The following is a 144,179-nucleotide window of genomic DNA, read 5'->3' on the forward strand; positions in this document are numbered from 1 at the left end:
CTCTGAATCAGAGTTGGCTGAATGGTAATAGGTTTTGGTCTAACTGGCTCCTTCTGGTTCCACCTCCTGCTGAGGATTGGCCTTTCCACCACAGATACACTGATGAAGGAGCCACATTTTTAACAAGATACCTAAGAATCACCAGGGGCTTCTCTTAAACTTTAGAGCCCGGTTCCACCTCTCAGAGTGACAAACTGGACATGGCCAAAGGAACAGTAGCCTCTTCGCTGGGGTCGAACCAGAAGGACCCGGTCGGAAACCCTGGTCATTTCTACATGCATTCACTAAGAGGCCGGATTTGAAATGGGATATCCCTCGTGGCACAGTGGTTAAGTGCCCCGCAGTTTGGACCCACCATTTGCTCTGCTAAAGATCTGACAATCGGCTCCTGTCAAGATGAAAACAAAAACAAACACACTTATGTCCATGAAGTCCATTCCAACCCCTCTGGGTTTCCGAGAGGGCACATCTCGACCGGAGCCACCAGCCTCGTCTTTCTCCCGTGGAGTTGCTGGTGGTGTCAAACTGCTGACCTTGCCTTTAGCAGCCCAACTTGTCACCGTCCAAGGCTCCTCCCCATAAACATGGCTTCCTTGGAAACCGTAAGGGGCAGTTGTACTCTGCCCTCGAAAACGCATGCTGCCATCACGGTGATTCCAACTCAGTGCCCCTTCAGGGCAAGGTCGAACTGCTCCGGTGGGTTTCCAAGACTGTAATTCTTTACAGGAGTATAAAGCCTCATGTTTCTCCTTTGGAGCACCTAATCATTTCAAATTATTGACCTCATGGTTCGCAGCCCCGTGTGTAATCCACTACCCCACCAGGGCTCCTTAACGCTGCCCTGCAAGGCTACTGTGAAGGAGAATCCCTTCGGTGGTGGTGGGTTTGCTCTGAGTTAACAGCAGAGGGCAGCACCATCCCAACAACCAGGACCCTATGCTAGTAACTGGATGTTCTCACAAAACTCCTGTCATCGACAGGGGATAGCTACAAAACTTGAGCTTGTTTTGTTCTTTCCTCTCCTGGGACAATATTAACCACTACCCACTCACTGCCATCGAGCCAATTCTGACTCCTGGTGACTACAGACGGATGGACTCCTAGGATGTAAATCTGTAGGGGAGTAGACAGCCTCATCTTTCTCCGCAGAGCAGCTGGCGGGTTTGAACTGCTGACCTTGCAGATCCCGCGGCACCATAAGAGCATGTAATATTAACTGCCGCTTCATCTCAAAGTTGGGCAGATGCTGCCAGGGGAGGGTACTCGGGAGGCACAATCAGGTCAGAGCAGGTTTTCCTTAGCCCCTCCAGTTCTCACAGCAAAAGATCAGAAATGCTGTCCTATCCTTTCCATAGGTGAGTGCCCCGGGCATGGTCCAGGAGACCTCAAACCCACTGTAAAACTAGTGAGAAACATCAGAGTCCACACACCTATAATTTACTCCGAGATCCATGTTGAGAAGAGGAGCAGGGGCTAGGTAGGAGCTACCGCAGCACCGGCTCTGGAAGCGACATTGTGCGGGGGCTGCTGTGCAGGGAAGCCACACAGATCCCTAAGCCTCCTTTAGCCCCATTCGTGGGTTGTCGGTGTCTGGAAGAAAAGCATCCTTGCCTTATTACTAAGACTCTTTTTTATAATCGTGGAACCTAGTGCCATAATTAATACCCAGCTTTACCCAGGGAGTCCACAGTGAAACACTGATGGGAGGGGGAAGCAAGCTGAGCATGGAGGCAGATAGAACGCCGGAGTCCTATTTGTCAGGCTCCGTTTTTAAAACAATTTTCACTACTTGACTCCGAAATCATCACAAGAGCCCGCTAAGGTGGATACTCATTAGGTCCATTTTACAGACGAGGGGATGGAATCACAGATGGGTTGGGCAGCATGCCCAGGATTAGACAGCTCGGAAGTAGCAGGGTCCGAATGCAAACACTGGCAGCCCGGCTCCAGAGTCGACGCTCTCCACGACTGTGCGACCCTGCCTCTATTCTGTCGTCTTCTTTTCATTGAAAAGCAGCTGAAAGCTCCATGCAAGGAGAAAAGGTTTCCTCATCCGTAATCCAACTCAGACACACAACTCGGGATAGGTCCAGGAGGACAGACGGAAGCTCTCGACCCAAGAACATCCCCTCCCAAGCACAGTGATGGGACCAAACGCCAGGGCCCACAAAATCCAGGGCTAGCTGCTTCCACTGGGGGTTAGGATAAATGTCACGGTTAAAATGCAAGCTAAAGCATTAGGCAGCTTCTGGCTAGAATCAGACAAGGACTTGGAGCCAACCACTCCCTTCAGTGACACACTGGAGGTATAAAAGGAGGGTGGCACACGAAGGGCAGAAGGCAAAAAAATCCCATGAGTGGATGTGGGCAGCATCTGGCCAGACGGGCTCTTGGTTCCACTGGCAAAGCTTGCAGAGCAGACAAGATGAAGGCCTGAACACTCGCCCTTGTCTTTATTCCTAATCCTTCAAGTGGCAACCAGGTCCAAGACCGAGAGAAAAACATAGAGGAGGCCCCCGACCTCTTGATCCGAGTTCTTGCCTGGGTCTGGCTGATTCTTAGATGTAAATGTTCCTGTGGCTTAAAAACATGGAAGGGTTTTCATTTTCCCTTTTGAGTAGTCCACCTTGGCCTTCGTTAAGTAAAATGTTACTGTGCGCTTTTGGGGTAGCCCTTTTGAGACATACTAGAAATAAGATCTACTTATATACTGAAAACAGGTGGAAATGAACAGCAACAGAATCAGGCCCAAAGCCAGATTGAAAAGGGCTAGATGGACCCCCAACCCCACGTGTCTCTCTGTCTCCCTCTGCACATCACTAAATCCCAGCCCCAGACAGGCGCAGGCGCAGGCTCTCTCTCTCTCGCTCTCTCTCTTCTCTCTCTCTCTCTCTCTCTCTCTCTCTCTCTCTCTCTCTCTCTCTCTCTCTCTCTCTCTCTCTCTCTCACACACACACACACACACACACACACACAACCACACTGGCCAGGTAATAGTCAAAGCATTCTGAATTTCCTACTGTGTAAACCCAATGTATTCTAGATGGGATGAGTCAACCATTCCTTTGAACCTCTGCCCATAATGCACATACCATTCTCACAGGAGGTACGGCACAGTGCAGTAAGCAGACTCAGATTCAAATTCTGACTCGAGTGCTTGATAGTGAGCTTGGGACTGTTCGTCTGTGAAGAGGGAGTGGGGCAGTGAAAGTTTTCCCATACAAATGGCCGCCCATTGCTCATGCTCTTTTGTGCTAGAGGTTAAGTATCACTTGGGTTCTACCTAAAAACCTCCGAGCCCAATTTTGGGAATGGCCTACTTAGCAGTTATGTTAGTTGCCTCTCGGCACTAAATACTAGTAGAAAGAGGGAAGGAAAAGGCAAAAGAGATGTTGGGTAGACAAGCCACATTACATAATTCCTTGCCCCTACACCTTGGTACTACCCGAGAGAGAAAAGTGGTACCCCTTTGGGGATGGACTCTCAGGGACTCAGATCTCAGCAGAGGTTTCAGGCAACCATGTGGGGGGTAAATTTTCTTTGAATTCACAAAGTGACAGCAGAGGGAAGGGCCTGCTACTTTGGTTCTTATCCTTTAAGCCACGAGAAGAGCAACAGCACTTAAGTCAGGACACCGAGACTACAGCATCTCTAGAACTAACAAATGCAAACACTCGACAGGTGAGAAAGCTTTATTGAGCACACGTACATTTTGGGGGTAGGGTGTGGAGAGAAAACAAAAAGCAAGTTTAGCCCAGGGTCCCGAGTTATGGCACCAACCCACATTCAATATATCTTTTTAAAATCCCCTGGGTTCACTTTACACAGACAATAGACATCACCATAATTCACTCCCACTCCAGCGGCCTTACAGATTGCATTCGCCCTCAACTTGGGAGAGAGACACATGTAAGAATTGAAAAGATCAGTTGAAACAGTGAGTATCAGAAAATGGGCCATAGACACCAGGCCTTTTGAAAAACAGCAATATTCCACACCCACGCTATATCAAGGTCAAGTTTAGGAAGCCAGGTATATAGATATATATTTTTTTTAAGGAAGAGAAATCACTTGAAGGAAGTCAGACTAGCTGAGAGACTGTACATATTTTCGTGGAACAGCAGGTCACTTTATACAAGAGTTAGCTATGTTGGCTTACATTCTGTGTGAGAACACATTCCAGATTACAAACACTATGAAAGATGGGGGTATATAAGAGTGGAGATGTCTCATTTCTCATTACAGATAGGAGGAGCGTTTGAACAAGTTGCATCCGTCAAAAATGTAGAATTGACTGTGAGCCACTTCGCCCTCAGGGACTATCTAGAAGCTCGTGCTGTTCGTGTTCATGGTTCAGTCAGAAGCCTCTGATCTGATGAAAGTGCTTTTCTGGCCTTTTTAAAAAGGCTTCCCCAACGGTAGAGAAAGGGATCTCAAATTGGCCTTTCCTTAACCTGTGAAAGAGGATCAGCCCCAAGCAAGGTGGAAACTGCATAAAAAGCAGAACGCTTAAAAGCTAAAACTTCAGACATGTCTCAAGGTAGAAAACAGGCTTTAAAACATTTTTTATGACCTAAAAGCATACATTGGACAGGCAAAAGAGGGAGGAGCTATTCATCTTGCTCCCATATTTTCTTCTCTTTAGAGAAGAAAACCTGCTTCTTACAGCCTTGCCAGGCACACCTGGAAACAGGTTGGTGCCAATCCCAAAGGCAGACAGGCTTTCCTGGGGGAAGCAGGAGCAAAGGTATCAGGAGGGAAATAAAATGTCATTGTAAGAGGTTTTGAAAGACGTTCAGTAGATCTCATAAATATATAAGAGAGACTCTTAAAACATCCTAGATTTTATTTACACACACACACACACACACACAGTTTTGAAGAGACCCTTATTCTTGAGCCTGTTAAAAAGGAGAACAAGGCTATATCACTCCAGCACAATAGGATTTGTAGAAATACGTTTGTACACACACACACACACACATACTCACTCACACTCACATTAACTTATACATATTTGCTCTTGGTTTCTTCACGTTCGTGGGCTTGCCCTGGCCAGGGCTGGGCCTGCAGAGGAGGACAGGGACTCATACGCTCAGCTTCTGCTTGACCATCGAGGAACGGAGCTGTAGAGTCCCTTCCGCCCAAGACCCTGGGTACTGTCGCATCTTCTGCCACAGGCTCACTTCTTCCCCAGTCGAGTCCATCCAGTCCACCACTTCCCCATTACTGATCCCTGAGGAGAAACACCAGAGGAGGCTGAGCAGGGGCCCCACTCTCCAGCCCACCAGGAAAGACAGATTAGACAGCAGGGGAAGCAGCCTCACAAAATGCACTGTGCTATGAAGATGAGCTGATGGGAACAGAAATCTGAGAGATGCTTTCTGGTGATTTCTCTACGGGAATATCTGTGGCTTTGAGAGTGTTCAGAGACTTCAACCATGCACAGGCGCTACAAGGCCTTTCATTCTGAGGCAGTTACCGAGCTCCGGTGTCTGACACTCTGGGCCAGAGCTACTGTGCTTCTGCTATTGCCAATTTGACTACAACATTTTAAAAAGTACATGAGAACCTTCTATGCAGCCTCAATCCTGGTCACACCTGCATTCATTCAGCAAACATTTATTGAGTGCCTACTATATGCCAGGTCCTATCCTACACTCTGGAGAAAGCGTGGTACTCAATGCAGAACAGATCCTCGCCCTCATATAGCATTCGATTGAACCGAGAAGGCCAAATCGATGTACACGTCAGTCAACAATAGGCACGTAGGGTCTGAGAGGGAGCTCAGTGCTGTGAAGAAACGCAATATGGCATGCCTGGAGCAGGCCTGGTCTTACTCAGATGGTGACCTGGGGGCCTCCTTGAGGCAGAGACATTTTCCCCTGTCAATTTGTCAAGACCTAACCCAGTCAACAGTCCTGAGGGAACAGTATCAGGCCTTGGGAACAATAATTGCAAAGGTTCTGATGTAGGAATGAGTTTGGATTATTTGTGAAGCAGAAAGAAAGTCAGTGTGGTTGAAGCAGAGTAACAAATGGCAAAGTGATGCAGGGTAAATCAGAAAATGGGGGGGGGAGGTGTCCCAAGGTCATGACCATATGGAATCTCTACGTGACTTTGACACTGGAGTGATGGGACAGAAGCCAGATCACAGTGGATTGAGGACTAAAGGAGAGGCAGAAAGGTAGAAATCACATTTAAAAAAAAAAAAGACATGAGAGGGCGAATGTGGGGCTGCAGGAGGGCTTGTTTTTGTTTCAGATAGGAAATGTTTCCACCTCCATTAGATAGAAAGATGGGAGAGAGAGGACATTTGTTCCAAGAGTGAGGTCATTGAAAAGGGGAGACAAAAAAGGACCCAGGACACAAGAAGAGGGCTTGGCCTGTGTATCAAGGAAGATGCAAATTATAGGTACAGTGGTAGTGTGTTCGGGGGAGAAAGGTAAAATTCTTGGCTGAGAACCAGGCTGAGAAACCTGCACACATAACAGTGCAGAATTCGACCTTCTCTATGCCTGGCATACAGTTGGCACTGAATACGTATTTGCTGAATGCTAGTTGACGAGAAAGAAAACAAGTCTAGTCAGAGAGGGTGTCTTTGTGGAGGTAGGGATATAGTGGGAATACAAGAGGCCCTTAAGACAAGTCGGGATGAGGGAGAGGCTCTCACCAGTACCAACACCCAGCCTGACCCCTCCCAGGAAGTCATTGCTGGACAGGGGTTCCCGGTCCCACACAGTCAGTTCCAGGCACATGTGTTGCAGGTCTTCCAGCCGTACACCATTGTAGACAAATGTATGGTTGTAGTGGGGATTCAAAGTCTTCTTCACCACGGGAGTTTTACGCTTACTGGCCTTGTTCCTCACGGGAAGGAGGTATCTGGCAGAGGGTGGGGAGTAATCAACGACCCACTCACAGCTGGCAGTGGCTGCCTCGGCTCCCCTCGCCCCTGCCACAGGCCTAGCCCAGTGAGGCGAGGCCGACCTTCAGATCCTAGTTCACACCCCCCTCCATTGAGTCTGCTGAAGCAGACTTCCTGCCACCTCTACTGCTCATTTACCCGATTCAATTCCATTAACCTGGAGAGAAAATTCACAGCACGTTATTAGTGAGCTGTTGTTTATGCTCCACCCAAATGGCTTTGCAACATTTGACTCCATTTCTAATGTCCAAGGTCGTGTTTAAAAACAACAGTAATGACTGTTGACGTATCCCAGCACGGGGATGTTAGAGAACTCAAGTCAGCAGGGTGATCAAGCTCTGGGGGAGCGCTAGCATTGCGTCAAAAAGGTCAAAAACACAATCTTGAGTTCTCAAAGGTGGACAGTCAGAGGACTGCAGCTTTTCACCCAGGGTTGATGAATTACTTAAGTCTAATCCAGAGGAAAATTCAGAACCTGTCTGTCCACCATCCTCTGTGGAAATCAACAGTCAAACCTGAGCTCAGTCCAGTGCAAAGGTGGTGGAAGCGGCTTTACCATTACCAAATCTCAGGAACAAAGGTGGCCGCTCGGGGTGGCAGGACACACAAGAACGCTTACACTGGGTTCCCCTGTTAGCTCTTTGGTCCCGAAACTGGTTAGTTGGATGCTGGTCCAGGGACTCACCCCTTGACAAAGCTGTCTGAAGTCCCTCCTGATTTGGCAGCCGTCAGGTTCTTGGCTTCTTTGATCCACACCTGGAGCTCTCCCCCTTCCCCACCTTTACCTGTAAGGGATGTCAGCCATAGCGAGTCAGCCCCGCACCCCCAGAGATTTTGGGAACTTTATCTAGAAAGCAGTTCCTTTCCTTCCTCTTGAAGGCAGCTAGCTCCACGACTGAAACAGCTTCCCGCACGTCTGCGCAGCACCTGGCACAGTCCCTGGCGGTCAGTAATAGGCACCCAGTTCATAACAACACTCACAGTAACCACTTATTGGACACGAGCGGTGTGCCGGAGCTCAGCACCGGCTGCTCAAAACAACACGGCGGGGAAGGTCCTATCTATTTCCTCATCTGGTTCTCCAAACAAGCCTATGAGCTACTACTCGTGTTGTCCTAATTTCACGGCTGACCAGATTGAGGTTCAGAGCAACCACACTACCCAGTATTTGCTGACTTGTTTTTAAAAGAAAGAAAGGCTCCACTTCCTTTGGGGATCCCATGGTCACTTCACAATTTCAATCCCTGTCTCCCCAATGATAACACTTGTCCTCCACTTGTCCCTTCTCCTCAGTCTAAAGATATGCTAATCTCGGCTCTTCTGAGTTGTCTTAAACTCCTTTTAAAAGGAAGCCTCCCTGGCAAGCTCATCTCTTCCTTTTCAAGTTATTTTCCTTTCCTTCAACATCCAAACCAAACTCACTGGCATTGAGTCGCTGCCGACTCACAGTGAGCCGAGCCCTGGTGGCATAGTGGTTACGAGTTGGGCTGAGTTCCACAATGTGCCAAGTTCGAAACCACCAGCCACTCAGTGGAAGATGGGGCTTTCTGCTCCTGTAAACTGTTAGTCTCCGAAACTACAGGGATTCTTCTCTCCTGTACGGTCGCTACGAGTCCTTCGGCTCCGAACATCCTGATAAAGCAGAAAGGCCATGGTCACTACCTCGCTGTCGTTGCCTGGCTTACTCTGCTTGTTCCCTGGTGTAAACCCATCTCTTGTTTCCTCTAATCTGTTGAATAAGCAATCAAATGCCAAGGAGCTGTTTCCACGTAGGCTGCCCCGGACCTGACTTCAGCATCTTGACCGCCGCAGGTCCCTTCCTTCTGGAAGTGCTCTCCTGGCGCTTCTCGCTGGGAACCCTCTGCCTCACGAGCTCTCCTTTCTCTCTTCATTCTTTAAATGTTGCTTTTCTTAGTGGTTCTGCCCGACCTCTCTCTTCTCTAATCATTTCATCCCATCTTACAGAAAGTGTATTGTTAAGAGCCTCTTTCGTTTTCTACTGCCATAGTTCAAGTTCAACTCCTTATCATTACTATTCAAGATGCTTTTCAGTTGGACTCCAGTGTCAGGTCCAATTCAGTCCCACTCTCAAGTCTACACACATTAACTCCAGCACCACCAAAGGAGTTCACTCCCCTCTTTGCACACAGCTCCACACTTCCTGTGCCTTTCTACCCTGTGCACAGAACTTCCCTTTTACCCTCCTCCTTTATGGCCTGGTCGAAGCTTAAACAAAGGACTGCTTTCAACAAGACTTCCTCCCTAAAACTCTTCTAAACATCACTACACAGAATTCATCACTCCCATGTCTGTGTGTCCCGTAGCACATGTGCTTTGCTTGCTACACTGTTACTCAGAAGCAAAAATGAAATTATCTGGAATGTAAACCGCCACCTATTTTACAATGAAAAATTTAATATAAAAACAAAATTCAAGAAAAAGACACCACCCCCCCAAAAAAAAAAAGACCTGCCATTGAGTCCATTTGGACTCATAGCGACCTTACATAGAATTTCTAAGTTTAATCGTGGTGAGAGCAGACACAGCCTCATATTTCTGCCCAGACAGCAGCTGGTAAATTTGAATTGCCAACTTTGTGGTTCACAGCCCAAAGCCTAATCCGCAGTGTCCAGCATGCATGAATCATGTCTTATTCACTGACACATCAATCGTCACTAGCGCCAAAACACAAAACCAAACTTCCTACCATCATGTCAATGCCAACTCATAGCAACCCTGTAGGACAGACAGAATTGCCTCTGTGGGTTTCTGAGACTAACTCTGTGTGGAAGTAGAAAGCCTCCTCCTACTCCCAGCGGCGGGTGATTTCAAACTGCTAACCTTGTGGTTGGCAGCCCAGTGTGTAACCACTATGCCACCTGGGCTCCTAGGCTCTAGCATAGTGACTCTTTCCAACCTTCAAATCCCCATCCCTCATATTTTACCTTCCTTTCCAATCATTCTTTCTCAGCCCCCAAATTTCTGTTCTCCTCTGACTTCTTAATAACTTGCTAGGGCTGAACCAAAAGGATGTCCATTTAATCACCTCCCAAAGAGGAAGGGGTGCCAATCCTAAGGCATGCTGGCCAAAACATGCAGAAAAACCTCAATGTGCAAAGGCATCAAGGCATCTTCCTTAGGAGTCCCACGGTGCATCTCCGTCTGCTCTCTCCAATAGTAGCCTTACGCACATCCTATGAGATACTAAGAGCTAGATCCAGGTGCCCCAAAGAAAACTCACTCTTTTTCCGGTCACCTCCAACAGGGAGTTTGGAGGCTGGGATGTATTTCAATGAAACCACCAACTCGCCTTTGTGTGGTGGCAAGCCAGTCAGGGAGTCAGCACTGATCTGAAACACAGGGAAACCCACCAGGTCAAGCTGGGCTTCAAGGATTCTTGGAACCTCTCCCTGAAGAGGTCTTAGAGTCGTCCTCACAAACAGCCTCGCAGCAGAAGAAGGTCCTTCAACACGTGGACCACAATCCTGGTCCTTAGACCACGGCAGCCACGACTTTCTAAGGTCGTTGTTTCGGAAGGAGATGCAGAAGGGCCAAGCAAGCCTCTTCTTCCACGCCCACCGTTTCTGCTACATGAGGGATACGATGAGCCGATCTGAAATACCCGCTGAGGTCGCCCAGCAAGGCTGCCGGGAAAACCCACAGAAGACCGGTGGCATGATGAAGAATCGGGCGCCCAGCAGCATTAGCAAAAGCCAATCAATAGAGGAACATAGGAAAAGCCAATCAGCAAATGAAGGGTTAAATGAGTGATTGTCATAGTCTCATAAGCCCACGGTAAGCAAACATCTAAAAGAAGGCAGTGAATCCATTCATGCTGACGTAGAAAGGGATCCTAGATGTCCTGTCAGGGCATCAAAGCCTGATGCCAAATGCGTATTCCCAAGTTGATCAAAATATATTCAGACTGGTACATGCGAATAGATATGTATATTTAAATGGGGGCCATGATCCCTCCCATCGCATTTATTCTGTGCCAGGGACTGCTCTAAGTACTTTACGTTTGTAGCACTTCATTTAATCCTCCAAATAATCCCGTGAGTGCTGGGACTCCCATTTCACCGGTTATGAAACAGAGGAAGAGAGGCGAAGTAACTTGCCCACGGTCACACTGGCCAAGACAGGATTCGAATTCAAGCAGAGTGGATCCTGAGTCCCTCTTTGTAACCAAAAAGAAAGGAAAAAAGAAAACACAGAAGGAGACAGAGAAGCTGACCCTTTGTTCCCACTAGGGAGCAGTGGCGAGAGAACAGGAAAGAGCTGTTGGTTTTTTACTCTCTCTACATCTGTGGGGTCTGTTTCAAAATGCAGGATTTTCTAAATTAAAAAAGTACTTTTTTTAAGAACCAAACTCAAAACTCACCGCCATCGAGGACATGATTTATTTTTATTGGTAGCAATCTTTAACACTAGACCATAAAAGCCACAAGGTCAGGGGTTGAGCCCATTTTTTGTTCATCTTCCAATGCCCATCACTTAGCAAAGTACCTCTCGCATCACCATCATCCCTCCATAAACCTGTGTTGCCTGAATGGACGAGTGAATGAATGAAAGCCTGCGATAAGCATGAGTGCCTTAGGTGGTAGAAACGGTTCCCTCTGCTGGATGTTGCTTCCGCCTGACTGCTCGTTCTTTACGCTTTGGTATCTGGTGCAGAGTAGACGTGCCCTTTTACCTGCCTTTGTTCATTGGGCTGCTCACCACGGACTTTCCCAAGCCTCCAAACAAAACAAACAAACAAACAAGCCCACAGCCATTGAGCCGACTCACAGTGACCTCAACTGGAGGAATGAATTCACAGGTGGGAAGAATGTACTCCAAACCAGAAATACCCATATGAGAGACACACAGAAGAAGAGGTGAGTGTTAGAGAGAGAGAACTGAATGGGAGAACGTAGATTAAAAAAGAAAAACAAGTTGGCCAAGGGGAGGGGAGGATCAGAAGCAATGCCCACAAATGTTTTCAGTTGAAATAGGTCTGGAATACTGGAATGGCCTTTGAATTTGTTTCCAGGATGTCAACACAATTTGACACATCCTGGCTTGTGTGCTTCAATGGAGAACTCTGAAAAAGTGATATTTCGCTTTGGCTAGACACTAGACAGTGAAATTCTTGGTCCATAGCATATCTTTATTCTGGCTCAAAATCTTTGTTGAAAGCGCATTCTTTCCACTCCGATGCTTTTTTTTTCTCATTATATGTGAGATTTTTAATGGCAGTAGTTTGTGATGGTTTACAGTGGCATTTCTAATATCATTCTCTATTGTAGGCTCCTGTGAGAATAACTTGAGTATCAAAATACTTAAAAATTCTCAGTTTTTAATGGCATAATATGGTTTGGCGATAACTGCTCTCTTTTTTCATTAGAATTTAAAGGGACAAACTTAATGCTTTCAACACAGACACACACGCACGCGCAGTCACTCATGGGCTAAAACAAATCAAGAAAACCAAACCCATTGCTACTGAGTTGATTCGGACTCATAGTGACCCTATCAGAGTAGAACTGCTCCCTGAGCTTTCTGAGGCTGTAAGTCTTTAAGGCAGCAGACAGCCTCATCTGTCTGCCACAGAACAGCTGGTGGGTTCACACTGCGGGCCTTGTGGTTAGCAGCCCTGCACATAATTCCTTACGTCCTCAGGGCTCCTAATTTTGGAGAGCAGTAAGCTAGCACCTTTTTCTTTGGCTCAGCAATTTCACTACCAGGAATTCCTCCTCTACTAACATGCACAAAAGCCAGCTAAGCGAAAATACAGCCTAGTTTTAGAAATAAAAATAAATGAGCAGCAGATATCAAGGGCTCAAGTAGAAGGCAAATATTTTGAGAATGATGATGGCAACACATATACATATGTTCTTGACCAAATGGATGAATGGATGGATGGTGATAAGAATTGTACGAGCCCCAACAAAATGAGTTAAAGAAAGAAATAAAAATATAAACAATCCAAAAGTCCATCAGTGGGAGAATGGTACAAAAGCTGTACTACAAGGCAAATAAAGGAATACGCAGCAATTGGAAGAATGAGATGGATCTGTAAGTAATGGCACAGGAAGATGTTCCTGAGAGTAAATGCGTTACTAAATGAGAAAAATGAGATTACATAGACAAGGGGGTTCATATGAGTCCATTTGTGTTTTGTCAAAAACAACCCCACAGAAATACATAAATGCATGTGTGCCCTGCATAATGCAAACTTTTACAAAAGAATACCCAATTAGTGTTAACGGGTTCTTTCTAGGGATGGCGAACTATGTTTTCTTTGTGCATGCATCAACCTAGTTTTAATTTTGAACCATATGATCCATTTGGTCTTAATTTTTTAATAAGCCATACAAAGAGACATGTTAAAAAAACCAAATTCCCCTTCTACCTCAGTCCCCCCGCTCCCTTCCTAGAGGCTGCCACCCATCTTATTCCTTGCATATCTTTGGAAGACCATAGAGATTCCAGTACATGCACCATCTATTGTTTTTCCTTTGGAAAATGCAAGTGTATACCCATTCTGTTCATCCCAAACTATGATTGGCCCAGTTCTAATTCCATTTTACCAATTTCATCTTGACCAGACTGACAGTAATCTACTGTATGTCCATTATGTTGTCGGGCACTGGTAAGTATTTTTGTATACGATCCTGCCAAAGAAGTGTATTGGTAGCAATGAAGACACCGAAGTGGACAGAAGTTAGGTGATGTGCCTAAGTTATTTTATGTTAGGTGATTTAGATCCCAGGCAATATTATTCCACACTGCCACCTCACCCATGATGCCACTTCCAAAGTAAAAATTTCGCTGGCCTGTGTGGCCAAGAAAGAGGACAGACAACAGCAACTGGAGTTCCATGAATTGCTCTCCGCACTCCCCCCGAGCCCCCCCCCCCACACACTCACACTTCTTTAGGGAGGTGGGCTTGGAAAAGAAGTGCAGATTAGGATACACCCAGAGATGAGTTCACAGATGAGGAATAAATTCAGCTGTTTGGATACACCAACATTCTGGAAGGCTAGGATGCAAAGCTTAGCACATACAGAGACTTTTCAAAGCAAAGCCATGGCTTCATGCTTCGCCTGGCACACACAGATGTGATTACTTGCCACACAAGCGGATTTGAAATGATTGTCAAACTCCGAAACACCAGCAGAGGGCACTAGAACTCTATAGAAGGCGACATTCAAAGCTTGTTACCGACATCTACCAGCAGAGGGCACTGCAGACAATTCGGCTTCAGGTTCAAACTGTAAGGAGTGGTTAATGCTGACTACCTTTCCATGTAAAGGGAGGCAATGATCCAGTTTCTTATCACGCTTCCAGGAATCCATCTGAATCTCTGCCTCTCCAAGAAAAGTGTTTCTGCCAAAACGACCATGATGCCACACTGAGAACTGCAAGGTCCTCTGGGCCAGGAGAGATTCTGGGATCTCATACTGTGAAGGAGAAGTAGAAGTCCAAGATGATTGAATCGTTAGCAGCAATTCTTCAGTGATGAAGAATCGTTCCAAAACCTGACCAACCCTACCCAAACTCCAGCATCTTAAACCATCAGATTACTTTTTCCCCTACCCATTTTGAATTTCCTTACTCAGTTTTCACTTCCCCATCCCATAAAAATCGACCATGTTCCATGGGAGGACTTGGACAATAAAGGACCTTTTTCTTGAGTGGGTGAGGGCACAGTGGACCATCTGAGAAGAACTTCCAAGGAGACTCCCTAGCCAAAATAACGTTTAAAAAGGAAATGTATGCTGAAGTGAGTCTCTGACTTCACAGTAATCCCAGCAAGCCTGCTCTTTGTTCTCCTCTCCTTGGGGAAGTCGCTGTGAACAGATGCCCATAGTGTTGCCTTTGACACAGCCATGGCCGACTGAACCCCCTGCCGACCAGCCAGCTAATGCTTAGGAAACAAGACCGAGCAGGTTGTTCCACCCTCAGTGCCCAGATACTTACCCTGAGGATCTCATCATATAATGGATTGATGGTGTCCCGCTTGATGCTGGTTTTCCTTTTTCCTTGGCGGGACTTGTCAGGCAGAAGATAAGTCTTCACATATCTGGAAACCAGAGAGAACATGCCATTGCTGTCTTTATTCAACTCCATTAACTTCTCTGCTCGCCATTTCCGTTTGCCAGGAAGAAACGAAAATGGCACTTCAAGCCCTTCTTAGACATACCTTTCCCAGTTCTGTTTGCCTTTCCTGTATCTCCCCTTGCCACTGTCAATCACACCTCCCTGTCCCCCTGGGAAGGAAACACCTCAGCTCAAGGGTTCCCAGACAGATTCCAAAGTGTCATCTCTCATCGCATATCATCAGTCAGGGTCTCAAGGCACTCACGGGTTGGAGCGCTTCTTGGTTTCATCAGCATAGGCCAGCTGGTAACACTCCTTCACGTGAATGGACAGAGTCTGTGTTTGACGCTCATACTTCAGGGAAAAAGCAATCTTGCCCGTCACAAAGACGTTCCCGAAATCACCAGCTTCACTGTAGATGCTCATCATGCTGCCAATTGTGCTCTGCAGATAAAGCACCACAAACTTCTGGGGAAGCCATACCCCCCGGCATCTCATGATAAAGTCACAGCCACTATCCAAGAGTTGCAGACAGCCCTATGACAGGCCAGTACTTCCGACTGCCCTGTACCAAGACTGTGATAAGAGAGCTAGTGCTAACTCGCACACTCACAACACTCAGACATCTAGACTCTTAGCTTCTCATTGCCTTCTCTCTGGGCACATTATGTTCAATTTCACCTGACCCAGAAGGTGGGCAATGAGTAAAGGCAACACAAGTCCTTTTTCAGCATAGGTTATTTATGCTAAAAAGTTGGTTAGAAGTTTCTTTAATTATCTGTGGATTTGTTCTGCTGCCCTTTCTCCCTATCAGGTTCTATCGAGAGAAAAGATAGAACCAGAGTTGGGGAGCTTTATCTTTACACCCACCACCCGAGCTAAAAAGGGATCGTCCCTTCTGCATTCTTTGCCCATTTGAATGAGTGTGAAGACGCTTTAATCACCCTCTTACCCAACTCTTCCTCCCCACCCCCCCAAAAAATATCAATCTTTACAGTAGGAGCAGATCCAAACTTGATTCTTAAATGTTTCTTTCGACTCTGATTCTGATTGGTATTGTTGACCCTTAGTCATACCCTGATGCCAATGAATTCTGCCAGCACCCTTCTCATGACATGTACTGCCCTTGAATGTGAGAATTTGGGAGTGGAGCAAAATGGATCAAGGACTCCCCAGTAGTGTAGTGTGTTATGCACTGAGCTGCTGACCACAAAATCAGCAGTTCCAAGCCACCGGCTACTTCATGGGAGAAAGATAAGGCTTTCTGCTGCCATAAAGATTTGCAGTCTTGGAAACCCACAGGAGTAGTAAGTTCTACTATGGTGTCCTATAAGGTCTCTATAGTGAGAGGGGGTTATAATGAAGAAAAGGAGTGTTGGTAGTGCTCTTGAGTAGGCAGTTAAAACCCACCAGCTGCTCCAAGGGAGAAAAATGAAGCTGTCTGCTTTTGTAACAATATGCAAAGCCTCAGAATCCCTATATAGGGTTGCTGAGTCAGAATCGAACTCAATGGCAGTGGGGTTTGGGGTAAAGAAGAAATCTGATTATGCTCATTTCGTGGCCTGAATATCTCGTAAGGGGAGAAATTATGGGTCTAATTCACAACGCTGTGACAAAGAATTCATTTCGCCTGAATGCCCTAAACCTTTCCAGGGCCAGTGGGAAATACCACTCTCTAGGGTCGGGGGTGGGGACTGGAAAAAGCTGGGTGGGAGCAGGGCAGCGACAGCAGACACGTACACTTTTCCCCAGATTGTGGGCTACAGCACCAACATTTTTACTTGCAAGGTGGGCACTGAGCAATTTTTTTCCCCTGAAAAACGGGCAGTAGGCCCAATATGTTTGAGAGTCTATGCTCCTAAGTGAGGCTACAAACAACAAATGTAACTCACCTGGAAAGAGTGACCAGATGATCTCCCTAGATCTTGGCTCTAGTAGAGAAATATCATGTATACTCATGTATAAGCCGAGTTTTGCCGGCACATTTTAATGCTGTTTTGTGGAAAAAAATATATAGGTGCCTCAGCTAATATTTGGGTCGACTTATATTCGAGTATATACAGTATTTCCTTCTTGGCACCAGAGCACATCAATAACCAAAGAACTAATAGTGTTTACCATGGAAGAGCCACTTCGCATGCTGCTTCTGGCTAGCTTCTGACGATGCAGCTTCACCAGGTGATCAATATCTTCTTCCTCCTCTTCTTCCTCTTCCTGGAATAATAAAGAGAGATTCTTAGTTAAGCAAAATGAAAAGAGATTCTTTTAGTGGGAACCCTCATTGTAGCAAAGTTCTGAGCTGTCACCTTGTATGTTAATATATATACCTTTAACTTCATATGCCTCCCCATTTCAGGATCCCATATGCTACTCCAACCATCTTTCTCAAGTTTCAAAGGACAAAGGTTAGAATATACAGTGTTTTCCCTGAGAGCTCTGGATTTTCCCCATTTGATTTCCCCAAGCCCTTTACATTTTAATGAGAGCAAGTATTTATTTGAGCTCCCAACCACTTGTCTAGCAATATATTCAAAGATGAAAGAGACAGAGGCAGCAGTCCTTCTTTGAGCAAATGAAGAACCAGACTTGCTGGAGAAATTTAGGACGAATCAAGATCCATGCTGTCTTTTTTCTACAGGGTTAAACAGTACACTGGCGAGTAGCAGGTCCTCTGGATAAATACAATGTCACACAGTGCTCGAGGGAAATACAAGGGCACTCACCATATCTACAATGAGACCTGGAACAGATCTACTTCTGTCTCCCAAGGAGCCACTTGCATGGTCCACATCTTCTGGGCGAAGATCTAGCACAGATTTAGTGTACTCTGAGCGGAAAACAAACAAGCAAAACCACGAATTAAAACAAAGGTCCCCTCTTCTCCAAGCCAACAGTGCAGCACGGGTATTCAGAATTCCAAATCCAAAATGCCATGAAAAGAAACCAGCTACCTGCAGGCCTCAGCACTTTTCTGGTATTCTTCTTGAAAATCATTTCACCCTCATCCACAGATACCACATTTTGAGCCCCAGGTTGCATTTCCTAGGAAGGAATTGTTGTTAGATGCAGTTGTATGGATTCCAATTCACCATGACCCCATGTGTGCAGAGCAAAACTGCTCTGTGGGGCTTTCAAGGCTATGAGTTTTCAGGAGCAGTCACTGAAGTGCCTCTGGGTGGATTCGAACCACCAACCTCTGAACTGGTAGCCCAGTGCTTAACCATGTGCAGCAGCCAGGAATTCCTACGGCAGGGGGGAAACGGCAAAGCAAAGGGAAAGGGTGGCAGAGTGAGTATGGAAAGCCAGCCTTATGCAGAATAAGGCTCTGATTTTTCACTTGAGTGTGAGTCAAACTGACAGGAACAATGAAATGGTTATTTTCTCGTGTTTTAGCCCAAACGTAAGAAAATGTTCCCAGGTGACACGGAACACAATGTTTGTGCATTTCCGATGTCAGTTCTTCCGAGTCAAAGGAGGAGGAGCGGGGAGGAGAAGAAAAGCTGTGCTGCTAACGTAAAGCGTACCGTTTCTGCTTGCGACTTGGGGGCAGACATTTTCTTCCATTCCGGAAATAGGCCAGATTTATCCAGAGACTCTCTCCTGAAGGTAGATACAGACGTTAGAGCTAAATAACTTCTTCCCCATCCCCTTCAACCATCAAGGGACCAAACCTCTAAGGAAGGCTTGAGGTCATGACAGTAAACAAACCAGAAGGTAAACTTCACGTCTGACTGACCTTGAGGGATGCAGAAGATAATAAGCTAACCCACTCTACAAACGCATACATTCATCCTTCCGTTCCCAGAGGACTGCAGCTGGGGCTGGGCTAGGAAGAGCCTTTAAGGTAGAGGATAATATGCTCCAGGCAGCTTTGCTCAAGAGGCAAATAAGCAGAAGTGGTCCTGAAAGACTTAGGGTAAGGTCAGAGCCAAATACGTCCTCCAACTTCCTGATGGAAATCAGGACCATGCAGGGCATAGGCGTCCTGATCCCAGAGGTAGAGAATACAAGAGGACCTCTACGCCGAGGGGTGGCGTGCCCAGTGGGGAGGTCTCACCTGGAGGTACTGTCGGAGTCAGCTGTATAGCTATCCAAGCTCTCACTCTCAGCCTCCAGCACACTCTTGCCACTCTTGGGTTTGAGCATGTCAAATGGCACACTAGAAGAAAAACCAACAGGAAGTGAGCGAGCCTGCCTCCAGGCAGGCCTCCAGCCTTCAAAGCTGCCCACAGTGGTAGCCCAAGGGCCTTTTCTAAAATGAGTGTGTGTGAGTCTGCCTTTAAAATTCTTCAGTGGTTCTCCATTGCTGCAGCATCCAGGTCAAACGCCTTAGCATGAGGACAAGCCTTCACCTCTTCTCATACTATACATTTCAGAGATGAATTTTTTTTGTTTTATTTATTTATTTTTAACATTTTATTAGGGGTTCATACAACTCTTTTCTCAATCCATACATGTATGTATATCAATTGTGTAAAGCACATCTGTACATTCTTTGCCCTCATCATTTTCAAAGCATTTGCTCTCCACTTAAACCCTTTGCATCAGGTTCTCTTTTTATTCCCCTCCCTCCCTGCTCCCCCCTCCCTCATGAGCCCTTGATAATTTTAGATTATTATTTTGTCATATCTTGCCTTATCCGGCATCTCCCTTCACCCCCTTCTCTGTTGTCCGTCCCCCAGGGAGGGGGTCACATGTAGATCCTTGTAATCGGTTCCCCCTTTCCAACCCACTCACCCTCTACTCTCCCAGTATCGCCCCTCACACCCCTGGTCCTGACGGTATCATCCACCCTGGATTCCCTGTGCCTCCAGCTCCCATATGCACCAGTGTACAACCTCTGCCCTATCCAGTCCTGCAAGGTAGAATTCGGAACATGGTAGTTGGGGGGGAGGAAGCATCCAGGATCAGGGGGAAAGCTGTATTCTTCATCGGTACTACCTCACACCCTGACTGACTCATCAGAGATGAATTTTTACCCCAGAGAGCCCACATCTCCCTCTTCTTTTTCTCTCCCATTGCCTAAAGAATCTTCTCATAACCTTGAGATTGGTTTTGTTGTTGTTGTTGTTGTTTGTTGGTTTGTTTTTACCCGTCTCATGAAATGGACTCCTGTTTCAGGTACCCCTTTATACATGTTCAGGCCTCTAGATTTCTAAGACTAGACTCTGATCCCAAACCTAGATTCGTAGCTTTCCTATGTGCTCCCATAGGACTGGGATTTCTTTGGTGAAGTTTCCATGTATTTCTTTCGCCTCTATTAGACTATGCTCCATAAATCATCAGGGAACACGTATCCTGTTGACACGAGGTTCCTAGTGTCTACCGGGGAAACTAGTGCAAAGTGGGCACAGAAATATTTAACTGAATTCTTGAGCAAGTGCCCTCAAGGAAGTATAAGGTATATATATAAAATAGACAGTAAGTTTGGGGGGTTTTTTCAGGTTAATATTTTATGATGCTTTCAGTTTCCCTGTCTGTCCCCCTACCTCCTTATCTTTTTTAAAAGCATTTTTTGACCTCGATACATTGTGGAAAATGTAACAAATGTCACGGAAAATTTTGTGTGGAAATTGCCAACTGAGAACCTAATGTGCTTTTGCCACAAACCCAATAAATTATTATTAAAAATACTTGCATGGTAACGAGCTCAAAGTATCCAGTAAATATATGTACAATTAATGAGTGTTAAAAATAAAGCCTTTTGGCTTCAGATAAATGATTTTTTAAAGAACATAGTACTCACGGGTTCTTGGTTTTGTATGCAAATCAGTGACACAGCTAACAGGTTGACTTCAGGGGAGAGTTGTGATTCATGGTTTAAAGAGTGTCTAAGGGGAATAATCTCAGGGAGTCCTCTAGTCCCAACCAGCCAGGTAACTCCAGATTTTTAAAAGCATTTGAGTTCTGCTTCATAGTTTTCTCCCATTCTATCAGGATCCATCTACTGCCGTGGTTCTCAACCTTCCTCATGCTGCGAACCTTTAATACAGTTCCTCATATGGTGGTGACCCTCAACCATAACATGATTTCCGTTGCTACCTCATAACTGTCACTTTGCTACTGTTGTGAAACAGGAGATGCCTGTGAAAGGGTCATTTGACACCCGCCCCAAGAGGTCGCGGCCCACAGGTTGAGAACCACTGATCTACTGTGCCCCTGATCAGAATGATCCACTGTAGTATCTGGGTACTACCTCGTTCTTCTGGTCTCAGGGCAGATGAAGCCAGGTTTGGATAGACGGGTAATCCTGAAGATGATGGACTAGGCAGCAGGCGACTCTGATCCTCTATACAGCGGTTCTCAACCTGTGAGTCGCTACCCCTTTGGAGGTCAAACAACCCTTTCACAGGGATCACCTGATTCATCACAGAAGCGAAATGACAGTGATGATGGAGCAATGAAGAAACTGTTATGGTTGGGGGGTCACCACCACATGAGGAACTGGATGAAAGGGTCGCGGCCTGAGGAAGGTTGAGAACCGCTGCTCTGTAACGAAGACATAATAATGATGAATGAAGAACCCTGAGCTTCAGAGAAAAGAATGTGAGAAGTAGACCAAATAGACTAGGAAAAGCAGCTGACCAGAACTGATAAAGAAAGAAACAAGCAGAATAGCGAACTGTCAGCTGGCTTGACACAGTGGGGTCATTTTGAAGTTTGACAAGCACTTTGCAGATTGGAACAACAACCTGATAATTGGCCGCACTTCTCCAGGGCCTCGTGAGCACTCGCATCACTGGCCAGTGGCCAAAAAGGTACAATCTTTCCCCTTTTCTCCTCATCCTGCTGGTGACCAAAAGTGTGGCCAGTGACACCCCACCTCCTCCCCAGGCGCTGCTCTGCCTTAGGTCAAAGGCCTATCCTGATGTATCATGCATTGGTTACCCTGCATTTGGAGACACACACTTCCTATGTCCTTGGCTCAGCAGAACGTCTAGTGCGGGATGGAATAGCCTACCCCTAGTCACTCCCATGGCTAGCAGGAACTCCTATGACCAGCTACCCTGGCTCCAGATGCTCCCGAGGACACCTGGAACTACTTGATGATTTGTAAACTCTCATTATTTTATCATATCGTACACTGTCCAACATCTCCCTTCACCCACTTTTCTGTTGTCCGTCCCGCAAAGAGGGGGTTGTGTGTAGATTCTTGTGATCAGTTCCCTCTTTCTACCCCACCTTCCCTCCTCTCTCCCGGTATCACTACTCTCACTATTGGTCCTCAGGGTTTTTCTGTCCTGGATTCCCTGTGTTTCCAGCTCTTATGTGTACCAGTGTACATGTTCTGGTCTAGCTGGATTTGCAAGATAGAATTGGTATCATGATAGTAGCGTGGAGGAAGCTTTAAAGAAGTAGAGGAAAGTTGTATGTTTCATCGTTGCTACACTGCACCCTAATTGGCTCGTCTCCTCCCTAGGATCCTTCTGTAAGGGATGTCCAGTTGCCTACAGATGGGCTTTGGGTCAAAATGGCAGTATTCATTTCCAAATGGAAGGACACTATTCCCGGGTCTTTTGCCACCAGGATTTTTCTAAGAACAGCACGAAAAGGGAGGGATAAATTCACTCATCCTTAAATATTGCAAGTAACTTCACTTGACTTCCACTATACCAAATTCTCATGATATATATATATATATTTTTTTGCTTCGAATCTCACTGGCTATCCTTTGGAAACCTCACTTGCTGGTCTTTCCTCATTTCTCAGACCTCTTATCTTGTGATTATCTGCAGGATTACTCCTTGGGCTGCTTTTCTTCTCTATCTAGACATAGCTAAAGGATCTTATCTAGACCCATGGCTTTAAATATCCTCTATGGACTAGTGACTCCTAAATTCATCCCTCATTCAAACTCGAGACTTCCATTTACAGCAGCTTACTCAACGCCTCCACTTGGATAGCTAGCAGACATCTCAAACACAGCGTAGCCCAAACGAAACCCCCAAATCCTTCCCTAAGTCATCTCTCCTTCAATTTTTCTCCATCTCATTAAATAGAAAATCCCTCCTTTTAAGTCTCAGATCAAGAGTTAAGAGATATTTTTGACTCCTCTTTTGTTTTTCCTCACAGTCCACATCCAATCTGTCAGCAACTACTCTTGTCTCCATTGTCAATATATACTTAGAACTTTCAGTTTCCACCTACTGCACTACCCACCACTCTGACCCAAGCCGCCATCATGCAGCTCTTGGAGTGTTGCAGTGGCCTCCCAATGCATCTCCCTGCTTTTTCCTGGACCTCATGCAACCTACCATCATCACACAGCCAAAAAGAACTTGTATAATGTATATCTTACACAGAGGTACCGTAAGAGCCAATCCCTTCACTCTTAGGTGTATACCCAGAAGAACTGTAAGCATATGTCCACATTAAAAATCCCTCCTTGCCAGCCCCTTTGCCAAGGCCTGGATCTCGGGGAGTGTTAGGGACAGTCTGAAGGAGGGGGAGAAAAAGTATGTGGCTGGGTCTGCTAGGGTAGCCTCAGGATAGGCAGGGGTCACACCATCTCTGCACCCCAGTAAAGGTAACCCCTGCAGTCACGGCTGCGGAGAGGGTGGTGCTGTGTGATGCTAAGGCATCTCCCCATCCTAAAAGTGACCTGATGGGAGTAGGCGACGGTGGTCCTTGCTCTGCCCTCCCGCAGGGAGGGGAGCCATGCTAAGACGCCAACCTCAGGGACTTGGGTTGGGTTCTTTGGATACTGCGAGCGAGGACAGCATGGGGCATTGTCAATAAGCCACTTCTGAGTCACACCCCCCCATGTGTTTATGTAGAACGATTGAACTATTCAATTGCATGATATGTGAATTATGTGTCAATAAAACTGTTGGGGGGAAAGTGTCTGAATAGCATAGGGCAGCATTATTCATAATAATCAAAAGACAGAAACAACCTAAGTGTCTAAGATGATAAATTTTAAAATAGGGTAGATTTCTATAAGAAAATGGGCTGACACAGAGACTGTAACAACGATCTCCAACTTAACAATTGTGAGGATGGCACGGGGTTGGCACTGTTTTGTTCTGTTGTGCTTAGGGTTGCGATGAGTTGAAGCTGACTTGAGGGCACCTAACAAGTTACACACAAGGAAATGTTATTCAGCCATTAAAACTGAAGTACTGGCACAGGCTACAACCTGGGTGAATCTTGAAAACAGTATGCTCAGTGAAAGAAATTGGTCACAGAAAAAAACACCTAGTATAGAATTTCATTAATACATGAAATATTCAAAATACACAAGTTCTTTAATGCAGAAATAGAAATCATGGTTGCCAGGGACTCGAGGGAAGAAAATTGAGGGCTTAAAGGGCATGGGGTTCGCTGTTATGGTGATAGAAATGTTCTGGAACTAGACACTATTGTCAGTTGCACAATATTTGGAATACACTAAAAGTCATTGAATTTAAAAAATTATATTATTATTTTATGCTTGAAATTAACTTGTAAGTCATTAAAGACTCCAAATCCACTTTAGTTTTACTTTTCCTCCTTTATTAGCCCCTCACACAAATATTTAGTTTCAGGGAGGAAGGAATCTGAAGGGGTTGAATTATATACTTTAAAGGGATTAAAATAAAAAAAATAAAAATAAATAAAATAAATAAAATAGTGAATGTATATTATATCAATTTTTCCTTAATAAAGGAAATATATAAATCTGATCATGCCATTTCTTTGCTTAAACCTTTCCTTCTCAGAGTAAAAGGAAGAGAGACCTTGTGTGATAGTTATGGATTAGGTCAACTAGACACTCCTGGATAAGGGTAAAGGTGGGGCCCAACCTATTAATTGGGTCATAGTCAGATTACACCTCCTTGGTGTCATTAGCCTTTTTGTATACGAATGAGAGACACTGGGAACTCTTTCTTTGCCCCTTCACCTTCCTGCTTGCTAGGACTCTGCCAGTGTCCAGGAGCAGCCCTGCCATGTTTCCACGTACCTTGGATCCATGTGACTCTACACTCACTGCCCGGAGATCTTCCTGCACCCTGCTGCACCATCCAGTATCATTGGCCTGCACCTACATGCATCTGAAGAGGGCCCTGTCAACCAGTGGACTTATGGACTTCAGTTGGATGGGCTGGGATACCTTCTTGATATAAAATTTCCTCAGGAAAGCTGATGGTGCACAGTTATCAAAAGATATAGCATCTGGGGTTTTAAATGCTTGAAGATAAACAAGCAGCCATCTAGCTGAGAAGCAACAAAGCCCACATAGAAGAAGCACACCAGCCTGTGTGATCACAAGGTATCAATAGGATCAGGTATCAGGCATCAAAGAACAAAAAATCCTATCATTGTGAATGAGGGGGGAGTGCAGAGTGAAGACTCAAAGCCCATCTGTATGCAACTGAACATCCCCTTACAGAAGGGTTGCTGGGGGAAAACAAGCCAGTCAGAGTGCAAGGAATCAATGATGAAACATACAACTTTCCTCGAGTTCCTAAATGCTCCCCCCCACCCCACTATCATGATCCCAATTCTACCTTACAAATCTGGCTAGACCAGAGGATGTACACTGATACAGATAGGAACTGGAAACAACGGGAATCAAGGACAGATAAACCCCTCAGGACCAGTGGTGAGAGTGGCAATATCAGGAGGGTGGAGGGAAGGTAGGATAGAAAAGGATAGAAAGGGGGAACTGGTTACAGGGAGCTACATATAACTCACTACCTGGGGGAAAGACAACAGAAAAGTGGGTAAAGGGAGACGTCAGACAGCATAAGGTATGACAAAATAATAATAATTTATAAATTATCAAGAGTTTGTGAGGGAGGGGAAAATCAGGAGCTGATACCAAGGGCTCAAGTAAAAAGAAAATGTTTTGAGAATGATGATGGCAACACATGTACAAATATGCTTGACACATGGATGGATGGATGGATGGATGGATGGATGGATGGATGGATGGATAGATGGTGATGAGAGTTATACGAGCCCCCAATAAAATGATTTAAAATTTTTTTCTTCTGGATCTAACGTTCTATCTTATACATATATAAGTATCACTGGATTTGTGTCTCTAGGCAGCCCGCCTAACAACCTTATAAGTACCAACAAAGTCCTATATGATCTGTCTTCGCTCCAACCATTTTCCTCCTTGCTCACCCAGTTTCAACTTTCTCAAACAGGCCAAACACAAACTCACCAAAGGTAGTTAGTTAAACTTGTTGTTCCATTTGCCTCCAGCAGGCCTCAGAGTTTGCTCTCTCATTTGCTTCATGTATTTGCCCAATGTCATTTTCGTACTAAGACCAGCTATCCTACATAATCTATTGCCTTGGATATAATCTTTGAATTTTAAGCCAAAACACTCCCTGAAGTCTTTTTAAAACTGAGTAATTTAGCTTAACTCACACAGAGTGTCTGCCTGGAGCACTGTGCTCTTCCTTGAAGAACTATCAACATGAGATCTAATTGACAAGAGCTACTAGGAATAAATATTCGAGAGGAAAACTATGGGGAGGCACAATTAGGGAAAGGGAGGTGAGAATAGTTGGACAACTGGAAGACTGTAATCAATGTCACTGAAATGCACACAGAAATGGTCGAATTGGCGTTTATTCTGCTTTATGTATTCTTAGCAACAACAGTAAACAATAAATGATAAAAAATCCAGCATATGTACACCCATGCTTTCCTGACATTCTTTATCCCTTTCATCTATTTCATTTTCTCTATAGCCCTTGTCACCATCTAATGAACTCTGTTTACTTGATTACTTAGTGCCTGTATCCCCCACGTACCAAATCTAAGGTCCATGAAAACAGGGCTTGATGGTTTTCACTGGTGTACTCCCATGGCCTAAAGCGGTGCTGGGTACATAGTAGCCATTAATAAACATGTCCAAGGTGCAAATAAATGAACAAAGAATGAAGTAAGTAAAACCTCTGGCTTTGACTAATATAAAATGAACTCTCCACGTGGCTGCGTGGTGTCTGAGATCCTGTTAGGAAAGCCGCCCGTCGGGGCTGAGACCCTCAGCTGCGCCAGAAGTGGCAGAGCCGTCATTCTGTGGGAGCTGGCTCAGCTTTCCAGCACTAGTCACAGTCAGCAGGGAGCTTGCTTTCCTATGGACTTCAGCACCACTCTTTCCCCCATTCTCTCCAAAGGAGAAAAAGAAGCAGAGGTAGAACCTCTCCTCTAGAGAGGTAGTTTCCCCAACAGTGGCCCATGAAGAGGGCTTGTGCTTGTTTGGTTTTCCCTACAGATTAATATGTACGTACTATTCCAGAGCTGATATGAGCCACTGTAGGGCAAAAAAGCAATTATTTGACATCTGTGCAGTAAAAAATAGACTACAACACGGGAGCCCTGGACTCTATCTGTATGATCTCAGGTAAATCACTTATCCTGCTTTCTTTTATGTTAAAAAAAAAGGAGCATTGAATTTGATTATCTCTGAGGCTCCATTATTTTATGGAAAAGAACATTTATGGTCATTTAATCTAATTCCATGTGTAGCATAAATAATTGTCTTCTGTGTCCAATGAGACAAGAGGTCACAGCCAGACAGCAACAGTAGGTTTCAGAAATTACATTCTGACTGATGATGTCAGATGTGTTAATCAGGTTCAGCACATAAAAGTCACTTTTATCATTATACACACAGGGAAAGGGGGGGGCTCATCACCTGGATCTGATAAGTCAGCCCCCCCCCCGGCTGTGTGGATATAATCATGGTACAGCCATACAACGAAACACCATACAGATAGGAAACAGACTGAGGTAGACACTTAGTGCTGACATGGGAAGATGTAATATTTTCCTATATTTTTTTCCTTTTACAGCTTAATTGAGTTATAACGGACATAAACTGTGCCTGTTTAAGTGTGCAATTTGATGGGTTTTGATGATTACATATGCCTGTGAAACCATTGCCGCAATTAAGATAGTGAACGCATCTATTACTCTCAAAAGTCTCCTGCTGCCCCTTTACAAGCCCTCCCTCCCCGCTCCTATCTCCAGGCAAGTACTGATCTGTTTGCTGTCATTAAAAATTAGTGTGCATTTTCCATGATTTTATATAAATGAAATCATATCGTACGCACTCGCGTACGTCTGGCTTCTTTCACTCAGCATGATTACTTTGATATTCCCCCATGTTGTTGCACATATCAGTTCATTCCTTTCTCTAGCTGAGTAGCATTTCATCATATCAATAGACTACCATTTATCCATTCACCTGCTGACGGACATTCGGGCTATTTCTAGTTTGAGCCTATACCAGTAAAGCTGTTGTGAAAATTCCTGTTCAAATCTTTTGTTCATTTGTTTTTTGGATTTTTCTCATGTACAAGTCTTTGTTTGGACATACACTTCTGCTTTGCTTGGGTAAATACTGAGTAGTTGAATGGTTGGATCATGAAGATAGGAACACAGTTCATATTTTTAAGACACTGCCAAATTGTTTTTCAAAGTAGCTGCAAAATGCAGTTCATTTCCACTAGCAATGTATGAGTTCAGTTGTTTCACATTCTCTCCAACAATGAATCAAACAAAACAAACAAACCTACTAGTTTCAAGTTGATTCTGACTCATAGTGACCCGATACAGGATTTCCAAGGCTGTAACTCTTTTTGGGAGCAGAGAGCTAGAGCAGCTGGTAGGTTTGAACCACCAACATTGCAGTTAGCAGTCCAACACTTACCTGAAAGAGCCACAAAGTGCCAACAAGAGGAATTCGTAATTTTAGTCACTGTGGTGGTGCTGTGAGTTAACAATTTAAACCTATTAGTTGCCCCATGGGAGAAGGTGAAACTATTAACCTCTCTACAGATCTTCCATCTTGGAAACCCATGCTATGACTTAGAATTGACTTTGATGGAAGTCGATTTGAGTATGTTCAAAGGAACCTTGGTAAGACGATGGTGAAGCACTAGGCTACTCACCAAATGGTTGGCAGTTCAAACTCACACAGCTGCTCTGTGGAAGAAAGGCCTAGTGACTTGCTTCCATAAAGATCACAGCCTAGCCAAAGGACATTTATAGTGGTCTAAATACAGGCACATACATATGTAAATATATTTATATATGATAATGGGGAAATAGATCTGTGTGCATATATTCAGTAGGCTTAGTATTAATGTAGCAAATGGACATTGGGCCTCTATTCAAGTACTCCCTCAAGGCAAGAACACTTTGTTCTATTAATCTGGCATTCCATCATGCTCACCTTCCAGACATGATTGCTGAAGACAAAGCAGGTACATAAGCAAACATGGTGAAGAAAGCTGATGGTACCCGCCTATCAAAAGATATAGCATCTGGGGTCTTAAAGGCTTGATGATAAGCAAGAGGCCATCTAGCTGAGAAGCAACAAAGCCCGCATGGAAGAAGCACACCAGCCTGTCTGATCACGAGGTGGTGAAGGGATCAGGTATCAGGCGTCAAAGAACAAAAAATCCTATCATTGTGAATGAAGGGGAGTGCGGAGTGGAGACCCAATGCCCATCTGTAGGCAACTGGACATCCTCTTCCAGAAGCGTCCCAGAGAGAAGACGAGCCAGTCAGGTTGCAGTGTAGCACCAATGAAACATGCAACTTTCCTCTAGTTCTCTAATGCTTTCCCAGCCCCTACCCCCACCCCACTATCATGATCCCAATTCTACCTTACAAATCCAGCTAGACCGGAGGATATACAGTGGTACATATTAGAGCTGGAAACACAGGGAATTCAGGACAGATAAAACCCTCAGGACCAATAATGTGAGTAGAGATACTAGGAGGGGAAGGAGAAGGTGGGGGCAGAAAGGTGGAAGCGATCACAATGACCTACATATAACCCTCTCCCTGCAGGATCGACAACAGAAAAGTGGGTGAAGGGAGACATCGGACTATGTAAGGCATGGACAAATAATATCAATTTATAAATTATCAAGGATCCGTTGGGGAGGAAGAGGGTAGAATGAGGAGCTGATGCTAAGACTCAAGTAGAAAGCAAATGTTTTGAGAATGATGATGGCAACAAATGTACAAATATACTTGACACAATGAATGTAGGGATTGTGATAAGAGTTGTACGAGACCCAACAAAATGATTTATTAAAACAAAAAGATCACAGCCTAGCAGACCCTTTGGGCCAGTTTTACTGTCACAGGACGTCACTCGGAGTTGAAATAGACAACGGTGAGATTATAAAGTCCCTGTTGTTGGGTGTTATCAAGGATGGATTTCCACTCACAGCAATTTCATGCGGCACAAGTAGAACTGCCCCCCCCCCCCCCCCGGAGCTCTCCAGGTTATCACCTTTACAGGAGCAACCATCAGGCCTTTCGTCTATAGACCATCTGGTGAGCATCGACAGCTAATGGTTCCAGCCGCAGCTGAACGCGGAATCATTGCATCCTTCGGTGTATGCAATACTCACCTGACAGCTCAAGAAAATCCTGCAGACTGCAGTTCTGTTCTGTAGCACATGAGGTCGTCATGAGTCCGAATTAGCATCAATGGGTTGGATTATATGGTTTTAGGGGCACATAGTGATACGGTACTGTGATTTTAATTTGTATTTCCCTCATGACCAATGACCACCACTCACGCGTCTGTTGGTCTATCATATTGTGTGACACGGTGTGTGCGTTGCTTTGGTACTGGAAGTTATGCTAGTAGTTTTTTGTTCTGTTTTGTTTGCTATTCGTTTTTTTCTGTTTGTGATGAACTTGCTTGTCACTGAAGGTTCCAAGTCCATTTCAATGATCGTTTTCCTCTTTTTTTTCCCAGCCACTCAAACCATTATTTAGTTTTGAAATACAAGGAATCTGGGGGAAATTTTTTTTCGGGGGTGGGGGTTGTTAAAGAAACATTATATGTGCTACTGAATGTAAAAGAACGAAAGGAAACAGTGAAATAAAAGAGCTTAGCAGAAGATTTCAAAGGGCACCTTACGAAGACAACGTTAAGTATTATATTGAAATGCGCAAAGGCCTGGAGTGAGAACCCACAAAGGGAAGAACAAGCTCGGCATTGCTCGTGGTCAAATTAAAGGAAGCAAAATTCAAGGAAGACCAAAAAAGAGTGGATGCCTTTGGTGCATGGTGCTGGGAAAGCATGCACTGTCACAACAGACACATCTGTCTTAGAAGAAGGATGCTCCTTTACAGGCAAGGATGGTGACACTTTGCCTCACACACTTCGGACATTTATCAGGAGAACATCATAGTTGGAACTGTAGAGGGTCCTTGAAAAACAGGAAGACCCTCAACAAAATGGATAGATACAGTTGCTCAAATAGAGGGCTCAAACACTGTAATGATTATGCGGATGAATCCGAACCCGGGATTGCTTTGTTCTGTTGTTCTTAGGGGCACTGTGAGTCGAGACCAACTCAAGATCACCTACAACACCAATAACAATGATCACTAATGAAATTAAACATCTTTTCTTGTGCGTATTGCTCATCTATATATCATTTTTGGGTACATATATGCTTACATCATTTGTCCATTTTCTATTGGATTGGTTGTGTTATAGAGATTGTATCTATTTTGCTTTATTTCTCATTTAACATGTATATAACTTCCTATTTTTAAAAAATTACTTAAAAACTTTAGGAACCCAATCCATATTTGTATTTAGACAGTCCAGTAGCCTAGATGCCAAAGCATTGAGGAACGCTGATAATGCCTGGGACAGTGGTGATGCAGTTATTGAGGATGTCTTTTATATATTTATATACTCTTCTTCTTAAATTCAATATTTGGTGATATCATATACACATCAAAGCATGCTCTCAGTGAATAATTTCTATGTTAGTCAGCAACACTGGTTACATTGTTCAGATTATGTCAACATTCTCATTACTTCTGCTCCAGCTATTTCACCCCTACTCACTTAGACGCCTTTTAAATATGTTGCTATAGGGCCTATTCTGACTCATACTGATCCTGTAGGCGGAGCAAAATGGCCCCAGTGTTTTCAGGGTTGTCATATTTGTAATAGAAGACTCACGTCTTTCTCACATGGAATAGCTGGGTTAGAACTACCAAACTTTCAGAGCGGCCATGTTCTTAACCAAGGCACCACTAGGGCTCCTGGGATCAGACTCACTGCCCCTAAATTTTGCACCCACACTTTAGAGTTACTTTTGTACCTTTGGCCAATTTTTAAAAAGTACAATGCTTATGATGACATTCTACTTTTTGAGGAAATGGTTTGTCTTGTTGATTTAAAAACGACTTCAGGGGATAGTTTAATTTCACTCTTTGAAGAATATCACAGGGCAGTGGTAGCAGGATTCCTCCAGCCTCACTGAGTCGATATTATTTTCAAGTCGTGTAAAATATGGTAAAGAAAGACATTTCCTCCTGGCTAGAGGGAAGTTAGAAGCACATACACAGGTAACAAGAAAAGAGAAATACATAGTACTACTCAATTCTTAACATATTGCTAGGTGGGAGAAAGAAATAAATGGTTTCAAGTTTGACTGGGAAGCCTTTCAAGATCTCAGATAAGACAAAAGATATAGGCAGAGATTCTCATTTTACAGATATATGGAAATATATAAATATATCACAGGGTTGGAAGAGATGGAAACAACTAGCACTCTGGACAAGGAACCCAGTCTGGAGAAGAATATAACCTAATGTGACCCAAGAAGAAGTAGAATTTTTGTGGGTACTTTATACCACAGGAAAGTTAATAGGAATATAGACTGAACAAAGCACAAGCACTCAGAAGATTAAAAAAGATTGAGAGCAAAGAAACAATCAATATAAAAAAGAAAATCCGTTGGAATAAATAAATCATAAACAGCAAGGGAAGGAAGAAGGAAGGAAGGGTAAGCACAAGTGAAAATTAAGCATGGAGAAATGTTGGGTTGATCACTCATCATTGTTTTCATGTTTTTTGTTTTGCATTATATTTGATAGTTAAAGGACAGAGCAGAAATTGGGGATAAAGACAATCTAAGTAATGTCCCAGGTGGTGCCATGGGTTATGTATTGTGCTGTTAAGCACAAGGTCAGTAGTTTGTAGTCAACAGGCAAAGGACAGGAGAAAGACCAAAGATTACTTCTCCTGTAAAGATTGACAGCCTCAGAAAGACATAGGGACGGTTCTATTTTGGCCTACAGTGTCGCTATGACTCAGAAGTGACTAGGAGGCAGTTGGTTTGGTTCTCATGTCCCTAAAGGAGTTCCTACATAGTACAAACAGTTAAACACTCAACTACTAACCAAAAGGTTGGCAGTACAAACCCACTCACAAGTTCCTGGAAGACAGCTATAGCTTCCCCAAACTCTATGGAATGTGGTCCTCCTGAGAAACACACGAGGTCAACACAATTCAGAACAGTGTGCATGGCAACTCCCGCCCCTCCCCCATTTTTCCATTGAGATCCATCCTTGTTCAGTTGCTAAACTTCAAGGAAAAGAAGAAGGGAAACTTCCAGAATAGCCAATCAATACCTGTGTGTGTGTGAGAGAGAGAGAGAGAGAGAGTTACTTACAAGGAAAGGAGAAAAACAAGAATCAAACTAGCCTTTCATTTCTTCAGAGTTACATTCAGTGGCAGAAGACAATGGAGAAATACCTACAACATTTTGAAGGAAAGAAAGTATAACTCAAGAATATGATATCTAGTTAAGAAATCAGTAAATATAAAGTCACTATGGCAGGTAATCTTAACATGAAAGAATCCAATAAATATGGCACCCAGAAGCCCTTCTTGGAAGAACTTTCCAATGATGAAATCCAGATACCCAACCGCAAAATGAATCAAAGTACAGAATTCAGGACCAGAGGCACAAGGCTTGGTTGTAGGCAAACAATTTCTTAAACTATGAAACTAAGACCTACAACAAGCAAATGATTTATGGCTGTAGAACACAATGTAAATACTATACCTGACAAAGGAAAAATAAGATAGGCATAGAAGAAAACAGGTGGGAGGAAGTATAAGAAAGCTATTCTCATCATTAATCATAGCAGAGTCCACCAATGGTGTTTAGTACTTAAAATGGTCACATCATAAATGGCTGACTCACCGTGTGACTCAGCAATTCCACTCCTAGGTCTATACCCAAGAAAACTGAAAACATATCCACACAAAAACTTGTACACAAATGTTCATAACAGTATGATTTCTAATAGCCCCAAAGTAGAAACACTTTACCACGTATAATCTTCCTATAATAGAAACAAGCTAAATAACTATCACTTGCTGAATGAGCAAACAAAATTTTGTTCATGTACGCCTGTACAATGGAATATTATTTGGACATAAGAAAACTGGAGAAGTAATATATGCTACAATGTGGATGAAGCTTGAAAACATTATGCCAAATGAAAGAAGCCAGACACAAAAGATCCAATATCAAGGATCGTACATCTATGACTCAATTTCAATGAAATACTCAGAATAGGCAAATTCAGAGAAACAGAAAATAGATTAGTGTTTGTTTAGGGCAGGAGATGATGGTACGTAGAGGGTTTCTTTTAGAGCTGATGAGAGTGTTCTAAAATTGATTGTAGTTATAATTGTACGACTCTGAATATACTAAAAGCCACTGAATTCTGTGCTTTAAATGGGAGAATTAAATGGTACGTGAATTATAGCTCAATGAGCTATTACAAAAAAAGTATTAGGAAAAAAATATGCAATGATTTTCATATTGTTCCTTAACCTTAGAAGGATGTTAATGACTAATGACAGTGAAGAAACACCTGTCTGAAAATCACCAATTTTCATTTCAATGTTTTATTCTTTTAAATGCTAGCAAAATTAAACATAATGCTTTTAATTTAATATGATCCAATACTGTAAAAATGTTTCAGTCTATGTAGTTATCCATTCCTTTTACTATGTATATGCATATATGCGTATAGAACATACACATATATGTGTATTTATACACACACGTATAGGAAGGTATCTGAGATTATTTTCACATCATGTGAACTAAAAAATCAGGAACTGGGGTAATTTGTTGTTCTCCTCTTTGTTATTTCCTATTATGGCTATATCTTAATGAGTCTGTGCTATTTTAATTTTCTTCAAATTGTTCTTATGACGAACATAGTAAATATGCCAAAATGTTAGCAACTGCCGGTTGCCTGTGGACCGTAGGAGTAAAAATGCTTCTTTTCCCTCCTTTATTGTTTTAGGTACTTTCCCATTTTTACTATAATGAACATCTCTTGTTTTATAATTAGAATAAAGTATAAATAAAAAACATTCAAGAGGTATACATCATATCTTTAAAGGATTACTTGGTTCCCACCTGTACTCCTTCTGTCTCTCCTGAACGATCCTTCTTCCTGGCCAGATGTCGCCAATCTGTGCCTGATGAAGTAGAGACTGTCCTGTGGGCTCTCGCTTACTCACTTTAAAACAAACAAAAATACACAGCAGCTAATGATGGGGGTTGATAGAGAAAGAACTTTCAGAACCAGTAATCTCCCTTGAAGTACACCATGCATGCAGAATGGAGAGTAAAACAATCTTTTATATGACCCCTGAAAATCCTGGAGGCAAAAACACGCTAGGAGTCCACACCAAAGGATCTATCAGCAAAGTTATAAACATCTCAGGGAGTCATCTCTGCACACGCCCAATACCTGCAGGTTTGCGGCGCAAGGACATCCTGATTATCTCACTGCCCGTGCGGTAATCAAGGCGATTCGCTTTCTGGTCATAAAACCAGTCTCCAGTTGCCTTCTTCAGTTCTCTGTGAGGAATTACAGAAAAGGAAAGAAAAAGAATGGTTCATGCTACGCAACCAACACTGACCAAGGAGGAAATTCTCACCACAATCGGGGCCTTCTTTCTGCTCTTTGCAAACCCATAGGTGACACTCACATTTCCTTGGCACACACTTGGCACCTCCAGGTACCATTGCTCTCCTGGACACAACAGTCTCGACACACCAGGTGATTACAACCCCGACAAGTGTTGGTCTTTGGTGTCAAACGACCTAGGCTCTCCTGGCACCGGGCACAGGTACGGTCACTGTAGTGTTGGCTGCCCCTCTTGGCCCCTTTCCTTTTGATCTCCAGTAACTCATTCTTCAGTTTCCTGCCATGACCCAAGAGAGAAGCACAACTAGATTCAAAATCTACTCAGGTTAGAAGATCGGGGGTGGTAAGAAATACACAGTAAAACTAATTGGTCGGATGAAGACAATAAACCCAGAGCCCAACAGGAACCAGCATGGAGAGGTGAACCTCATCTACATAAGTTCTTCTGAAAGCCAGTTGAGCGGTAGAAGGAAAACCTCAGATATTATTGGTCAAAAGCTGGAGACACCCTCTTTTTTCCCAGGCCTCTTACCTAATCCTTTTCTCATCAGCTTTCCGGAGCTCCTCATCTCGCTGAACAACATTGAGGATCACATCTCTTTCCATGTCAGAGAGAAAAGACAGGTCGAGTAACTCCGACATGATTTATTGTACTTTAACGTGTACTCTTCTTTCTTCAAAGCAAGCAGACGGACGAAAAGAGGCAAATAGCCAGCTTTTAAAAAATGAGAGAGACCATGTTACAATTAACCCAATAGAAGTAAACAGAACCATGAGAAAATACTATGAGAAATTGTATAGCAACCAAGTTGATAACCCACCAGATGAAAAAAAAAATTTTAGAAGCACACCATCTATCCAAACTGTCTCAAAAGGAAACAGTCAACAGAACCATAACAAGTTAATATGTAATTAAAACCCTTCCTTCAAAAATAAAAAGCCTTGGATAAGACTTTTTTTTAATGAAAAAGATAACTTCACTGGGAAAGGCTACTAAGCATTTGGAGAACATTGACGTCAGGACTGTTTAAAGTCTTCCAAATACTTCCTACCTTGTTATTTGAAGCAAATGTAAACCGGTACACAAAGCAGACAGATCCCACAAACAAGAAAACTACAGGCCAATATCTCTTATGATTATAGATGCAAAAATACTCAACAGAGTAGTAGCAAACAAAACACATAATAGTAAACTAAGTGTCATACACCGTGATCAAGTGGAATTTATTCTGGGATCATTAGAAAATTAGAAACATTGGAAAAGCAATCAACATAATATACCACATCAATAGAATAAAGGGGAAAAAAACTACATGATCATCTGTATGGATGCAGAAAAGCTTTGGTTAAGACCCACCATGCTTTCTTGATTGAAACCCTAAAGGAGATTGGAAAAGAAGAGCAACTTCTCAAAATGATTCAGAGCTTATAGGAAAAGTCAACAACCAGTGTTATATTTGGTGGGAAAGACAGGGTTTTAACTTGAAACCAGGAATAAGACAGAGGTTCTCACTCTCACCAATTCCATAAATATTGTGTTAGAAGGCCTAGTCACAGTAATAAGACAAGAAAAATAAATACAAGGTACCCAGATTGGAAAAGAAGAATTAAAACTATCTCTGTTTGTGGATGATATGATCCTATACATAGAAAAAAATTCCCAGAGAATTCACAAGGAAACTAGAATAAAAGATTCTACAAAGTTGCAGGATACAAGTTCAAAAAGGAAAAAAAATCAGCAGGTTTCTATACACCAGCAATGAATAATCTGAAAGGGAAACAATGTCATCTTGTACTTACTACTATCAAGTCAATGTTGACTCATAGTAACCCTATAAGATGGGGTAGAACTGCTCCTGTGAGTTTCCAAGATGGAGTAGTTGCTGGTTTCAAACTGCTACCCTTCCGGATCACAGCCCAACACATTACCACTATGCCACCAAAACTCCATCCACAAAAGCATATAGGAAAATAAAAGATATTAAATAAGACATATGTAAATGGAAAGATGTTGTATGTTTATGGATTGGAAGATTTAATATTATTAAAAGGCCAATACTACCAAGAGAAAGCTATAGATTCAATATAATCCCAAACAAAAATTCTAGCCATCTGCCCAGCAGAAATGAATTCTGTACCCAACTTTATATGGAGAGGCAATAGACCCTGAATAGCTAAAACAAAGATAAAGGAGAACAAAGTAAGAGAACTCACACTTCATGATTTTAAAGCATACAATAAAGTTACAGTAATAAAAACTGCCTGGTACTGGTATAGCAATACTTGTAGACATACAGACCAATGGAATAAAATGGAAAGTAGAGAAATTAACCCACATGTATATGGTCAATTGATTTTTGACAAGGGTACTAAGTCCATCTGATGGAAAAAGAAGAAATTCTTGAATAAATGCTGAGAAATTGGATTTTCACATGCAGAAAACTACAACAGGCTCTTTGCCTCAAACCATACACACACAAAAATTAAAAATGGATTAAGGACCTAAATTTGCCAACTAAAACCATAACGTTCTTAGAAGAACCAGCAAGGACAATGCTGTCAGACCTAACTTTCAACAAGGGATTATCTAATATATTAATAAAAGGACAATTAGCAAATGACAAGGTAAAGAAGAAATCTCATAAAACGAGCCCCCAATAAAAATGATTTTTTTTTAAAACTAGAAGAGTAATGCAGCTCGGTAGCTTTCAGTAATACCAGGTTGGGAAGGAGAGGGGCTAAGAAACTAGCCTTGAACTTGCATTGACTTAGTAAGCTTTTCCTTTCTTCTGCTTATGTAAAACCAATTGTGTTAGGGTCCATTCTGGCTGAATGCAATCTCACATGTGTCAGAGTAAAACTATGCCCCTAAACAATGTTTTTTATTTCTGTTTATCAAAAGATTTTACCAAAAAGCCTTGAAAATACAAGCTACTGAGTAGGAGAATATCTTTGGACATCACATATCTGACAAGAATCAAACAACCCAAAATTATATAAAACCTTGACAACTTAACAACAAAAAATACAAATAACCCAACCATAAAATAGACAAAGGATTTGAATACACATTTGACTAAAGATGATAGTCAAAGAGTCACTAAACACAATTTTTAAAATGTTGAGGGTCACTAGCACAGAGATGAAAATCAAAACCAAAATGAGCTACCACTAAACTCCTACTAGGATGGCTAAGGTAAAAAATTTTAAAAAGAACAAATAGTGAGGATGTAGGGAAACGGATACCCTTTCCCAATGCAAATGATGTATTCACTGTGGAAAACAATGTGGCAATTTCTCAAAAAAAACTAAAAATTGAGCTACTACATGACCCAACAATTCCACTGTTAGGTTGATCTATAATAGGCTTGAAGCTGGAGACTGAACAGAGACTTGTGCATCAATGTTTATCACACCATTATTCACAATAGCCAAAAGGTGGTCATAACATAAATGCCCAACAACAAATTAATGGATTAAAACATATATGGTGCAAACATAGATCAGACTGTTACTCATCCAGTATGACAAATGAAGTCTTGACACATATTACAGTATGGATAGAGCTTGAAGATATTATGCTGAGTGAAATAAGTCAATCACAAGAGGACAAATGTTAAATGACCTGGAGATCAGCCTTATTTGTTAGATAGGGGCCAGCGGAGCCTCCTAAGACTATGGTCCTTAATCACCCTCCAGGTCTGGAAAGTGAACTCCCCCCACACACACCCCATGTTAGATTAATCAGCCATTTTAGATCAAAAGGACAGCACTTAGCCACGAACTAAATTCAGAGGATCGGAAAAGAAAGAGGAATGGAGGCAGGAAACACACGGAGGAAGTAAGATAAGTGATGGCACATGAAGAGGAGTGAAAATTAATGAGCTGAAACAAAATGTGTGTGAACTGTTTAATGTAAAGCAACTCACTCAAGTCACAATAAAAAGTTTTTTTAAAATGCATGGCCTCATAAGAGACAAGAAAATCTAATGATATAAAATTTATCAGTGATTACTAGGGGTCAGAGGAAGGGAAAAAAGGGGTCAACAAAGATTAAACACTTGCATTCATTAAGGATAGGGTTGCATGGTCAATGATTGCAACTACTTTCAACACATTATAAAACGTTAAATTGACAAAAGCTGTGTGATAAATACTGAATTATGTATCCCCCAAATTTGTGTTAATTTAGCTAGACCCCATGATTCTTAGTATTAATATAACCATACTCCATTGTATAATCTGATATAATCATCCTATGTGTTGCAAATCCTAACTTCTGTGCTACTAATGAGGCAGTATTAATGGCACTTATGTTAATGAGTCATAAGGAAATCTACAAAATGAGTTGTGTCTTCCATCAATCTCTTTTAAGATATAAAAGAGACTGACCATGTGAGCAGAGATCAGAAGGACCAACTACCACCAATAAAGAACTGGGAGTGGCTAATGTCCTGTGTACTCAAGGTCTCTGTGCTTGGAAGCTCCTAGACCCAAGGGAAGATTGACTCCAAGACACATGGAAGAACTTCTAGGAATGTCGGGCTGTTGAAAATTGAGTAAGACCTTCCTCCAAAGTGGAGAGAGAAATCTTCCTCTGAGTTGGCACCCAGAATTTAGACTTCTAGCTTCTTAAATTACAAGAGAATATATTTCTGTTGTTTAAAGCTATATACTTGTGATATTTATTTTATAGCAGCAATAGATAATGAAGACAGATATAGTTATACCAGTCACATGAAAAGAGAGAGAGAGAGAGAGAGAGAGAGAGAGAGAGAGAGAGAGAGAGAGAGAGAGAGAGAGAGAGAGAGAGAGAGAGAGAGAGATTGGTTGATTGATTGATTAGCTGTTGAGGCTGTTTATATACAACCAAATACTACGTGGGATTTGGGTTTTGGTCTAGAGGTTTGGGGTCATAGTCTTAAGAGTGATAGTACTATTGTTATTCCCAATGTGTAGATGAGGAGAAATTCAGGAGAGGTTGGTTAGCTTGGCTGAGATTAAGTAAGCGAAATGTTGGGATTCAAATCCAGGCAATATGGATGTGAAAGCGATCTGGCTGTAACATCTGTTACCCCATTGATTGCCAGGGTTGATTCGGCTGATGTGGCTGCTAGGCAGGTGTCCGCGTCCTCTCTCACCACTCCATATGTGTCCCTCCTTCCGTCAAGGGTATAGAAATAGCTGCGCTCCCCTGCTGTAACCTCCAAACAAGTCTTAAACCCAGGCTATCTTATTCTAGAGCGGGCACTCTACTAGTTCCATTCAAGGTCGAAGCAATTATAAAAATACTTAACAGAGTAACCAAAATCCACTGTATAAAAGAATGCCCACATTTGTGATTATGGCAGAAGCACAAGGCAAAAATGTAGCTCCTGGATAAAGTAGGTACCACAGATTGTCTGGAAGCTACAGATCAAAGAGTACAGCCCCACTGGAGATGAGTACAAACCCTTGTTGATTAGAGAAAACTGACGTTTTCAGAGAGTCAGCAGAGTCCTGTGATGAAAAGTACATAAATAATGTCAAAAGCCAGGAAATGAAGATTAACCCTGAGGAAATAAAGATAGAGCCATAAGGAAACAGAATTGTTAGTATTGATATCTTCCCTTTAGTTTTCTTTCACAGAACCCAACCAACCAGAACTGATCCCCTCAGTCCATACTTTGCAACCAAAATTCCCTCCCAGTTTACCTTTCTTTAACCTCATCCAGACCACAGTCTCATGAGCCCTCCAATCGTCTTGGTCCACTTGCCTCCTGCTGATCTACCTTCCTTCCCTACCCAGCTTGTACTCCAGATGGCTCCACACTTCATTCATTCTCACCAGTATCTTTCATAGATTTGTCTCTTCATCCCTCTGCTCTAACGGCCTATCAAGATCCCAAACCTGTATCAAGGTTTCACTCTGCATTACCTGTTCCTATACCGACAGAACTCCTGGTCTTCAACCTCAAATGGACCTTCTTTGCCTCCCATAAATCCTCGTACTTGCCCTTGTTCAGTTCCCTTACTCTGTCTCTTTAGGCTCTATTTTAAGCCTTCATCTTACACTCCCATTTCCCTTCCCTCTAGTTCTATCAGATAGCCTAATCTCATACTTAGAACATTATTTAGAGTCTAGCAGCTATGACCTCCATCTACTTCCTGCCTCCTCCCTCACTTGCCAAATCAGAAAATTCATATCCTATCCCCAGCGTCACCTTTAACCATGGGTTTTGCTGTTTCCAACACTGTTTACCAGTCAGTTAACAGAGAAAAGATCTTGCAGGATCAGTAGGTAAAGATAGGAAGCAGAATAAGAAAATATATCTTACATATTTTATATATTTTTCCTGCATATATATACATAAAGCAGGAAAATGAAAACAATAGGAAATAGAAGAAAAAGCAAAGTTAAGATGGTGAAAACAAAAAGTTCAAATATATCAGTTTACACAAGTGAGCAAAACTCATCAGTTAAAGTAGGTTAACTGAATAAACTTTTTAAAATCTGTGTGCCATTTATGAGGGACACAACGCAAACATAAAGAAAAGGAAAAAGATAACTTGAAAAGATATACCAGGTAACTGTTAACCAAATGAATGTTGAGGTAGCTACAGTAATATTTAAAAATTAAAATTTCAAGGTGATATAAAACATTATAAAGGATTTAAAAGATCACTACATAGAAATAAGCCTGTGTACACTAATAAGATATCTTCAAATATACAAAGAAAGATCGAACAGGTTTAAAAAGAGAAATTTAAGCTACCATCAAAATGGAGGGTTAGATACCTTTCAATTGTTGACAATCTAAGCAGATAAAAATTTACTACATATATGGAGAAGCTGAACAACATAATGAATTTGATTTAATGCACACATGTGGAATTATGTATATATATCCAATGAGAGAACCCCATTCTTTTAAGCATATATGGAATAACCCACTGTCCCAAACCCACTGCCACTTAGTCAATTTTGACACAACACTACCGGAGAATAAAACTGCCTCTTGAGATTTCAAAATCTGTACATCTTTACAGGATCAGGAAGCTTCATTTTCTCCTTAGGGGTGGCTGGTGGGTTCAAACTACTTACCTTTCAGTTAGCAGCCCAAGACATAACCCACTTGCTACCAGAGTTCAGACATGGAATAGTTACCCCTCCAAAATGACTATGCTAGGCTATAATACAAATCTCAGTAAATTAAAAAATACCTGTTCTTAAATGAACCATGTTCACTGATTTCAAAACAATTCAGTATGTCAATAACAAAAGATAATTTGTAATCCTAGCAATTTGGGAAATTTTTTAAAAGACACATCTACATAAGTCATGGTCAAGGAAGAAACCATAATGAATGAAATCTACCATTAACATCTTAAAGCATAAATGCCTGCCTCTCCACCAACCACTGACACTGCTGATGCTACCACCTCCAGCCAACCCACCACCCATCCCATGGAATAGAAAGTTGTCCAGAAATTGAGAAGGCAAAATATGGACTAAAAATAATGCTTTCACGTGACATAAATTAAGTCAGTGGTCCTCAACCTTTGTAATGTCATGACCCTTTAATACAGTTCCTCATGTTGTGGTAACTCCCCCAACCATAAAATTCTTTTTGTTGCTACTTCATAACTGTAATTTTGCTACGGTTATGAATCAGGAGACCCCTGTGAAAGGGTTGTTTGACCCCCAAAGGGATTGCGACCCACAGGTTGGGAACGGCTGAATTGTTATCTTTTATGTTAAATTGCACCCATTTTGAAAAATGAACCATAAAAATAATGGAGGCACAAACACAACTACAATCAAGAAAATCAGGCAGATTTGAAAGGAGACCAACTGTGACCTTTCATATTCCTCCAGTTAACGGATACTAGGGTTTAATGCAGAAACCAAAACCCAACAAAAGTTGTTAAGGCCCTTCATTGAAATTCAGTCACAAGTGTGCAGTCAAAAGGGCAAGGATTATCTCTGGAGAAGACTACAGCTCAGATAACAAGAATGTCAAAAGCTGAGCTCTGATGGACAATTTGTTCTACATTAGTCCTAGGGTGCCAAGACTCAGATAAAAGATCTCAATATAGCAACCTTGTGGGACTTCATGTCCACAAGAAGAGATTTTATAAAAGATCATTTGTTTGGTTGGAAAATTATACACATTTATCGTTGGAAATTCAGGATGATATCATCATGCAAATTTTTACAAAAGTCAATGAGAAATTATTTGAGTGATTACAGGTTATGGAAATAATGTGGTTATAAATTAACATTAATACCAGTTAGTTTTCAAGGAGGGGAAAATGAGCTAGCTCATTTTTTTTTAATTCTGAAGACTTGATTTTAGAATGAAAAAGTGGTACAAACTCACTTTGGGAAAATAAGAGCCCAAGCCAAGCTCACTGCCATTGAGTTAATTCTGACGCACAGTGACCCTATAGGACAGAATAGAACTGACCCTTTGGGTTTTTGTGGCTAGAAATCTTTACAAGAACTTTAAGGCATATCTTTTTCCCTTGGAGTGGATTTTGGGTTCAAACTGCTGACCTTGTGGTTAACAGCCCAACACAGACCACTACACCAACGGGGCTCCTTAGAAAATAGGACAGACTGCTTCAAATCCTAGCTCTGTTATTGATTAGTTATATGACCATGGGGAAATTACTAAAATTTTTAGAGCCTCGGTTTCCTTATTTGTAAAACAGAGTTATGACTACTTAGGTCAAAGGTTATGTATCAGGAGAATTAAACCACAACATCATGTAAGTCATCTAGCACAGTACAGGGCTCATAGTAGTCTCTCACTATGTGCAATCCTATCTCTTTCATATCTCAACTTTCCAATACAAAGAACTTCTGAATTAAAAAGACCTTGAAGTTAAGGAATGCATCGTCGTGGTTCATGAACAAACTCAATAACAGTACATTTTACTTTACAGTTAACCAAACCAACCAAAACTCAATTCTGACTCATTAGAGACCTTACAGGAAAGGGTAGAACTGCCCCTGTGGGTTTGCAAGACTATAATGCTTTCCTGGAGGAAAGAGCCTCATATTTCTCCCACAAAGAGATGGGTGGGTTTGAACTTCTAAACTCACAATTAGCAGCCCAACATGTAGCCCACTATGCTACCATGGCTCACACTTCTCCTGTACCCTATTCTAGAGCCTACAATTTTAAAAATGGTGATAACAAAACAGAACTCCTTAAGGCAAATACCTGGATTTTAAAATACATAGTTGATGCTCCCAAAAGAGAAACTGGTGTGACTTAGAAAAAGCACCAAATAAAGTCCTTGAATTAGGCAACAAATAAAATAGATTTGTGTGTGTATGTGTGTGTGTGTTACATTTGGGGACACACTGGTACCCCTTCCTTTCCCAGATATGCAGTCCACATATAAATATGAGGATGCCAATACTGGTGGTCAATTTTTTGCCAGACGTGAGCTCCTTGAGGAAGGCACAATTTTACACTTCAACTCCCCCAAGATCTTAACACAATGTGTGCGTATGTTTACTTTACACCAGCGGTTCTCAACCTGTGGGTCGTGACCCTCTTGAGGGTCAAATGACCTTTTCACAGGGGTCGCCCAATTCATCACAGTAGCAAAATTACAGTGATGAAGTAGCAACGAAAATAATGTTATGGTTGGAGGGGTCACCACAACATGAGGAACTGTATGAAAGGGTCGCGGCATGAGGAAGGTTGAGAACCACTGGTTTACACTCATGAAAACTGAATAACCGCTATGGAGTGAGAGAAAGGTGGTCTGGCTTTCCAGAGGCAGTGTGGAGTCATGGTTAAGAGTACAAGGTCTGGAGTTGGACTACCTGAATTTGAAGCCCAGCTTCACAATCGACTAATGGTGTGAAGCTTGGGCAAATTACTCGACAGCTTGCTGCCTCAATTTCCTCATTTCTTAAATAAAGACAATGACTGGACCTAGCCTAGCCACTCAGGCTTCTCATAAGGACAGAAAGAGTCAAACTGTGTCACATGTTTAAAATAATGTGAACACAGAAAATGTTCTGCGTTAGTTCTGATTTTATCCATTTGTATATGTACATTTGTACTTAAAGGGATTTTAAAATAACATGGAGTTTCTGTTATAGAGTACTTACGAATTGTGCCTTAAACTGTGTCTCAGAAAGAAGAAAAACACCCTCACTGCCATCAAGTTGATGCTGCCTCACAATAACCCTATAGAACAGGGTAGAACTGCCCCTGTGGGCTTGCATAACTGTGACTTTACAGGAGTAGAAAGCCTCATCTTTGTCAGATAGAGGAACTGGTCATTTCAAACTGCCATCCTCGTGGTTAGAAGTCTAACACATAACCCACTGTGCCACCGGGGCTCCTAAACTGTGTCTGGATATACTAGGCTGCTAAACACAAGGTCACTAGTTCAAAACCACCAGTCACTCTTTGGGAGAAAGACAGGCTTTCTACTCCCATAAAAAGTTACCATGTCAGAAACCCATAAAGGCAGTTCTACCCTGCCTTATGGGATCGCTAAAAGTGAGAATGAACTTAGTGGCAGTGAGTTTGTTTTTTGGAGGTAAGACAAAGTATGTCTAGGCACCATTTAAATCTAAAGCCATTTCTCTGTTAATGTGGGCTACTATGCTGATAACTTTGGAGATAATAAAATGTCAGAAAATTTTACCTAGGCTCAAGTATAAAATATCTGAATTGGAATTAAATTATTCCTCAAAACTTGCAAGGAGTGAAGAGTTTGCATGCTACTGGGTTATCAGTCATATCTCACCACAGTGATATGATAAAAATATGTTCCTGTTTGGGCCAGGATAATAGACAACTTTTTCAAAACTGATACCCCATTAAACATGAAATGGTGAAACAAAGCCTTTTAAAAGATACTGGTTTAATGAAGAAAATGAATAAAAATGCTGTTAAGGAATTGATATGTTTTACACAGAAACTGATTAGTAATGTGAGAAAAATCATGTGCATTAGACTCGATATTTTTTAACACAGGTGCCTACAACTGGCTTACTTTTGTTAAGTAAGAAATATACTTTGATAAAATAAAACTGAAGTTGGGATACAAATTATGATTGGCCATGATAATTTAGGATTATAAAATACCAGTGAGACTTCCACTTTAGGTCAAGAGCGTAACAAAGAATGCATTAACATCCCCCTGAAACAACCAAAATACACAAAAATGCATCAAACAATGCTTGTCTTAAAATCGGGCAATGGTGGACTATGATATCTGGGTGGAGAACAATTGGTGTTCCTGAGTCTCCAGAGTTTCCAGGCAGTGGTGCAGGGAGGAGAGACCCTGATGTAACCCAGCAAACTCGCTGAGTTGAAGCAACAGAGTAGAGAGCTTGGGAAATCCCAGGCGGCCAGATTTCATACTATAGAAAACTGACCTGTGGTCAGCAGCTCAATGTGTAGTCCGCTTGGCCACCAGGGATCCTTCTTGCTAAATCAGTGAGAAATGAGTGCATCCTAGACTGCTCACCCTGCTTTGCTGTTACTTAACAAATCTCAACAGCAAAGCCTAAAGGGATCAATCTGTTCCCCAAAAGCTGAAAAATCTTTACAGGACCAAAAAAAAAAAAAAAAGATCCAGCACCAAGAAGGTAAGATTTGAAATAGCAGGAATCTAGCAAAACGAAGTAACACACGAGCAAAGAAGCAAGAATTATGAGTGAGGCGGGGATCAAATGTAAATGACCAAGAAGTGATGAAAATATTAGAATTTGCAAACTTCCATTACCATCAAGTTAATTGCAACACAGCGTGAGCGACCCTACAGGCCCCATAGGGTCTCCAGGACGGGAATCTTTAGAGGCAGACACTTACATCTCCCGCCAGCTGCAACCTGTCAGTTAGCAGAGGGGCACTTAGCCACAACAGTACCAGGCTTTCCGAATTCATGACCAAGGTCATTCAAACAGTTGCCAGAATTGCATTCTGTAGCTAAAAACATTCGAAGCACAGAAGATTGAAAACTACATACAACTTCTACAGATAAAACTAAAATATCTGAAATATAAGATCCACTGAGTAGGATTAATAACAGATTGTTGCTGTTAGGTGCCACTGAGTGATTCCACATATAACAGAACCCTGCCTGGCCTGTGTCATCCCCACACTTGTTCAGTTTGAAAAATGGGTGTTTTCCCCTTGATACGATTGAATGGTTGAACTATTGAATTATATAATATGTGAATTACTTGCCAACAAAAATGTGGCCAAAAAGAAAAATGGGTTTCTGCAGCCATGGTGTCAATGTATCTTCGGAGTCTTCTTGGTTTTCCTGCCCTTCTACTTTACCACAGGCTGGTCTCCCCTGACAACATGTCCAAACATTACCTATTGCAATAGAAAGGATTAGTCAACCTGAAGGTAGAGCAATAGAAATGGCACGACATAAAATAAAGAAAGAGAAACGACTGAAGGAGACTTAAGAAGCTTAGGCACAGCCATTGGAGTCTCTGTGTCTGGAATAAACAAGGGTGGTGAAAGTAGAAAGACACGTAGAAAAAATTAGTCAAACAGTCTAACAGATCCCACAAACAGCATCAGTCTGCACAACTCTAAGACCAAAAGAATAAGATGGTTACCAGCTACCATCACCAACTGCTCTGGAAAGGCTCATATTATAAAGGCCTGGTTAGAGTGGGGAGACAAATATTGAAGAAAACTCAAAGTCACAAAAGACACCAAGTTGACTGCTCAGACTGATCAGAGTTCCAAGACTAGAGACCTGAGTCACCTTCAGATCTGGAACTGAACTCACCCCCATGTTCGGATAATCAACCAAAGAAGAAATTGAATCAGGAAATACCTGGAGGAAATGGGATAAGCAACAGTACATTGTGGAGATTGCAATTAGTGAAATAAAACAAAATAGGTATCAATTGTTTACTGTGAAACTGATTATCCACTCTGTAAACCTTTACCCAATTCACAATAAAAAGAAAAAATACAACTGCAAAATGCATTTTGGAAACCAAATCAGGTGCAGCATCCTAGGGGGAATCTGCTAACAAGTTTTAACTGTTAAAGTCAGGCTTCTGTCTTTGACCTTCTATATTCAATTCACCAATGTACTCCGTTGGGTGGCCACTTTCCTCCTATTCCACAAATGTGCTAGAGGGAGGTTTTTTTTTATTAATACCTGTTATTTCAAATGTTACCTTCTTGGTGCTATAATATTTTTGTATTCCTAAAGTATTTTTGTTTGTTTTTTCTTGTACATATTAGGGGGTATCTGGGGAGTGTTATGTCATTAGGAGTCATCCGCTTGAACAGTGGTTCTCAGCCTTCCTAATGCACCATGATCCTTTAATACAGCTCCTCATGTTGTGGTGCCCCCCCAAGCATAAAATTATTTTCATTGCTTCTTCATAACTATAATTTTGCTACTGTTATGAATTAGGCAATGCATGTGAAAGGGTTGTTCAACCCTCAAAGGGGTCGCGATGCACAGGTTGAGAACCGCTGCTCTTGAAGATGCAGTATATGGGGTTTTGTCTTTTGTTTGTTTTGTTTTTCATTTTGGGGGATATGAAAACCAGAACTGATGATCCTATAAAGTCAGTAAGTGGAATAAGAGTTTTTCGGGGAGGGGGACACAGATATGGTGGCAGGGTGAAGAGGTGATGACCTCAAGAGATACATATAGAAGAAATAATGTTTAGAAACTGTGGTAGCAAATATACAATTCTTCTGGACATGACTGAACTATGAAATAATTGGACATATGTATTAATTGCAATAAAATAATAATTAAAAAAGAGATCCCCCCAAAAAATCCTCCTCTCTTTTCTTAGAAAAATGTAACTCTAATTCATAGTGTAGCATACCAAACATTTGGAAATTATAAATCCATTAGTCTGTACTATTATTATAGCTTTATATTATATATATATTATTTATATTAGTATGGCTTTAATATTAGGGTTATTTTGTGGGTTTTACACTTATTAGTGTTTTTACTTTTGTATAATTACATAGAAATGAGAGCTCTGATGAATAAACTGCTATAAGTTATTTTGAAAATAGAAAAAAAAGAAACAACTGAGAAAAATGGAACACAGCATTAATGAGCTGTGGGATAACTTCAAACTGCCTAATAAATACACAGTTAAAGTTTGTGCCAAAGGAAAGGTGATGACACTTAAAAAACATTTGCAAAAATAATGCCCCAAATGTTGCTAAGGTTGATGGACACTAATGTAAAGATCCTCAATGCCTAATGAACTTCAGGCACAAGAAACATAAAGAAAGCGACATCATTAAATGCAGTGTTTAATATGGCTCTTCTAGCCACAGCCTTGTTGCTACCACGAAACCACTTTCATTTGCCTGATGGGTCTGGGTAAGAAGGCGCAGGAAGACGGTGATTGTATTATATGATTCAGCTGTGAGTGACTGTCATCCTGCTGGGATAAAATTCCAGAAGTAGTCAAGGGAAATATTACTACTAGCCAAAGAGAAGAGCAGGAACGCAGGATGTGTCCTTTGGGCTGTAAGATTCTTTACATGGAACCTCCTCAATCCAGGAGATGGCTGTGACTACAAGAGAAGTAGCAGGTGAGCAGCAGCAGCCGCAGAACTAGAAGCCAGAGCATGAGGCAGAACAGACTTCCCAGCTCCTAAAGCAAGGAAAACTCAGTGCTTTGAGACAGAAGGCTGACTGTGGAACGGGGTGCCTCTGGGAACTTAATTGGAGGAACGGGGCTTGCTGATCCATGGAGTCAGAGCAGAGTGTTTATGGCTGAGTGCCGTGTCCTTTGGCCATTTATCGGCATCCCTAAAAGAGTTTGTTTCGTTGTTTTTTATTCATTTTAAGATGAAAATATTTAGTGCATTTTAATTCAACAATTTTTAAGTGTTTTTAAATAAAATAAGCAGTAAACTTCTCTGTGGTAGCTAAGAATTTAATTCTCTGTCCCATTACAAATTAATGTAAATATTTGGTAATATTTTCCATATTTTCTTTAAATCATTTTATTGGGAGCTCGTACAACTCTTATCACAATCCATATATCAATTGAATCAGGCATGTTTGTACATATGTTGCCTTCTTTCTTTTCTAGACATTTACTTTCTATTAAGCCCTTGGTATCGACTCTTTTCCACCCCTCTTCCCACCACCCTGCTAACCCTGATAGATTGTACCTTGCTATTATTTTTATATCTCCCACCAACCACTGTTTCCCTCCCCCATGTTTTCTGTTGTTCTTCCCCCTGTAGGGGGGTGTATCGTTATGTGTTAATCATTAAGATCAGTTCCCCCTTTCTTCCTTCCTCTCTCCCTCTTCCCCCCACCCTTCTGGTATCACTATTCCCATTCTTGTTCCTGGATTCTGTGTGTGGTGAGCTCTCATCCCTTTCTATAACTCTGTACATGCTCCGGTCTGGTCGGAATTGAGAAGCAGCACTGGGGTCATGGGAGTGAGGGGTGAGGAAGCCTCAAGGGGCCAGAGGAACACAGTGTGTTTCATCGATGCTTTACTGCACCCTGGTAACTCATCCCTTCACTGTGGCCCCTCTGTGGGGAGATTGCTCCACTGTCTACGGATGGGCTTTGGATCTCTGCTCCAGCCCCCCTCACTCTCAACAATATATTTTTGTTTGTTATGTGTCTGCTGATGCCTATTACCCAGTCCCTATGGCTCCTCATGATCGCACCAGCGGTGTGCTTCTTCCATGTGGACTTGTTGCTTCACTGCTGAATGGCGACTTGTGTAACTCCAAGCCTTTAAGACCCCAGATACTATATCTTTTGATAGCTGGGCACCATTTGCTTTCTTTACGACATTTGCTTATGCACCCGTTTTGTCTTCAGTGATTGTGTCAGGAAGATGAACATCTCAGACTGCCGCTTGGTTAGAACAAAGTATTTTTGTATTGAGGGAGGGTATGAGCAGAGGCCCAAACTCCATCTCCTACCTCAGTGTATTGTCATATTAATACATGTACATGGGTCAATACTTCTATTTTTGTAGATTAAATGTATGTGTGTGTATAAATATATATCACTATGTTTATACCTCTATCCATTACTTTGCTTCTGTGGTCCTTCCTCTATTTCCTTTTACCTTCCTCCTGCCCCACTGTCACCTTGTCCTTACTTCCCCCTCTTGGTACTTCCCCTTAGCTAGCCCACCCCCACCCCCCTCGGGTCCCTAGCTCCTCCTTCTTATTCACTCCAACACCCCAGTGGGGCAAGGGGGTGGTGAGCAGGCTGCATCTGAAAGAGTTTTGCAATACTACCTGAGTGGGGAAAAGAGCAGGCCAAGAAACTGAGGGCCTGTAACACAGCAAAGAAGAAACTGTCCTGACTGGGCAACTGTATTCTGAGAATTTCTCACCTTAGTTTCCCTAATAAGCCCTATAATCATGAGCATATTCTGTGGGTTTGTGTGGGCACTACAATAAATTATTAGAACACATCCGAAGAGCAGAGAGTGCTGTGTGAGACAAAGCACGCCATAAGGCATACTATAATCAAATTGCTTAAAACCAGAGATTACAAAAAAACTTAGTGGGAGGTGGGGGAGGGGAAGGGGGGAGCCAACAAACCCAGGGACAAGGGAACAATAAGTGATCTAAAATCCACGGCAAGGAAGGTATAGAATAATTAGTGTGGTTTGATCAAGTGCAATGTAGCCCAGAGGAATTACAGAAAGTCGAATGAAGGTCAACCATGATAGTGGGACAAGAGGAAAGTGAAAGGAAAAAGAGGAAAGAAACAGGAGGCAAATCACATATATAGAAGCCTGAAACATATGACAAAATAACGATGTATAAATTACCAAGGGCACATGAGGGAGGGGGGAACGGGGAGGGAGGGGGAAAAAAGAGGATCTGATACAAAGGGCTTAAGTGGAGAGCAAATGCTTTGAGAATGATTGGGGCAGGGAATGTATGGATGTGCTTTATACAATTGATGTATGTATATGTATGGACTGTGATAAGAGTTGTATGAACCCTAATAAATTGTTAAAAAAGAAAAAAAAGAAGTCTGAAACAGGGATGTACATATATGAATATATTTATAAATAATGATAGGGAATTAGATCTATGTACATATATTTATATGTTATGTATTAAGGTAGCAGACAGACATTAGGTCTCCACTCAAGTATTCCCTCAATGTAAGAGTACTTTGTTCTAATAATCTGGTATTCTGTGATGCTCACCTTCCTGACACAATCACTGAAGACAAAATGGGTGCATAAGCAAATGTGATGAAGAAAGCTGATAGTGCTCAGCTATTAAAAGATATAGCATCTGGGGTCTTAAAGACTTGAAGATAAAACAAGCGGTCATCCAGCTGAGAAGCAATGAAACCCACATAGAAGAAGCACACCAGCCTGTGTGATTATGAGGTATCGATGGGATCAGGTAGCAGGCATGAAAGACCCACACCAAAAAATCATATCAATGTGAATGAGGGAGAAGGCGGAGTGGAGAATCAAAGCCCATCTGTACACAATTGGACATTCCCTTACAGAGGGGTCACAAGGAAGAGACCAGCCAGTCAGGGTGTAGTATAGCACCGACGAAACATGCAACTTTCCTCTAGTTCTTTAATGCTTCCTCCCCCTGCTATCATGACCCCAATAATACCTTACAAATCCAGCTACACCAGAGCATGTTCCTGGGTACAGATAACAGCTGGAAACAGAGGGAACCCAGGAAAGATAAACCCCTCAGGAACAATAATAAGAGTAATGATACCAGGAGGATAGGGGGAAAGTGAGGTGGAAAGGGGGAACCGATCACAATGATCTACAATACAACCCTCGCCAGGGGGACGGACAAAAGAAAAGTGGGTATAGGGGGAGAGCGGTCGGTGTGATACATGAAAGAATAATAATTTATAAATTATCAAGGGATCATGAAGGAGGAAGGTGAAGAGTTGGAAAATGAGCAGATACCAAGGACTCAAGTAGAAAGGAAATGTTTTGAAAATCATGATGGCAATAGATGTACAAATGTGCTTACACAATGGATGGATGGATTGTGATAAGCTGTAAGAGCCCCAAATAAAATGCTTTAAAAACGAAAAACAAAAAAACTCTGGATCCAGATTTTGGAAGTTAAAAAAAAGAATACCCTGTAAGCAAGAAACCCTTATGGAGGAGCAGTGCTAGTCTGTCACACCTGGGGTAGCCATGAGTCAGAATCCACTGGATGGCAACTGGGTTGGTTTTCTGTTTTGGTTTTAGAATCATTACAGAAGCAGATAGCCATTGTGCCCCTGAGTGGTTAGTAGACAAGCACAAACTGCCTACCCAAGGCACTGTTGCTGTTGGGGGTCATCAAATTGCTTACAATTCAAAGCAACCCTGTTTACAACAGAATGATACACTAAGAGGCTTTAAAGGAACCAAAGCTAAAATGTTTGATGTCAAATGTCTTTATGGAATAGAGAATATATAATACTTTACAGAGTCGATCTGAAAATGTCTCCATTATTATGGACTTTTGTTGCCTAACAGATATGTTAGACCTTCTAACTTTTACAAATGAATAGCTTCAGGAAGTTTTTGATGGTTTGTGAAAAATACTAAAAATTGGTATCCTTAGAGAATGAACTCTAGAACATCAACCAAAAAGTTTGTATAAATGGTGCTTGAAACTATGAGAATTTAATAAGTGTGACCAATGATGCATTTCTTTTCGTTTTTAGATTCATATTGTTTATGAAGTACTTTTACTATTAATAGTCATTATGATCACATATAGAAATAAACAGAACTTACAATCAGACAATAGCATATACCAAGATTTTTTTACAATTTTATTTTACTGGAACCTCTTACAGCTTGTATCACAGTCCACACATCCATTTTGTCAAACACATCTGTACATATGTTGTCATCATCTTTTCCAAAGCATTTTCTTTCTACTTGAGCCCTTGGTATCAGCTCATTTTTTCCCTTCCCCCCCTAACCTCCCTTCCCCATATCCCCTTGATAATTTATAAATTATTCTTTTTTTCATGTCTCACACTGACTGCTGTCTCCCTTCACCCACTTTTTTGCTGTCTGTCCCCCTGGTCAGACATTGTGATACATTGATCATTGTGATTGGTTCCCCTTACCCTCCCACCGTCCGTCCCCTTATCCTCCTACCATCCGTCCCTTACCCTCCCACCGTCTGTCCCCTTGCCCTCCTAGTATCACTGCTCCCCTTCTAGGTCCCGAGGGCTTTATCTGTCCTGGATTCCCTGTGATGTGAGCTCTTATCTGTACCAGTATACAGTTCTGGTCTAGCCAAGAAATTTTAATGTCACTATTCTCATGACAATGAGAGCATAGGTTCTTGTACCATTAATAAATATGAATTTTAAAGTGCTCCTTTAATCTCTTATTCTATTTTATTTATATTTTAAAATTACATACATAAAGCAATACCCAAAACAAACTCACTGTCACTGAGCCGATTATGACTCACAGTAGCCTTATAGGACAGGGTAGAACTGCCTCCGTGGATTTCTGAGACTGGTGGTTTCGAACTGCTGACCTTGTGGTTAGCAGCCTAATGCATAACCCCTCCACCACTAGGGCTCCTTCTTTAGTACAATAATACATTTATATCATTCATAAGTAAATATATTTTTATAAACCAAACTCACTGCTACTGAGTTGATTCCAACTCACAGTGCTCTTACATAAAGTTTCCAAGATTGTAAGTATTTATGAGAGCAGACAGTCTCATCTTTCTTCCAGGGAATGACTGATGGGTTTGAACTATCAACTTTGTGGTTAATAGCCCGATGCTTATCACACACCTAGTGGTGCTGTGGGTTATATATTGGCATCTAACTGCTAAGTTCGTGGCTTAAACTCACCAATCACTTTGCAAGAGAAGGACGTGGCTTTCTGTTCCTATAAAGAGCAGTCTTGGAAAACCTATATAGGGTCACTATGATTTGTAATAGATTCACTGGCAATAGGTATTTATATATTTTAGGGGAATCAAAATATTTTAGTGGTAAGAGTATAAGAACAAAAACGTTTGGAAACATTTGACTCAAACGATGAGCAAGGGAAACTGTTCCTACAAATATGCTATTGTGGTTTTGCTTGAAAGTAAAGTATATATTAATTGGCCAGCCCAACCAAACCCATTGCTGTCCAGTTGATTCCAACTCAGAGCAACTCTACAGACAGAGTAGAACTTCCCCAGGGGGCTCCCAAATCAGGAAAGCTTTACATAAGCAACCTGCTGCATCTGTCTCTTGCAGAGCAGCTGTGGATTTGAACCACTGACCTTTTAGTTATCAGATGAGTGCTTGAACATTATATGCCAGCAGGCCACTTGTATATGAATTAGGATATAAACCATTCCGATTACAGTAATTCAATTACCCTGATGCAAGAAATACAGCATTATGAATAAGGATTGGTGCTGCTACCAGGCACATTCCAAAGTGAACTCTATTACCTAATTGCTAATTGTGACCAAGGCAATTACAACAATTGAAACAGATCAAGCTAAAGCACTGCCAGAATTAATCCTTAATTCGCGCAAGTTTCCAAAACATGGGTGAAGTACAGCCTTAAAGGATACAAGAGCCAGCACCCACTGGAAAAAAGAAAAGATCCTTATTTGATAACCTAAAGTTAAAAAAAAAAACAAGAAAGGATTTTTGAGCACAGGAAGATGAGATCAAATCCAAGATATATGGTCAGCCTGTAGAATTCATAAATTTATTTTTTTAAAAAGAGGGGGAAACCCTCTGTGTTTTTAAAAAAAAAAAAAGCAGCAGCTCCCAAGACTGCAGGTCTTTCCCTTTCATACATGCGCTTGTTTGGATCCAGCCACCTCTATAACCAGGCATGACCTGTTAACAACTTGTTGGGAACATCTGCGCGTGAGCATACAACATTGCTTATATCGATAAAAGGCTTAAATTGGGATACTGCACTGACTTATTGTATCAACTCTCCCTTTCAGTTTTAGGGTGATGTTTCTCCCACAAAACAACTATAAAATATGTAATGTTTACTAAAATATGTCAATTTTACTTTGGCAACAACCACCCAAAAAATAAGTCCATCTTAGATATAACTCAGTCCAGGCTGCTCGGACCAATTCAAGTTAGATTCAAGTTGACAAAGCTACGAAGTTTGGTGTCTCAGATGCTCCAAAGTTCTCTATGGATACAGACCACACACACACCCTCACACTCCCTCAAACAGCTTCTGGCTGGTTAAATAGTGTCCATTTTTCTGACCCCTAAAACTCTTCTCTGCCACTTCCCTCTGACTGTCCTCATCGTTAAGTCTGGATGTTTCGGTAGTTCCAGGGTTCAAATCCTGCTTAAAGTTCTACATTTGTCTCTGTGTTTACAATGTTCACTCAGTAGACGGGCCCACAATGCGCTAAGTACTTTGCTCACTAGCTAAGGATAAAAAATATAGTCCTTTACTATCAGGACCTCACAGTCTAGGAAAGGAGAACCTCATAAAAGAACACGGAAAACAAAGAAATGCATGTGCAGGTTATCATGAGAGTGCCAAGAGGGGGCACCTAGTTCCCTTTGTTGCTCAGGGGACTAAAACCAAACTCACTGCCATTGACTTGATTCCAACCCCTAATGACTCTAGGACAAAGGAGAACTGACCCTTTGGGTTTATGAGGCCATAAATCTGTACAGAGCAGAAAGCCTCCTCTTTTCCCACAGCTAAGGAAAAGGGACTAGAAAAACTCATCAGCAATAACACATGAACTTTAACTATAGATCATGCATACCAGTTGGTTAACCAGGGTTTCCAGGCAGAGTGTACAGGGTTTACAACAGTATGGGCATGAAGCAACGTGGGATGCACATGTGGTGCCGTGATGTGATGGTAAATTGTTAAAGGAGGATGTAGAAGAGGCAGGTGAGGCCCATAGCACCTGGAATGAAGGAGTTTAATATGCTATGCTCAGAGATATGGACAGACAGTCTTAACAACGGGAATCACTGAAGGGGTTTCAGTAAGGAAATGTCTTGCTAGATCATTCTGATAATTATGCAGCATTTGGAAAGACCACCAGTTAGGAGATTGTGCCATAAATCCCAGGGGGAAGATATTGATAACCCAAAGCAGAGATGGAGAGAAAAGACAACGCAGAGGTGAAATCCGCAGGACCTTTGAATGACATAGAATTGCCTCTTCTACTAGGACTTATGAGTTCTGATGTATGAGATTTCTAATTAAAGACAGCACCACATAATACCTCAAAAGTAAAAACAAAAACACTGGTCTGGGGGTTGGGCTGCCATGCGTTGAAAATGCAACACCATAATTTTTTACTTAATTATTTTATTGGGGGCTCTTACAAATCTTCTAACAATCCATCATTCAATAGTATTAAGTACCCTTGTACACATCATAATTGTTTGCTGTGTGATCTTGGGCAAGTTTTTAAAGATGCACTTGATTATGATCTTGGGAAACAATATAGAAAGTACCCAAACTTCCAGAAGAACAAACAGCTCTGTCTTGGAGGAAATACAGCCAAAATGATACTTGGAAGTGAGGATGGTGTGACTTCACCTTGCATATTTAGGACATGTTATAAGGAGTGACCAGTGCCTGGAAAGGGGCATCATGCTTGGGAAACTAGAGGGACAGTGCAAAAAGAGGACAGGGATGGGGAACCTTTTTTATACTAAGGGTCATTTGGACATTTATAACATAATTTGAGAGCCATACAAAATTATCTACATAAAATTAGCCTGCTATATTTGATCCAACATTTTATTAATTCACCCCTCATGTGATGTCTGGGACTGCTTCTGTTTGATGAGACATGTAATATTCACTGGTATTGAAGATTTCCCAGGCTGTGTATGGCCCACAGGCCTGATATTCCCACCCCTGTTCTAGGTGACAGACTAACATAGTGACTGAAACAAGGTAATTGTAAGGATGCCACAAGACTGGACAATGTGTTGTTCTGTTGTGTACAGGGTCTCTATAAGTCAGAATTGATTCAAAGGCACCTAACAACACCACCCATGGCTATAATATCAATGATCTAGAAGAACCACAGGACTGCATGATGTTTTACTACTTTATACAGAAAGACAGCATGAACTGATGCAACCAAAGCAACTCATAACCACTACCTAGGGCTATTGGATTCAAGTGTACAACACGAATAAAGGACATAAGCATAGTGCCTGGCCTAGAGGGAAGTACTCATTATTCGTAGCCATTTAGTTTCCATTATTACTAACCGTATGCTTGGAAAACATCTAACCATATGGTTGCTTTAAATCTTACTACCAAATATGAGAAATGTAATCAGTATTCTGGCCCACATGGAAAGTCCCTGCACCTCTCTGCATGGCAGTAGGCTGACAGGCATAATAAATATTAAGCAAATGTTAGTAATTAGATAGGATCAGTTTAAAAGAGATTTATTTATATACTGTTCTAGACAGGATTTACAGTGACTTACAAAGATACATAAAAAGATAACATAATAGCATAAATTAAAAATAGAATTTGAAAAAAAAGAAGAAGAAAAACAAGATTGGGCACAAAGTGGAGCGGTCAGAATCCAGGCTCGCAAACCAAAGCGCAAAGGAGACTTTCCAGTGGTCAGCAGGGTCTGTACCCCTTCACGCCCCCCACAAGCACAGGCAGGCCTCACATAACTCAGTCACAGAGCCTGCCCTCACTGGCCAGTAAGACTGCAGTCCAGTCTCCAAATGTCCTGGGAGGAAAGAGATTTTTTATTTTCCCCAAAGAGCAACTCTAAAGACTGTGAGTTTATTTTGCACTAAGGTTCATTGGGCCCTAAAATGGGATCTCCACAAGTAATATTTGTACTCATTTATGCTGAGAATTTTTAAAAATCATTTTATTGGGGCTCATGCAACTGTTATCATAATCCATACATACATCCATTGTGTCAAGCACATCTGTACATTTTTTTATGCTGAGAATTATGTTATTTTAGTTGCTTTTGAAAATATCTACCAACAGGAGTCCTGGAGTCCTATGGGCTGTTAGCCACAAGGGGAGCAGTTCAAACCCACCAGCTGCTGCAGGGGAGGAAAAACTTGGCTTTCTACTCCTGTAACCAGTTAGCCTTGGAAACCCACAGAGGCAGTTCTACTTTGTCTTATAAGGTCAGTAAGAGTCAAAATTTCCTTGATGGTAGTGCATTTGGTATGGTTTGCGACCAACTGATAAATATGAAATTGCTACTTCTATAATGTTTGTTACTTATCAGGCGCTTTTTAAAGAACTTTACATACTGATACAAGGAGTCATTTAGTCTTCACAACCACTCAACGAGGTAGGTATTATTCTTTCTTTCCATTTTACATGGGAGAAAAATGAGGTACAGATTGAGCACACAGCTCCCCAAAGTCATCCTTTAACTGACAAACCAATGTGGGTTTTTTTAGGTTTTTAACTTGGGCAATCTGGTTCAAAGTTCAGGCTCATAACCACTATGTGATACTGCTTCTTTGCATACTGAGTTTTCTGTGTGTGCTAATATTTTTAATGGGGGTGTCTTGTCTTCCAATAACTTGATGTGGGTGTTTAAGAGTCCTCAGCTAAATAAATACATAGAATAATGGAGCTGAATGGAAAGTTGCAAAATAAATCCAAATATCTGCGGTCCACTAATTTTTTGAAAAGTTATTAAATTCAATCCATGGGGGAAGAAGTCTTCTGAGTAAATGATGTCGGGACAATTGGATTTCCATACACAGAAGAATGAATCAACATCTGAACCTCACATGATACACAAAAATTCATTCAAAATGGATCCGTGCCGAAACAAGAAAGCTAAAACCAAATAATTCTTTGAGGTAAAGGTGGGGATGAAGCTGTGGGACCTACAGTTTAACGATCATAACTGACACCAAAAACCTGAGCAGTAAAAGACAATATTAATAGGACCCCACTAAAATTAAATACATAGCTTCATTGAAGGACTTTATAAAAAGTGTGTTGGGCATGGGGGTTACACAGCTAAAGAATGGAAGAAAACTTTGAGGAAGCATATAGTCGATAAGGGCCTAAAGTGTAAAACAACACAAAACAATCTTTTATATTTCAACTTCTATATTTCAACAACAGAAAAACAAGCCAATCAAATCATTGGCAAAACCTGCTCAATACTCGTGCTCACAAAGAGCTCATTGAAGATAAGTGTGCTACAGCAAAGTGTGGTGAAGAAAGCAGATGGTGCCCAGCTATCAATTGGAATGGTGTCTGGGGTCTTAAAGGCTTGTATGTAAACAAACAGCCATCAATAAGTCCACATGGAAGAAGTACACCAGCCTGTGTGATCCAAAGATGACTATAGCAAGATCTAGCTATGATGAAGGGCTTAAATTGGGAAGACCCAATTGGTAGAAGGCTAGGGGAGACCAAGAGAGCCCAAATGCCATCTGCAGAGTTAGTCAGATTAAGCCTCTGGCGGATACCCTCTGGTCACAGCCAAGGGATTCAAAGAGCTTTACAATCAGAGAGAGATTATTGTAAACTTGATTCTGGTGGATGGGACCCACAGTATAATATAATATTTGGTCAGTTGACCTACCTCTTGACCCAATTTGCTCTAGGCTTAAATATTTATTGCTTGTTCCACAAAATAAATTTCTTCTCTGGTTTGTAAAATTTTGTTGGTGATCTTTCTTAGTCTTTACTTTTATGTTTATATAACTAGTCTGCTGTTTTGTTTTTGCTTTTTATTGTTCCTGTTAGGTTTCCCAGTTTATGAAGCACAGAAGGAGTGGAAGCATAGAGACAATAAATGATTTATCGGGGATGGGGGTCAGTGGAGGGGGTGAGGAGGGTGAGGGGAATTGAGGATCAAACAATGAGTGTGGGAGGGGGAAGGGAGCAGTAGAACTAATTGTGATGATGTTATATACAACCCTTTTCCAAAGTAATTTAACTATGGTAGTGTATGATATGTAAATATTATATTTAAAAAGCTACTATAAAATGAAACCAAAGTTGACCAGTGGTTACATGGATGAAGGAGGAAGAGTTTTTGCTTAGGGACATTGAGTTAATATCAATTGTCGTGGAATAATTTGGAAAAGGAAATCAATACTGATTGTACAGCATGAATAGTATAATCAGTGGCACCGACTTATACATGTAGAAGTTGCTGAATTGGAGAATGTTTTGTTTTGTTTATTCTTGCCAAAATTTAAAAAATAATTGCACTAATAACAATGAGTACAAGGAAGAAGAAAACATTCTAAAACTGATTCTGGTAATGATCATACAACTCTTGATATGATTGAACTATTGAATTGAATGATATGTGGATGATGTGCCAATAAAGCTGTTTTAAAACTACCTGCGCAAAAGACTTGAGCACACATTTCACCAAAGAGAATATTCCAATGATCAATAAGCACATGAAAAGATGCTCAAAATGATTAACCATTAGGAAGATTAAATAAAAATCATGAGGTACCACCTTGCCCCCACTACAATGGCAATGGTCAACAACAGTAAAAAGAAGAAAACAGATGCTAGCCAGAATATAATATGGTGTCATCACTGTGGAAAACAGTTAGGCAGTTCTTTAAAATGTGAACATAGAATTACCATATGACCCAGCAACTCTAACCCTGAATGCAAACAGAAATCTGCGTGCCTGTGTTCATTGCAGCACTCTTTACACTCGGCAGGAGGTAGAAAGAACCGACATGTCCATCAACTGATGAATGGCCAAACAATATGTTATCCATACACGAGTACTATGAATTACTAATTAGAGAAATGAAGTTTTGATGGCTGAACCTTGAAAACACCAAGCTCAGCTACTGGAGGGTGGAGGGAAGGTGGGGGAGAGAGGGGGAGCTGATTATAAGGCTCTACATATAACCTCCTCCCTGGGGGAGGGACATCAGAAAAGTGGATGTAGGGAGATGTCGGACAATGTCAGAAATGACAAAATAATAATAATTTATAAAGTATCAAGGGTTCATGAGGGAGGGGGGAAAATGAAGAGCTGATGTCAAGGGCATCTTAAGTAGAAAGCAACTGTTTTGAGAAGGACGAGGGCAACAAATGTAAAAATGTGCTTGACATACAATGGATGGATGGTGATAAGAGTTCTATGAGCCCTCAATAAAATTATTTTTTAAAAAAACAATGAAAAAAAGTTAGTTACAAAGGTGCAAATACTGTTTCATTTTATATGGAATAACCAAGTATATGGAAGGCAAAGGTCAGTGTTATCAGGATGGGAGGAAGGGGAAAAGGGAGGTTTTTAACTTGGGAGACAGTGAGTCTGTTAACTGGTGGGAAAGGAAAGCAGAAATGGCTGCACACTGTGCAGAATGGGCTCAATGCCACTGCTGTGTAAGGTAGACATTGTCCCGTTTGCAAATGGATTTGTATATGTATTTTACCAAAATAAAAGGGGGAAATTCCTCAATCAATAACAGGTCAAAGTTTGGGACAAAGTTTGACCTACTCAGACAAAATAGGTAACAATTTCATTCTCCTCATGCCGGATAGTCCTTCTAATGGAGGGCAGAGAATTATAGGGGCTGGGGATAATTTAAAATCATTGCTTCACTAGCTTTTAGAACCTAATGTGGACAAAAGTCCTTCTTGGTTGAATCTATATTGGTTACCTGTCAATATTATCAAATTCAGTTTATAAACGATTTGAAGAAATTCTCAATTAAAATCACTTATCCATCTCTAAAATATGTCCCAATGGAAGACTGGTGGCACAGTGGCTTGGGGGCAGCCATTTCCATGATTGGCAGTTCAAAATCACCAACAGCTCCACAGGAGAAAGATTACACTTTCTACTCCTATAAATAGTTCCAGCATCAGAAACCCTCAGGGGGTCACTATGAGGTAGCATTGACTCGGTGGCTGTGGGTTCTGAGTAGGGCCGCTAAAATAAGGTATGGGATTCCAACCCACCAGCCACTCCATGGGAAAGATGAGACTGTCTACTCCCAGAAAGATCTACCGCCTTGAAATCCCACAAGAGCAGTTCCACTCCGCCCGGCAGCATCGCTACGAGTCAGAACAGACCCATTGGCAGTGAATGGGGCTTTGTTGTTTTTTCTTAAATAAATATGTCCTAGAGGAAGGCTAAAAATCTTGGTATATACATTTGGCCCTGCAAAGTGGTTGTTTTAGGTATGTGGAAACTTGGTTTTATTTTCAGGGTCTGTCACGGGGCTTTAAACCTACTGCCAATCTATATACATGGTACAAAGACAGAAGTGCACAAGATCATAAAAACAAGCCCATGTGTCCAAACACCCCACTTGGCAACAAAGAACAGACATATATTAAGCCAAAGCATATGTAGCTTTCTAGTTTCCAAGACGTACACTTGCAATTTCCTCTCACATGAGCAAGGTCAGCTCATACAGGTAAACAGGTGAAAGGATGCAGGGATACAGGGAAAAGGATACAGGCATACAGAGAAAAGGACACAGGTATACAGGAAAAAAGATACAGGGATGCAGAGAACAGGATAAAGTGATACAGGTGCACAGGGGGAAAGACGGTTAATTCATCCTCTTTTCTGTCACCATTCCTTTCCTGTCCTTACCAACCTCAAAGTTTTAGAAGATCAAAAACCTTTAAGGGAAAGAATGAAATGTTGTAAAACCAGGTTGTTTATATACATGAAACATTCTTTTTTAATCTGCTCAGAGCCAGCACATGACCATTGTTCAGTAAAAAGCTCATTATCCTGTGTAATAGCACCATTATCTCAGCTGAGGCAACGTGCTTTTCTACCCAGCGGCCCTCTAGCAAAGAGCCTCTTCTCGAGCCAGGGTCACAAATGGTGGGGATCGCAAAACCAAACTCTAGATGGCATCTGATTATTTCCTACAGGACACATCACTTCACAAGCACCACGGCTGCCCTCTAGAAGGCAAAATCATGGTGATTTGTGACTAATTCAGTCCAGGTTCACACATAACTGTGATGTCATGGATTTGGTCTCTTTTTTAATTTTAGAGATGCTGTGATTTAGCAATGGCCAAAGAAACATTAAACATAATCAAGGAACCAGTAGTTAAACATAAGCTGAGCTGTATAAGTGTGTGCTTTAATTAAGGCCTCTAAGACATAAACTAAATGCCAATTTCTTTCCAATAGCATTATTAATAGACACAGACCTGAGCATATATACACCAAGAAACAAAACCAAATTTACTGCCATCAAGTCGATGCTGACTCAGAGTGACACTTGAAGACAGGGTAGAACTGTCCCTTTGAGTTTCCCAGACTGTAACTGTGTACAGGGGTAGAAAGCTCAGTCTCCTCCCGTGAAGCTGCTGGTAGTTTTGAACTACAGACCACGTGGATTGCAGCCCAATGCCTAAGCACTCCACTGCCAGGGCTTCATTTACTCTTCTTGGGGGTCTTCTTTTAAAAAAGCTTCTGAGAGGATCTGCTGGGCCACTTAAAGCAGAGAGACCAGCTCAGAGGACGATAGTAACTGATTTGAGTACTCTAAAGGCATAATCTGGATAGATTTTTCTCAAGAGATAAAGGACAATTTCATGAAGTTTTATTAGGAAGACTTTTTTTAAAAAATATAAAACTTTACTGGCGAGAACAAGGTCAAGAAAGTTATACCAAGGAATTTTTTGTCCAGGATAATGCACCTGCTCATTCTTTGAGGCTAGCCAGGGCTGTCCGATGAGAACTTCATTGGGAAACTTTACTTCATCCACCCTGCATCCCTGATCTTGCCCCTTCGAACGGCTTTTGTTCCCCAAACTCCAAGAACATTGGAAAGAAACGTGATATGTGTCCCCAGGGCTGCTAAAATTGCCATCGTGATGTGGTGTAGCTAGAATAGCACAGAATTCTTTGGGGACGGAGTAGAGAGATGGAAATGCTGCCTTTAGAAATATACGGACCTTTTTGGAGGAGATGTTGAGAACCAATAGCTTCAGATTTTGCTATTTTTAGTTAACAAACATGTCTATATTTTTACAAGACCTTTTTTGCCTTAACATCATATAATGTAAAACAAAAGTATAATATTAATTTACTGCAAGGCCTCTTTCTCTCCAAAACTGCTTAACCATAATTACTTTACACATTACAGCAAATCCCTAGAGCAAGATTAGCACATGTATTATCAACATCTGGTCCACAGACAGAAGCAATGCCTTCGCGCTAAAAAAAAAAGGGGGGGGGGGGACTGCAACAGCTAAGATTTTCAAATGCGCTATGTATATGTTAGCTTTATCTTAAAGAATTCCAGGTGGTACCGTGGTTAAAGCACTCCGCAGCAACCAAAAGGCCAATGGTTCCATTGTCACTGTGGGTGAGAACAATGTGGCAGCCTACTTCTGTCAAGATTTGCAGCTTGTACAGCCCTATGAGGTGATTCTGTTTGGCCCTGTAGGATTTCTATGAGTCAAAATTGTCTCAACAGCAGTGGGTTTGGGTTTGGGGTTTACTATGGAGCCCTGGGGTCTGTACTCCCACGAAGAATTACTTTCTTGGAAACTCACAGGGGTAGTTCTAGCCTGTCCAATAGGACTGCCGTGAATCATACCTGATTCAGTGGCAGTGAGTTATTGTTATTGTTGTTTTTAGTTTGAGTGGGCTTCAAAGAGTTCGTGGAAAAATCCCATTCTATTTTATCTCCACTTCTCAGGTACTTTTTTAAAACCCTTTGGTATCTTTAATACCAACATAACACAGAAAAGTTCTGAGGGTGGTGGAAGTAAGCATTTGTATAAATCAATTCAATTCATGTAACTTACAATAAAATAAGTCACGCAAGATGACTAAATGGACTTTCCTAGCCCTAAACATGCACCTACTTGACTCTGGGAATATTACCAGTTCTAAGTAGAATGACATATGTGAGAGCCAGCACATTAGTGAGAATGTTCTTCTATTTTAAAACATGAATAATCTCCCTCACTCGATTGTAATCTGGATGAGAAGAGGGGATTTCGTTTTGTTTCTTTATCTTGGGTGCCTAGAATATTGCCTGTCTTATAATTGACACACAATAAATATTTAATGAATGAATGGATGTGCTGGCATCAAGAATAACATCTATCATATGTAGCCACACCCAACAGCTTATCACCCAGAACTTCTCCACCTTTGATGTCATTGTTGCAAATACTCCACTCTACCTGAAAACCCCTCGCCAGCTCACCTGCTCACTCGATGCCACCCTTACCCCATATTTGTTATCGGACCTCATGGGACCTCTACAGATTCTTCTATTTTCTCCCTGCAAGCTCCTTCCTGTTTTCACTTCCTTTCCTAGACAGGTTGGAATGTATCATTTTAACTGCAGTCTTATCCATATCCTCAATAACTCCTATTTACATTGGAAAGACCTGGGGAAAAATAAAATAAAACAAAAGAGCCCAACTGTTGTACTGGATGTCTACACTGGGATTCCTGATATCTACCAAAGGGGTGGGGGTGGGGGACACACAATCTGGTATATTATTACCACTATGAAGTCTTAATCGCCAAGCTAACCTCCACACTGCCTAACACTCCAACTATGTCTCCCTGAAAACATCCTAGCTTGCTTTCTTCTTCTCTACAATAATTATTTCAGACCTTTCTCAATACTTTGAATTTCCAAACCCAAATTTCTTCCACCTGAACCCTTGCTCTAAGATGACTTTACCTTTTACATCTTAGCGAAATATAAATGTCATCAGTAGACCCGCCCACTAAATCTATAGACCTAGTTTTATTTGAACTTACTCACTTTTTATTCTTCCCTACTATAATGTTCCTCTTCGTGTATAAGGATAAACCCTCTACCTGGGTCTCAGTCCTCTACCCTCTGGCATAAGGACTTGGCCTTGTAACGATTTTGCTCTATCAAACATCCCCTTCATCCCATCACCCTTTAAATATGTGTGAGTGCCTCCTAACATTTTTTAAAGTCCCTGGCTCTCACCCCCTGCCTCTGCAGTCACCCTCTACCTACTCTTCGGTGCCAAATTGCTCTGAGGAATTATCCATATTAACTGTCTCTATCTCATCTCTCCCATCGCTTCTCAATCCATTCGCTTGCCATCTTCTACTCTCCTACAATTTCTCCATTGAGGTCACCAAGGTCCTAACTCTTATGGTCAGTCCGCATCTTTAGCGCACTGGCCTTCATTTGCAATAGAGCCACTCCATTTCTAAAAAACCTATCCAAATGCTACTCAAGTAGACGCACGACGAGATTGAAATCATAATATTAGAGAACTGAAAAACCTACCAAAAGGAAACAGATTACATCAATTATGAAACATATGGACAATAATATACAGCAGTTTAAGACAGTAGTTCTATATATAATGACAATGAAAGCTTGCCAAAATATATTAAGTTAGAAAAATCACATTGCAAACCATTTCCATTTGTATTTCTGTGTGTGTGTGTGTGTGTATACATGTATATACAGAGAGAGACTGAGACTATATGGATGAATGGGAAGAAGGGAGGGAGAAAAGGGAAATATTTTTACATACAAATGGAAAATGTCTAAAAAGAGATACAAACAGAGTGGTTACCTCTGGGGAATAGGATGAGCAGAGGAAAACTGAAGACATAAATTTTACCTTTTATTGGGTCAATAATAAGAATCTGGTCAGAACCTGGGGACCAAGGTGGTCGAAGTAATGAAAGAAGGTCAAAGAAGGTCAAAAAGGAATGGCCAGAGTATTCCCAAAGCTGAAGGAGAAGGGAGAGAAAGGTAGTTAATAGTTTTAATAATGAGAAGAGAAATCTACTAAAAATAAAATAACCAAACCAAACTCACTGCCATCAAGTCAATTCTGACTCAGAGAGACCTGATAGGACAGGCTAGAGCTGACCCTGTGGGTTTCTGCAGCTGTGATTCTGCAGGAGTGGAAAGCTTAATCTTTCACAAAGTAGCTGGTGGTTTCAAACTATAGTCTTTGTGGTTTGCAGTGCAATGTGTAACCAATATTTAACAGACAAAGAGCATGAACAGAGATGGGGCAGGAAAAAAAAGTTACCCTTACTAGTAATCATAAATATGTTTTTAATGTTTGATTAAATCAGGAGAATTTTAAAGAGACAATATTAATTTTTTACAAAGATATAAGGCATACTTTCATCACCAGGGTGATGTGGTAATTACACAGTGGGTTGCAATCTACCAGGACAACAGTTCAAAATCAGCAGCAACTCTTTGGGAGCTAGACGGAGGCATTCAACTCCTGTAAAGAGTTAGTCTTGGAAACTCATAGGGGCAGTGCTACCCTGTCGTGGAAGGTTATGTGAGCTAGCATTGACTCCATGGCAATTAGTTTGATTTCGTTTTTGGTTTCATGTGTTATTAGCGAGTGTAGATTGGTAAGAACTGTTAGAAAGTAATGTGGCAATTTGATTTCTACAGAGCTCAACTTCATAAACCATATCTCAAATGCACTGAAATCACTGATTAGGTGAGTCAATGTTTAACACATGCCTCCCCTGCTGAAATGAGATCCATGGGGGGCTGGGGGGAGTTCTTTTTCATGTTCTTTTATATCTCAAGCCTTTAAAAGACACTGACTAAAATGATCCTGATGCATAAAGTGGTAGAGCTAAAACCAACAGGCCATAGAAATATCATGGAAATTGTCCATCTCCTCAAAATTACTCAAGTTCAAAGTAGGCTTGTTTAGTCGCAGATATGAGAGCGCCAAACCAACCAAAACTTACTGCCACAGTCCATTTCAACTAATAGTGATCCTGTAGGATAGAGTAAAACTGTGCCTGTGCATTGCTAAGGCTGTAAATATTTAAGGGGACAGAAAGCCTCAACTTTGCCCTGCAGAGTGGTTGGTGGTTTTGAACTTGCGACCTTGTAGTATGAGCCCAACGCATGACCACTATGCAATTATGGTTCTTAATCTACATGATATATGTATGTCGAAAAGGCTAATGTTTTCATCCTTAAATGTACTACTCCCATCATTTATTACTATTGTCATGTGGGACCTCCCCTAAATCTTGCCCCTCCACAGTCCCTTCCTCCCCTCATTCTCTACCATCTCAGGGAAGAGAGCCTCCCTTTCTTCCTCAAAGGCCAGTCTTTTCATCCTTGTCACTCTGAAGTCCCTACCCTTCTGCTTCCTTGGGGATTTTGTATCAAGTCGTTCACAATGTAGACATAAATGAGCTTCTCTGTCTGTCTAAACACACACACACACACACACTTTTATTCACAACCTTTTCTTGACTCCTGTGCCCTATCTATAAATATAGTTTCTCTTTCCCATCCTAGCCAGGCCTCTTCAAAGGGTATATACACCATATTCCTTATCAGGCCTTCTCACTTCTCACTCCCCAACCCTTGACAATCTGCCTTTCTCCTCTCCAGCTACACTGATGTCGTCATTGCCCTCCTAATTGCCAAATCTAATGAGCGTGTTTTTAAAATGTTTTATAGTGTGTTTTATTTGATTATAAGAGGGGTACACATCATGAACAAAGTTAAAACATATGACAGACTGGGGAGGGGGCAGGAAACCCTGCACTATAGAACAGGCAATGGGTAAAGATCTGCAATAAATACAGGGCTCCTACAAACAAAATTAAATACCTAGAACCCAAAAGAAAACTGTGCAAAGGCTATGAAGGAGCATGTCTCCAGAAAAAATGCAAAACGGCTAGGGTGCGTGAAAAGATGCTCAGCCTCCCTCATGAACACAGAAATGCAATTTTTCACTCACCATGTTGGCAAAACTTTAAAACGACTCAGCAAGAATATGAAGGAAAGCATTTTTGGTGGTGAGAACACCAACTCTTTGGGATGTCACTTGGCAGTGCCTACTCAATATGTTAAGAGCACAGGTGCTTTTGCCATGCAAGTCTTCTTTTAGGGAGCTATGCCACAAAAATTTCTCTCTCTGTGTGTGTGTGTGTGTGTGTGTGTGTGTGTGTGTGTGTGTGTGTGTGTCCCCTGGTGCAAGGAAGGCAATTGCAACCTTGTAGTGGCTTGGAAGGGGTAGTATCCACTCAAGTCTATTCTGACACGTAGTGACTTTATATAGGATGTCTGAGACTGTAAACATTTATGGGAACTGTAAAACATTGCAGGAGGGGTGGTGGGTTTGAACCACCAACCTTATGGTTTGCAGTCCAATGCTTACCCAACAGCACTACCAGGGCTCCTTTGGGATGGGAAATAGGCAGAGGAAATAGGAAATGACACAGGTTAAAGATAATGTTGGCCGGACTTCCTGATGAACTGTGGTGGGGAGAGTATGCAAGGAGTCAAGATCAGCCCTCGGTGCTTGGTTTGTTGAAGCAGCTGAATGGGTGATAGTGCCATTTCACTGTGACAGGGGAGTCTGAGGGAAAGCATTGCTGATGGGAGAGGAATCAGAAGTTCTGCTTTGGTCATATGGTCATTGAGATGTCCATTGGGCATTCAAGTAGAGATGCTGAATCCATCATTGACTATATGTCTAGAGTTGAGCAAAAGGCCGGGGTCAGGCACAGACATTTGGAAGTGATCTGTCTATAGGTAGTGGGTCTTTAAAACCGTGGAGCTGTTGAGGTTCTCTGAGAAGATTCTCTTATTGTAAGCTTGTTTTAACTTCTCATTGGAATTTGGGTAAAAGTTTACAGAGCACACTGATTTTCCATCTAACAATTCTCATCCCTTTGGATTCGTGTCAATGATTGTAATCCCTACCCTCAGAAGGTTTTAGATGGAGCAAATGCCATAGACTGAGAGCCCTGAGTCACACCAATGTTTAGAGATTGGGGGATAAATTTAGCAGAAGAGAAAATTAAGCAGAAGGTCTTTGCTGTTGTTTTTGCAACAAATTTGAATTTCAAAGTTAGCATATATCCGGATGGTCAAGAGTCACTAACTCCTTCTAAGCCCGTCTTTTGAGGGATGCTAGATTCTCTTCCTTCCCACCCTTCCTTTTTTTTTTTTTTTTGAGTCCCTGACTGGCACAAACTCACTCACTCCCATCTAATCAATTCCAACTCATAAAGACCCTATAGTACAGAGTCGAACTACCTCTGTGTTGTTTCTCAGACTGCAACTCTTTATGGGACTGGAAAACCTTATCTTCCTTCCATGGAGTGGCTGGAGCTTTTGAACTTCGGCCCTTGTGGTTAGCAGCCCATCAGGTAAGCCACTAGGCTACCAGGGTACACACTAATGACCAGTAAAGGTTGGTGATTTGAACTCATTCAGAACCTCGAAACAGAGGCTTGGTGATCAGCTTCCAAAAGGCCACGAGCTGGAAAGCCCTACAGAGTGTAGTTCTACTCGGATACGCCTAAGGTCATCAGAAGCCGGCATTAACTCCATAGCAACTGATTTGGTTTGGTTAGGGACCTCTTTTTCTTTCTGCACATTTAAAAGCACATTTAAACAAAGGCATCCTTATTTTTCCCCTCGCACGGTATAATTCTCCTAGTATAAAAATTGTGACCATTTCACAAGCAGCCCTCAGCTATGGCTCTCCTATCAAGTTTAGAATCCAACGAGAAGCTGAATCCGTGGCATCTTGGAAGGTCCATAACACACAGAGATGCCATGAGTCAGAATCGACTCAAAAGCAATGGGTGTGAGGGTTTGGGTTTGTGTGTTCTTTTCTGTTACCCACTTCCCGGGCCACCCTACTGCATTTATCTAGCCTCCGACTGAATTTTCCCGATGCCTCCTACTAAAAGGCCTCACGACTTCTGACAAGGCAGCTCCCTTCGGACCAACAAGAAGCGCTTTTGAACTTTCAGACTTTTCCATCCAGCCACTCAGGCTTTTAAAAAGTGCTGCTTCTCTAGGAAGCATTTGCTACTAGGCCAGGAATACAATCTCAAAGTCCAAGTCAGCAGAAGGAAAGCCCCGTGAGAACTGCATCTGGAGACCCTTGTAAGAGAAGGGAAATACACTGGGTAAGATGTTGCAGGCCCAGGAGAGCACAGAAGTGTGCCCATTCCTAGATGTCACTCATTAATCCAATGAAGCACTATTGGTAAGCACCTAGGAGACATCTGGTAATAAAGTAGGGAAGGGAGAATCGTCCATGTTTAGGGAAGGGGCTATAATTTGCAAGAGAGCAGTCAGCAGAGGCCTCACTGAGAAGGTGACATTTCAGTACAAATTTGTCGAAGGTCTCCAGTGCCTCGGGAAGGTAGGTGTCTTCTGTGCTTTACCAGATCTCAGGTCCCTGTGGGCATTATGTCGCCAGGTCCCAGCACAAATACTTGTCAATCCCTTGTGCTTAGGACATATCGAGCTACAAGCCCAGCCCTTGCCCTTATAGAAGTTACAACCTTCCTAGTGAGGAAACAATCAGGAGAAGCATTTAAGGACTCCACTGAGGTGCAAATAAAATGCTTTTTGACCCCGAATAACTACCTTGGGTGTTTAGTGACATGATACCAACGATGGTGACTTCAGAACTAAATCTTGAGTGATGACAAGGATGGGTGATGGATGGCATTCAAGCTTTTCAGGAAAAACTACCACCACCACCAAAGAGGAACAATGGGAGCAAAGGCCCTGACATGGGATCAGGGAGCAGATTCTATCAAGGTACGCTATCCAGACCAGGATAAAATAAGCACAGACTCTCCCTCAGGCTTTCTGGCCTGGCTGCTGGGAAATACTTACCACCGACCACTCTGATTTCTCCCCTAGACAGCAGGAGAGGCCACTACTGAGTGAGGAGCACATGACCAGAACCCAGGGTGACCCTCTCCTCTCTTCAGGAGCCTGGAAAACTACTACAGGGTCACTATTAGTTGGAATTGGCTCAACAGCCATGAGTTATTGGGGTGTGTGTGTCTGTAATATCTTCAGGAAAATCACTACTGATCTGAGAGGCTGGGAGTTTTCATTCATCTGGGTAGGCTCAGGGGTGTGTGCTGATAATGGCAATATAACAACTGGACTCATTCTAGGTAGACACATCAGTGAAACCAGTGGTCTAGAGTCACTGTAGTACACCTAATGTCAGGACCACAATCCATGTGTGAATTGTCCATCACCGTCTTCATCCATGACCTATTAGCATCCCTCACATCCAAGATGGTAGAGGTGGTACAACAGAGGACACGAAACGAAGTTCTGCAATCAGATAGCCCAACTCTACCTTCCATTCCCCAGGCAATTGGGGGCAAGAAACTTAAGCTCTCAGGGTCTTCTTTACATCAAAACACAGTTGTCTTGATAGTGCTTAGCACACAGAGTTATCGTGAGGACTGTGCAAGAAGCTCTGCAGGTGCTGTGGAATAAGTGTTGGACAGCTAACTGCAAGGAGGGTGGATCAAAGCCACAAACCACTCAGTAGGCAAGAGATGAGTCTGTCAGCTCTCATAAAAACTGGTGGTCTAAAAGTAGGTAAAGGGAGATGTCAGACCATGTAAGATATGACAAAATGATAATAATTTATAAATTAGCAAGGGCTCATGAGGAAGTGGGGAGAGAGGGGGGGGGATGAGGAGGTGATAGATACCAAGGGCTCAAGTAGAAAGCAAATGTTTAGAGAATGATGATGACAACAAATGTACAAGTGTGCTTGACAGAGTGGATGTAAATATGGATTGTGATAAGAGTTGTAGGAGCCCCCAATAAAATGATTTTTTAAACAAAACTGGCTGTCAGACACCCTATAGAGCAGTTCTACTGTGTCCTGCAGTCGGCATCTACTCGATGGCATAGGATTGAGGAGTTAAGTATGTCAAGGATTCATCACAGTAGCTGGGCTCAAGGAATTCCAAAACCTGTCAGGCTTAGAATTCTAAAAGCAGCCTGTCAGGAGAAAAACCCAGAGAGCTTTCTCCAGAATGCTAGTACACACACTCACAGTTCACTTACTCCAGAAGCGGCAGGCCTCCAACCCCCATTTCACTGCTTTATTGTGGAATACAGTAAAATTGTTCATCCCTTGCCCAAGAAAAGCCTCACAAGCTAAGTTGGCAGTTTGGGGGTGTTTTTCCCCCTATTAGGATTTCCAGCTGGTACTAAATATAGATACTTCATAGGACCTCACCTCTGAATAAAACAGAGTTCCTCCACAGACCATCGGGGTAAACAAATTAGATCATTAACACTTTAATATTAATGGATTTATGAGGGGCAGAGATAGGAAGCTGAAATAGCTGAGAAGCAGCCGGTTAAACATAAGGGGTCCAGAATGGGCTGAAGACTCATTTCTGCCACAACTAAGCCAGATCTCAGGTCAACCTTGCCCAAAGCACTATTCTGAAATATTAGGTCCTCGGGTCTTGAAGAAGCAGGGCACTGAGAGAAGAAAAAAGTTTGGTTCATGAGAAACCTGGGGTCCTGGTAGCCTAGTGGGCTACACACAGGATTGTTAACCAGGAGGTCAACAGTTTGAAGCCACCAGCTGCTCCGCAGGAGACAGAAGAGGCTTTCTATAGTTCCATCTTGGGAAATCCACAGGGGCCATTTCTATTCTGCCCTATAGGGTCGTTGTGAGGGGGGATCGAATCAATGGCAGTGAGTTTAATGAGAAACAGATGAGTTTTTCAAGCCACCAGCCTTCTAACCAATTGATTTCAGTCCCCCCTCCCCCCTCCAAGAAAACGGCTGAATTCATTCAATGTGGAAAAACTGGAGGAATACCTTTGCAGCTACACTACAAACCATCCCAGAAAATAGAGGCGTTCGGTGCCCCCATTCTGGGGGCTCTGGGAGCCTTCTTCCTGGAGCAAACCCCTCCCAACCTGCCTACAAGTGGCCAGGTAAAAGTAATCCTGTTCCGAGCACAGTCAGCCCGGGGGTTCCCAGCCCCTACCACAGAGGGAGCCCACTGAGGCAGGGCGTAGGGCCAACCGGCCTCCAGCCTTTACCTGCAGAGAAGCGGCCAAGGCGAGGGTTGCCGATGACTGACGCGTCAAGGTGCGGGGGAAAGGACTGGCGAGACGCCGAGCGCTGCAGGAGGAACCGACGGAGAGGTGACCGGACGTCTACAGGGGCGTCGCGCGGCCGCCGCTGGCTCGGCCCCACCCCCGCCCCCGCCCCCGCCCCCGGGATCGCTCGGGCTCCCGGGCGGGAAAAGCCCGGACAGCAGGCGGGACGCAAGACCGCCTAGAAAGCAGAGCCCTGAGGGGCTCAGCCCGCGGTGCTAACGGGTGGGCAGGAAAGGGGCAGAAGAAGCGGGGAAGGAAGAAAAGTAGTGTGGGGGGGGGGGCGCCCTGACAGATTGGAGTCAACGTCGGGGACTGGGGGTGCGGACGGTCCGGTGGGGCGACCCGGGAAGTGGGCTTGGAGTGGACCTGTGAGCTGTAGGGGGTGGGAGGGAGGGCAGGACTCTGGTCCCCGAACTGGGGGCTGGGGGTGGGGACACCTGGGCAGTAAAAAGGGGACAGGGCACCCGGAGGGGTGCTGGACCTAGGAGGGCAACAGGGCAGCCGGTGGCTGCAGACCTACCTGTCAGTTGCAACAGGTGCCGCGAGAGGACGAGACGTCTGGCGCTAGTTTCAGGGGAGGATCTCTGGCTCGGACTAGACCGCCACCCCACTCCAGTGGCCGGCCCTCCTCACCCTCCCGGGAGGCGGAAAAAGCTGCAACTTTCCCTGGAGCGGGGAGGAGCTGGGCTCTTAAAGGGGCCGCACGACACTCAGGGCTCTTTAATAGGGGACAGCCCTCTCCTTGCACCGGGGGAGCTCTGGGAGCCACAGGCTTAAGGTACTTTGGTGATGTACCTTGCAGATTAGGAAAGAGACTTTGGGAGTGAGGACATGAGTGTAAAATGAGCTAGAACACTGTGGTAACTTTCTTAGATGGGAAAATCGCCCACTTCTTCAACTCCAACTCAGCGGAGCCAAAATTTTGTCTCTTCACGTACTTAAAAAAAACATTAAGTAAAGATCTAGAAAAGAATGAAAGCAACATATGTACAAATCCGCCTAATGGAAGCGATGTATGGATTGTGAAAAGAGTTGTAAGAGTCCCCAATAAAATGAAAAAACAAAACAAAAAACATTAAGGGTCGGACTAGACAGTTTAGAAGGATAAAATGTGATACCCTGCTGATCCTTGGATTTTTGACCTTTGTGGCAAGTAAGAGTGTCTGTTTGAAATACAAACATGTATAAAGGACAGAAAAAAATTCATACACACGTGTGCGGGAGGACAAGAATGGTTAAAATATTCAACTCACTAGTAATCAAATAAGAGCAAATGAAAACAAAAATGAGATTCTTTGGCAACAGTTTAAATCATTATTGTTTTAATACTTCATGAGGACAAAGGACAAAGTGGCATTAAACAAAGTCTCTCATGTCTGCTGTGGGAGTGGAGGTTGGTAAAAATCCTCTTAAGACACAAAGCACAGGAGTAATATATACCAATAGAGTTTAAAATGTTCATATCTACCCAGTAGTTCTCGTCTCTCTCTCTCTCTCTCTCTCTCTCTCTCTCTCTCTCTCTCTCTCTCTCTCTCTCTCTCTCTCTCTCTCTCTCCCTCCCTCCCTCCCTCCCTCCCTGATCTCCCTGTCTTCTGCCTTCCCTCCTTCCCCCTCACCAACCAAAATGCTCAGGTCATCTTTCATTTGTCATTAGAAATTAAATATACTCATGTCTCTGCCATATTAAAAAAAATCCTCCCTACTCTCCTAGGCAAATTCATGGAAAATGTACTTTACAGGTTAAAAAACATAATAAAATCATGTATTCAAACCCGCTGCCATCTAGGAGATTCCAACTCACAGCCAACCCATATTTCTGAGGCTTTAAATGTAAACCTTGAGCATATAGCCTCAACTTTCTGAAACGGAGCTGCTAAGGGGTTTGAACTATGGACCTTGCTGTTGTCAGCCCAATGATTACTGGCAACTACTGGGTAGATATGAACATTTTAAACTCTATTGACATATATTACTCCTGTGCTTTGTGTCTTAAGAGGGTTTTTACCAACCTTCACTCCCACAGCAGACATAAGAGACTTTGTTTAATGCCACTTTGTCCTTTGTCCTCATGAAGTATTAAAACAATAATGATTTAAACTGTTGCCAAAGAATCTCATTTTTGTTTTCATTTGCTCTTATTTGATTACTAGTGAGTTGAATATTTTAACCATTCTTGTCCTCCCGCACATGTGTGTATGAATTTTTTTCTGTCCTTTATACATGTTTGTATTTCAAACAGATACTCTTCATTTACAGGAACATTTGCTATTTCCCTCACTTCTCATTCATTTCCCAACCCTCAGCAATCTTGCTTCCTTCCCTAATACTCCATTGAAAATGTGCTCAACTAGATATCCAACCAATGGGATATTTTCAGTCCTTATCTTACTTAACCTCTTCAGACAATTAACATTGTTAACCATTCCTTCCTCTTTAAAATGCTTCCTATAGAATTTATGAAACCAGCACCTTTGTTTTCTATCATACCCCCATTGTCCTATCATCAGTCTCCTTTGTAAAGTTCTACGTCTACAATCCGGCCTCTGAAAGTTGGAGATTCTCAGGATAGGCTATGTATATTTCCTCCCTAAAAAATCATTTGCTTGACTTTAATTATTATAAACTTACTTAAATACTATAAATTTGCATGGGCCTCTTTATTGAGCTCTGCTTTCTTTTTTCTTTATTTAAAAAATCATTTTATTGGGGGCTCATATAGCTCTTATCACAATCCATCCATCCATTGTGTCAAGTTCATTTGTACATACCGTATATACTTGAATAAAAACCACCCCGAATATCAGCCGAGGCACCTAATTTTACCACAAAACTACATTAAAAATGTGCTGGAAAACTCACGAGTATATACAGTATATTGCCATCATCATTTTCAAAACATTTTCTTTCTACTTGAGCCCTTGGTATATGCTCATTTTCCCTCTCCCCCACCCTCTGGCCTCATGAACCCTTGATAATTTATAAGTTTTCCCCCATGTCTTACCCCAACCACTGTCTCCCTTCACTCACTTTTCTGTTGTCCATCCCCCTAGGAGGGGGTTATATGTAGATCGTGTGATCAGTTCCCCCTCCCTCCTCGCACCTTACCTTCTTGGTATCTCTGTTTTCATTATTGGTCCTGAAGGGTTTATCTGTTCTGTATTCCTTGTGTTGCAAACTCTTATCTGGAGCAGTGTACATGCACTAGTCTAGTTAGATTTGTAAGGTAGAATTGAGATCATGACAGTGGGGGTGTGGGGTGGGGAGGAAGCATAAAGAACTACAGGAAAGTTGTATGTTTCATCAGTGCTATACTGCATCCTAACTGGCTCGTCTTTTCCTGTGACCCTTCTATAAAGAGGTGTTGAACTGTAACCAAGAGGAATTATTAAAACCTGACTGAAGGCTGAATATGAGAGTGAGACAAGAGGAAAGAACTAGAAGGCAAAGAACATTGATAGAGTTCTAAATACAGGCATGTACTTATATAAATATATTTTATATAATGATAGGAAATAGATCTATGTACTTATATGCTTAGTATTAAGGTAGCAGATGGACATTCCTGACATGTTCGCTGAAGACAAAATGGGTACATAAGCAAATGTGGTGAAGAAAGCTGATGGTGCTCGATTATCAAAAGATATAGCGTCTGGGGTCTTAAAGGCTTGGAGATACAAAGCAGCCATCTAGCTCAGAAGCAACAAGGCCCACATAGAAGAAGGTGTCAATGGGATCAGGTATCAGGCATCAAAGACCCAGAACAAAAAAACCTATTAATATGAATTGGAGGCTGGGGGTGGTAGTGCAGAGTGGAAACCCAAAGTCAATCTGGAGGCAATTAGCTCTACTTTCTTGACATCTCTATTTGAGTGTCTTGCAAGCATCGCAAACTCCACACATCCCAAATGGAACCCATCATCTTCTCTATTAAATTGGCTCTCCTTCCAGCATTTGCTACTCAACTCATGACCGCATGCAAGTCAAGGCAGAAACCTGACATCCTCAAGGAATACTTGTTTAATGAGAGACCGAATGTGCCCTAAGGAAACAAAGGCATGCACAAGGCTTTCGTTCAATGATGCTACTTAGACTAAGAAAATAATAGGTTTGAAAACCCTGTGATTTATTAGTTAAGTCAGTTCTAGCGTAGTCCTACAATAGAATATTACATAGCCCCAAATGGATTTTCTACATGTTGCCTAATGACTGGGAACTGTTTATGCTAATAATATTAATTGAAAGTAAGATACAAATTTTCACATATAAAACCATCAGAACAATGAATGGGAATGGTGAGAGGATATGCACATATAAAAAGACTGGTAGAAAATGTCCCAAGATATTAACAATAGCTCCAACTTTTCTGTATTTTTTCAACTTTCTTATAATTTGTCTGTATAACTTTGATAATATAAAAATATTTACAAAATATTTTTATTGTTTAAGAAAATATTATAAAGAGAGAGAAAGAGGAAAAAGGTTATCTCTAAACAAAACACTGGAGGCCACTTCCAGGCTCTCTTTTCTTCAGTACTTTCTCCCTTCAATTGCTCCACCCCCAGCCTAAAGTGTACAAGAGCCACTTCCAAAAGGAAATCTCTCTCCCCAACACACACACCCCATCTAGTTTTGCTAGCTCGGCCCTTGGGGCCCCTCTGCACATCCCGGAACTTTGATTGTGTTCCACCTCCCAAGCCTGACCTATAGGAAGGAGGTGATCTAGGCTCCTGTTTCTCCCTGGCCTGTGGAAACTCAAACCAGACACTTTTCTGTTCCTTCTTCACCTGAGATGTTTGGAGGAAATTGGTAGCACTATCAGCCAGGAAAGACCAGAAAACATTTATTTCAACATCCTCATTCCTTAGCAAATCGAAATTTTCAGGTATTATTTTAAACTTTTTTTCTTTATTACATATGCAGTTTACCACTCTCTGAGAATGGCCTTCTCTCAAAAACAACAATTTCACTGACAGTGGTAGTTACATAATCTGGTATCAATTTGAGGATCAAGAGTGTAGGGGTGGAGTCTAGCCTGTAAATCTGGAGATAGCCAATAAGACCTCTGTGTGGGCATGGCCTTCTCCTGAGAATTCTGGGAACTCCTGTATTTTTCTCCATGGAGGCGAGAGACATTTCTCTCTCTGCTGACTCCCTGCAAGACATCCCTGAGGAGAAGCCACGTGGACCTACCCTGATGCAGCCCTGGAAGCTGGAGAAGCCAAGTGGAGAGCCCTGCCATTGCTGAGATGCTTACAACTCCACTGGATCCAAAGACTTTCTACTGTCCTGTGATCATCCTTCATTTGGCATCACTGCATATGTTTCGTGCATCTGAAGAGGACTTTATAGAATTGGTACTGGACATATGGGCTAGTATTGGACTTATGGACTTGAACTGGACTGGGCTGGGACATTTTCTCAATATTCAGTTGCTCTTGTATGTAAACCTCTTTCTCATATACATATGAGTCTCTCTAGATTTGTTGCTCTAGTCAACCCAGACTGACACAGTGACCCAGTTACAAATATACAGAAAGAGACTAATGTAAACAAGGAACCAAAAATTTAGTTAGGCAATGGCTTCTTTATACATATTTTATGTTTTGGAATTGGGTTGTTAACTACAAGGTAAACCAGCAGTTTGAAACCACTAGCTCCTGGAGAAAGTTGAGGCTTTCTCCTCCTGTAAAGAGTTAGTCTCAGAAACCCACAGAAGGAATTGTGTCCTGGCCCATAGGGTCACTATGAGTCAGAATTTGGTGGCAGTGTGTATTGAGTGTGCTTTCCAAGCAGTTGTTCATTTATGTTTTATTATTATTGCCTATGAAGCTCTGATGATGTAGTGGTTGCATACTGGAAACCAACAGCCACTCCATGAGAAAATATGGGGCTTTCTACTCCCACAACCAGTTACCATCTCGGAAACTCACAGGGGCAGTTCCGCCCTGTCCACAGTATTGCCATGAGTCAGCATGGACTCTGTCTACGTAGTGAGTTTGAGTTTTGTTTTGTTTTTTAATCATTGCCTGCCACGAGGCTTTTGTATTCAAATTCTTAGACTACATATTGTGAAGGATTCTTATGCAAGCAAAATCAAGCACTCCCTTTTTGCAAAATATATTAGCAGACATGTTTAGATTATCATCTTCTGTATAGTGTGTAAACTCCTACTCCATAGAGAAGGAGTAGATTCAATAAGTTGTTCTATTGGCCACCTTGAAGGACTTCTAGCTAGTGCCAACAAGTAAGATGGAGATTTTTTAGAGCCCTACATGACAGGACACCTCAGCACTGGTCACTGGTCCAGTACTTGTTTTTAAGTATTAGCTACTTCAAAAATATATAAACTTATAGAGAATAACATAACATTTCCACCACCCAGCTTAAGAAACAGGGCATTATCAATGCAATTTACGCCCCTATTCTCCTCCACCACCCAAAGTTTTCACCATCTCAGATTTGTTCTTCAACGTTTCCGTGCCTGCCTGAGTACATTTGCTGCATATGTTTATCATTTCACATGTCATTTCATGGATTTGTAAACACTATTATATAAAGAGTATGTAGCGTTGGATACTTGCTTTTCTTACTGAGCAGTATACTTATGAGATGTATCCATGTTGATATATGAGCATATAGCTCTCATTCATCCATTTTCATTGCTGTAGAGCATTCCATCCAGACCATCAATACGAGGGGACTTCAAAAGCTTGTGGAAAAATTCCATTATCTTTTCATTTCCCTTGTCTACGAATTTTGTAAACCCTCCTTGTGTGTTATAATGTATAGAGCTATTTGTCCATTGACTGGGTGCTTTCTCAATTGGTGGTCTTACATTCAAGGTACCAGAATACTCTCTCTTTCCCCTTTGTGTTGGGCGAGTTAACTTTTGTTTTGTTGTTTTTTTTAAAGAAAAGTCAGGTTTGCTGACAATGCATCTTTAGTGCACTCCCCAGCTACAATGGGAGCACAAGGTAACAAGTAGGTCTCAGTCCGTCAAGAATAGGGTTTCCACAGCCTCTGCTGTTGTTGTTAGTTGCCCCAAGTTGGTTTCGACTGGTGGTCCTGTCAGACCCGGAGCCATCCACAAAGCTGTTGTTATGTTTAAGCCCATGGGTACAGCCAATATGGCAGTCTGTGCATCACTGCCATTTTTGACCAGGCACTTATTGTGGGAAGCTGTGCCCTATGCATCACAGGATGTTTAGCAGCATCCCTGGCTCTACCCACTATATGTCGGCAACACCCACCCTACCCAGTACTCCCACTTCTGACCACCAAAAATGTCTCCAAATATTGCCAGTGTCCCGAGTGAAGAGCCACTGATCAAGATACACTAAGTGCTCATTTTATATAAAGCATTTTAGTAGGTACTATCAGAAGAAGAACAAGAAGCCCTGATGTCATAGTTGGTTACTTGTTAGAATTCTAAAAGCTCAACGTTTCAAACTCATCAGCTGCTCCACGGGAGAAAACTGAAGCTTCCTGATCTTGCAAAGATTTAAAGCCTCAGAAATGCAAAGGTGCGGTTCTACCCTGTCCTATAGGGTCCCTATGAGTTGGAATGGACTCAATACAGTGATAGTAGTCATAGTGGTAGTAGGAGGAAAAGATGCGTAGAAGATCAGCTGTTGAAAAAAAGGCCATTCACTCCAGAATGGGTACTGAACATCTACTGCATACAAAGTGTATGATACTAGGCAGTAGAACTTTGGCAATACTTGCCCTTACTGAGTTCTGAGTTTACTAGAGGTAGGGGGTAACAGGAAAACCACAAACATAAAATTCTACTACCTTGTAGATGTGTAAAGCTATGGAGATGCACAGGATGGGCGGGAGTACCTAGAAAGGCCACTTACACCAGCGTGCTGGAAAAGTGGTCAGTGAAGGGTGTCTGAAAAATGATGCTGCACGGAATCTGGAAGTGTCAGTAGGAATTTGCTAGAACAAAAAGAGGAAAGGCATTAGAAGAGTAGCCTAAGAAGTAAGTCTAGAAACACCGATATATGCCAAAGAAGTATAAGGAGGTTGGTGCTGCTGGAGCATAAAATGTAACAATAACTACAAGAAAAATAAAATGATAGATCAGGCTAGAAAAGTGGTCAAGGCCTGTGAGTCACGTTACAGAATTTGCCCTTTATCTAGTAACTAGTGGTAGCCAATTCACAAGACCTGAATTTTCTAAAACAAAAGCAAATATATAAACAAACAAAAACCACCCTGCTGCTGTTGAGTCACGTCCGACTCACAGCTACCTTATAGGGCACAATAGAACTGGCCCCTACGGTTTCCAAGGCTGTAATCTTTACAGAAGCAGACTCCCACATCATTTTCCCAAAGAGCCACTGATGGATTCAAATCCCTGCCTTTTCAGTTGGCAGCCACGCGCTAATCCCCTACACCAATGGGGTTCCTTGGGCATTTCCTACTCTTCCATCTTTGGTGATATTATTCAACACATTTTTAAATTCAATTTTTAGGACTGAATAACATTCATTGTGTGGATATGCTACATTTTATTTATCCATTCAGTTCACGGATATTTGGCTTGTTTCAACGTTTCAACTATTATGAATGACACTGCTATGTACATATAGGCATGTGTGAGTTAGTGGCTGCTTTTTTGTTTGTTTGTAACATATCCTTTCAAATCTCTTGGTTATAGTCTTAGGAATAAAATTGCTGAGTCATATCACAATTTTGTTTAACCTTTTGAAGACCAGGGAGATGGCTTTCTGCATCATTTTACATTTCTAACAGCAATGCATCAGAGTGCCATGTGTCTACATCCTGACTAATACTTGTTTTCCTTTGTCTTTCTGATTATGATTATAGACAGCCCAGCGTGTGAAGTGGTACCTCAGTGTGGCTTTGCTTTTCATGACCTTAATAACTAATGATGTTGAACATAATTCCATGTGCTCTTTAGTTATTAGCATATCTCCTTTGGAAAATTGTATTAAAATACTTTGTACAAATATGCTTGATGCAATTCATGTACGGAATGTTATAAGAGCTCTAAGAGCCCCCCAATAATATGATTTTTAAAAATACTTTGTACACTTTAAAAATTATACTTATTTTGTTCTTATTGTTGTGGAGAACACACACATCAAGACATAAGCCAATACAATTCAATGACATTGCTTACATTCTCCCTCTGTACAATTTTAACAATTTATATTTTCATCATCGGGTTGTCAGTATTCTTTATATAGTCTACATCTGCTTATATAAATGGAGAAGGTAGGTAGGGGAGAAGAAGTAGTGGCGCGGATTTTTATGCAGATGTCAACAAGCAGATTGTGTTGCTTGATTCAAGAGGCGAGGCCTGGACAGGGGAACATTTCAAAATTGTACTGAGGATGTGTTCTTTGTGGCTATGGTCAAGACTAAGTAAGTGCAGCAGACCTAGTTTGTGTTTTAGAGGTTTGTAATACAAGGCTAAAAACTCTCAGGATCTATTCAAAGATTTATTGGCTGTTCATTAATTTGAATAAAAGCATCTTTTGGGGGAAATAAAACCATTACTTTGCAGGATGCAAAAGCAAAAGACGGGGGCCTCTTGTTGCAAAATGCAATCACTGCTCTTTATATTTCTTCTACTTTGACCCTCTAACCATGTTTGCCAGTTTTCTTTTAAGTAGCCCTTTTCTTTAGCATCTGGAACATGATGGTCTCCTGATTCTCTTCAGCCATCCCTTTCAATGTCCTGATTCTCTTCTCTTTTCAGCTGTCTTTTTTTAATTTCAGCTGTCTTTTTTAATATTCTCAAATTCTACTTTCACTATCTGCATCTTAATATTGAACGTTTACGTGTTATTTTATTTTATTCAGAAGAAGTGCGTGGGCCCTGGTATTTGTCATGTGTGTTGTTTTTTAAGAGCAGGAAATGCAACAATAAACAAAAAGAGGTCTTAGACTCACAGAACTCACATTTTCAAAGGAAACACACAACAGCCCTAATAGCAAAGACTTGATATTGTTCTATGTGTGCACTGTTCTAAAATCCACACACATTTAGTACTCACTGAAAATTCCTATGATGTAGACATTTTATGGATAAAGAAATGAAGACACTGAAAGATCAAATGGCTAAATCAGGATTTAAACCGAGGTAATACAGCTCGTATTTCATGATTTTTACTACTTTAACATTGATGCTCAGCAATAAAAAAACATGCACAAGTAAATACATTTGCAGAGACTTATATGTTTATACATGCATATAAAAAAGCACTCCTCCCCTTGCCTGTGGTGGGAACCACGAGCTGAGCACAGTGATTCTGGCATGGTAGTACCTGAAGACCTTAGCCTTGACACCACAGCAGTATGATTCCACTCTGATTTGAAGTGGGAGCCTCACACACACAAAGTGTTGGCAATTCAAGACTGGAAATGGAACAGCAAGAGGCCCAGGACCGGAGCCAATGGCAGAAAGCAGTGTAGTACCAGGCACTAGTGGTTACTGATCAGTCAGTGTCCCCTCTGGATGAATCTTCATCTTCTGAAGCAGTGAAATGTACAACTCTTGGAACATAGATATTTAACAAGTTCCATCAGGCAAAAAACTGGCTGGGACTCTCTTGGTGTCTGTTAAGAACCCCAAACAAAATCCTGGTGAAGTGGTCAGCTCAGTAGGTTGCTGACAGAGCATTGTGTGAGCCACTACCCACAAGCAACTTGTAGGGCTTCTCCGATGATTTCCTGTCAGGGAGCATCTTCCTCCCAGCCATAGTTGGTAGTTTTCAATGGGTCCCAGATGATGCCATCAAGAAAGTCAGAGCCTCCTTGGACTTTTGGTGGGAATCTAAAGAGACCCTCCAATGAACAACCAATCCCAATGCACAATGCAATACCAAGGTCCTATATTAGGGTTCCAATGATGGCTTATACTGACACCACCAATGGTACCTTCTAATATGCCTTCTTTAACCAATAGACTATGATTGACCCCGACCATGTGTTTTACTGAGGCCCAGGCAATGATTCCTTTATTAAATGAGATGATGTCATCAAGCACTCCCCAAAACCTTTGGATATCCCCATCTGTGTCCTCATCAATGCTGGATTTAAGCACCGAGAGCTCCCTTATGGATCTTCCCAGCTCCTGGGAAGACCCTGAGCAGCCCATATCTGCTCCATCGAGCATAAAGCAAGAAGGGAAACCCATAGGCTGTCGGATTTCTAGGTCCTACAGCTACCATTATGAGAACTGTGGGAAAGCTTATACCAGGCATTCCCATCTTGTGAATCATCTTCTGACGCACAAAAGTGAGAGGCGCTACAGCTGCAAGTGAGTAAAATGTATATGGTCTTTCACCCGTTCTGATGAACTTAGACAACATATATGAACACATACTAAATATCAACCTTATAGATGTAACCAGTGTAACTGAGAGTTCACGAGATCTGACTACCTCAAGCATCACTAAAAGACTCATATGCAGATACCTCCATCCCCAGATCCACAGGACAACATTGAACAGATGGATGAATCATCTACATCTCATCTTTAGTTCAGTTGCCCCCTTCGCTTAATTTTGGCTTCTGACCAACTAGTCTCTTTGGTATATGTAGGCTTTGAAGACGTAGCATAGAGGGTTATAAATTGGGCTGCTAACCTCAAGGTCGGCAGTTCAAGACCACTAGCTGCTCCTCAAGAGAAAGATGAAACATTCTACTTCCGTAAAGTTAGTCTTGGAAGCCCATAGGGGCAGTTCTGCCCTGTCGTATAGGGTCACTATGAGTTGGAATTGACTTGAAGGCAGTATGTTTGGCTTTAGCTTATGGTATACATATAAACCTATCTGTATATTTGTGTCTAAGTCGATGTTAAATGAGCCATTGTGTTGCTACCCAAAGGTTTGACCCAGACCTCAAGACTGTGGAAATCAGATTAAAGTTTCCTATACATTTTATTTCATTCTATAGTTTATTAATTCTCTGATGAAAAGCCACATCATCACAGATCAAGTCACTGTAGAATCTTTATCCTTTCTTTTTGCCAGCAGTAACATTGGCCTTGGCAGCCCCCTCACTGTCTTCATTCTGTTCTTGTGATCCTTGTGCTGTTTTCTTGAGGTATTTTCCTTCCTGTGCAGGCCATGTCTTGCGAGTCTATTTTTCTTGGCATACTCCAAGGAATATAAATCATGCTGAAGTCAGTAGCCTTGCCACCACCAAAATGGGTTCCAAATCCAAAGAAAAAAATGACATCTGATATGGTCTTGCATATTTTGGCTACTGTTTCATGAATTTCTCTTAGGCACCGTCGCTTTCCCAGGGTGAAGAACATCTATGACCATGTGTTTCTGCTGAAGTAGTTAGTTGGTCATGAACTTCCTGGTCCAGATAGTCAGTGTGTCACTCATGGTGGCAGAGGACACTCAAGCAGCCAGGAAAGAAGATAAAGCTCTTATACTAAAGAGAAGTACTAGGCATATCCTCACAGGACTGGCTAAACTAAACCAAATTCACTATCGATTAGTTGCTCCCATGCCAGTGACCTTATAAAATAGAGTAAAACTGCTCCTAAGACTTTCTGAGACTAAACATCTTTTTGCAATCAGACAGCCTCATCTTTCTCCAGCCAAGCAGCTGGTGGATTTGAACCACAGATTTTCAGTCAGCAGTCCAATGCTTAACCTGCCACACCACCAGGGCTTCATTCACTCATATTTCTAATTCATATTTTAATTCTCAACACCCATTAATCAACTCTATCAATATAAGAGAAATCTAGAGATTAACTGGTGGAAGGGACAGGATTTTTTTTCTTGGAGGAATTCATGAAGTAGAGGGCACTATGGGTTCCCTGCTCAAGCTACACTAAAAGGTCCCAATTAAACTATTCATAGAGGCTGGCAAGTGGCATAGTGGTTATGCTTTGGGCTGCTAACTGCAAAGCCAGCAGTTCAAAATCATGAACCAGTTGGCCACAGTGGCTGGAAAAAGAAACAGCTGTAGATTTCCAAACCTGTGTTTACTACGAGTCACATCGTTTCCTCCATGTAGGTGACAACGCCAGTATAAGAATCAGGATCCCTTGGACAGAAAGTTGTGTGGGTCAGAGTCAAAGGGGAAAGCTAATCATCAGAGTGTGCAAGGCAATGGTGTAAGGAAGATGTTCCCAATAGGTTAGTGGGGAATTATGGGGTTTTTTGAAGAAACCATGAAAGTATACAAGTTAAGGCAGCATTTGGGTGCCTATCTCGGCAGAAGAAAGATGAGACTTTCTACTACCGTATCGAATTGCACTTGTGGAAATTCACAGGGGCAGATCTAACCTGTCCTATAAGGTTGCTATATTGATGATGTTGCTGATCAGGTTATACAAGCAAAATCCAGTTAAGACTTCTCTCTACCAACTTTACCTCTCAACCATGGAGGATCCAGAAGCAGCAGAATAAATAGGAAGAAAGGTGAGGCATGTAGAGTAAAAGATCACATAAATTCAGTTTTCTTCACTGGGGGATCTGTGGGATCTCCAGTCAAGCTGAATGGGTGTGGGTGGGCTAAAGCAGAAGCTTTGAATAGGATGTGCAATGGAAGTTTGGATTTTGAGTGGTTGTGCTTTATAGTGGCTGTAAATTAAATGGTTGTAAATATGAAAGTAACCAAAAACTTAATGGGTTGTATAGATAATATTAGAGTGATATGTTACACCCCCCCCCAAAAAAAAGAAGTGTAGGAGTGATAGTTTATATACGTAAAGCGGTGGCCTTCATCTCTTTTCAATATACACATTCTTCTTTTGTATGATCTTATCCATTCTTAGGACTTCAATTTCTTTTGATGACTCTCAATCATTTATCTATATCCTAGTTTTTTTTCAGATCTTCTGGTACATTTCCTTAATGCCTGCCATGTATCTCCACCACAGTGAAGAGAGAACAATAACTATCCCTTTCATGATTTGTTCCCTAGCTATCTTGTCTGCCATTTTCGTTCCACCTTCTCTTCCATTATGTCTTGTTCTCAAATGCTCCTCTCCCAAACAAAACTTCCTATCATTGGGTTGATTCCTAACCAGAGTGACCATATAAGATAGGGTAGAACTGCTCCTGTGGTTTTCCCAGGCTGTAACACTTTATAGGAGTTATATCTGTCTTCTAAGGAGTGTCAGGTAGTTCCAAACTGTGGCGAGCAGCCCAGCGCATTACCCACTTTGCCACTCTAAACGACTTGCATTTTCCTCCTAACTCCGAGTTCTCTCAAGCTCCTCCCATCCTCATTTTGTCTTCTTCAGGCTTATCCTTATTCATTCCTCAGTTCAGGTGTGATCTCTCCTCGGAAGCCTTCCCCACACCTGCTATAGATATTAGGTGCCCTGCCTCTGAGCGCTCATTACCCTATAGCACCATTTATAGATTTCTGACATCACACTACATAACATTATAATTCTCACTTAACTGGGTGCCTCTTCCACTAATGGTGAAATACTCAAGAGCATATAGTAGCACATCCACTAATGTCCTATTAATCTCTGTATATAAAGGGCCTGGTATGAAATAGGTTCTTTTTCACAACCTCGGCCTGAATTATTTGTTTCCCCTCTCCTCTCTTTCCCCTTTAAATTTCCAATCATTCCTAAAGATTCAATTTAGTCGAACCCTACAGACTGTGTGGACCATAACAAATTACAGACAACATTTTGAATAAAGGCTATTCCAGAACACTTCATTGTGTTCATATGGAACCTGTATATGTACCAAGAGGTAATCATTCCAAGAAACTAGGGTATAGTCCATGGTTTAAAATCAGGAAAGGTGTCTCTCAGAATTATATTTTTTCACCATATTTATTCCATCTGTATGCAGAGCAACTAATTCCAAAAGCTACACTATATGAAGAACATAGTAACAGGATTAAAGGAAGGCTTATTAACAACCTGTGATGTGCAGACGATACATCATTGCTGCAGAAAAAGAGGAGGACTTGAAGCACTTATAGATGAAACAGCAGCCTTCAGTGTGGATTGCAACGCAATGTAAACAAAAGTCAAATCCTGACAATGAGGCCAAGAGGTAACGTTATGATAAATGGAGAAAAGGATGACGTTGTCAAGGATTTTGTATTGCTTTGATCCATGATCGATGCTCATGGAAGTAGCAGTCAAGAAACTAAGCGATGCATTGCAATGGGGAAAATCTGCTGTATAAGATCTCTGTAAAGTGTTGAAGAGCAAGGATGACGCTTTGAGGAGAAAATTGCTCCTGACCCAAGGCAGAGCATATTCAATCTCCTCAGACTCATGCTAACGGTGCACAGTGAATAAGGAAGACCAAGGCAGAAATAATGCACTTGATTTATGGTGCTGGCACAGAATGTTGAAAGTACCACGGACTGCCCAAAGAACAAACATCTTAGGAGAAGTACAGCCAGAATGTTCCATGGGAGTGAGGATGATGAGACTTCCCACAGTCTTTGGACGTGTCATCAAGAGAGATCAGTCCCAGGAAAAGGACATCATGTTTGGTCAAGTAGAAGGGCAAAGGAGAAGAGGGAGATCTTCAAGGAGATGAAAGGGCACAGTGGCTGCAACAATGAGCTCAAAGATAACAATGGTGAGGATGGCTCAGGACCAGGCAGTGGTTCGTTCCCTTGCACATAGGGTTACTGCGATCCAGAACGGACTTGCTGGCACCACACCTAATAACCACAAAAACAGAGCAGTTAGTTGATTTTATTTTTCATAGGACTGTGGTTCTCAATTGGAGGTGATTTTGCCCCTTCCCTGGAGGACCTGGGGCAATGTAGGGCTGTTACAACTTGGGAAAGGGGTACTACTGACTTCTAGTTAACAGAAGTCATGAATGTTGCTGAACATCCTACAATTCACAGCACAGCCTGTCATAACTAATTATACCTCCCAAAATATCAATAGTGCTGAAGTTGAGAAACCTTGCTCTAGGGCATTCAAAGCCTCTCACAATAGTATAATTTCAAGCCGTATTTCCCTCATGTTGGATTACAGAGCTGTCTGTAAAGTTCAGCCCTGCATTCTGGGGTCTAAGATAATGGTGGAGAGGAAAAAGGAATCATAAAGATAATGTTTTGTGGGCTAGGGTTTTACTTGGTCTCATTGGATGAGCAAAAACACATTTGAATTTATGCCAAAACCCAAATTTGGGAAAATGCTCATTTGCAGAGAGCTAAGTAGTTCTATAAATGGTTCTATGCCCTTTAATTAGATTCAGAGAACTCTTTAGCTCAATTATTATTTTTAATCTTATGAAAGCTTTTTTGATATATAATTCACATGCCATACAATTGAATGGTTTGAATATAATGAAAATAGTTGTGCAAACATCACCGCAATTAATTTTAGAACATTTTCTTCATTCTTGTACCTATTATTATTAGCTCCCACTTTCCCCTAACCTCCCCTGCCATAATCCTAATGGACTGTTCATCTGTTCTCTATGGATCACTTATGTTGGATTTCATATAAAGACTATCATACAAAAATACCCAACAAAGACAACAAAATGAAACAAAGAAAAACCTCAATTAAAAAAAGGCAAAAGATAATAGAAACTAGAACAAATTAAAATTGAGTCACGAGGGAAACAAATCATAATATATTCAATTTTAAACTAACTGTATCTATAACTGTATCCACTTTCCAATGTATTCTGTCTGAGAACAAGACTATTCACATCCCTAGTCAATGGTCTGAAGGCGTTCAATGGAGGCTTACTCTGCATGGGATCCCGCAAATGGATTTTGGGCTTTCACTGTCATCCATAGCCTTCTAGAAATTGAGTGTGTAAATTTTAAGCTCTAATATAATCCCCTCCTCTATAGATATATGACTATTTGAAACAGTTTTATTGGCATGTAATATGCATATCATACAATTCAAAAATTCATTCACATCCAGAAGAGTTGGACAATCATCACCACCATCAGTTTTAGAACATTTTCTTCATTCTTGTCCTCATCGTAAATAGTTCCCCATTTCCCCCCAACCTCCTCTGCCAGACCCCTAAGGAATCATTTATCCAGTTACTGGCTCTATAGAATTACATAGATTGTAAATCTATCTTGGATTTCATATACTGAAAATCTTTGTAAAAACTAACAGCAATAACAAAGTAAAACATGAAAACCTCAATCAAAATGCAAACAGAAAATATTAAAAACTGGAACAAATTTTAAATGGATCCAAAGGGAGATCAAATGATCAGGTGTTAAATTTTAACCTAAGTGCATCTGCAATAATCCACCTCCCAGTGCATTCTACATGACAACAAACCTATTCACATCCCTGGTCTATTGTCAGATGGGTTCCTCAGAGGCATAATCCATGTGTATTTCCCCTCCATTTTTTTTGTTTACTGGAACTACTTGAAAATGGGTCAAAAGAGAGATCAGATTAGATCCATTATTTTTGGACTCAAGCTAAGTATACTTGCCAAACTCCTGTGTAAGTGGATGAAGATATCAAAACGATAACTTGTTAAGCTGTATATGTGTGTGTGTGTATGCCATACACCATATAAAGTGCTTCATATTGTTATTTATTTTCATCCTCACATTAACATTATCATTTAGGTACTATTATTATCAAACAACAATGTTAAGAAAGGAGCTCTGGTGGCATAGTGTTTATGCTCTGGGCTGCTAACTTCAAGGTCTGCAGTTCAAAACCACCAGCTTCCGCAGCAGAATGGTGTGGCTTTCTACTTCGGTAAAGAGTTACAGTATCAGAAACTGACAGGGTGCATTAGACTGCATTGACTAGCGAAACAAATCTGGTGACACTCATATATGTGTAAGAAAGAGCTTTATATCAAGAAGTAATCCTATATCAAGAAAACATTCCAACCCAGTCCAACTCAAGTCTATAAGTCCAATACTCATTCATAAGTCCCTCTTCAGACTCATACAGCCATATGCAATAATGCAGAATGCAGAAAGATCACAAGCTGTTGGTAACGAATCCTTGTGGAGTCAATGGTGGTGGCTGCATCACAGCAATCAAGGAAGATGAAGGCAGAGAGATAGGAGGAAGTTCCCTGGGCCCTCCTTATGAGAAGGACACACCCACAAGGAGGCACCATCAGGCTGGGATCTGATTGACAGGTTGCATAATACCCCTACACTTTTATATACCTTCAAGTTGACATGAAATGTGTAACTACCACATAGGGCCAGTTCTCGCCTGTCCTATAGGGTCACTAAGAGTTGGAATCAACTCAATGGCAGTGAGTTGGGAAGGGGCAGTTGATGCTAGTAAAATAAGTATTGGAATCCAATATCTTCCTATTACACAATGCTAGGATAAGAAAGTGCTTAAAGTACATCAAAATCAAGTTCTCAAAGCAGAACGTATCTTCTAATACTCTGAATATTTTGTTTGCTTTTGCCAAAATAAAATGAGTAGTTTGGTGTCTATTCCCAGTCAAGTAAGACCTTGAGTAGGACACACTTTCCTTCAGTATATTTCCAATTGGGGACACTGTAGGCCAAAGGAATCCTGTGTGGGATGGAAATCAGGAGATATAAATTTAATTAATTCCTTATGTGTACTTGAACAAATGATTGTGGCATTTATCTCAGTATTTCTTTAAAAAAATCATTTTAAAGGGGGCTCATACAACTCTTATCACAATCCATACATTCATCAATTGTGTCAAACACATTTGTACATTTGTTGCCATCATCAGTCTCAAAACATTTGCTTTCTGCTTGAGCCCTTGGTATCAGCTCCTCATTTTTCCCCCCCCTCCCCCATCCCCCCTCTCATGAACCCTTGATAATTTATAAATTTTTTTTTCAAGTCTTACACTGTCTGATGTCTTCTTTCACTCACTTCTCTGTTGTCCATCCCCCAGGGAGGAGGTTATATACAAATGTTAAGGTTTGGTTATAATAACAATAGAACGTAATAGATGTGACATGTCCCACATCTAGTGTGCTAGAAAGATGTGTTAGCTGGAGGGTTTCTTCTCTGGTCCAAACATACTGTTGACCCAAAGATCCCTAATATTAAGTCAAAGTGTCCCTCCTTTCAACAGCACTACCACCGTCTGTATCATCTTGGTGTTGTCTTCAAAACTTAACTTCCTTCCTTTTGTGAGTGGGACATAATGTCAATAATCCACAAGACAATAACAGGTGTTCTTTTGCTGTAACCTGTTATACCACTATGATATTAGCCCTTCCCTTACAGGAAGTGACTCTTCCCTTATAGGAAATTACATTGCAGATTCCCCTAGCCATATGAGAATGGTGGTCACTGCAATGGGACTGGGCCTGCGTTACAATGCCTCCACTACAGACCAACAACTGCCCCAAAGACAAGGACAGTATATGCTGATGCTGATGTCCGACCTTTTCACACTACAATTGGCACAACTGGCCCCCACCCACCATCAATACTGACTGATATGACACGCTTTGTCCTCAACTAGCATGAGATTACATCTCCAATTGCCTGAGTGTTGCCATTCCTTTTTGATCACACAGCTCAAAATGTCTCTCTTCAGATTGAGGAGGAGCTACCAGGGAATTCCTTCACTGCTTTCTCCTCCTAATGTTTTCCTCTGTGGTTCTTCAAGATCTCCAACTTGACAGTCTTGAGGTGTTTCCTCAAATGAACCAAAAAGTATGTGAGGATGAAGCTTGGCAACAACAGGCTGTGATTACTAGGGAGCTTCAGCAAAGTCATTGTGTCCTGGCATCCATTCTGAGCAAGCAAACTAGTTGTCTGAATGTCCAATCTGGCCAGATACCTGCCTACATTCTCACGTGAACGTATTACTATCTCAACTCAGCATGAGCTGAAAGCATTTATATACAAACACATACACACACAACTTTTGACTAGCAGAATTAAAGCGAAGAGTGGGTTTTTTTTCCTTTTTTACATACAATTGAGTCCTTCCATACTCTGTCAGACTTCAAAAAGGGGATATATTTTTAGATAGAAAGTAGAGGTGTCAAGAATAATAGAACTACAACAGACGAGCAAGCACAAGAGATAATGTTCAAATATAATCCGTCTGCTGCTCCTGCTGGCTATCCAGAGGAGTCAGTTGGAAGGAAGGTGATGCTTCAGTTGCCCTGGAGTTGGGAGACAAAGAATCAAGTAGGAGGCCTCACCAATCAACTACCACAGAGTAGCCTTTACTCTGTCCACATTTCTGATTCCCTCTCTCTGTAGGCTATTATCCTAAACGAATTTACCAATGTACTGACCAAAGACTGTACTCTTTGGGGTCAGCATAACAGCGGGCAATGGAGAAGAAAACACAGGAGATCGAGACATGATGTTCTACCATCCACAATAGTGGTGTTTCTTTTGAGGATGAACAGGAATCACAAACAGGAATTTCTAGCTCTTCAGATTCTGAGGAAAACAAAATGACCTTGGCATCTTGAAAAGAAGCTCCAGTTCCAAAACTTGAAGTTATTACCTATAATAAGATGAGATTCTGCCCTGTGGGAACATATCTGTGTTCTGCAGTCAATTTGGGATTAACCTTTTCAGGGAATTAATTGGTTCTTAACTTGTCTCTATGGACTGCCTTAGGCTCTAGAGGCTTCCATGAATTCCAAAGAAGTTTTGTGTGGGACAGCCAGCTGTTCAAGGTGGCTTATTTACACATGCTTCTAGATTCCTCTGAGGGTGAGAACTGGAGACGGCAACCCCTCCCAGAGAGCACACAAGCCCAGCCCAATGTAGCAGGACTTAATATGGGTGGGGCCCATCCCGTACATCAAATATGATAGTCCAGAAAGAGATTGAACTATGGAATCACCCCAGGCCTGCTTCCTCTTCCACTGTGCTTCTCTCTCTTCTCAATTTCTTCTGCGCCATCCCCAAAACCACAGATGATATGGGAAGCTGTGAAAATTTCAAAACCCAACAATTCAAACGGGCACTCCCTCAGGAATTAGTGATGTTCTAAATACATATGTATGAAAATTATATATGTATAGTTTAAATGAATATTTACTAAAATGTTAACAGTGGTTATTTCTGTAGAATGGGGTTACCAGTGAATTTTGTTTTCCTCTTTGTGATTTCCTACATTTTCTATGATGACCACATATAGGTTGGCATCAATTTATGGCAGGATTCCACTCTAGTGACTCTGTCATAAATTTATTATGTTGTAAGTCAAATACCCTTTTTAAAAACTTATAATTGACTTTATTTTCATTATCTTTACAAACCTGATTTTTGAACACCAGTGAACATCTGAAAATGGTAACATCAAAAAATTATACCCTGCAACAAGTATAGAGTACATATTACTAACCATACGATGTATAGCATTCACCTCACCACCACCCTGCCCCGCCCCACCCCCCAAAACCCCAGATGTTTGTAAGTGTAGTTTTTATAAATCAAATACTTCATAAGTCAGGGGCTACCTGTATTACTTCTGTAGACTTTTTCAACTTCTTTTTCGTAAGATTTAATCTCCCTAGATGAGCCATTTCTGTTTTCCAACAGCTCTGTCTCCAAGCACTATGGACTAGCCCAGATATATTCAGAAAAACACTCAAGTGGGGAGTATTCCATTTCCAGTATTACTGTTTTTAAGATCATGCAAATAAGACGAAGGGTGAAGATAATGAACAGACTTTGTCAGCAGGACCCCAACATGAAAATGGTTCACCCCAGGTGGTTCCAATGAAGAGAATTTCTCCAAAGACTATGTACAAGATGCTTCTCAGCCTTTTCGCAAAAACTATGTACGGGGAGTTGTCAGGGTTACAGAAAGCAATATAGTGAAGTAAGAGTGGGGACCCATCACTACTCCTAACACCTAGGTTAAAAGAAAAAAAATAGTTACCAGAGCCCCATGAGAGCTACAATCATGGAGAAGTAAATACTAAATTGTCCAAGAAGTAGATACTTCCAGGGATGCAGTGCCCCTCCTTTCACCCACCTCCTAATATCCTACCATTTCCACCACTTGTCCAAAGCCAACTAGAAGCTAGTAGAAACAGAGGTCAAGAATATTCAGTCTACACCATGGACTAGGCGCCATGATGACCTTAGACACTGGCCTTACAGGCATTATAGCGTGCTCCAAAGGCCACACCAGAAGGACTCAAGGTAGAAGCCTGAATGAACAAAATGGCCCCTACCTCAAAACTACCTGCACCCTTGGACTTAGGACTGAAATACTCAGATGGGAAAGGGAGCAAAGGGAGGCTACCCCAAGGCTGTGGAAATGGAGCTCATTGGACCTTGGATGGGACCCCTGGCTTAGTGGGTGTCCAATGAAAGAGGACCCAGAACTGCCATCTATTTAGCACCTTAATGCTGCCCTTACAGTAATATGACAGGTTTTAATCTGTTAGGCAAGGATTTACACCTGTAAAAATTGATACAGGAAAAATTTCCCTAGTTCCAATTGCCATGCTCTGTGTAAACAGATATCAATCATTTAAGAAATCAAGCTGTACAAAGCAATAATACATGAATTGCAGCTGAAGTTAGACCATACTCGCATAAATTCCTCATATCAACAGTATTTTAAATTCTACTTAACTCTAACCCCAACTCAACAACAGTTCATTCTTATAACATGGCCCTGCTCGATACTTGCCTCTATGATCACTAAATATAAAGGCATTATAACAAAGTGTGGTGAAGAAAGCAGATGGTGCCCCACTATCAATTGCAATACTGTCTGTGGTCTTAAAGGCTTGTACTCAAACAAGCAACTATCTAAGTAAGGCACCAACTAAGTCCACACAGAAGAAACACACCAGCCTGTGTAATCCAAATATGGCAAAAACAAAATAAAAATATGAAGAAGGGAAAAGTATCAGGACTTAAATAGTGAATGCCCAATTTGTAGAAGGCTATGGAGGACACAGGGGGCCCCAAATAATCTGTAGACTATTTAGTCAGCTCAGGCTTCTGGAAGATCCCCACTAGCAACAGACAGGGGATCAAAACAGCTCTGCTATCAGACAAAGATTACTCTAAACTCAATTATGGCAGATCGAACAATGTTATAGTATGATACTTGCTCAGTTGACTGCCCTCTTGACCCAACCTGAATTTGCTCTAGGTTGAAGTATTTCTCACCTATTCCAGGAAAGAAATTTCTTCTCTGGCCTTTTAAATATTGATGGTGGTCTTTTCTTTATTAGTGTTATTATTATTATTATGTTCTTCTTCCCATTTGGTTTTGTGTGTTTGTTTTCTTATTGTTTCTTTTGCGTTTCTCAGTTTATGAAGCACAGAAGAAGTGAATACCTAGAAACAATAACCGATGCAATGGTTTATCAGGGATGTAGAGGGGGGATGGAAGGTGGGAAGGGTGAGGGGGTTTGGGGAGCAGATAAATGCAGACGGGGGAGGAAGCACTAGAATTGGTTTTGATGATGTATGTACAATTGTTTTCAAAAGTGATTTAACCCTAGAAATGAAGGATATATGAATATTATATCACAAAACTACTTCAAACAAAAGATATAAAGAACGAAACCAAAGTTGACGAATGGTTACTATGAGTGAAGGAGGGCGAGGTTTTGTTGAGGTGCCTTGTGTTGATGTTAATGTTGGTGGAATCATTTGAAAAAGGATCTTAGTAATAGTTGCAAAACATGGAAAGTATAATCAATGGCACTGAATTATGCATGTAGACATTGTTGAATTGGAGACTGTTTTGTTGTATATAGTTTTTGCCACAATTAGAGCAATTATAATTACATGAATGACAATGAATTCAAGGAAGAAGAGTATGTTGTAGAATTGAGTGTGGTGATAATTGTACAACTCGTCTTGATATGATTGAATTATTGAATTGTATGACATGTGCATGAAGTGCTAACAAAACTATTTTAAAAAAAAGGAATATTCAGTCCACACGGGAACAAAGAATAGGCTTAGGAAAAACAGAAAATTGATGGAGGGTAGGAGGCAAAAATTAATAACCAGTGTAATCTGCCCTTTTATCTCTTAGATACCATTTTCTTTTGTTCAAAGGAAGAACTATTCATTTAAAACATCAAGGAGATATAATTACATGCCCCATCACAAGGTGATATTGATTCAATTGTAGTCCTATATGAAATCCTGAAATCTAAATTAGAACATTAGCCCCCACCAGTACTCTGCATCAAGTAAGCAAAAAAAAAAAAGTAATTGATCAGTATAAAATGTACATACCTGTTTACTGACTCACATAGAGGGTGTGTAGTCCTCACTTAATAAAACACTAATACCCTCCTCTACATGTAGTACTTTCAATGTGTGCCATGGGCAAGTTGCTGGACAAGTTGGCTATTATCCTCTTCAGGATACATATTCTCATGTGATTCAAGCCCAGAAAGGTGGGCATGGGATGGGGCCTTCAAAAATTCATGGGAAATTGGAATTAAAGTACTATGGAATTTTTCCATAAACTTTTTGACGTTCCTACATATTCCAACACTGGAAGAGAAAGCCTATCTACCAAAAGAGTCATAGGATCTCACCCCTATGTATTGATAGTTGCACAGGAATTATGTGGAAGAGAGTTTTAAGGGTATAGACTAAAAGAGGAAACATATAAGATGTAATAGATTTAAATTCATTGACACATTGTACTCATCCAGAATAAGAAATTAAAAGTAGTTGAATGTGATTCAATGATATATTAAATTAGCTAATGTAACTATGGACTCAATCACAGCTTATATTATTAAAATAAAAATGCGTGAACTTCTCTGACATCCTATAGAAAAAGGAACTCAAAGATTCAAGGAAATTAATATCGTCTTAGTGTTCTCTAAAGAAACAAAGCCAGAGAAATGATTGATAGATAGATGTCGGAACCAGCCAAAGAGTCGAACTGTCCTCAAAGCGGGAGTGACGATTGAGGAAAAAAAGAGAGACAGAAAGTATTGGGAGGGCAACAGTCTGATGGACTGAAGCACCCGAGTTTATTCTACACACTCCTTATATTCATGCAGAAACAACCCGGGGTTAATTATCTCATTGTTAAAAAAGCACATTTGATACACATAGCAACTCTATCTTCTGCCAAGCCAGACATCCTTGAGAAAATTAAACCACCTGTTTTTCCCAGGCCTTGCTTGCTTTCTTGTCCTTGACAGTCTGTTCAAAGCGTAAAGTCACAGAATAAATCAGCAAACACTTAGGTTATGAGACTTCTCAGCCATTTCAAGGCTGAGTCTTAGTGGCCTTCAATAGATAGATAATAGTTAAAGTAGGTAGGTAGCTATATTTATTGAAAGAGAAAGGTCATGTGACAGGCATTCTTGTGTCCAAAATCCATAGGTCCAGCAGTAGAAGGTAAGAGTGTGAGATTCTGGCAGGATGTCTATTTATAGTTTGGAGACAGAATCATTCTTTTTTATTAATACTTTTATTGGGGGCTCTTACATCTCTTATCACAATCCATATATTCATCCAGTGTGTCAATCACATTTGCACATATGATGCCATCATCATTTTCAAAGCATTCTCTTCCCACTTGAGCCCCTAATATCAGATCCCCATTTTCCCCCACCCTCCCTCCCTCACAAACCCTTGATAAATTAAAGATGATTATTTTCATATCTTACATCGTTCCCCATTGCCCCTCACCCATTTTTCCATTGTTTATTCCCCTGAGAGGGGGTTATAGGTAGATCCTTGTGATCATTTCCCCTTCTACCCCACCTTCACTCCACCCTCCCGGTATCGCCGTTCTCACCATTGGTCCTGAGGGGTTCATGTGTCCAGGATTCGCTGTGTTTCCAGTTCATATTTGTACTAGTGTACATCCTCTGGTCTAGCCGGATTAGTAAGGCAGAATTGGGATCATGATAGTGGTTGGGGGAGGGGGAGGAAGCATTAAAGAATTAGAGGAAAGCTGTATGCTTCATTGTTGCTTCACTGCACCCTGACTGACTCATCTCCTCCCCGTGACCCTTCTGCAAGGGGATGTCCAGTTGCCTATAGATGGGCTTTGGGTCCCCAGTCCATGCACTCCCCCTCATTCACAATGATAAGATTTTTTTGCTCTTTTATGCTGATACCTGATCTCATCAACACCTCATGATTACACAGGCTGGTGTGTTTTTTCCATGTGGGATTTGTTGCTTCTCTACTAGATTGCTGCTTGTTTATCATCAAGCCTTTAAGACCGCAGAGACTATATATTTTGATAGCCGGGCACCATCAGGTTTCTTCACCACATTTGCTTATATACCCACTTTGTCTTCAGGAATTGTGTCGGGAAGGTAAGCATCATAGAACGCCAGTTAAATAGATCAAAGTGTTCTTGAATTGAGGGAATACTTGAGTGGAGGCCCAACGTCCATCTGCTACATTAATAATAACCTATTAATATATTCACATAGATCTATAACCCATCATCATATATAAATATATTTACATATGTACATACCTGTATTTGGAAGTCTATAATGCCCTTTGCCTCTTCTTTCCTCTATTTCCTTTTACCTTCCTCTTGTCCCACTATCATGTTCAGCCTTCATTTAGGTTTCAGTAATTCCTCTCAGCTTCATTGCCCTTGATCAAGCCCTACCAGGCCTCCTTGCCACCGATTTTGGATCACCCATTGTTCCCTTGTCCCTGGGTTTCTTGACACCCACTTCCTTTCCCCTTCCTCCCCCTCTTCCATGTCCCCCCGGTAGTTTTCCAGATTCTTTACCTGCCTATCTTATCAAAATAGACCTGCAGAGATAATTATATGCACAAAAACAAGACAGAGGAAAACAAGGCAAGAAAAGGAAACAAAATAACAACAAAAATCCAATTACAAAAAAAAGAAGAAGAAAAGCCTGTAAATAGTTTAAGGTCTGTTTGTTGACCTTTAGGAGTGTTTTCTGGTGGAGTATGATGGGGTGTCACACCCTGGCCCCAAAGTTGATATTTGGTATGCCCTCTGGACTTCCTTGCTCTGTTCCCCTTGCTGTTCTGTTGCATGCCCTTTGTGTTTTGCCTTGATGACACTGGGGGGTTTATCTATCCTGGATTCCCTGTGTTGCAGGCTCTTACCTGTATCAGTGTGCATGTTCTGGTATAATCTGATTTGTAAGGTGGAATTGAGGTCATGATAATGGAGGGAAGGAAGCATCAAATAACTAGAGGTAAGTTGTGTGTTTCTTCGGTGCTATACTGCACCCTGACTGGCTCATCTGCTCCCTGTTACCCCTCTGTGAGGGGATGTCCAATTGTATACAGATGGGCATTGGATTTCCCCTCAATTCCCACTACCCCCCATTTGCCTTGGATATGCTTTTGTTTTGGGTCTTAGATGCCTGGTACCTGTTCCCATCAACACCTTATGATCGCACAGGCTGGTGCGCTTCTTCCATGTGAGCTTTGTTGCTTCTGAGCTAGATGGCCAGCCACATGTTTATCTTCAAGTCTTTAAGCTCCAAATGCTATATCTTTTGATAGCCTGACACCATCAGCTTTCTTCACCACATTTACTTATGCACCCATTTTGTCTTCAGCGATTGTGTTGGGAAGGGGAGCATCACAGAATGCAGTATTGTTAGAACAAAATGTTCTTGTGTTGAGGAAGTATTTAAGTTGAGGCGCAATGTCCATCTGCAACCTTAATTCTTAACATATAGATATGAGTACATGGTTCTATTCTCTCATTATATATATGTACATGCCTGTATTTAGGCCTCTATAAATGTCCTTTTCCTCCTGGTTCACTCCTCTATTTCCTTTTACTTTCCTTTCATCCCACTGTCATGTTCAGCTTTCGTTGGGGCTTAGTAATTCCTCACTGCTACAATGCCCTTGACTAATCCCCCTAGGCAGATAGAATCATTCTTTGAGAAATCTCCCGTTTGGGTTTGAAAGCCTTCAACTGATTGAATGAGGCATATCCACATTATAGAGTATAATCTACTTTATGTAAGCCAATTAATTTGAAATGTTCTGGTGTTGTTTGCTGCCCTCGAGTTGATCCTGACTCATAGTAACTATGTTAGTCAGGGTTCTCTAGAGAAACAAAACCAGGACGCTTATGATTATATATATATATATATATATATATATATATATATATATATATATATATATATATATATGTAATTATATACTTTGAAATAATAAGTGTATGATTATATATATTATACATAATCATTAGTTTGAGTATATATATGTGTGTGTGTGTGTGTGTTATACAGTGAGAAGGAATTATCAGCTAATTATTTTGTCCACAGAGCAGTACAGAGATCTCAGTTCAACTCACTTTGTGGATCAGTTAATATACTGAAGGTCCTTCAACTCAGGAGAGCTGCCAGTCTAATGTCAAGGAAGCTGCCCTCAGGCGGCAGACAACAGGATGGGGCATCAATAGTCCATAGAGCTGGAGCTTAGCAAAGCAGGTCCCGATTGGATCTCAAACTCAAGCGATGTACCACAGGGCAAGAGGATCTATCCACCAGCTTTGAGCTCAAGATCTCCAAGGGACCTCAAGATAGAGCAACATGAGCTATGGTTTGGCTTGGCCCACAAGTAGTTCAGCACATGGTTAAGGCAAAAAACTAACTCAAGCAGCAGCACACTGGTCTGATCACCAGGGAGGAGGAGAGACAGGATGCCAGGACTTGGAAAGTATTTATCTCAGTTGCCCTCCAAACAAGCTGCAACCTGATTAAACACCCACATGTTCCTTTGGAGGCCTAGTTGGCACAATAAACCTAATTATCACAGTAACCCTATGCACAACAGAACAAAACACTACCCAGACTTTAATCATCCTCACGATTGCTATTACGTTTGATCCGATTCTTGAAGTCACTTTGTTCGTCCACTGCATTGAGGGCCCTCCTTTTTTGTAAGGTTGTCCATACTTGGGTGACAAACCAGCATGTAGAATCAGAACCCAAGCAGGGAAAGGGGTAAATACTGGCTTGGGACATTATTGCCAAAGAAAAGCAAGAAGGATGCCTATGAAGGAGAGGGACTTACTAGTGTAAGGTGTAAGCGAGTCCAGAGACAAAAAGAGCTGAGGAAGGCTTACATGCACATGAAGGAACCACCTAGAGTGGGGGAGGTTGAGCCTGAGAAAAGTGAAGAGAATGTCTCTAAGAAAATGCTGCCTAATGTGGAATGTCAGAGCCCAAGAAGGGTAAGAAAATCATTAATTATATGAAAAGAAGGATATCCTGACCTTGGGACTGGGCATGGAAGAGGTCACAGCCTGAGCAAGGCAGGATAAGGAAAGCATCCCTGCAAAGAGGTGGCCTGTCATGAGAAGCCAGAACACGTGTGGTGAGAAGAGGGCATCCACAGAGGGGGTGTGGGTAGTGGAGGACATCAGAAAGTAAATGGACTGGAGTGGACATTCTCACAAAAAGGTAGCCTTGTGTGTAATATCAGACCCTTAGCAGGATAAGCAGATCATCCATGCAGACAGTTGGTCTGGTATCAAGTGTTGAAGAAAACGTAGGTTAAAAGGGTAAACCCATGGGGGGGGGAGGTTAGAAAACGATCACAGAGCCCTGGTGGCATAATTAAGCAGCTAACTATTGACTGAAAGGTTGGCTGTTGAAACCCACCAGCCATTCCAAAGGAGAAAGGTGTGGCAATCTGCTTCCATAAAGGTCACGGCCTTGGAAATGGAGCCATTTTATTCTGTCCTATAAGATCACTTTGAGTCAACATTGATTTGATGGCTGTGGGTAATCCAAATATTAAGTATCCTTTTTTAAGCCAGGTTACTCAATATCAGAGAAAGGATTTACCAGGATGATAAGGGATGAAATTAGGACGAACCTCATGATCTTGGATCAAAGTTGGAAGTATCAATGAGAAACAATCATTTTCAATAGAAAAATAAATGTAGATGAACTAGACATGGTGGTGCAGTGGTTAAGCACTCCACTGATAATGAAAATTTCAGCACTATAAACCCATCACCCAATCCAAGTAATAAAGATGTTTTAGTCTGCTACTGTAAATATTTACAACGTTGGAAACCCTACAGGGTCAGTCCTGCATGAGTGAACTCATGCAGTTTGCTATGAGTTGGAATTGAAAGCAATGAGTTTCATTTGATTTGGTTGAAGTCTTCAGGTTTCTGGTCCAACATGAGGAAATCTTAGAACTTGTCGCTCAGAAACTTACTAAGAGGAAATGCTGAAAAACTGAAAAGCAACCTTTTTTTTCTTTTATAGAAACACCACAGACTCAAGGTGACAGGGCAAAGTAACCCCAAAACTAGAAATATGGGCAGATACAAGAATCACGTATTACCAGAAGCATAAACTACCACTGGACCCAATAGTAGGGATACTTACAAGGTAACTGACTAATTGCTATAAACTGAGCTTACATGAAGGAGCACTGAGCTACTAACTGCAAGGTCAGCATTTTGAACCCATCAGCTGTTCGGGGGAAGGAAAATGAGGCTATCTCCTCCTGTAAAGATTTACAATCCTTGAAACCCCGAGAAGCAATCCTATCTCTCCTACAGGGTTGCTCTGCATCACAATTGACCTGATGCAATAGGGTAGATGTGGAACATGACTTAAAATGCGAGATATAACTCTGGAGGTCAATCCTTAGGGGATTTCCCAAATTATGTGGGCTAACTTCCAGTCCCCCCAAGTTCTCAGTGTTTAGGTAGAAGAGGTAACCATGTTGAACCATACCTGGAAAGCTCCTTTTTCTCATAAAATTCCCTACTCTCAAGGGAAACTGTTTTATGAGATACTAAGAGTATGAGTTTTACCAGAGTCTGATCTTTATAAGAATCCTTATGTTGCAGTGGTTAAAACCCTCAGTTGCTAGCTGAAAGGTTAACTGTTCAAACTCACAGATTGCAGACAATTTCCATAGAGATTTCAGGCCTTAGAAACCCAATGTAGTTCTACCTTGTTCTATAGCCTCACTATAAGTCAGAATGGGTGACATGGGTGCAAGTTTTTTGTTTTTAATGTTAAGCAATGCGGGGAAAGCAAAATACCTAGCTCTGGGCCCCCTTAGCCTTTCATGTTGCGGAAGGAAAATACCCAACTTCATCTCTGTATAGTCTTCTTGCCAACTTCAGGTGGGGAGAAAGAAAGGCAGAGACACTTGTGAAGGTCACAGACTAGGTATACATGCTCACTAAAAGACAAGAGGCCAATCTAATATCATAGAACAGTCCCTTTCCACCCACTAAATCAATGTGATTGTTCATTGCTATTGAGTTTTTCTCTGAGTCACGACAACCCACTGTACAACAGAACAAAATATTTTATAGTTCCATACAATCTTCATGTTCCTTTATTATCTTCCAACTTAAAAGACTCATCTTCCAACATTATTTGGACTATAACTTGTTATGAATTATAGTTTTATTTTTTAAATACTATTTATTGTGTTTTCAGTGACATTTCGCCATCCTTGTCTCTAAGGAGCATTCTGGCCAGACTTTTTCCAAGGCAGATTTGTTGGTTCTTTTGACAGTCGTTAGTACTTTCGATATTCATCCTAATCAAACCCATTGATTTTCTTTGGTCTTCCTCATTCAGTGTCAAACGTTTACATGCATATGAGGCCATTCAAAATACCATAGTTGGCTCAGGCATAACTTAGCCCTCAAAGTAGCCTCCCTGCTTTTTAATACTCTAAAACAGTCTTGAGCAGAAGATCTATCCAATGCAACAAGTCTCATGATGTCTTGACTGCTGCTTCCATGAGCATTGATTGTGGATCCAAGCAAGATGAAACGACTGATAACTTCAATGTTTTTTTACCATTCATAATGATGTTACCCATTGGTCAGTTTTGAAAATCTTGATCTTCTTTACATCGACTTGTAATCTATACTGCAATCCTTGATCTTGATCAGAAAGTGGTTCAACGCCTTTCCCACTCTGCAGGTCTCTGTGTCCTCACACCCAGGAGATGGCTCCAGAGGAGCTCAAGATGGGGGGGGGCTGCAGACCCCATACCAGACTGCCCCCATGCAGTCTACCATGATCAACATCCAGAGTGAACCCCACATGCCTGACCACGTCATCTGGTCCCTCTTCAACACGCTCTTCCTCAACTGCTGCTGCCTGGGCTTCATGGCCTATGTCTACTCCGTGAAGTCTAGGGACCAGAAGATAGTGAGCAACATGATTGGGGCCCAGAGCCATGCGTCCACTGACAAGTAGTTGAACATCTTCTCTACGGTCCTTGGCCTCCTGGGAATCCCCATCTTCGTCATTCTTCTCACCACGGGCACAGTGATGAGTTTCCAAGCCCTGTCACAGATGATGGGCCAGCAAGGCCACTAGCCATTGCACCATGCTGTGTCCGGAACCTGCTGGACGACCTAACCCCTGGCCTGCCTGCTGCCGCTCCTGTCCACAGCCGTTGGTGCATGTATGTCCATCTCTCAGCAAGCTCAATAAAGTGCCCTGGTTTGTAAAAAAATAAAAGAAAAAGAAAGTGATTCGAGTCTTCTGCACTTTTAGCAAGAAAGGTTGTATCATCTGCACATTGCAAGTTGTTAATAAACCTTCCTCCAATCCTGATGCCACATTCTCTTTTTATATAAGGTGTCACCTATGATTATTTATTCATCATGAAGATTTAATAACTATGGTGAGAGGATACAATCCTCACAGACACCTTTTCCTGATTTGAATCCAAGCAGTATTCTCTTGTTCTGCTCATACAACTGTCTCTTGATCGTTGTACACGTTCAGCACGAGCACAATGAAGTGTTGTGGAATTTCCATTCTTCTCAAGGCTATCCATAGTTTGTTATGAGCCACATAATGCATAATCCACAAATGCTGAATGCCTTGCCTTGGAGAGTCAATAAAACACAAATAAACATCTTCCTGCTACTCTCTCCTTTCAGCCAAGATCCATCTGACATCAGCAGTGATATCCTTTGTTCCACATCCTCTTCTGATTCTGGCAAGATCCTCTGGCAATTCCCTTTCAACTTTCTGCTGCAACAATTTTTGGATAATCTTTAGCAAAAATTTACTTGCATGTGATATTAATGATGTTGTTATATAATTTGAGAAATCTATGGGGTCGCCTGTCTTTGGAATGGGTTCAAATATGAATCTCTTCCGGTCAGGTGGTCAAATAGCTATTATCTGAATTTCCTGGCATAGACAAGTGAGTGCTTCCAGTGTTTCATCAGCTTTCTGAAACACTTCAATTGACATTCCATCCATGCCTAGAGCCTTGTTTTTTGGCTAATCCTTTCACTGCAGCTTAAACTTCTTTCTTCAGTACCATTAGTTCCTGCCTATGTGCTATCTTCTGAAATAGTGGGATGCCGACTGGTTCTTTTTGGTCTGGTGGCTCTGTGTATTCTCAACATCTTCTTTTGATGCTTCCTGCAGGGATCAATATTTTGTCCATAGACTCTCAAGGCTTGAGTACTTTCATAAGTTCTTTCAGTTGAAGATATACAGAGTATTTTCTCCCTACCCCCCATTTTTTGTTTCATAGCACTAGATTTGTCAGTTTGTCATGTAATTGATGTATGACATTAGTATATATGATTATATAATAGTATATATGAGTATGTACTATAAACATATCCAGAAATATAATAGATCATATAAGTTGGAAAAGTTACCAAAACTTCTTAGCCATAATCATATAATGAGGTAATGTGTCCCTGAGTTTGTAGGACCAGGACAATAATCTTGGGGACATTAAGACCAAATAGCATAATTTATAACCATCTACATAGATGGTGCGCTATATCCTACTTAGGTGAGTAGTGACTGGGGTCTATAAAACTTGTGAGTACCCATCTAAGGTAAAACTGTTGGTCTACTCCTGCCCAGATCAAGCAACAGTGAAGAGATTCAAAGATGCAGGAAACAAGAAATACAAAGAACTACTAGACCACATGAACCTGTCCTCTATAACTCAGAGTTCAGAAGAACTAGATGAGCCCTGGTAACTTTTGTGATCCCTCTGAAAGATATTGCAGTAGGAGATCCTGAATGTATTTGAAGAACAATTTTTAACAAAATCATAAAACAAACAGGCTTATCCTCACCTCATAAAGACTGGAGGAATCTTCATGACATCTTTCAAGTATGGAACTCAACTCACCTCCATGGCTCAAGTTTCAGTCAAACAATATGCAGGCCTATAAGATTTACAGTAACACCAGAGAGGTATGAATTCCTTAGAACAATCAATGATGTGAGATCAAAAGTGCAGCATCTGTCCAGTAATAAACCTCAAAGAGCAGGAAGGGATAGAAAAGAGGGATAAATGGAAACTAATCATAAGAAAGTGAGAAGAGTTCTATTACATTGTGGGAATTGCAGTCAGTGTCAGGAATCAAAACCTATATGAATTGTTCCCTCTGGTGGACATATTTGTTATTACAGCCTCCAATTCTGTTTGCTTGCCATCGGTCTGGAGATCCCTGGCTGGTGACATAGTGGGTTATTCTTGGCCTGCTAACCACAAAGTCAGCAGTTTGAAACCCCCAGAAAATCCATAGGAGAAAGAGGAGGCTTTCTGCTCAAGGAGAGATTCACAGTTTCAATAACTCAAAGAGACAGTTCAGTTCTGTCCTATAGAGTCGCTGTAAGTCAGAGGCATCTCGATGGCAGTGTGATTGAACTAAAAGAGGAAGAAGAGCAAGTAAGATTTGAAGACTCTGCTCACATAGTGGTTTCTTCCAGAAAACATTGTTTGTGATAACACACAATATGGAAAAGAAAGGAAAAAGCTAACACCTAGCAAAAATGTAATGCTCTAGAGCCAACAAAAGAGAATAAGAAATACTAAGAACGGAAATGATGCCTCACTCAAATGACCATATCTATGGATAAAAGACCATCTCTACGGGAGCCCCAAAATTAACAGAGTGGAAAAAAAGAAAATAATAGTATTAAAGCTCACAGAACTAAAGTAAAACTAGAATAACTGAAGGAAATCAGAAAAACTATGAATGAACAAAATGAAAATATTTAAAAAGTGATAGAAACCTTAAAAAGAATACAAAAATTGAGGCAAGAATTAAATGAAAAATATAATGGAAGCTATGAGCAAAAGAGACGAATACAGAAGGAAAAAATGACTTGGAAAATAACCTTACTGCCATTGATTCTATTCTGATTCATAACAACCCTATAGCATAGGATAGAACTGTCCTTGTGAGTTTCCAAGACTGTAACGGTTTATGGGTCTAAAAAGCCTCATCTTTCTCTTGCAGAGCGGCTGGTGGTTCTGAACTGCTAAATTTGCCGAGCTCAGCTAAAGAAATAACCACTATGCCACCAGGTCATAAAGCAATCAAATTTTAGAGACTGAGAAATAATAGCAGAGAATATTCAAAAATATGGAACACATTTTAATGGTACTATGGAATAACATAAATCAATATAAGCATCAAAAGATTACAGTAAGAGATGAGAGATAGAAAGGCACATAAAGAATATTTGAAGAAATAATGGCAGAAAAACATTCAAGTCTGGAAAGGACAAAAATTTGGATCCCGAACAAGCTTAAAGGATTCAAAGGAGGATAAGCCCAAAGAGATACACTCTGAAACACTTTATAATTAGGACTCCAAACAATAAGGATAGAGGATTTTAAAAGGACATGCGACTAACAAAAGGTTGCATATAAAAAACAACCAATACTACTAAGCATTGATTATTTGTCAGACATTTGGAGACTCAAAAGCAAAGGAATGATAGATTATATGCTGAAAGAAAGGAGCTGTCAGTCAAGACCATTACAACCATGATGTGGTCCTTTAAGTGTGATGGTGAAATTAAGACATTCATAGATAAATAAAGGCTGTAAGAATTCATTACCGAAGTTGGAGAAGGAAGAATATGGCATCCAGGTAGAGTTACACGCCCATAAATCTTGATGCCAGACCAGAAAATTAAGAGGATAATTCCACCTGCTATCCATGATGCTCTACACCAAGGAGGGTACACCCACCCACCCTCCGTGGCATTCCAGTTGCAGAGGGAAACACCACATGCCATCTGAGGCACTACAAGCCGCACGGGACACACCACAATTACTTCCTGGGAGATAATCCAGTGAAACACCATCCTCATGGGCCCACAACCACCCGACCAGCATGCTGTGAGAGGACTATCCAATTCACATTCCAAATAACAGAATATTGATTGGCTAGGGTAAGAGTGAAACCACAGGAAGATATAGTGGTAGCCTGCCCCTCCACCCCAGTGCAGCTACCAGCAGGTAGTTCGAAGAAGCACTCATACGAGTCCCCAAAGAAAAAGTCCAGTGCTCTTCAACCCTGGAAAATAGTGCCAGGCTCCTCTGAAACAACATGTAAACAGCCATCAGCCCTAACAACCTCAACAAAAAAGCAGGAAAACCCGAAGACAATGCTGGAAGAAGTCACGAACCTAACAACATGCATAAAAGAAGTAGACATTGACCTGCAACAGAAAGAAATCTTGACAATGCTGCTTGGAGTCATACAGGATATGAGGGAAACAATACAGAAAAAGAATGAAATGATAGAGGAGATAAGGGCAATGCACCAACGGGAAATACAAGACATAAGGGATAAAATAACAAAATCCAGTAGCAGATAAACAGACTTCGCCAACAGAATCACACCAGTGACCTAGAGGATAACAGGCAGACTTCAACAAACGAGGAAGTCAGTCAAATAAGACAATCACAGAAGCTGAAGAAAACCTGAGAGTCATGTCTGGTGATATGAATAGGAACAATATTAGAATAATTGGACTACCGGAACAAGACACAACAAAGTCAACAGCAAAAATAGCGAGGGAATTCTTAGAGCAAAACTTCCCAAGCTTAATAAATGAAAATCAGGCAACCATTTAGGAGGCTGAAAGAACACCAGCCAGACTAAATCCCAAGAAGTCACCAAGACACATAATAGTTAAGTTATCAAACTGTGGGGGGAAAGAGAAAATCTCAAGAGCAGTTAGGGAAAAACAAATAGTCACTTATAAAGGTACCAAATTAAGAATATGTTAAGGCCTATCAGGGAACACGATGAAGAAGGGGAGGGAGTGGATTAACATATTACAAAAATTGAAAGAAAATAACGCAAACCCAAAAATACTATGCCAAGCCAAATTATCTATTAAGATAGATGGAGAAGTAAGAGTCTTCCCAGACAAGGAAAAACTCAAAGAATATGTAAAAAGAAACCCAGCCCTACAAAAGATCGTTGCCAATCTAGTATGGGCGGAAACAAAAGATTTATACATGGAAAAGTTCAGAACAATATTACAAGAAACCAAGAGTGACCCCCAAAAATGGAAGAATATCCCATGCTTGTGGATTTGAAGACAAAATATAGTAAAGATGTCAGTTGTGCCCCAAACACTATATGCCATATATACTTGAGTATAAGCCGAGTTTTTTTTTGTTTGTTTGTTTGGGGGGGGGGGGGTGGTGGTGGTGGTGGTGGTGGTGGTGGTGGAAGCCGAGTTTTTTTTTAGCACATTTTTATTTTTTTAAAATTTTTTTTAATTTTAACAATTTATTAGGGGCTCATACAATTCTTATCACAGTTCATACATATACATACATCAATTGTATAAAGCACATCTGTACAGTCACTACCCTAATCATTTCTTTCTCCTCTTTTCTTTTTATACATTTTATTAGGGACCCATACAACTCTTATCATCATCCATACATATACATACATCAATTGTATAAAGCACATCCATACATTCCCTGCCCCAATCATTCTCAAAGCATTTGCTCTCCACTTAAGCCCCTTGCATCAGGTCCTCTTTTTTTTCCCCCTCCCTCCCCTTTCCCCCCTCCCTCATGTGCCCTTGGTAATTTATACATCGTTATTTTGTCATATCTTGCCCTATCCAGAGTCTCCCTTCCCCCCTTCTCTGCTGTCCCTCTCCCAGGGAAGAGGTCACATGTGGATCCTTGTAATCAGTTCCCCCCTTCCAACCCACTCACCCTCCACTCTCCCAGCATCGCCCCTCACACCCTTGGTCCTGAAGGTATCATCCACCCTGGATTCCCTGTACCTCCAGCCCTCATATGTACCAGTGTACAGCCTCTGCCCTATCCAGTCCTGCAAGGTAGAATTCGGATCATGGTAGTTGGGGGGAGGAAGCATCCAGGATCTGGGGGAAAGCTGTGTTCTTCATCGGTACTACCTCGCACCCTAATTAACCCATCTCCTCTCCTAAACCCCTCTATGAGGGGATCTCCATTGGCCAACACTTGGGCCTTGGGTCTCCACTCTGCACTTCCCCCTTCATTTAATATGGTATATATATACATATACATATACATATATAAATATACACATATATACACATACATACACACACTTATATCGTTTTTTTTTTTTTTGCATGATGCCTTATACCTGGTCCCTTGGCACCTCGTGATCACACTGGCCGGTGTGCTTCTTCCATGTGGGCTTTTTTGCTTCTGAGCTAGATGGCCGCTTGTTCACCTTCAAGCCTTTAAGACCCCAGACACTATCTCTTTTGATAGCCGGGCACCATCAGCTTTCTTCACCACATTTGCATATGCACCCATTTGTCTTCAGCGATCCTATCATGGAGGTGTGCAGTCAATGATATGATTTTTTGTTCTTTGATGCCTGGTAACTGATCCCTTTGGGACCACTCGATCACACAGGCTGGTGTGTTCTTCCATGTGGACTTTGTTGCTTCTGAGCTAGATGGCCGCTTGTTTATCTTCAAGCCTTTAAGACCCCAGTCACTATCTCTTTTGATAGCCGGGCACCATCAGCTTTCTTCACCACATTTACTTGTTCACCCACTTTGGCTCCAGCCGTTGTGTCGGGAGAGTGAGCATCATAGAGTTCCAATTTAATAAAAGAAGGTATTCATGCATTGAGGGAGTGTTTGAGTAGAGGCCCAAGGTCCTTCCGCCACCTTAATACTTGACCTATAAATATAGACACATAGATCTATTTCCCCATCTTCCTATATATATTTGCATGTACATGTCTTTGTCTAGACCTCCATGAATGCCCTTTGACTCCTGGCTCTTTCCTCCATCTCCCTTGACTTTCCTCCTGCCCTACTACCATGCTTCATTGCCACCTGGGCTAGAGTACACCTCTTCTCTAAGCAACCTTACCCTTGATCATTTCCCACCATGCCTGCCACTCCCCCTTCTCTACCATTTGGGGTCCCATGTTTTTCCCTTGTCCTTGGGTTTGTTAACACCACTTTTTAGCACATTTCTAATGCGGTTTTTGTGCTAAAATCAGGTGCTTCACCAGATAGTCGGGTCGGCTTATACTTGAGTATATACAGTAAATTTAATGCTTTCCCAGTACAAAGAATTGGAAAAACAGATTACCAATTTCATATGAAGGGGGAAGAAGCTCAGAATTAGCAGAGAACTCCTCAAGCAGAATGACAAAGTGGGAGGGCATGCTCTACTTGATTTTATCACGTACTATACGGCCACAGTAGTCAAAACAGAGTGGTACTGGCATAATGACAGATATTCAGACCAATGGAAAAGAGCTGAAGACCCAGGAATAAAAAGATCAGCATACAGGCAAATGATCTTTGATAAAGCCCCCAAGAATATTAAATGGGAAGCAGATGCCATCTTCAATAAACAGTGCTGGAAAAAAAATGGATATTTACCTGCAGAAAAATGAAGCAAGACCCTTACCTCACTACATACATAAGAATAAACTCAAGGTGGATCACAGACCTTGAGATAAAACCCCAAACAATTAGGGCCATTAATGAGGGAATTGGGACGAACCTGAGAACCTTGGCACAGGAATACATAGGCTATCAGAAATAGGGAAGGATACAAATACAGAGGAGTCACAAATAGACATGTGGGATATACTGAAGATAAGACACCTGTGTACATCGAAAATATTCACCAAGAGAGTCCACCCACTGGGAAAACATCTCTAGCAATGACACATAAGACAAAGGCCTTATTAATAAAATCTCCAATACTTTGCAAGCTTTCAATAAGAGAAAAACTAATTGCCCACTGAGGGGGTCAGCAGAGGATCTGAACAGAGTTTCACAGAATCTGAAATCTGAATGGCCAATAAATATATGAGAAAATGTTCCTGATCATCAGCCATAAGAAGAATGCCAGTCAAAAAACAACTATGAGATACCACGTAACACCCTCAAACATAGCCCAATTCAAAAAATCAGAAAGCAACAAGTGTTGGAGGGGCTGTGGTGAGACAGGAACTCTCATCCACTGCTGGTGGACATGTAGGTATGTACAGCCACTAGGGAAATCGATTTGGCAATTTCTCAAACAGATGGAAATTGAGTTACGATGCGACCCAGCAATCCCCCTACTGGGCATATACCCAGAAGAGGCAAGAAACAAACCATGGCCAGACATCTGTGCTCCAATGTTGATTGCGGCCCAGTTCACAATCTCAAGGAGTTGGAAACAACTCAAATTTCCATCAACAGACAAACGGAATAAAAATACTGTGGTACATGCCTACAATGGAGTACTAAGGATCGCTAAAAAGCATTGATGAACGCAGGAAGCATATCGCCACATGGTAAGAACTGGAGGAAATTATGCTAAGTGAAGTAAGCCAAGCACAAAAGGATAAGTATAATATGAGTCCACTGAGGTAAGTTTATATATATATATGAGAGAACAGAAAGGTGAGTGCAAAAGGGCACAGGGATAAAACTACTGTATACAAACACTCCAGGAATGAGGTCCAGGTAGTATGGCAGGTGCCAGACAAAATCCAGGGGTACATATGGTAGCCAACTAAAACAGGGTTGGAGGGAGGAAAGGGGAAAGAAAAAAAAGATGTGTGATGGGGGAATAGGGCATTGACCCACCCAAAGGGGGGGTATTGTTTCTGTCTCCACAGGGAAAGAGGGACCAGATATAAAGCCAGTGCCAGATGAATGCAGTGTAAAGGCAAGCAGTGGAGAGCCAGTGGAGGGGCCTGAGGGCTTGGCCCCCATTCCAGCTATGTGGACAGCTGCCCATCACCCAAGAAGAATTTACTTGAGAGGACGGCACTGAAGCTGCAGCTTGGGGAGAGGGGCATGTCTTATCAGAGCAAATGGGAGCAAATGAACGGTGAGGAAGAGAGAGTGGAGCACATCCTTGACCATCAGGCCTGGAGGATGATATCCCCACTCTGAACAGCCAATAAACAGAGTGGACAATATGGCTGATCCCACTACTAAACACATCATCCCTTGGTGGCCCAGGGCTCTAAGGGGGACAACACTGGAGACTCAGGGTCAGGACTGGCCCAGACTGGCCCTGTGACATCGAGGCAAACCACTAAAAGTGTGCGGCAGAGCAATCATGTAAGCAGAACAGGGAGCCCCCGAGGGAGTACAAAGGACAGACTGTGGGGCCAAAACATGGTCCCCCATTGGACCTGACTGAAGGATACACCTAGAGATCAAAAATAAGACCTTGATCTATTTACAGTTTTTCTTTCTTTAATTTTTTTCTTTTAATTAATTCATTCTTCTATGGCTAACTGGTTTGCTTTTTTGTTGTCATCACTGTGTTCTCCCTCATCACCTATCTTGCTGTGACTTGATTTTTGGTGCATATTATTTTCTCTACAGATCTATCTAAATAAGATAAATTGAATGAATAGTCTGGAGGGAAAACACGGGACCAATGGTTCCAGGGGGACCCAGGAGAGGAGGAGGAGGGGCTAAGGAGGTGGTGCTGACCAACCCAGGAACAGGGGAGCAATAAGTGATCCAAAATCAGTAGCAAGGAGGGTGTCACAGTCCTGTCAGGGATTCAGGAAGGGTAAGGTAACCGAGAGAAATTACTGAAACCCAAATGAAGGCTGAGCATGATAGTGGGACAAGGGGAAAGTAAAAAGAAATAGAGGACAGAACTAAGTGACAAAGGGTATTTATAGAGGTCTAAAGACTGGAATGTACATATGGATATATATTTATATAAGAGTGTGGGAAAACAGATCTATGTGCATATATTTATAGGTTTAGTATTAAGGCAGCAGATGGGCATTGGGCCTCCATCCAAGCACTTATTCAATGCAAGAACATGTTGTTCTATTAAATTTATAAATTAATATTCCAGGATGCACATCTTCCAGACATGATTGCTGAAGAAAAACGTGTGCATAAGCAAATGTGGTGAAGAAAGCTGACGGTTCCTGGCAATCAAAAGATATACCATCTGGGGTCTTAAAGGTTTGAAGATAAACAAGCGGCCATCTAGCTGAGAAACATCAAAGCCCACATGGAAGAAGCACACCAGCCTGTCTGACCACGAGGTGTAGAAGGGACCAGTTATCAGACATCAAAGAACTAAAAATCATATCAGTGTGTGCCCACCTTCTTGATACGATCACTGAAGACAAACGTGTGCATAAGCAAATGTGGTGAAGAAAGCTAATGGTGCCCGGCTATCAAAAGATATAGCATCTGGGATCTTAAAGGCTTGAAGATAAACAAGTAGCCATATAGTTCAGAAATAACAAAGTCCACATGGAAGAAACACACCAGCCTGTGTGACAACGAGCTGTCAAAAAGGATCAGGTATTAAGCATCAAGGAACAAAAAAATCATATCATTGTAAATGTGGGTGAGTGTACAGTGGAATCTCAAAGCCCATTGGTGGCCAACCGGACACCCCTTACTGAAGTGTTGTGGGGAGGAGATGAGCCAGTCAGGGTGCAGGGTAACAATGATGAAACATATAAATTTCCTCTAGTTCTTAAATGCCTCCCCTCCCCCCCCCCCACTATCATGATTCCAATTCTACCTTACAAATCTGGATAGACCAGAGGATGTACATTGGTACAGATAGCAACTGGAAACACAGGGAATCCAGGACAGATGACTCCTTCAGGACCAGTGGTGAGAGTGGCGATGCCTTCAGGGTAGAGAATGTGGGGTAGAAAGGGGGAAGTGATTACAAGACTCTATGTATAACCTCCTCCCTGTGGGAGGGACAGCAGAGAAGAAGGCGGTGGGAGACGTCGGACAGTGTAATATATGACAAAATAATAATAATTTATGAATTATTAAGGGTTCATGAGGTAGGGGGAGTGGGAAGGGGGGGGAAATGAGCAGCAGATATTAAGGGTTCAAGGAGAAGGCAAATGTTTTGCGAATGATGATGGCAACATATGTACATTTGTTTTTGACACAATGGATGTATGTATATTGTATGTATATTGTATGGATTGTATGTATATTGTATTGGATGTGTGTATATTATATGTATATTTTATGTATATTGTGTGGATGTATGTATATTGTGATAAGGTTTGTGATAAGCCCTCAATTAAATGATAAAAAAAGATATGTGGGATAGATAATTCAGAGATGAAAAGAACGGGAACAGGGGTGGCTGGGGGGGAGGGAGAGAAAAGAACGGGACCAATGGTTCCAGGGGGATACGGAAGAAGGGGAGGTGGGAGACCAACCCAGGGACAAGGGAACAACAAGTGAGCTAAAATTAATGGAGAGAAGGGTGTAGGATGCCTAGTGGGGCTTAATCAAGGGCAGTGTAGCAGCGAGGAATTGCTAAACCCAAATGAAGGCTGAACATGATGGTGGCACAAGAAGAAAGCAAAAGGAAATAGAGGAAAGAAACAGGAGGCAAAGGATATTTATAGAGGTCTAAATACAGGCATGTACACATAAAATATATTTTTTAAAGGAGAGGGGAATAGAACTACGTACTCATATCTACATGTTAAGGATTAAAGTCGCAGATGGACATTGGGCCTCTACTCAATGCTCCCTCAACACAAGAACATTTTGTTCTAATATCCGGCATTCTGTGATGGTCACCTTCCCAACATGATTACTAAAGACAAAATGGGTACATAAGCAAATGTGGTGAAGAAAGCTGATGGTACTCGGCTATCAAAAGAAAGAACTGGGAAGCAAAGGGCATTTATAGAGGTCTAGATAAAGACATGGACATATGCAAATATATTTATATGTAAGGATGGGGAAATATATCTATGTGCCTATATTTATAGGTTTATTATTAAGGTAGCAGAAGGACATTGTGCCTCTACTCAAGTACTCTCTCAATGCAAGAATACTTTCTTCTATTAAATTGGCTTTCTATGATGCTCGCCTTCCCGACACAACCACTGAAGACAAAGTGGGTGAATAAGCAAATGTGGTGAAGAAAGCTGTTGTTGCCTGGCTATCAAAAGATATAGCGTCTGGGGTCTTAAAAGCTTGAGGGTAAACAAGTGGCCATCTAGCTGAGAAGCAACAAAACCCACAAGGAAGAACACACCAGCCTGTATGATCACGAGGTGCCGAAGGAATCAGTTACCAGACATCAAAGAACAAAAAAATCATATCATTGGGTGCACACCTCCATGATACAATTGCTGAGGACAAATGGGTGCATAAGAAAATGTGGCGAAGAAAGCAGATGGTGCCCAGTCTTCAAAAGGTATATCGTCTGGGGTCTTAAAGGTTTGAAGGTAAACAAGCAGCCATCTAGCTCAGAAGCAACAAAGCCCAAATGGAAGAAGCCCACCAGCCTGTGCGATCACAAGGTGTCAAAGGGAACAGGAACAAAATTTAAAAACCTTACCATGAGGGTGGGGAGTGCAGAGTGGAGACCCAAAGCCCATTTGTCAGCCACTGGAGATCCCCTTACAAAAGGGTTTAGGAGAGGAGATGAGCCAGTCAAGGTGCGATGTAGCAACGATGAAAAATACAACTTTCCTCTTGTTCCTAAATGCTTCCTCCTCCCCCACCCCCCATCATAATCCGAATTCTACCTTGAAAGTCTGGCTAGACCAGAGGATGTACACTGGTACAGATAAGAACTGGAAACAGGGAATCCACGGTGGATGATCCCTTCAAGACCAGTGGTGTGTGTGGCGATACTAGGAGGCTAGAGGGAGAGTGGGTTGGAAAGAGGGAACTGATTACAAGGACCTACATGTGACCTCCTCCCTGGGGGATGGACAACAGAAAAATGGGTGAAGGGAGACGTTGGACAGGGCAAGATATGACAAAATAAGAATTTATAAATTATCAAGGGTTCATGAGGGAGGGGGTAGTAGGGAGGGAGGGGGGAAATGAGGACCTGATACCAGGGGCTAAAGTGAAGAGCAAATGTTTTGAGAATGATGAGGGCAATTAATGTACAGATGTGCTTTACACAATTGAGGTATGTATGGATTGTGATAAGAGTTGTATGAGCCCCTAATAAAACGATTTAAAAAATGAAAAAATAGCTTAGGCTTCTAGGAAAGCAAGATGTTAACTGTAATATTCGTGTTATCCATAAAGTCAATGTCTGAAAGCATACACAAAATGAATAGAGAAGTGCATCAAAAAGGCTCAGTACAAAAAAGCTACAAAGGGAACTTCCGGAGAGATGACAGATAATGCAGATCTTCTCCCCAAGGCCTTCTATTACAAAGAACTATGAAATCAAACAAAACTGCTACAAATGAAACCAAATAGAACAGCTCAGATTCCTAGAACTCCAAACTTCAAAGGAAAGGATTAAAAAAGTAGATAAAATACCAGCTAGAAGAAGATACGAATGAAAATAGGATCCATGTAGAACCATACTTTGTCAACTGGCCCCATACAGCGTAAACCGTTTTGAATTTTATTGGATTCTATGAGGACCTTTGTTTTGTTAGTTGCTGACCAGTTGGTTCTGACTTATAGCCATGGTATGGACAATAGAAGGAAACACTGCCCAGTCCTTAAACCATCCTCACAATCTTTGTGATGTGTGAGTCTAATGTTGTAGCTCCTATGTCAATCCATCTTGTCTAGGGGCTTCCTCTTTTCCACTGTCCTTTTACTTTAGCAAACATAATGTCCTTTTCCAGAGACTGGTCTCACCTGATAATATTTTCAAAATATGTGACACTAAGTCTAGCCATCCCTGCCTTTAAGGAGCAGCCTGGCTGTACTTCTTCCAAGACATATTTGCTCATTCTTTCAGCAATTCATGGTACCATATATACTCAAGTATAAGCCGACACACCTAATTTTACCACAAAAATTGCATTAAAAATGTGCTGAAAAACTTGGTTTTTGCAGGAGTGTATACGGTCCTTTAAATATTCTTCACTAGTGCCATAATTCAAATGTACCGATTCTTCTACAGCCATCCTTATTCAGTGTCCAATTTTCATATGCATATAAGGCAACTGAAAATATCATGCTTTGGGTCAGGCACAGCTCAGTCCTGAAAGTAAAATCCTTGCTTTTCAGCATTTCAAAGAGGTCTTGTGCAGCAGATTTACCCAATGAAATGTGTTATTTGATTTTTTTACTTTTGTTTCTGTGAGCATTGATTATAGATCCAAGCAAGTTGAAATCCTTGACTACTTTAATCCATAACCCTGATACTAAAATCAGGCAAAGACATCACAAGGATAGAAAGTTATAAAAAAATATCCTTTATGATCATAGGCATAAACATTCTTGACAAAATCCTGGGCAATAGAATTCAACAATATGTATAAATACATATATCATTGATGGTATTCAAATAATTTAACAACTGGTTCCTGCCATAATGACCATTTTAAATATAAAAATATATTTACCAAAAGGTAGTTTATATTTTATACAGTTAATATTTAAACAAGAACAATAAAATAAGTACACAAATCTAGATTATGAGTTTTCAAATGTTAATTAAAATATTAAGTTATACTCTCAAGAAAACATTAAAACTGTTAAGATATTCCCATATTGCTTCTTGATTAGCAATATTCCTCATTTGCAATATTCTTCACTTTCATTCAAGCATCACCAGCTGTGTGATTTATCCCTAACCACCTTTACCCTATAGACGTAGGATCCCATTCCTTTGTCAATTAGATGAATAGTCATTATTTATGATATATTAGAAACAGGTGGTTTCTCTTCCCTGAACATAAAATTTTCATCTTCTGCTTCTGCTGAACTTACAGCAGTCATTCTGACAACATTTTTTAGCTTTTTGTACACTTTCAGGAAGTGCATATTCTCTCATAATATCTCCTGGAAATCTGAGACATAACACAAAGCAGAAATGAATGGCAGCATTTCACCATCTGGTTGTTTGGAACTTTTTCTCTTTACATTATGTTCATTCACTGAAGGAACAAATGAAAGGGAATAAAAATGTAGTATTTTATCAAAAGTTTAATGAGTTATATGAAATAAATATTACAAGCATAGTACCATCTTTTTTATTATTATGGACAGAATGAACATGACTACAGGTGCTTAAAATAGGCTGTTGCTCAGATGAATGTTAAAAAAGAGTAAATAATATAAATTTTTTATTTCCACATTGGGCAGCTACCCAGCTGCCCACCAAAGAAAGAACTCAACTGGTTCACCAAACTCAATAAAATATTATTGACCAGTTTTGCCAAACCATTGGGAACCAGCTGAATCCCATCATATATATAAATTATGATCAAGTAGGAATCATATTAGGTATTCAAGAATGGTTCAACATTAGTAAAATAATCAATGTACATAAACAGTACAACAACCCCCCCCCACATGATCAGAAAAAGCATTTGACAATATTCAACACCAGTTGCTAATTTTAAAAATCAACAAAATATTATTAGTAGGGAAATTTCTCAATATAATAAAGGCCAAATATGAAAAAACAATCTCACTTGATGGGGAAAAACTGAAATCATACCCCTTGTGAATGGAAGTCAGACAAGAATGTCTCCCACCACCACCTTTATTCAACATTGAGCTAGAAGTCTTAACTACAGCTATTAGATAACAAAAGAAATAAAAGGAATACAATTGGGCAAAAAGAAGTGAAACTCACTGTTTTCTGATGATATTATCTTATACGTAGAGAACTCCAAAGATTTGGAGGGGGAAAAGTTGGAAACAATTGTGAAATTTGACAGTATGGCAGGATACAAGGTTAGCATACAAATATCGATCGGACTTATGTATACTAATGAAGATAGCTCTGAAAAAGAAATCATGAAAACAATAAACTCAAAAACAAAGCAAATATTCACTGACATTGAGTCGATTTCAACTCATAGTGAGCCCTTAGGACAGGGTAGAACTGTTTCATTTGGTTTCTGAGACTGTAATTCTTTATGGGATTAGAAACCCTCCTCTTTCTCCCATATTGCTACTGGTGGTTTCTAACTGATGACTTGAGATTAGGAGCCTAATCATCGCAACTGTAAAACCAGGATGCCATTTCCAATAGCCATATACAAAATGAAATGCTTAAGAATAAGCCTAACCAGAGAAACTAAAAATGTGTACAAATAAAACTATATGCTACTACTACACAAAACCAAAAGAAACCATCACATGTGTAAGACGTGTTCATGGATAGGAAGGCTTAATATTATGAAAACATCAATACTACCTAAATCTACAAATACAGCACTATTCAAATCTGGATCTCAACTTAGATCTTTAAAGAAATGGGAAAACCAATTATGAATTTCATATGGAGAAGAAAGAAACCCAGAATAAGCAAATAACTTCCTGATCTTAAAACCTACTACAAAAACACAGTAGTTAATACATCCTGGTAGTATTACAATAATAGATACTTAGACGAACGGAACAGAACAGAAAACTTAGAAGTAAAATAATCAGCCTAAAGGCAACTCATCTTCGATGAAGGGCCCCAAAATTCAAACTCAAAATCACAACCATCGAGTCGATGCTGACTCATAGCCAGAGAAGCTTAAATGGAAAGAGATATTCTCTTCAAAAAATGGTATGTGCAAAATTGAATTTCCGTCTGTAGTAGAATGAAACAGGACTCCTGGCTCACTCGATGTATAATTGAAAGATAGATAACAAACCTATTAGATCAAAAGCCAAAAAAACAGAGCTTAAGATCACCAATTAGAAATAAGGATGGGGAGAAGACGAGACAGTCAGGGTGCAGAATAGCACCAGGGAGGAGACGAGCCAGTCAGGGTGCAGTATAGCATTGATTAAACATACAACTTTCCTCTAGTTCTTTAATGCTTCCTCCCCCCACCCCCACCCCCACGATCATGATCCCAACTCTACCTTACAAATCCTACTAGACCAGAGAATGTACACTGGTACAAATAAGAGTTGGAAACACAGGTAATCCAGGACAGATAAGCCCCTCAGGAACAATAATAAGAGTAGCAATACCAGGAAGGTAAGGGAAAGGTAGGGGAAGAACAGGGGAACTGATCACAATGATCTATATATAACTCCCTCCCTGGGCGATGGACAACAAAAAAGTGGGTGAAGGGAGATATCAGACAGTGTAAGACATGACAAATAATAATAATTTATCAATTATAAAGGGTTTGTGAGGGAAGGAGGGAGAGAGGGAAAAAATGAGGAGCTGATACCAAGGGCTCAAGTAGAAAGAAAATGTTTTGAGAATGATGATGCAACAAATGTACAAATGTGCTTGACACAATGGATGGATGCATGGATGGTAATAAGCATTGTATGAGCCCTCAATAAAAAGATTTTTAAAAGAAAGAAAGAAATAGGGACAAACTTAAGGGCCCTATTGTGGGGCAAAGGCACACTATCAAATATAGCAGAGGAAACATATACAGTCAACAACAAAATAGATGACAGGGACCTACTAAAAATGAGACATTTATCGACATCAAAATACTTCATTAAAAGAATACACAGAGTAGAGACCCAAAGCCCATCTGTAGGCAGCTGGACACCCCCTTACTGAAGGGTTGCGGGGAGGAGATGAGCCAATCAGGGTGCAGGGTAGCAATGATGAAACATACAACTTTCCTCTAGTTTGTAAATGCTTTCTCCCCCCACTATCATGACCCCAATTCTACCTTACAAATCTGGCTAGACCAGAGGATGTACACTGGTACAGATAGGAACTGGAAGCACAGGGAATCCAGGACAGCTGACCCCTTCAGGACCAGTGGTGAGAGTGGCGATACCGGGAAGGTGAGGGAAGGTGAGGTAGAGAGGAGAAACCAATTACAGGATCTATATAAAACCTCCTCCCTGGGGGAAGGACAACAGAAAAGTGAGTGAAGGGAGATGTAGGACAATGTAAGATATGACAAAATAATAATAATTTATGAATTATGAAGGGTTCATGAGGGAGGCGGGAGGGGGGAGGGGGAAATGAGCTGATACCAAGGGCTCAAGTAGAAAGAAAATGTTTTGTGAATGATGATGGCAACGAATGTACAAATGTGCTTGACACAATGGATATATATATGAATTGTGGTAAGAATTGTACGAGCCCCAAATAAAATGATTTTTTAAAGAATACAAAAAGAGCCCATAGGGTGGAAATAATTTTTGACAAAACAATGTACAATGGATTAATCTCTAAAACCTATAGAAAAGTGAAACACGTTGATTAAAAAAAAGATGAACAACTCAATTCTAAAGTTAGCAAGGAACATATATAGATGTTTCACTATATCTTTTGATAGCCAGGCTCCTTCCGCTTTCTTCACCACATTAGCTTATGCACCCACTTTGTCTTCACCAATCGTTTCGCGAAGGTGAGCATCATGGAATGCCAGTTACTAGAACAAAGTATTCTTGCATTGAGGGAGTACTTGAGTAGAGGCTCAATGTTCTTCTGCTACCTTACTACTAAACTTACAAATATATGCACATAGATCTATTTCCCCATCCTCATATAAAAATATATTTACATATGTACATGCCTTTATTTAAACCTCTATAAATGCCCTTTGCCTCCTAGCTCTTTCTTCTATTTCCGTTTCCTTCCTCTTGTCCCACTATCATACTTAGCTTTCATTTGGGTTATAGTAATTCCTCTCTATTATACCTCCCTTGATCACTCCCTACCAGTTCTCCCACACCCTTCTCACCACCTATTTGAATCATTTGTTGTTCCCTTGTCCCTGGGTTTGTTAATACCACTTCCTTTCCTCCCACCTCCCCTCTCCCATGCCCCCCTGGAACTGTCAGTCCCCTTGTTTTCTCCTCCAGATTGTTCATCCATCCTATCTTATTTAGACAGACCTGCAGAGATAACATGCACAAAAACAAGACAGAGCAAAACCAAGCAACAAAGGAAAACAAAAAGCCAATGACAAAACAAAAAATAAAATCTTGTAGTTAGTTCAAGGATCATTTGTTGGCCTTTAGGGGTGTTTTCCAGTCTAGTCTGATGGGGTACCAAACCCTGGTCCCAAAGTCTATTTTTGGTATTCCTGGGGACTTCGTTGCTCTGTTCCCCTTGCTGTTCTGTTGCGCACCCTTAGGGTTTTGCCTCGGTGTGGTGGGATCAGACCGGGCGGAATTCCCACACTGTGTCTCCAATGTTGTCCCCTGTAGGGCTATGGGTCAGTGAAGGTTGTTGTGTCTCAAAGCAGGGCTGGCCAAATGGTCTTCTCTGTGGATGGGCTGCTCTGAGCGGGAATATCATCGTCAAGGCTTGGTGGGCCAGGATGTGCTCCACTCTCTCTTCCTCCTCCTTCATTTGCTCCTGTGTGCCTGATCAGACATGTCCCTCTCCCTGAGCTGCACCTTCATTGCTGTCCTCTGAAATAAATTATTCTGGGGAGAGGAGCAGCTGTCCACGTAATTGGGATTGGGGCCGGCCCCTCAGACCTCTCCAGGCACACCTGTTCTAAGCTGTGTTTTCATTTTCTTCATTCTCCAGTAAAAGCTGGAGAATGAATAAGGAGAAACAAAGAAAACTTGATATTTTGAATTAAAGTGTTGGTGAAGACCAAACCAAAAACAGTCAGAAGCAAAAACAAATCTGTCTTGGAAGAAGTACAACCAGAATGTTTCTAGGAAGCATGGTGAGATTTTGTTTCACATGCTTTGGGCATATATATTATTAGGAAGTACCTTTCCTTGAAGGACATCATGCTTGGTCTAGCAGGTCAGTGAAAAAGAGGAAGCCTCTCTATGAGATGGATTGACACAGTGGCTGCAACATTAGCCTCAAGCATAGCAACAATTGTGGGATGATGCAGAACCAACCAGTGTTTTGTTCTGTTTTAAGCAGGGTTGCTATGAATTGGAAAAAGACACCAGGGCACAAAAGAACAGCAACACTAGACTCTTACTGCGAATATGAATCTCATTTCTATTCATTTTGAACCTGGTCAATTCTGATAAGGCATGTAAGAACCTCATTGAGAAGGAAGTGGTCTAGAGAAATTTTTAGCTTCTATTTTAGTAACTGTGTCACTGGCTTCACATTTTATTGAAGCCTAATGCTAATTCTGTACTTAGACCCAGGCAAATTCAAATTGCATGCATATATTGTGGATCAATGTGTTTTAATTTTTGGTTCCTCTCCAAATTTATTTCAAACTTCAAATTTTTTCCTTAAAGTAAATGTTATTAATTGAATTGTGTCTCCCCAAAATGTGTAATGAATGTGTACCTGTGGATGTGAGCCTATTTGGTACTAAGGTTTTTGTTTTGTTGTCTTAATAAGGTCAGATCAGGGTAGTGTAAGTCCTAAACCTAATCACTTGAGAGTTCTAAAAGAGCAGAATAGACACAGAGACATACATGGAGGAAAACAGCTGCAATGTGAAAATCATCAATAAGCTAAGGAATGCCAAGAATTGCTCATGTGGTAAAGTGAAATTTCTTAATATGGCTTCTCTATGCAATTCTCTGAAACTTCCACCAAATGATAGAGTGTAACTATGCAAATAGGGCATGTGTAACTCTAATAGAGGAGATTATTCAGTTTCATTACTATCCCCTTAGCTCGAAGGATCTTTGAAGCAGCAGTAGAGAGAAACAAACTCTGAGGACCTTAGAAGATCATGTTCAAGATCTGTCTGAAGTTGCAGAGGCCACTGAGACCAGATATATCAGAGACTCTGGCATGGAGACTCAGAGAAGCAATGCTGAGACGATGGGGTACCTTCTCCTCATTTGGTCCCAGACTATGGAACTGTGGGACAGAATGACAGGCTGCTGGCTTCCTGACCCATGGAGGCAAAGGCCAAGGGACAACATGGCTGAGAGCCTGAGGACTGGAGAGGGCTTGGTTGCTCACTGAGGAGACCAATGGCTTTATCTTTTTTTTTTCTTCTTTTACATTTTATTAGGGACTCATACAACTCTTACCACAATCCATACATATACATACATCAATTGTATAAAGCACATCCATACATTCCCTGCCCCAATCTTTCTCAAGGCATTTGCTCTCCACTTACCAATGGCTTTATCTTTACTGTTTGATGACCCTGACTTGTGGTAACCTAGTGACTTCCTTAATAAACTCCCTTAATTATGAGTACTGTCTGAGAGTTTCGTGTGGCCATTGCAATGAATTATGGAACCCAGCATAGATGTAGAGTGGTGTATGTGGACTGTTTTGTGTCAGAATAGGTAATAACGGATGGAGCATGGAGGCAGTGGGGAAACCAAAAAAGGCCAGATCCACTGCCATTTATTGCAGCTGACTATCATTACAAACTCTGAGAAAGGTCTAGAGAAAGAATTATCAAGGAAGAAACCTTGATTTGGACCATGAACCTCCATAACTGTAAGAAAATAAATTTCTGTTCTTTCGATGCACCCACTTGTGATATATCTGCCATGGCAGTACTCAGTAATTAAAACAGCGACCATAATATAAATTGAATTTTTTCTTTGCCTGCTACTTTGTAAATGCTTCAGCCTATGAACACTGGTTGCATCCTGTGTTGGCCTGGGTTGACTAGAGAAACAAATCCAGAGACATTCATATGTGTTTAAGAAAAAGCTTTATACAAAAGAGTAATTGTATATTAAGAAAACATTCAAGTCCAGTCCTGATCAAATACATAAGTACAATATTAGCCCTATGTATGATATCAGTCTGTAAATTCTTTTTCAGACTCATGCAACACATGCAATGACACTGAGTTAAGAAAGATCACAGGCCAGTGGGGGAAAGCTTTGTGGAACCAGTGGCAGTGGAAGCATCTTAGTGCTGGTGTGGGTCTCCACATGGCTCCTCCAGTTCTAAGGCTCTGGCTTCCATCATCATAACTTCATGTATCATGTCAACATGAATACTTTGCAATCAACAGGAATACGTTGCTGGTAGAGTCTGTATGTCCTGCCTCCAATGAACTATTTATCTCTGTAGCACCTCCAAATTAGGTAAGTCAAGCTAGGGCCTGAGTGTCAGGCTAAACTCCACCCCGTCATTCTTAATAGTCTCAAGTTGACATCAGATAATGTAGCTGCTACACATCCTCATTGTGCTTAAATATTGCCAAAGAATCAGCATTTATACTTCTTATTACCTGCAAAGTAAACTATACCATTTGAGAGTATAGTTGCAAACATGTTGAGCTTGTCAGAAAGTCAACGTTAGCATTTATTATTAAAAATGCTTATTATATAAAAGTTTTAACTTATATTTTATTGACTATGCAAAGGCATTCAACCAGGTGGATTTTTTGAAACCAGTATCAAAAAATCATGTATAAAAATGCAAATTAAGATATTATAGACACGGTATGCATGAACAGTACAGAAACAGTATATAAGAGCTTGAAGGCTTACTGGAATCAACCATAGAACTACCACAAATAAACTGAGAAAAAATTAGAATGAAAAAGCTTACTATAGTCAATGATATGATTTTTTGTTCTTTGATGCCTGGTAACTGATCCCTTTGGGACCACTCGATCACCCAGGCTGGTGTGTTCTTCCATGTGGACTTTGTTGCTTCTGAGCTAGATGGCCGCTTGTTTATCTTCAAGCCTTTAAGACCCCAGTCACTATCTCTTTTGATAGCCGGGCACCATCAGCTTTCTTCACCACATTTACTTGTTCACCCACTTTGGCTCCAGCTGTTGTGTCGGGAGAGTGAGCATCATAGAGTTCCAATTTAATAAAAGAAGGTATTCATGCATTGAGGGAGTGTTTGAGTAGAGGCCCAAGGTCCTTCTGCCACCTTAATACTTGACCTATAAATATAGACACATAGATCTATTTCCCCATCCTCCTATATATATTTGCATGTACATGTCTTTGTCTAGACCTCCATGAATGCCCTTTGACTCCTAGCTCTTTCCTCCATCTCCCTTGACCTTCCTCCTGCCCTACTACCATGCTTCATCGCCACCTGGGCTAGAGTATACCTCTTCTCTAAGCAACCTTACCCTTGATCATTTCCCACCATGCCTGCCACTCCCCCTTCTCTACCATTTGGGGTCCCATGTTTTTCCCTTGTCCCTGGGTTTGTTAACACCACTTCCTTACCCCCCCTACCCCCCCACCCCAAGTCCCCCCGGGACTGTCGGTCCCATGAGGTGCATAAGCAAATGTGGTGAAGAAAGCTGATGGTGCCCGGCTATCAAAAGAGATAGTGTCTGGGGTCTTAAAGGCTTGAAGGTGAACAAGCGGCCATCTAGCTCAGAAGCAAATAAGCCCACATGGAAGAAGCACACTGGCCAGTGCGATCACGAGGTGCCCAAGGGACCAGGTATAAGGCATCATGCAAAAAAAAAAGATATAAGTGTGTGTATGTATGTGTATATATGTATATATGTATGTGTATATATGTATATATATCATATTAAATGAAGGGGGAAGTGCAGAGTGGAGACCCAAGGCCCAAGTGTCGGCCAATGGAGATCCCCTCATAGAGGGGTTTAGGAGAGGAGATGGGTTAATTAGGGTGTGAGGTAGTATCGATGAAGAACACAGCTTTCCCCCAGATCCTGGATGCTTCCTCCCCCCAACTACCATGATCTGAATTCTACCTTGCAGGGCTGGATAGGACAGAGGCTGTACACTGGTACATATGAGGGTTGGAGGTACAGGGAATCCAGGGTGGATGATACCTTTAGGACCAAGGGTGTGAGGGACGATGCTGGGAGAGTGGAGGGTGAGTGGGTTGGAAAGGGGAAACTGATTACAAGGATCCACATGTGACCTCTTCCCTGGGAGAGGGACAGCAGAGAAGGGGGGAAGGGAGACTCCGGATAGGGCAAGATATGACAAAATAACGAGGTATAAATTACCAAGGGCACATGAGGGAGGGGGGAAAGGGGAGGGAGGGGAAAAAAAAAGAGGACCTGATGCAAGGGGCTTAAGTGGAGAGCAAATGCTTTGAGAATGATTGGGGCAGGGAATGTATGGATGTGCTTTATACAATTGATGTATGTATATGTATGGATTGTGGTAAGAGTTGTTTGAGTCCCTAATAAAATGTAAAAGAAGAAAAGAGAAAAAAATGATTAGGGCAAAGACTGTACAGATGTGCTTTATACAATTGATGTATGTATATGTATGAACTGTGAAAAGAATTGTATCAGCCCCAATAAATTGTTAAAAGAAAAAAAAAAGAAAAAGCTTACTATAGTAAGCTTAACATTTGTTTCCTTGAAATTTCTAGGATTCCTTCTATCATGATAGGCCTTAGGAAATAACTTAAAAGATAGTGTAATAAATTGAATGTACTGAGAATTGAGGATTCACTCATAGAGGTGGTAGATTAAAATTTTAGAATTATTTTATGTTTCTGGAGTTAACTACACAATAATAATCGATATGCTATTCTGATAAGATAGATATATAACCTGCTCAATAAATTGTCTGGGAGTTAGCATTTTTTATGCAACACAGTCTGCATTTTAGTCTAGCCTGGTAATCAGTATCCCATGCAAATTTAGCTCTTAGATACGTCTTCGTATCTTACTATTAATCACCTCCTACTGCATACTCGAAATTTTTACTGTTCCTATTATCTCACCTTGGACTACTGTCAACAACTGTGAAGAGTCTGAAATTTTACTCTACTTACAAGCTAATAAGTTATCCTGCCACAGGGTCATGGATACACAAAGAAGACACAATCCATCTGGGTGAAAAACAAAGAACTTTATTATTCGTTGCACAGGAAGATGCATACATTTTATGTTTACATCTGACTTTGCCCTGAATTTACAGTAGCGGCACTGAGCATCCTAGTTGGAAGCTGGTGCACAGTTGGTTTGTGTCACACATAAGGAACTCTGAGTTTAGAAGACCCAAGCCTTTTATAATAATCTGCAAGTGAACATGCATTACCTTTGCTTTGGAGGAAAACATTTATATTATAATAGACAACAAACAAACCTTCTCTCTAGATTGAAAGGAGACACTAAGCTACAGGTAAAGGCTGTCAGCTGCTTGCAATATATACAAAAGCATAAGAGATCCATCACTTCCTCTTCCAAAGTACTACGGTATATAGTCATGTATAAGCTGATCCGAATTTCAGCCGAGGCACCTTATTCTATCACAAAACTGCATTAAAAATGTGCTGAGAAACCCGTCTTATACACGAGTATATATGGTAACCCCAAAGCACCCACCTTCAAAGTAAAAAAATTCATCAGAAATGATGTCACTGAAATGGCAGAGTCGGGAACTCCAGTGCTCTGTTACACCAAAAAATAACTAAATATCTTGGGGGGTGGGGTGGGTATAGAATCAATTTTTATAAACCTTGGAATCTAATAAAATTTTAAAACAATAATCTGGGAGTTCTTGGAGGAAAAAGCTTGCTCCCCTAGGATCCTCACTCTCCAGATGATGTCCCATGTCCCTGGTATAGCTTGGTGGCATCAGAAGTGGCAATATGAATTGTGGTTTCCTGTTAATCTGTCTTGCCACTCCTTGAGGGATGAGGTCAAGGGTGCCTCTGGTGTTCCTCAACTTTTTCAGCTGTCTACCAGGTGGCATTTTCCTAAAGCCTTTAAAAATATATACTAGCCTCAGCAGACTAGGAGAAGGAATATCTGACAGGATAAGCATTATATGGACAGAGAAATCTAGGAAATAAGAAAGTAGGTGAGGTAGTTCCATAATTTCATCTCAACTTGAAGTGTTGGGGTGGAGTCTATCTAGCCTATCAATGCAGTCATAGTCTGATGGTGCCTCCTTGTGCGCGTAAACTCTACATAAGGAGGGTCCTAGGAACTCCACTCCCCCATCCCCCACCCCACCCCCTGCGCCTTCACCTTCCTATTATTGATTCACTTGGAGTGCTGCCAGAACAACTGCCATGGGAGTCAAGGGACTTTGCACCCACTGCTAGTGATACTCTTGCATTTTGTATTATTGCATATGGCTTCATGAGTCTGAAGAGGAACTTGTGGACTAGTATTGGAAATATAGACCTAATTTTGACTGGGCTGTTTTCTTGATACTGACTTCTTGATATACAGTTCTTTCTTACATATATATGAGTGTTCTTGGATTTGTTTCTCTAGTCAATCAGGCCTAACACATTATGGTACCTTAGGAGTCGGGTAAGAAAGAAACAAATGAAAAAAGAGAGTGGAATTTTGTTTGACCTTCACTTTATGCTAGGTTTTCTTCTTCTTTGACTAGTCAGAGGTCAGATAGCCTCACACTGTTTACTCAATTGTTTTCTGGAAAGGAGATGGGAAGTTAAAGTTTTGATTCTTTTCTTTGGATGTTGTCTTTAGTTATTACTGTCTGACATGGTGAATATGAATGTGATTAATGTAAATTTTGAGCTCCGGGAGCAAAATGGCCCCTTGAATATCTACTCTGACACAATGCTGCCTAGTTAAAACGGCTGACCGAAGGCTCTGTCCTGGCTTGCTGCAGCTAGAGACCCAAGACCATATTACATATGAATGGGATAGTTTAGATAAGGATTGAACTATTTTTAGAATGTGTTTAGGTTCTGGCTATACTAGGGTTATATTGATTTCTTATAACTAACTATTATTATTGATATAATGTATGATAGAAATGATTATTGGGAGGTATAAAAATTGAGTTTGTAAACCTACTTCTATTAGATCTTTAAATGGGTATAGGACAAGCCTGCAAGAAGGCTTTGAAAAGATAAGTGCCACCCAGTGTCTTGAGTGATCAGTACATTTGCAAATGAAAAGACATGCTGAGAGAGCTGTTAACAGACTAAAAACAGAAAAAGGAGCCCTTTGGCTTTTTAAATTTTGAGAGGTTTGTGCCTGAGCTGGAAAAAAAAATGGAGCCATGAAGTCACTCTCCTTCCTACAACTAAAAGTTAAAGAGAGTCTGCTGGCAGCCTGAAAAGGTCAGTAGGTGACTACCTAGATCCAGTTGTTGAATGGAAGTGAAAGAAAAGCAGCAATAGAGAGATGAGTTGAAACTGGCCACTGACACCCATGGACCTGATTCACAGGGACTAGAGAAGAGACAAGATCAGGTTGGCTGGTCTGAAATTTAGAGTTGTGTGGAACCTGAGCCTATGGCATGGCCTAGCCCAAGGGGGGTAGGGTTGTTGAGAATTTGTGACAAGACCCATGGTTGAAAGTGAGGCAACTAATGGGCACCATGGTGAGGCTAAGTGAGACAGCCCACATTGAGTTGACCAGAACCCAACCAGATAAAGATAAGATTTTTGAGCCTGTCAATTAGTGCATATGGCTTGTCCTAATTTGATTTGCTTATGGATGAAAATTTACTTAAGGTTCCAACTGGAATGTAGATTCTCCACATCAAAGAACATGCTTGTCTCCTCAGAGAACTGGGTTTATACAAGTGGGAAGAATAGAAACTGGATACCCAAAATTGGGAGAAAAAAGGCATGAAATTGCTGGCTTACAAACTTTCATGGGTGGGGGAATGTGTTCATAGAATTGTAGGATTAAGGTACAAGTATTCACATAGCTGCAATTATTAGGCCTAGAATATTGTATCGTTCACTTATAGAATATTATGTTTAAATGGGCTGGCACATTTTTCAGTTATATACATTTTAGTTTTATCCTGTTAGGCACAAATATGATTTTACTATTGGCATTGTTTTAAAAATTATGTATGGCTAAAGAGTTGTGTAAAAGAGCCAAAGTGACAAAGAGTAATCTGTGTTGGTTACATAATTTCATGTCAACTTGAAGTGTAGGAGTGGAGTCTAGCCTGCCAGTCAAATCAGATCACAGCCTGATAGTGCCTCCTTATGGGCATGACCTCCTCCTAAGGAGGGTCCTGAGAGCCTCCCCGACACTCTGTGCTTTCACCTTCCAACTTTTGACGCACGCAGAGGGCTGCCAGAGCCACTGTCGTTGGATTCATGGGACTTAGCACCCATGGGCTGGTGATGTTCCTGCATTCTGCATCATTGCAGTGGCTTTGTGAGTCTGAAGAGGGATTTATGGACTAGTATTGGACTTATGGACTTAATTTGGACTGGGCTGGGATGTTTTCTTGATAATGACCTCTTGATATAAAGCTCTTTCTTGCACATATATGAATGTCCTTGGATTTGTTTCTCTGGTCATCCAGGCCTAACACAGTAGGGAAAGTGACTGAGGATTTTGAAAAGCTCTGGGGAACTAAAAAAGCCATGTGCATGCCCAACTGAGGTGATTATGCTAATATCAGATAAAATGGGCTTTAAATTAAATACTACTATAAGAGACAAAGATCTCAAAACTCAAACTCACTGCCACTGAGTCAATTAAAACGCATAGTAACCTTACATGAAGCGTAGAACTGGTCCTTTGGTTTTCTGAGACAGTAACTCTTTCTGGGAGTAGAAAACCTCTCTTTCTCCCAGGGAACAGTTGATAGTTTTGAACTGTTGATCTTGTGGCTAGCAGCCCAATACATAACCACTACACCAATAAAGTCAATTCATCAAGAAGGCATAACAATTACAAATACATGTTCTCCTCATAATAGAGAGTTCCAAAATATATGAAGCACATTTATACAACTGAAGGGAGAAACAAACACTACTACAATAGTAGCTGTAGGCTTCCATACATGACTTTTAATAATGGACAGAACATCTAGACAGAAGATCAATAAGGAACGAGAGGGCTTTAACAGCATTATAAGCCAACCTAACAACATATACAGAGCACTCCACCCAACAACAACAAATGCACATTCTTCTCCAGTGCAGGTGGATCCTTCTCTAGGATGAAGCAAAGCGTAAGTCAGGTCACAAATAAATCTCAATAACATAAAGCAAAAAAAAAAATGAGGTACATGCTACAACGTGGGTGAACCTTGAAAATACTCTACTAAGTGAAATAACCAGACACAAAGGGGCAAACATTAACCTTATTACACGTGTATGAAATATCTAGGATAAGCAAATTCCTAGGAAAAAAAGTCATTTTGGAATTACCAGGGACTGAGGAAAAGGAGTAGCAGGGAGTTATTGGTTTGGGTTTTAGTTTTTTTAATTTTATTTTGTTGCTGTTGAGAACATACACAGTAAAACATACACCAATTCAACAATTTCTACATGTGTCCTTTAGTAATCCTGATTACATTATTGGAGTTGTACACCCATTCTCACCCTCCTAAAGTGTTTCTCCCCAAATAACATCAGGTCATTTCAATGCCCCTTAAGGTTTTCATTTAATTGTACGAGTTGCCGATGTCCATTTGATCCCATATAGACAGTTCTGAACACAGGGAAACATTGCCCCATTCACTTGGGTGAAAAGACTGATTAAACCTTGGAAGCATGACTGCTTGAATGTGCCAGGAACTTGGAACAAACACTGAGTGAAAAGGAGATTCCTTGTTACAAACAAAAGAAAATCCTCCCTTAGGTCAGAATGTGTTTATGAATGTGTTTACATGCGAGAATGTTTTAATAGTTTGAGAACATCCTGAGTCAGGAATTGTTATGCCCCAGTATATTTCGTGTATTTGAAACTTTGTAAGCTTCCTCCTTTGGGCGGTTAATAAAACCAGCAAGCAGGGAAGCTCAGAGGGGTCTTCTCTCTCTTCCTTTCCCTCATGAGTCATTCTTCTTTAAAAAAAGCAGTTTTATTAGACTGTATCTGCATGTCGTATATTTCAATAATTCAATCATATCAAGAAGGGTTGTACAATTATCACCACATTCAATTCTACAACATATTCTTCTTTGTACTCATTGTTAATCATGTAATTTTTTCTAATTGTGGCAAAAATATACACAAGAGCCCCCAATGCTTTAATTAAAAAAATTCTCCAAGTCTATAACTTCTACATGTATAATTCAGTGTCATTGATTATACTCTTTGTGTTGTGCAACCATTATTTATATTCTTTTCCAAATTATTACACCCCTATTAACATAAAGTCAATGTTTCCCAAGCACCAACTCTTTCTCCTTCACACATGGTAACCACTGGTCAAATTTAGTTTCATTTTAAGTGGTGTTCTTGATATAATATTCACATATCATGGACTTCCATGATTAAATCACTTTTAAAAACAGTTGTGTATACATCATCACAGTCAGTTCTAGTGCCTCCTCCTGCAGTCATTGTTTCTCAAATCCCCTCCCCCATCTACATTCCCATAAACCACTGCATTGGTTGTCTCTATGCATCTACACCTTCTGTGTATTACAAACTAGGAAACCCAACCAACAGTAAGAAACAAAAACAAAATGGCAAGAAGAAAATAATAACACAAAGATAAAAAATACAAAGAAAACAAAATAAAGAAAAGACCACCATCTATATTCAAAAGGCCAGAAAGGACATTTATTTCCTCCAACAGGTGAGAAATACTTCAGCCTAGAGCAAATATCAAATTATACCATGTTTCAATCCACCATAATTGAGTTTACATTAATCTCTCTGATAGTGTGTTACTCTGAGTACCTTAAAGAAACAAATCCACAGAAACTCATGGATAAGAGAGAGTTTTATATAAAGGTTAAGTGTGCATCAAGAAAATATACCAACCCAGCTCTACCGAAGCCCACAAGACCAACAGTAACCCATATGTCCAACACCAATCTACAAAGTCCTCCTCCATCTCCCAAAACAGAGGCAATGATGCCTACTGCAGGAAGAAAGCCTAGTCAGTTAATGTGTAAGCATCTCAGCACCGGCAGGGGTCTCCACATGGGTGCTCCAGCACCTAGGGCGTCCTTAGGGTAGGTCCATGTGGCTTCTCCTCAGGGATGTCTTACAGGAAGTGAGCCTTGCCAGCTAAAGCAGAGAACTGGCTAAGGCAGCTGCACAGTGGTCCGACCATCAGAAAGCAAGAGACCCGAGAACTAGAAAGGCGAGGCTCACTGGGCCATTTATCCCTCCGCCCTTCAATTAACCCTACATGTGTTTATCCAGGTTGGCACAATAAACTAACTACCTCAGATAATACAGTTGTTAGGGTCCCTTGCCTGTAGCTAGAGACAATCTGCCAGAGGCTTAATCTGACTAGTCTGCAGATGGATTTGTGGGCTCCCACTGTCCTCCATAGCCTTCAACACTTGGGTGCTCACAATTTAAGTTCTGATGTGTTTCCCTTCATCATATTTGGATTTTTAAATTGTCATTCTTGGATCACACTAGCTGGTGTGCTTCTTCCATGTGCACTATGTTCATACCTCATTTAGACAGCTACTTGTTGAATCCAGTGTCTTTAAGACCCCTGACACTATTCTAATTGATATCCAAGCACCATCTGCTTTCCTCACTACACTTTGCTGTAGCACCCTTGCCTTCAGTGATCATTTCATGAAGATGCATAACTCAGTCTTGTGCCTTGAGTAGTCTCAAGTAGTCTTAGATGGCTGGAAAATGATAGCAGATATATTTATGAGTTAAACTTAACTATTATTTGTTTTTAATAAAAGTCCAGATAATAATTTTGGTTTAAGATAAAAAGATTCTATCTCTGGAGAATAATTTCAGAAGTTCATCCAACTTTAATGGCTCCAGAAAGCCAAGAGTTCAAGAAAATTAGAAATTCTGTTCTGCATTTCCCTCCTTTTGAACAGGTTTCTTCCACAGAATCTTTGAATACATTATTCAGTAATTGTAGAAAGGCACCATCCAGTTCTTCTGTTCTCATTGCAAAGAAGAAAGTTGTTCATAAGGGTAATCAGCCACACATTCCATATCCTTCCATTCCTGCAAAGAACTAGGAGATAGAACAGAAGCACTATACATCACTTAGAACAATAAGCTATATTCTATGAAACTATAACACTAAACCTCCAAATAAATCAAACCCCATGAGGTGTTTAGTTGCACATACCCAGCCTCAGCAGCTATTCTTTTGTGTGTGTGTTTTTGTTATGTTTATCACACAACTTTTCCAAATAAACTTTTCACAGACAATTTATTGGTAGCAATAATAATCGGCTGTGCAACCCTACCCTTAATCAATATATTTCTAGCACCATCAACTCCCTTTTTCCTCCTCTCCCTCATCTCTGGTGAATATTTAATAAACTAAAACATATCAGTAAACTTTGTTCTCTATACATTCACATTTTTATAAGTGGGGTCATACTGTCAAACTATTTAATGGGTACAGATTTTCTGTTGGGAATAATAGAAAAATTTTGGAAATAGTGGTGATAGTGGCACCGCACTGTGAATGTAATCATTGCTTAGAGTGATTAAACGTAAAAACAAACTTAGTGCCATAGGATCCATTCTAACTTATAGTGACCCTGTAGGACAGGTGAGCGTGCCCTTGTGAGTTTCTGAGACTCTGTTTACAAGAGCAGTAAATCCCATCATTCTCCCTCTGTGTGGCCATTGGTTTTGAACTGAAGACCATACATGATTCAGCTGCAAGTCACTGTTCACAGGGTTAATTGTGAGGGCAATAATAATGGGCATAAAATGTGTCATTTCATAAGCAGAAATGGGGTGAGGATCTTGCTACCAATAAGAGAGTGGCCAGGAGTAGAGCACATTCTTTGGATAGCTGAGATCCATGTGCATGAACCCTCCTTGATCCAAGAGACAGCTCTGACACCAGAAAAGCAAAAGCAGAACCAGGAACTAGAATGGTGGACTTCCCAGCTCATAGAGCAAGTAAATCTGAGTTCTTCGGGCAGGAAGCTGGCTTGTGGAGTGGGGTGCCTCTTGGCACTTAAGTGAAGGAGCAAAATTCACTGAGCCATGGATTTAGAACTGAGTACCATTAGACTGAGGCTTATGGCAGAGTGACATGCCCTTTGGATATTTATTTGCAACCCTATAAAAGCTGTATAACATTGCATGAGCAGGACAGAGGCTAGGCAAAGAGGCCAAGGGTCAGAGAGAAGCCTGCCTGTGGGCATAGCAGAGATTGTTCTGACTGAAAAACTATACCTTGGGTATGTCTCATCTGAATTGTAGCTTCCCTAATAAACCCATAATCATGAGTATTGTTCATTGCTTCTGTGTAGCTATACCGATGAATTAATGAACCCACTTGAAAAGTAGAAAGAGCTGTGAGAAACACAAGCAATGCATTTGTAGTGGGTGGTAGTAAAAGTAACTAAATAGATTTGGTTTTTTAATTCCAACAGTAAACATTTTTTCGTTCATAATGGCTCTTTTTTATGTGGTTTAAAAATCAATGCACAAATCAAAATTATAAACCTATGTTAATGGAACACATTATCTGAAGATGCAACTTGTGATTAATTCAGCGTACATGAGGGAGAAACAAAGGCAAAGGGACCCAAGTTTGTATATATTATTGAAGAGAAATTGGCATTAATTTGAAATGCATGCCTATGAATTAAGATATTAATTTCAATCCTAAGAGGAAACACTAGGAAAATAACTTAAAATATATTGTATTTGGTAGGAGCTGTCGAGTTACCCAGAAACATCAGGAAAACCAATATTGTTTGGTGAGAGTAACAAAAACTAAAAAAAATCTTCGACAACTTCTTCTCTATGTTGAGTTGTAATCCATGCTGAAGGCTATAATCCTTGGTCTTCACCATTAGTTGCTTTAAGTCCTCGTCACTTTCATCTGCATATCTCTTATGCATCAGATATACATATGAGATAAGCCATCTGCATATCTCAGGTTGTTAATAAGCTTTCCTCCAATCCTGACGCCACATTCTTCATCTAATTCAGCTTCTCTGCTTGTTTGCTCAGCATACAGAATGAATAAGTTTGGTGAGAGGATGCAACCATGATACACACATTTCTTGATTTTAAACCATGAAGTATTGCCTTGTTCTGTTTGTACAACTCCCTCTTGACCCATGTTCAAGTTCCACATGAGCAAAATGAAGTGTTCTAGATATCCCATTCTTCCCCAGGCTATCCATAGTTTTATATGGTCCACAAAGTTGAATGCCTTAGAAGAGTCAATAAAACACAAATACCTTTCTGGTTGTGTTAGGCAGGGTTCTCTAGAGAAACAAAACCAGGACACTTATGATTACATATATATATATGAAATATAACAGCTATTTAGTCCATAGAGCAGTACAGAAATTCAGGGTTCAGTTCAACTCACTTCCATGGAACAGTTAATATACTGAATGTCCCGACCCAAGGGAACTTCAACGTGGACCCTGGAGGAGGGAGTGGGTATTGGGGGGACAAGAGACATGAGAAATGGAGACAAGACAGTAGACTGATCGAGTTTCGTTTATTGAGTAAAAAGCTACAGCTTATATGGGGAAGAAAGGAGGGAGCAGGATGCAGGTGCTTATCTAAAGAACATCACACCATGTTTGCTTAAGCTTTACAGGCTGGGTACTTCCCGGGAATGCTGACCACAAAACAGAATCATACAGACAGATAGAGACTTCCTTATCTATGTCTGGCAAGCTAGGAATGTCAAACACAGCTGCAGTGCTCTGTCACGTAGGCTGGGGTGGAAGAATACCCAGAGCTCAGGCTAATCAATTTCAAGTAATGGCCGGGCCTCATGGCTCCAGACAACTGAAGTCGTTTAACTCACATGGGCTACTAGGCCCAAGGTTAAAGAAGCAGGCAGTGTAGTCCTACCTTGGGCAAAGCAGACAGAGCCAGAGTCTGCCCACAGGCACCAAACAGCACGGTGACTCAGCAACTTAGCAAAGCAGGCCCAGATGGGATATCAAACTCAAGTAATGCAAGGCAACAGGATCCACCAACCTCAAGCTCAAGTGATATATGCATCAGCAGCGTGGCAAAGCATGTCTCAAAGGAACCTCAAGCACTAGCAACAGATCCATGGCTTAGCTTGGCCCACAGGTAGTGTAGTTCACAGGTTGAGGCAGAGAACTATCTAAAGAAGCAGTACTCTGTCCAATCACCAGAGAGGAAGAGAGAGTGGGGTGGGCCTTACAGAGCTGTTTATCTCTTTGCCCTCCAATCAAACTTCGACCTTCTTATTCCCACATGTTCCTATTGGTCAGGTTGGCATCAGAAACTATCACACTGGTATTTTCTGATTTTTGAAGTCAGATTCATCTGATATCAGCAATAATATCCTTTATTCCATGTCCTCCTGTGAATCCAGCCTGAACCTGTCAATGTACTGCTGCAACACTGTTGGAATACCTTCAGCAAAATATACAGAAGGTCTTTGGCTCTTTTTTTTGGCTTCTATTCTTTGGTTCTCTCCAATAATCTGTTGATCTCTGAATTGTTCTATGTTACATCAGGTTGACTGGAGAAACAAATCCAGTGACACTCATATATGTGTATCACAGAGATTTATATCAAGAATTATATATCAAGAAAACATCTCAACCCAGTTCAACTCAACTCTCTTTTCAGACTCGTGTAGTCACATGCAATGATGCAGAATGCAGGAAGATTACAGGCTGGTGTGTGAAAAGTTGTGTGAATCTGAGGTCAGTGGAAACAGTAGCTCTCAGGGTAGCCAGAAAGAAGGAAGGTCAAGGCAGAGAGGAGAGAGATAGAGGGAGTGAAAGAAGGAGGGAATGAGAGGGAGAGAGGGTGGTGGGGGAGAGAGAGAGAGACTGACAGAGAGCTCCATATCTTGGTCACACCTCCAATGGAGGTCATTAGGCTGCAACCTGATTGACAGGCTACACTCCACCCAGATCTTCTGCCCTGTTGATACACACACACACACACACACATGCACACGCACGCACACACACACAACACACAACACACAACACACACACACACTAACTAACGCATGCCCCTAAAATGGTTCCTTCTATTTCTTGGAGAATAACATATGTTTGCAACTAAGTTGCAAATTTTATGCCTGTAGAACTCCAAGAGACAAGCAGCTTTTGTCTAGTTTCTGTCTCTTTTGGTATAAATTGATGGAATTGTTGTTCTAGTCATTGAACAGATCCATCAATCACATATTTAATCTCTGTAACAAAAGATTGAATTCCGACATCCTTGATTCTTTAGTTTATATGAAAGGAATTTCCAGATATTTAAGCTCTGGCTTCATTGTTGCACAGTTAATCTATAAGTCCATTTCTTTCCTCAATTCTACCATTAACAGCACGGAGAACCCCTTTAAAATCTTGCTTAGGAACCTCCTCAGCCAGTTATGCAAGTTCATCACATACAAGTTCTACCTTGCATAAAACATTCAAACATAATCCAGACAAATTCTTTGCTACTGTGGAAAATAGAACATATTCCCTCCAGTATCCAATTATATGTTCATCACTTCCTTTTAGCATATCTAATGTTCAGATTTTAGCAACATTCTGTTAATGACAATAAAAGCTTTCACCACAGTTCTCAGTACTTTCTGAGCCCTCATCAAAATTGCCCTTAATTGTGCATAATTCTATCAATATTCTCTTTAAGGCAATCTAGTGTCTTATTAAGAAGCATATCAAAATTTCTCCACTACTCAATTCTAGAGCTACTTGGCCAACTGATTAGAAGAGTCCATATTTGTGCCCATTCAAAAGAAAAGTGACCCAACAGAATGCTCAAACTTTAGAACAAT

The 144,179-nt window shown here is 41.3% G+C and overlaps 1 protein-coding gene across 1 annotated transcript; it reads right to left on the bottom strand.

Moving 5' to 3' along the window:
• Positions 1–3,683: 3,683 nt before the first annotated feature.
• Positions 3,684–76,287, bottom strand: SYTL4 (synaptotagmin like 4). The gene is made up of 18 exons (XM_075539216.1): positions 76,153–76,287; positions 75,573–75,654; positions 36,288–36,470; positions 35,817–36,032; positions 35,576–35,685; positions 35,239–35,341; positions 19,068–19,169; positions 18,535–18,610; positions 17,962–18,052; positions 17,734–17,837; positions 17,129–17,224; positions 15,276–15,454; positions 14,891–14,993; positions 14,209–14,370; positions 10,167–10,275; positions 7,611–7,710; positions 6,674–6,882; positions 3,684–5,236 (listed from the first exon to the last, which is right to left on the bottom strand). Exons 3-18 carry the CDS (start codon positions 36,395–36,397, stop codon positions 5,088–5,090), a joined length of 2,019 nt encoding a protein of 672 aa, XP_075395331.1. The 5' UTR covers positions 36,398–36,470; positions 75,573–75,654; positions 76,153–76,287; the 3' UTR covers positions 3,684–5,087.
• Positions 76,288–144,179: the final 67,892 nt, after the last annotated feature.

Source organism: Tenrec ecaudatus, chromosome X, assembly GCF_050624435.1.
Source record: "Tenrec ecaudatus isolate mTenEca1 chromosome X, mTenEca1.hap1, whole genome shotgun sequence".
In the NCBI taxonomy this organism is placed as follows: Eukaryota; Metazoa; Chordata; class Mammalia; order Afrosoricida; family Tenrecidae; genus Tenrec; species Tenrec ecaudatus.

Excerpts from the sequence above, each read along its gene's own strand:
- SYTL4 (XM_075539216.1), bottom strand. The coding sequence starts at position 36,397 with ATGTCGGAGTTACTCGACCTGTCTTTTCTCTCTGACATGGAAAGAGAT. Across the intron at positions 18,053-18,534 it reads CCAAGTCGCAAGCAGAAACG|GAAATGCAACCTGGGGCTCA; the intron begins GTACGCTTTACG and ends ATTCCTTCCTAG. Across the intron at positions 7,711-10,166 it reads TGGAGGTGACCGGAAAAAGA|GTAAAGGTGGGGAAGGGGGA; the intron begins GTGAGTTTTCTT and ends CATCCCTTACAG.